The sequence below is a fragment of the Dermacentor andersoni genome, chromosome 1 (genome assembly GCF_023375885.2).
Source record: "Dermacentor andersoni chromosome 1, qqDerAnde1_hic_scaffold, whole genome shotgun sequence".
Lineage (NCBI taxonomy): Eukaryota > Metazoa > Arthropoda > Arachnida > Ixodida > Ixodidae > Dermacentor > Dermacentor andersoni.
Genome location: NC_092814.1, coordinates 98,968,046 through 99,112,224, shown reverse-complemented (window position 1 = coordinate 99,112,224; position 144,179 = coordinate 98,968,046). Strand labels below are relative to the sequence as shown.

The 144,179-nt window shown below is 45.7% G+C and overlaps 1 protein-coding gene across 1 annotated transcript; it reads left to right on the top strand.

Annotated features, from left to right (window-relative positions):
* Window positions 1–47,114: 47,114 nt before the first annotated feature.
* On the top strand, window positions 47,115–111,430 carry LOC126543294 (uncharacterized). Its single transcript, XM_055077904.2, has 7 exons — window positions 47,115–47,328; window positions 47,559–47,620; window positions 49,504–49,989; window positions 88,748–88,933; window positions 91,337–91,369; window positions 92,329–92,430; window positions 110,183–111,430. Exons 1-7 carry the CDS (start codon window positions 47,202–47,204, stop codon window positions 110,282–110,284), a joined length of 1,098 nt encoding a protein of 365 aa, XP_054933879.2. The 5' UTR covers window positions 47,115–47,201; the 3' UTR covers window positions 110,285–111,430.
* The last annotated feature ends 32,749 nt before the right edge of the window (window positions 111,431–144,179 follow it).

The following is a 144,179-nucleotide window of genomic DNA, read 5'->3' as shown; positions in this document are numbered from 1 at the left end:
AATGCCGACCAAAATGAAAAGGTTTAAAAAACTTCAAGACGTTTTAGCTTCCGTACGGAAGCCTTGTTCACAAAAAAGTGGCTCGACGAGGCGAGCTTATGTCCGTTTTAGTACGTGACCGAGGCACCTAGCGTACGCAGGCGGAAGATTGGCATCATTCCTGTTTAGCGTTTGCTTCGTAGTCTGGGTAAAAAGCGATTCCAGATACTGACGGGAACACCGGTTTCGTTCTTTCGCTATTATGCTTGCCTTGTCCTAGTTAACCTCATGATTAGAAGTGGCCACATGTTCCGCAAGTGCGTTGGGTACGACGTTCTTCTTTCTGACATCGTTCATATGGTCTTTCAGCCGTCTTTCAGAGTTTCCGCTCTTGCCGGCACAAACATAGTCACAGTCTACGCAGGGAATTCCATAAACAGTCTTGAAGTTTGTTCTTTTTTAAACCTTTTCATGTTTGGTCAGTGTTTCCGCTTTGCCTTTCAGAGTAGTTTAGTATAACAGACAGTTCATTAGTATCTATAATCACGAATTCCAACAAACTCTTCGTTTTCAAATTCCGGTAACTAGGGATCATCCGGCAATACACAAAGGCTGTTCTCAACCACTGGAGCCATGCAAAGGGCGCACAGGTCACGTTTATGTTGACAAATTGGCTCAAACGCTCATGTGTCAAGAGTACCGGCTGAATGAGTTTTACAATACCAAGGAGTGAAGCATGCTCCAGCTCCTACTGTCATATCGTGGTTGGAATTTCAGTTGTATAAAAAAGAGCAAACAACGTATTATGTTTGGTGATCGTATTGAGACATACAACAAATGTATATTATATATTCAGTAAATATTCTTACCAATTTAAGTGTGTAGTTTCTGAATGTGTAAGTGTAACTTCATGAGCTGCTGGCTTCACAATCGCTCGTCCAGCCTGCCAAGATAGTGCCTGTTTGTGTTTCTCTCAGTCGTGCGTGCTTTGAGTAAATCTCGTAAGTTGCTCTTCGATTATGCCTGCATGTGCGATCAGAAGTGGGGAGCGCAGGCGGGAAGTGATTATGAGTTCTGGGCTTTGATCTGCATGCTATTTTTACTCGTATTCTCAAACTTCCGAGTGCGCGCGTTATCCAGAGGTGCCTGAACAGCTGAAAAATATGATAGTGAGCAAGGCCGCAACATATCAGTATAGCCATGGTGCCGCGAATTTGCGAACCACACTTTGACAGACGAACTCTCTAAACCCACACCCTGTTTCTGTTCCGTCAGTAGTGTCACAGCGCAAACAGTGTTTTGTTTAGTTTTCTATTGCACCTTTGACGGTAAATACTACTGTATAAAACTAGTAGCTAGCATATATTTATCCACGCCGAACAGCACACTCGCCTCACGGGCAACAAGAGTGTTTGGATGCGCCATATCTTCAGGAGTGTTTGCCTTTAACGTGTTATACCCATCGTGCTACTAAGAATCTCAGTACAATCCCCGCATTGGTGTAGTGCACGATGTTTATTCTCCAGTGCGCCTGGCGATTAAACGTGACCCTCCAAGAGTGTCACGAGGACTTCGTTAATTACGGATGCATGCAACTAAGAATTAAAATAGGCAGCTCACCGTAGCGATTGCGGAAATATCGGGCTGTTTCGCCGGTTGCCTCCCGCGTTAAAAAGTGCCCTTTCTGCTAGTAAACAAAAAAAAAAGAAGAAAAAGAAAAGGCGGCAGGTAGCGGTCGTTCAGGTTTAGTCAATGCCCCTATAAGAAAAAGCGATATGGCACGCTTCGACAATTAGAATGGCATGGCATGATAGGCAATCATATTCGTAAACTATAAGCTCACCGGAGGAGTAAATCGTTTATTTCAAATTGCAGCAAAGCGAAGGTAAGAGAAGGATAGCGGCCTTTCAACGTGAGAATGAGGGAGCGCGGGTCGATTTTTTGTGGTCAGGGTGAGGGAGGGTTGGCAAATTTTTCAATGTGAGAGTGAGGGTGTGATGAGAACGTGACATGCATCGTGAGGGTGAGGGATGAAAACCAAAAATGATAGTATTTGTCCACCTCTGGTCCTGATTTGATGTTGCACTTATGCTTAACATTGCTTTTGGACTGAAATTCTAGCGCCAGTTTCAAAAAAGTAAGCTGCGACTTGTCGATTCCTACTTCCAGAAAAATTAGTGTTCTTCGCTGACCATACCAATAGCGGTAATACAAATTGTAGCAATCGGTAGCTGACGAGAAAGTTAGACACTTTTGGACATGGCGCTGGCAGTCGGCATTCATAAACATGGGAGCCTATAGGTGTGTGTATGGGCCGGCGAAGATTGTCTCTAAATATACAGTACACTCTCTTGGCATCTCTGCAAAGCTATTTCCTTTGTACGAGTGCGAATTATGGTGGAGAAAGGGTTTATTGTGCCTTCAAATGCATACTGTTCACTATCACGCCTATGCGCCTATTTTTAGTGCCGACGCCTACGCATGCTCATTTTGCAATACGTTTAGCTTCCACATAACTTTTAGCTGTCCGCTTAAATATAGCCCCGAGAGATATGGCGACACTTTCTAAAAAAAACCATAGAAATTTTCGTACACTGCAAAACTAACACGAGGAATTGTCATTTCGCTGCATGTTGCATTAAGCTCTCGAAATGCATTCGCCGCGGCCACGGTATCGACGTAGCAGTTCGAACGTGTGGCATAAATTCGGAAGCCAAAGGCATATACAAATCAGGAAAACAATAGTCAGCGCCATGACAACAAGAACTAGAGAAAGCCTCCAGAAGCAACACGTGACATTTCAACGTGATATCGTCTAAAAATATCAAGCCCTGATACCCGGCTTGGCCCGGCTCGCTCCAGTTGCTGACGGAACACGCGTTGCGGCACCTCCGGAAGTCCCCGGTTCGGTCAGGTGCTGTCCAGCTACGTGTTGTAAAGGACACTGCAGCGCCCCCGGGTCTCGGGTACCGGTCAGCATGCATTCGGATTTCGAGCCCTGTGTGCATGGTATGCACGCGCTTCAGACTTGCAAGGTTATCTGATCTTTCAAGGACTAAAACTTTTTCTTGCGTTACGTGTTCTGTTTTGTGTAGAAAGAGGGGGGCGGAGGGAAACCGTTCGCGGTTGAAATCGACTTGCCGCCAAAATGCAAGGACCGGGAGCCATATTGAAAAATCGGAGTATACAGTCAATGAACACAGAGTGCTCACCCAAGCCTGAAAGCCCGGCATCACCAAGACATCAAGTTCTTTGGCGTAGCAGAGCTCTTCAGAGGTTTAATAAATGTAAGGAACCTTCAGAAGGTGTATTTTGCAGCCCCAGTTGTTTTCATTCCGTTCTATTCATTTCCTATCATTCGTCCCATTAAGTGGTTGGTCGATCGATATCCGTGAAAGTAAGTATGTTGCTTCAGACAAGGCAATGAAGAAGAGCAAAAAAAAAAATTAAGAATGATTATAGAATAGAGCCAAAGGATAGCCTCACTGAGAAACGGTTGTGCAGAACACGGGACCACATATTTAAAAGCCAGTAACAACTGCAAACGAGGTGACACAATCTCTCCAATGCTGTACACTGCATGCTTAGAAGTATTCAAGCTATCAGAGAGAGAAGGATTAGGAGTGAGGATCAACGACAAATATATTAGCAGCCTGCAGTTTGCAGATGACATTGTCCTGTCTAGCAACATTGGAGATGAACTGCAACAAATGAATTAGGATCCTAGCCGACAAAGTAGGGTTGAAGATTATAATATGCAGAAGACAAAGGTAATGTTCACTAGCATGGCAAGAAAACGAGAATTCAAGATGGGCAGCCAGCCTCTACAATCTGTACAAGATTACCTCAATCTAGGCCAATTATTCACAGAGGATCCCAATCATGATGAGGAAAATTGCAGAATAAAATGGTTTGGAGTGCATGCGTCAGGTATTACCAAGTCAAGGTCGGCAGCTTACCGCTAGCCTTGAAAAGAAGTGCGTACAACCATTGCATTTAGCCGGTACTAACATAAGGGGCAAATACGTGTATTTAACAAAGAATCTCGACAACAAGATAAGCACCTCGTAAAAACCGATGAAACGAAAAATGTTAAGCGTAACGTTAAGAGACAGGAAGAGAGCGGTGTGGATCAGAAAGCAAACGGGGAATTTCGGTATTCCAGTTGGCACAAAGAGAAAAACATGGAGCTGGGCAGGCCATGTAATGCGTAGGGCAGGTAACCGGTACATCATAAGAGTCACAGAATGGGTGCCAATTGAAGGGAAGCGTGGTTGAAGACGGCAGAAAATTAGGTGGGGGGATGAAATTAGGAAATTTACAGGCGCTATTTGGAATCAGCTAGCTCAAGACAGGGGTATTTGGAAATCGCTGGCAGAGGCCATCGTCCTTCCAGTGGACATAGACATAGGATGATGATGATTATAGCCCATGCGCTCTAGCTGAAGAAACACTCGGTTAAAACCAACTAGCTCAGGTTCACCTTATTAATAATTGCTTGACGTATCTGGGAAAGGTCACTCCATTGTGTCTGCTGGCCAATAAACCTTTCACTATGTGATATGAAAAATAAACGGTGTATTGCGATTCGTAACCCATAGTCACACTTCTACACATTACAAATAAAAAAGTAACCGGTTACAATTACTTCTTTCAAAAATGTACTTGAATGCAGTTACCAATTATTGCCCCACGAAAATAACTACACAATTAAAGGACAATTGATTACATTTACGTTACTTTCCTCCTTACTTTTATTAACATTGCATAAATACAGTAAATAGAACGAGCTGGCCTGGCTCTTTCAATGCGTCATTTGCACCTCCAACACGAATTTTTATCTCCACTAACAATCGTGCGCACTGGATAGAAGGGCTGTGTTGTAACGAACGAACACTTTGCATGCAAGACTGTGATTGCTCAATGTCGCGATGGTCGTGTTTGCGTCCTAGCTGTAAGAAGCGCAGCCTTTCATTGTTGCTGGCGCTATAGGAAGGCACGCTTCCGACAGGGCCAGTGAAAAACTGAAAAATCGTGCATAGGTGATTCTCTCGCCTCAATGGCCATCGCTATTATTCCACAGAAGCACCGCTTCAGTTTTCCGGGCAACATCTGTTCCCGACGCCCTTCGCTCGTTAGCCATTTAGAGTTTAACGACTAATTGTGACGGGCGCCAGCAAACGTTCACGTTCCTTGAAAAGGTGGCCAAATCTGCAATGTAATCTAATATACGGCTGCGTAATATTCAGCCTTAGAAGTGCTGTTCGTGTGTTATAATCGCAAAAAAGAAATAGGTCTATAGAAGTCGCTATGCATCAGACAGATGGAAACATGCGCGTTTAACGTTAAAAAGTTGTCTATATCAGAGAAGTCACAGACTGCACTAAGCAAAGAAAAATTGAGCGGCAAGTCTTACCGCCCTTGAAGGACGCTTAAAAGCGCTTCCCGGAGAGAGAGAGAGAGAGAGAGAGAGAGAGAGAGAGAGAGAGAGAGAGAGAGAGAGAGACGTATTATGCATTTAAAAAAGCTGAGAGATCGGACTTCTAAGACAGGTGGAAATCGACAAGCCTGCCCTGTTCAGGTAATCGAGGCGTAGCTCCAGAACGCTGATTGTGGGAAGGAGGTATACCCACGCATACGTTCTAATCCCTTTTGACCCTGTAGTTCCAGGAAAAAATATTTCCGCACTTGCGCATGAATTACCATTAACTCAATGGAATTCATCCGAATTCACAAGAGCACGCGTTCATGCCCTGTACCCTAATTTACAGCTCCGTATTCCGCCCGACATTCCATGACGTAAGTGCACCCTTCTAGTCCCTTTATGGCTTGGAGTACCATTCTCAAATGTGTACTCCTTTCCTATTGGAATGGCCAACAGCCCACTTTGCGACTTCTGCGGGTGAAACGAAACAATCGCACTCCTTCTCTGTGAGTGTCCTTGTTTCAACCGCAAAGAGAAGTCCTCTCAGCCACCCTAGACAAACTGGACAAGCGCCTAATGACAGAAAACAAGATCCTTGGAAACTGGCCTATGCGAACATCAGCGCGATGCGCTATGAAGGCTCTGCTGCGGTACTTAAAAGACACGGGACTTTGTGACAAAGTGTTACTGTACACTGTGTGACGTAGGATTGGATGATGACACTGCATAACGCTAGGAACGCCTTCGCAAACTGTGTGGCAGTGCCCACAGAAACAGTTCTGTATCGTGTATGTGTGTGCGTGTGGCTTTTTTTTAAATTATTTTTCTCTCCCTCACCTGTCGTATACCTTTGCCCCTCCCCCTGTACAGGGTAGCCAACCGGAGATAATCTCTGGTTAACCTCCCTGTCTTTCCTTTGCCCTTCTCTCGTTTTCAAATTTAAGTGTTCAAAACTGCGTCGCCTGTTATAGCCTGTTTCGTTGAAAATGCAACTGGTTATATGTAATTAGTTACTAAAAAAAGTAAATGAACTACAGTGAGCGTTACTGAGTAAGCAAAATAAATTACAGAATTACTCAAAATATAATTGACTACAAGTAATTGTAATCAATTACGTGCAAGTTTGCCCACAGTACTGATTTCTTCTACGGTGTGATTATTTTAAAATTTTATGGAATTTCAAAAAATCCCCTGTGAAATATAGCACAATTCTTGTCGTTGAGGCCGGTTATTCGAAAAGGCGGGCATTACTAGCACAAGAATTCGAAACGCATAATCAACTAATTAACATACATTGACTAATTAACTTCTTAATTAATTATATTACGACATATATTGCAATTTACGAATTATAGCCGGTGAATTTGCAAGACGTATCCACTTAAAGTGAACTTCCAGGATGACTCCAGTTTCGAGATTTTATTTCCCAAAGTGCGGGACGAAATACTTGGGCGTTCCAGTTGCTTTTTGGGCTTGAATGCATAAAAGAGCGCTTTGTTGAAGAAGTAAGTGGACCAACGGTGTATTTTTACGACGAGTTTGATGGCGCATATCTCCAAACTAGTGTAAGGCTGGAAATTTATTCCAAGTGCCTACGCCTCACAACCTCACCGGCTACAATTCGTAAATTACAATATGTGCCGTAAGATAATTAATTTAAAATATAGTTAGTAATTCTTCGCTAATTGGTTGAATATGTGTTTCGATTGCTCGTGCAAGTAATGACCATAATCCAGCTCAAGGGCTCGAATTATGTTATCTGCAACAGGCGATATCTAAAAAAATTGCATAAAACTTAAAAATGATCACCCTGTATAATGCCAACATGCAAATCATCGTTATAAAAACGCATTGTGGCTGGAAAACCTGCATAGAGCTTTTCTTTGTTCTTGCTTTTCTCTCCTTTCTATTTCCGTGAAACGAACGACCTTGGCGACCTTCTACGCCATCCCGTATATCAAATTACTCTGCGTGATATCCCTGAACTTCTGTGTGAAAGTATGATCTGAGGAAGACAAGACCGCATTGCGGAATGTGGCGAGCTTGCCGAAACGTGGTCCTGCTATTATGAGATAGCTCGTTGTCTGAGCAAGGACGGCAGAATGAATAAGGAGATACAGCATGGCATAGAGATTTATTCAAAAAATTACTAGACCCGGCGTGGTTGCTCAGTGGCTATGGTGTTGGGCTGCTGAGCACGAGGTCGCGGGATCGAATCCCGGCCACGGCGGCAGCATTTCGATGGGGGCGAAATGCGGAAACACCCGTGTGCTTAGATTTAGGTGCACGTTAAAGAACTCCAGGTGGTCGAAATTTCCGGAGTCCTCCCCTACGGCGTGCCTCATAATCAGAAAGTGGTTTTGGCACGTAAAACCCCATAATTTAATTTTTTTTAAATTACTAGAGGGAACTCTGGCGTTATAGTGTCTTCGGTAGTGCGAGCATGGTGGTTCAGTCGGCATGGAAATGGTGACTGAATGAATTCGGGCGTTTTACGTGCCAGAACCACGGTTTGATTATGAGGGACAGCATAGCGGAGAACTCGGGATTAATTTTGACAACCTGGGGATCTTTAATGTGCCCCTAATGCACGGGACACGGGCGTACTTGCATTTCACTGCCATCGAAATGCCACCGCCGCGGCCAGGATTTGATACTGCGACTTCCTGCTTAGCAGCGAGCATGGGAATGGTGGTTAGTACATATATTTTCCTAATTTTGTCCTTCTGGCGTCAAACGGCTTTGTGACTTGGCAAAGTGACCAATTTCAAGAAAATATCTTGTTATAAGTGCATCAATTTGCGAATGATTTTGGCTCTGCACGGAGCCTTATTACTTTCTGCGTTTGGATAAATAACATTGCTTCAAAATGTAGGCCAATAAAGGCAGATAAGGCTTAGTAAATAAAGGCACAAGAACATCCCAAGCTCCAAGCATGAATATCAGACAAATCCGTGAACTAACCACCATTTCCATAGTATAACCGAACACTTGCAGCGCCAGTGTTCCCGACACAGTAATTTTAGTAGGAAACTCTATGCAACACGGCACTCTTGAGTAATGAATAAAGAAGACGACGTCAATCGGTGTTCGAGGCAGGGGATTTTCCCAGCACACCTTGCTTGCTCAAAAGGCTTAGTTCGCGATGTAGACTCAAGCCTGGACCCCTCAGAAGTACCAGGCTTGTTTTCAGTAGCTGGTGCTGTTTCTGTATACCGATGTATCCCACTTATTGAGAACAAGAAGTCGCCTACGGAATTGGTGGTTGTTACGTTCGCGGGGACAGCTGAAATCAAGGCATGGCCCCTGATATGCAGACACTGCAATGCGACTTGAAAAGTGCCTGAAGTGTTGGCGTTACCGGCATAGCATAAAAGACTGCAGGTCGGTTGCTCGATGCCGACTATGCGGAGAGAATCATGACCACACAGACTAAATTTCAGGAAGAAAAATGTGGTCTATGTAATGAAGCTCACCCCGCAGAGTACTCGAATTTTTCTGCGAAACGACGAGAATTAAGAATAATCGAAGTGGTAGAAAGCCGGCGATGCTCACGTAGGGAAGCAACTAGTGAGGTTCAGGGAAGAGCTCAGGGTATGCAGGCGTGACAGCTCGTCACACCACTGGCACAGATGTTTCCCTATCCAAGGCCATAGCATAGGCAGTAGAGAAAGCTACGCAAAAGGCTATGGAACGTCTTGCGACAACCATTTTTGAGTCCTTGGCACAGATTTTGTCTAGTTAGCTGGCGCATTTCATTGGTGCAGCCTCTACCCGAGTTCATGAATCCCGGGTTTCGAATGTCCTAAAGCTTGCTCAAAGGCAAGCACCGTCACCCAATCCGTTAGCTGATTCTCCGTGCGCAGGATGTTCTACTCATGTAGAGTAGACGGGACCAGAACCCCTAATGGAAGATTATGAAGACTTCCAGGATGTAGACATGGAACTCCAGAGTCTGAAACTCACCAGATCTCCTCCCCCCAAAAGTTCTCCTAAGTTAAAAAGTAAAAAAAAATGTGAAAAAAGAACCTCAAAAGATCAGGCACTTTCCGCTACCGTTCTATCACAACATAGGCTCTCTAAAGATCTTACAGTGGAATTGTTGTTCGGTTATTTCCGCTACAACACACTTATCCCATATTTCTTCTCAATTTTCCCCAGACGTAATTGTCCTACAAGAAACCTGTCTTTCAAATGGGCAAATTAAAAAAAATTATCCATTATTTCATTTGGATCGACCTGCCAGAGATGGGGCCGTTGCTTTCTTGGCTTCAATTAAATTTAGTCACAGGGCCACGATATCGTGTCAGTGTATGCCTACTGAATGCGAAATTTTAGCATTACACATACCACTCCCAGATTGCTCCCCCTTTTCCTTAGTTAATTTATATTTCTCAGCAGGAGTGCAGAATACCCGATCTCTAAAGAAGGCATTAGCTGTCCTCAGGAAAGCCATAGTACTCGCTGGTTACTTTAATTCTCACCATGTTCTGAAATTGATTAAGTGGCAAACGCCTGTGGGAATGGGCTCTTGATAATTATCTTTCTTGTCTAAATTCAAAAGTTGCTGCGTTTGTTCGCGGCCAGTCTCAATGGGTAACACTTTTTCCAGCTCGTCTTTAACTATATTCTCGTGGAATACTATAGGCTGTGCTACAAACAGCGACCACATTCCTATTATTTTTAGATTGATTTCCCTATGATTTATTTCAAAAGACATTCCAATCAACTACGCCGTAATAGTGCAACATTACCGACTGGAAAGAAGACAATGTCCTCTACCACATCCAAAATTAAGCAAGGAAGAAGCTACCGCCCTCCGCAGACTACAAACGAATACGTATGTACATGAAATTATCATGCACCGAATGCACCCCACCAACTTCTCATACCTATGCCGATATTGTGATGTACCACACACGCTCCTACACATGGTGTTAGTGTGCCCACCCGCGAGAAAAAAAGTCAAGATGATGCCTCAGAACCGCTACAAGCGATCGAAGAAACGTGGCACGCAATGTTAAAGGCACAGAGCCTGGAAGATCAGCGAAGTCTGGTGGACCGGGCCCGGGCTGCGGCATTAGCCAACGGCTTTCTGGTGTCACGTTTCGCCTACAACGCGCGGTAATGCCGGCGCGGATGCAACGGACGCCGGGGCTTTGTTCAAAGCGGCGGACATTTTGGCCCGTCCGACGCCGCCGCAACGCCTACCCGCCAAGCGTGTCCAGGCGTGTTTCAGTGCCACGTGTCTTCGTGTGTGCGTGTGTGTGTGTGTGCCCTCGCTTGTCAAAGCGCGGCAGCCGGGGAGCGGAGTTCCCCGAATGAGGAGCCTGGACGTCTCTCGGCTCAACTGTTCGCGCCGTCGTGTGGGTGAGGGTTGGCGATGCGTCACTACACTCGGTTCAGCAGGTCTCTCGGCTCGACAGTTCGCGCCGTCGTGGGGTCATGCTCCGCCGTCCCGTGACCTTCATCCCGTGACCTTCATCCCGTGACCTTCTCTTTTGGACCGCGACGCCGAGGGTATAAGAGCAGCTGCCCCCGGACGCCAGGAGAGAGGCTCCGATTTGTACTGTTGAGTTACGTGCTCTCCCGTCTCTCCACTTCGGTCAACCTGACCGGCCGCTCTTTTGCTATGTTAGAATAAACAAGTTGTTCTGTTACCAGTCTTCTCATGCTTTGCCGGGACCTTCGGATGCTTCCAGTGCCCCAGGCTGCCAGGCCAACGCTACCCTTGGGGCTTGCGACCCATTGGCAATAACGGGCGTCAGCACCGAGACCCCAACAACTCGTGCCAGCGGTGCGATTCCAACATCTGGTTGCCAGCGGTGAGATCGCGACAACGGAGGCCAGCAGCGAAGAGATGCGGTTGACTGTATGCTGAGCAGCACAACGACCATCCGGGAGCAGAGCAACGAGCCCTGTGTGATGACTGGTTGCCTGCAGCGGAACGACTGCGCTGAAGTCTTGGCTGCGAGGTTTGGTGAGTGCGGGACTTTCTTCTTCTGAGTTTTGCCAGGCTTTTGTTAGTGTCAGAAACAGAGCTGGTAATTGTGGTTGTCGTTGCTACCGGGTTAGTTTGCGGCAAGACAATAGTAGGCAGTAGAGAAAGCAGCATTCAGAGCAGCCATGGATTTGAAGTCGTTGCGCAAACCGAAATTGCTGGAGCTTGCAAGAGAGTTGGGTCTGGATGTCTCAGACAAACTCAGAAAACCAGAACTGCTAAGGGCTATTCTTGAGTTAGAAGCTGAGGATGACGAGCTGTCGGAATGCCTTGAGACCATTGAGGAGAGGGAGACGGCAAAAAGACAGGAGCTGGAACGTAAAGAACAGATAGAACGAGAGCAACAAGAGAAAGAAAGAGAGCGCGACCGTCAACACGCTTTGGAAATGAAGCGTCTCGAGTTAGAGATGGAACGCGCTCGTAATGGAAGTCAGGCACACGGTGCAGGAGAACGAGTATATTTCAAAATGACTGACCTGATGCGGCCGTTTAAGCTTGGAGAGGACATTGGTTTGTTCCTGGTTAACTTTGAGCGAACGTGCGAGAAGCAGGGGTTCTCTCGGGAAACGTGGCCACAGCGCTTGCTCACTTTGCTACCCGGCGAGGCGGCCGACGTAGTCGCTCGCTTGGAGAGAGAGGAGGCAGAGGATTTCGACAAAGTGAAATCGAGTCTGCTAAAAAAGTACCGGCTGTCAGCGGAGGCGTTCCGTCGGAAGTTTCGGGAAAATGAGAAAGGCAAAAGTGAGTCATATACAGAGTTTGCGTACAGGCTTATGTCAAACATGCAGGAGTGGCTCAAAGAAGAGAAAGCGTTTGGTGACCACGAGAAAGTTCTGCAGTGTTTCGGGCTAGAACAGTTTTATAGTCGGTTACCTGAGAACGTGCGGTACTGGGTCTTGGATAGGCCAGACGTTAGTACGGTGGCTAGAGCCGCTGAGTTAGCCGAGGAGTTTGTGACGCGTCGGGCTCGTGGAGCTAAGGACGGTCAAAAGGGTGAATTTGGCTCCAAGTTTGAGAGGCCAAAGTTCACGCCCATGAGAGCCAAGGGGGACACACGTAGTTCGGATGCGAGTGAAAGCAGTCCGACCGAACGTAAGGAGACGGCGGCAACCGAAGCCGAACGCAGAAAGCGGTTCGAGACGAGGCAAGCGCGCGTTTGTTATACGTGCCAGAAGCCGGGTCACTTTTCGGCGCAGTGTCCAGAAACAAAAACAAAAGTCGTGTTTTTGTCTATATGCAGCACTGACGAGAACATGAAGCTTCTCGAGCCTTACATGCGAGACCTCCTCGTGAACGGGAAAGAGTGCCGAGTGCTTCGCGATTCCGCAGCTACAATGGATGTAGTTCACCCCTCTTACGTAGAACCCGATATGTTCACGGGCGAGTGCGCATGGATCAAGCAAGCAGTGGAAGCTCATAGCGTGTGTCTGCCGGTAGCAAAAGTGCTTATTGAAGGACCTTTCGGAGCACTTGAGACGGAGGCCGCAGTGTCATCTATGCTGCCCCCCCAGTACCCGTACCTATTTTCGAACAGGTCCGATTACCTCCTGCGCGAGAAGGGGCTTTTGTTTGGTGAGGCTAGCGTTCAGGCCTTAACCAGATCGAAGGTTCGGGAGCTCGCTGCAAAGGCGGTAGTTGCGGGGCCGACGTTGTTGAACGATGAGAAAGGGTCAGAGGCGCAGCAAGCTAGTATTCAGAGCACGCCCGAACGGGATAAAATTGAGCCTGTAGCGTTAAAGGCACCAGATACTGGAGAGGAAATTCCCGATGCGGGAAAGTTAGAAGAGCTTCCGGTCGAGCTTCCGGGACTAGGCTCAGTGACAAACAGGAAAGACACCGATCAAGTCATTAGTGACTTAATAAGTAAAGCATCGCTGTCGCCTGAGCAGAAAACAGAACTACACCAGCTCTTACAAGAGTTTCAAGGTCTGTTCTCTGAGAGGCCTGGTAGGACTTCTGTCCTTACTCATGACATAGAACTTACCTCCCCAGAGCCAGTACGATCCAAGGCGTACCGGGTGTCACCCCGCCAGAGCGATATTATGGAGGCTGAGGTAAAGAAAATGCTACAGCTCGGTGTTATTGAAGCGGGTGAGAGTGATTATACCTCCCCTTTGATTTTAGTTGAGGTACCGGGCAAGGAACCTCGTCCTTGCGTCGACTACCGCAGGCTTAATTCCATCACTAAGGATCAAATTTATCCGATCCCTAACATCGAGGAGCGCCTTGAGAGAGTGAGTAGCGCTCAGTTTATTTCCACCCTAGATCTTGTCAGGGGTTATTGGCAGGTTCCACTTACAGAAGAGGCTAGTAGGTATGCGGCGTTCATTTCACCAATGGGGACATTCCGTCCTAAAGTTTTGAGTTTTGGTTTGAAGAACGCGCCATACTGCTTTTCAAGCCTCATGGATAAAGTGTTGCGGGGACAGCAAGAATTCGCTTTACCGTATCTAGACGACGTAGCGATATTCTCCGCATCCTGGCCTGAGCATATGGCGCACTTGCGGGCAGTGCTAACCCGCCTGCGCGATGCGGGCTTGACAGTCAAGGCTCCCAAGTGCCAGTTAGCACAGGCCGAGGTTGTCTACCTCGGACACGTGATTGGTCGGGGTCGTCGCCGCCCCTCTGAAATAAAGGTGGCCGCTGTGCGAGACTTCCCGCAACCGTGCACGAAGACCGATATTCGGTCGTTCTTAGGTGTCGCCGGCTACTATCAGAGGTACATCCCCAGGTACTCTGATATCGCGGCTCCCTTGACGGATGCTCTAAGAAAGACAGAGCCGCAAACAGTCGTCTGGGATGAGACGAAGGAAAGAGCTTTTAGCGCCCTAAAGAGCGCCCTAACAAGCCAGCCTGTGCTACGATCGCCCGACTACACAAAAGGGTTCGTTGTTCAGTGTGATGCTAGTGAGCGAGGCATGGGCGTTGTACTGTGCCAACGGGAAAATGGAGAAGTAGAACACCCCGTCCTGTATGCTAGTCGTAAGCTGACCAGTCGTGAGCAGGCGTATAGCGCCACCGAGAAAGAGTGTGCGTGTATCGTGTGGGCCGTTCAGAAATTGTCATGTTACCTAGCCGGCTCGAGGTTTATCATTGAAACGGATCACTGCCCTCTCCAATGGCTGCAGACCATCTCTCCCAAAAATGGCCGCCTCCTGCGCTGGAGCCTCGCTTTGCAACAATATTCCTTTGAGGTGCGTTACAAAAAGGGGAGTCTCAACGGTAACGCCGATGGCTTAAGTCGAAGCCCCTAACGTGGGAATCAGCCTCAGAATTGCTTGTTACTGATGTTTTTCTTCCTGAGGCAGGATTTTTAACCTATTGCTTTTGTGTAGTGTTTCAAAGTGATGATGTGCTTTTTAGTGCAATTTTTCCGATTTGTGGACGCGTTCTGAGTGCTGCTAAACTACTGTAAGGAACTAGGCAGCAGTATAAAAGGGGAAAGAGCCTGGCAGGGCTTAGTGAGGGTTGTGCCGTGCTTGCTGACTGAGCGGTTGACTTTCAGGCGTGGTTCTAACGCTTGCCGGAAACGAGAACAAAAATGTCAACTCTCCCGAAGTCACTTTGCAGTGTCCTGTGGGCACCTGAACGTGAGAACGAGGGCTTCTCTGTGCGCTGCGCTCAAGAAACGCCAAAGGACGCCCGACTTCGGTTATGAGCATCATCGAGCGACATCCCTCCGGACAGCGGATGCCGTCCCCTGACCATCGGGATCTCCTTCCCCCGGCGGGGCGGTCTGTTACGTTTCGCCTACAACGCGCGGTAATGCCGGCGCGGATGCAACGGACGCCGGGGCTTTGTTCAAAGCGGCGGACATTTTGGCCCGTCCGACGCCGCCGCAACGCCTACCCGCCAAGCGTGTCCAGGCGTGTTTCAGTGCCACGTGTCTTCGTGTGTGCGTGTGTGTGTGTGTGCCCTCGCTTGTCAAAGCGCGGCAGCCGGGGAGCGGAGTTCCCCGAATGAGGAGCCTGGACGTCTCTCGGCTCAACTGTTCGCGCCGTCGTGTGGGTGAGGGTTGGCGATGCGTCACTACACTCGGTTCAGCAGGTCTCTCGGCTCGACAGTTCGCGCCGTCGTGGGGTCATGCTCCGCCGTCCCGTGACCTTCATCCCGTGACCTTCATCCCGTGACCTTCTCTTTTGGACCGCGACGCCGAGGGTATAAGAGCAGCTGCCCCCGGACGCCAGGAGAGAGGCTCCGATTTGTACTGTTGAGTTACGTGCTCTCCCGTCTCTCCACTTCGGTCAACCTGACCGGCCGCTCTTTTGCTATGTTAGAATAAACAAGTTGTTCTGTTACCAGTCTTCTCATGCTTTGCCGGGACCTTCGGATGCTTCCAGTGCCCCAGGCCGCCAGGCCAACGCTACCCTTGGGGCTTGCGACCCATTGGCAATAACGGGCGTCAGCACCGAGACCCCAACAACTCGTGCCAGCGGTGCGATTCCAACACTGGACTAAGAGAACCGCCCACCTAGGGCGAAGAAAGAACACTTTCTCGCTGTTTCTTACAATAAACGTTCATTCCTCCTCCTCCTTCAAAAGGACTTGAAGTCTACGATGCCTTGGTGTACGAATATGCGAGAAGATATTAGGTCTATGAGTCTCTGCGCAGTTTTAAAACGTTCCTTGAAGAAGGCAGCTTTTAATTTTACCTCCAACACAGGTAAATCTTGCAGTCCATGGTGGAATTCAGAATACACGCGGGCTCATCAAAAACGAAAAGCTGCCTGGAAGCAACCTATCTGGAATTAATTTCCAAATAATTGGAGTGATTGCCAATTTGTTGCTGCATCTTTCAAGTGTACGATAGCTAAAGCCAAAGATGAGTATGATATGAATAAATTTACTTATCTGTCTAAACCGAAAACCAAAAAAGCCCTTTTTAGATTTTTACGCTTTCAAAAGATGAGTACGGTTCCAGCAAATATTGGCTCTGTTGTCCTTTCGCCACGGGAATTGTCCAAATTATTAGAAAATATTAAAAGGGCACTAGAAGACAAGTTCTTTTCAATCGCTCCACCGTACCCATTGAAACCGTTACTGCCAGATAAATTTAGGGAAGTCGCATTACAAGAACTAGCGGATGTTGTTCGCTCTCTGCCTTCTCCAGCGCCAGGTCCAGATGGAGTTACCGCATGCGTGATAAAAATTCTTGATGAATTGTCCCCGCACGAAATTTTAAATATGGTAAATTACTTTTTAGACATGACTGGATACATTCAGAGTGGAAACATTCTATGGTAATTTCGATTTGGTTAAATCCGATTTGAATAAACCAGTAGAAAGAATTTTGAATTGCCGAAGACGATCTATATTTCTGAAAACTTAATGCTTACCCCCAGTCAAATTCGCTTTAGATATGGAGGCCGGATATGATGCGCGCACGTAGACTAGCAGAGTTGCATACGACTTGCTCGTCGCCGAAGAGAATATTCAGCATTAGTGACACTAGTTCCAGCTAAAGCTTGTGATTCCGCGGAGCATGGCATATTGACAAAGCAACTCGAGAATTACATGTTTGTTTGTGAAATACATCACGTGTTTCAAATTTTTTCAAGGGAAGAAGCATTCTACTGTTTTCAAAGCGGATGTTCATCAGCTAGGTATAAGCAGGAACACGGGGTACCACAGGGGTCAGTGTTATCTCCTGTTTTATTTAATATAGTTTTAAGCTCCATTCCTCTGCTCCAGGACATTCATGTATACGTTTATGCCAATGACAACGCTTGTTTTGCATGAATGATGATCTACATTCACTTTATCAATCGTTACAAAATTACTTTTGAAACTTAGATTGAGAATATGCATATGTCTCTGAACGTCAGTAAAAGTGCACCTCTCCTCTTTGCTTTAGATCTTCCCGTTCACATTTCACTGATGTATCGTCAAGAGTATTAAATACCTCTGAATTACGTATGATATGGACACTGAACTGGAAAAGCCACAATGAAAAATATGATACTATCAAAAAGGGAAGCTCTGCGATTGTAATTTGGCCTCTGTAAGTTTGTTGCAAACACCGTTCTGCATATGAAAGCACGAATATCATGTTTAAAAAGCAGATTCAGGATTTTTACTGTCCAAAGGCACCTAAAAATTTAAGATTCTCCTCAAAGAGGATCAATGTATGTTTTCATTAATGAACCAAGTACATTCTTTAATAATCATTGGTCACGACTACACACCACTCAGATCAAATTCGTACAGGCACAGCTAACACCATTGAATGTGCAAATTTAACGTATTCACCCAGCAAGCCAATCCAAGATAAGCCTCAGGATTTAATTTGACAATATTTCCCCCTCAAATACTAAACTAAGGCCATTCCAATATTTAAATGACCAATTACAAGATTACTTTTCTCACCTGAAAACAAGCAGTATAATAGCCACTGATGCTTCACTGTCAGACGAGAATGTCGGCGTAGGCATTTTCGCTCCTTCTCTTGGTTGGTCCTTTTCTATTCGCCTTCTGAATTTCACGTCTATTAGCAGAATTATTGGCGATTGCTCTAGCGCTGCGCAAGCTTCCCGCGAATCAATCGTCAGCTGTCGTCGTCACAGCTTCTCAATTGGGATGTGCATCGCTTTCCTCGGCAACGAATACAACTATCTTAAATGTATTACAAAATTCAGACCCTACAAACATAAAAAAATTAATTTGCTGTGGGTTCCTGGCCACCGCGGTCTATGCTTAAACGAAATGGCAGATTTATTAGCAGGATGACTTTAAGTGAAATTTGATTCCTATTTTATCGGATACAGCTGACGTCACCACGTCGAGATACAGAAAATATTGCCTACGAAATGATTTAAACAAATTTTCGCTGATGCCATCTCTAGACTTTCAACATATCGGTTTTTGCTGGAACAAACAGTGGTGTACTTCTCGGCAATCAGAAGTTACGTACACCAAATTACGCTGTAACATCCCGGAATTGAATTTTTTTTTAAAAGAGCTCGTCTGACGATGTCCCCTCTATGCCACAATTGTAAGGAAATTGAATCAGTAGACCACTACCTTTTATCATGCCAACAATATTCAAAGCAGAGAAATATATCACTCGAGGCTCCACACTGCAAGATTAGATTTGGATTAACTATACGGTAATATTATCATTTGGGTCCTCAACACTAGGCTATAGTCACAAAGGTGTTTGTTGCGCAGTGTTTGATTTTTTTAACTGAAACACAACCCTGCTATTTATTATAGCTTTATTCTACCTATCAGATCAGCATTTACTGTATTGAAATTGGTTTCTCCAAACCATTTATTAACAATGTATCATTTCACTCCTTGATTATAACCTATTTTAAAATTCACCCTTCAGTTAGTCTGACTGCTGGTTCGCATATTAGTCTAGTTATTCCAAAATATCCATTGGCTTTCTTTCTTTTGCTTAGCGTTTCTCGTTTTCAAATAAGGATTTTCTTGAACTACCTTCTGCCGCCCGATTATTGGCCTAGCCTTCTTAGCGGGTACGAGCCACGACAGAGGGTCATCATCATCATCCTCCAGTGATGCGTGCTGATCGCCTCGCTGAACGTTTCACGTCACGTTCAACAACAGGAAGGAAGCGGTTTTCCCTACAGGCTGCTGTTCCCGTGAGTGGGTGAGAGGCCAGGTTTCTCGATACCTTAGCTAGACTTAAGGCTCTTTTCTGTGTTTTGGGGCGTTATGTCTGTTAACTGGCCAGGAGGAGTGTCGGCAATCTGGTTTGCCAGCTTGCCGGTCCAATGCTATCCCCTGGAATGTTTCACTCGGAATGGCTTACATGATATACCCGTCGTGTTCATGCCAATTGGTGAAGGGGCCATCAAAATAAAGAATGCTAAAATGATTCAGGAACAATTGCTTACAGCTACAAGCCAATATCATAAAATTTCGGAGGTCAGATCGTTTGGCAGAAGGGGAATTGTCTGCAAATCGTCAGACCTGGCTTGTGTGTCTGACTTGCTTCGATGCACAACCTTCGTGTCGTTACCCGTAAACGCCTTCCTCCCGGAGCAACTGGCATGTACAAAGGGTATTTTTCGTGGTGTGGACCCATCTTGCTCTCCACAGAAAGTGCTCGAGGACTTCCAAGAAGTTGACGCTGGGATTGTTCCGGTGTCGCTGCAACAGGGTGGTTGACCGCACTCGAGCGCCGACAGAGTCCATAATAGCAACGTTTGTAGGAACATCCTTTCCTACAGATCTAAATTTAAGGCCTATTATCTATAGGGTAAATCATTTGGACCCATGCCCTCTCCAGTGCAAGAACTGTTGGCGTTTCCGACACAGCTGCAAAGCCTCTAAATCTGCGACGCGTTGTCGCAACTGCGGCGAAAATCATGCGTCAGAAGTCTGCTTCTAGGATTCGCCAAGCTGTTGCCTTGGCCAAAATGCTCACGCTGCGGATTATCCACAGTGTTCAAAAAATGACCGATGAAACCAGAATACTGGAAATTATAAATAGCAACAGATCTTTCAGAGGAGGCATGATCACTGAAGCTAAGAAAATAATAAGGAAAATGAAGTGTTTCTTTTATATGGCTTGTTAGCCCCGGGCCGAATTAACTTGTTTTCGTTCGTAAGAACTGTTTGCCATTGGCAGGCCGCCTTCGCTAATAATATGTCTTTGTCCAACAGCACGAGGGGCTGGAGTCTGCTCTTACGAAAAGTTCCAGCGCAAGAACATTCTTGTGAATGCAGGCCGTAGACTCGTATTCACGAAACTTTCGTATAACAGCGTTTCCTCTTTCGCCAGAGTTCGGGTGCCCGCCACTTGAGATAGCAATCGGCATGATATTGCTACGCACCAGTATCATTGATGACGAAAAAGCCAGTAGTGCCTAAAATACGACAGCACTTTGAAGCGAGCGCGGGCTGTTGTCTTGACCATGGTAGTATCTTTTTGTCCAACGTTATCCCCAACATTATGAGTTCCTGCCCCACTCAGCAAATAGTGACTACATCGTACCATCCTCAAACCAACGGTCTGACGGAGCGGTTGAACCGTACCCTCAGAGATATGCTGTCCATGTAAGTTTCGAAGAACCCCGATGAATGTAAGTGTCATGTCGCGTAACCAAGGGAAAGGCAGGGCTATGTGTTAACAGGATGAATATTTATTAAGGTCCGACAACCCACTAGTCTTCGCAAACCTACAAGCTAAGCCGATCGCTCCATATGCGCCCGTAGCTAGAGGTCGCTGATGATAGTAACCAGCCTGGCGGTGATAATGATCGTGCACACTTCTCTGCTCGTGTGTCCACATACGACTCTTCTCTTTCTTGAGAAGAGTCGTTTTCACAAGATAAGGCGTCGCGGCGGCCTCATACTTCGATCACTGCGGGTGGTGTAGCCAGCCTGTCCCATGTCATTCTGATCAGAAGATTTCAATTTGTCTTAGGAGACCTCTTGAAAGTGTTTTCTCGTGTGACGGACATTGTCTTTAGGTATACAGGGTGTCCCAGCTAACTTAGCCAGAGTTTAAAAATAAGCCGATGCACTCTAAGGCTACGCGACCAAATGCGTGCTGCTAACTATTGTATGGAGTAAGTGACACTATGTTTTTGTATTCTGCTTAATTGCATAATTAGTCAAGATTAATTAACGCGAAATGCGAAAACACCCGTGTACTTAGATTTAGACGCACGTTAAAGAACCCCAGGTGGTCGAAATTTCCGGAGTCCCCCACTAAGGCATGCCTCATAATCAGAAAGTGGTTTTGGCACGTAAAACCCCATAAATTTCTTTTTAAAGATTAATTAACCAACTTCGAAAGCAACGAAGTTAGGCAAAAAATTCCAATTAGAAAGTTGTAGAGCGCTTTGCAAAGCGTCCGATTAAGCAGTTTCCTACTTCCTATCTATTAGGCGTTAGTGTTTTTCCGCTTACTGCAGATGACCGCGAAATACAAAAAACAAAAAAAATATCACGTGATATGTCCGCTTACGCGGCGTGATTTCAGCGCTCCCAAACGCTCCGTAGCACACCCGTAGGCGGGTGTGCTAACGCTGCGACTGCTTATCGCTATCATGAACCGCCGCGAGGGAAACACATCGGTGGCTTAAATCGCACAGCAAACGCCTGCGTCACTGCCCTGTCGTCTTTTAAGCGGTAGCAGAATCTGCTAGATGCTATGTTCATTTGTACAATAAATTTTTGGGAGCGCTGAAATGACGAAGCGCAAGCGGGCAAGTCACGTGGCATTCTTTTTCCTTGCGGGCATCAGAAGTAAGCGTAAAAACACTAATACCTAACAGGTAGAAAGTTAAAAACTGTTTAATCGGACGTTTTGCAAAGTGCTCTACAATTTTCTCATTGGAATTTTTTTGCTGAACTTGGTTGCTTCAGAAGTTGGTTAATTAACCTTGACTACTTATGCAATTAAGCAGAATACAAGAAATAGTGCGACTTACTCCATACAATAGTCAGCAACATGCATTTGGTCGCGTAGTCTTAGAGTGCATCGGGATGTTCTTAAACTCTGGCTAAAGTTAGCTGGGACACCCAGTATACACAACGTATGCTATTGTGGCATCCGCTGGCCCTATGACCGTTCCTTGCAGTTGTGCTCCTCGCGTGATGCAGACGATGGCTCCAGGAAGTAAGGGCTCCTTCTCTCTTTTGTGCCGAATACTGTATAGTCTCTGGCTTGTCGCTGTCTTTTTGTTTGTTTCTTCACCGATATTCGGACCTTGCCTCTAATTTGGTTCCAATAGTTCTGGTATCATAGCAGTTGTTGTTGTTGTTGTTGTTGTTGTTGTTGTTGTTGTTGTTGTTCATTCGGTCACCCACCTTCGGCAGAAGAGTATCGTTCAGTGCCAGGAGTTGCTCTTTATACAAAGGGTACTTCAACAAGGTTGCTCGACTTCCAGAGCATGTTCTTCGCTGTTTGAATGACTCTCCTTGACTTCCTTTGCTTTGGGAGTAGTGTGGACTTGAAGTAAGATCTTTGACTCCTCGTCTCCTAAAAATGGTTCGAACTGCGTCGAGCTAAATTGAGGTCTGTTGTCAGACCGAAGCGCGCCTGGAATGCCATAGTGAGCAAACGCCTGGTTCAAAAATCCAGCTTCAACCTGATAGAACATAAGAGTTGTTATAGAAGATAGGGCTCCCTGATTGTGAATCTCGCGCCCCAGGCCATTGTGCCGTCAGCACATCGGGCATCTGCACACGATAAAAATAGGTACTGCGGAAGTATTAGGGCATATAAAAAGCAAGGTCAGGCATATCATCCCGTGACAACTTATATAGAAAGCTCATTTTCAAGTAATTTCTTATTACAGATTGGTACGTTATACAACCGTCAAAAAATTTTCTTCTCTTCACACACCACAGATTCATAGAAAGCAGTATCTTCATGTACTCAAGCAAATTACCTGTCCCTCCAAATTTGTTGTTGTAATAGCTTTTGCTTCGTTAAACACCGATATGAAGACGTAAAACTGTGTGGCGGGTTGGAATGTTGATAGTGCATACTGGATGTTTGTCATCTCGCGGTGCTTGAAACGTGCTTCATGCGTTTTATCATCTTTGACGACAAAACTGTCTTGGTCAAATCAGTGTGATTTTTAACGAAAGCTGGTGGGGCAAGGATGATAATCTGGCTTCATAATTCAAGTGAATATTTCTCGTAAGGCGCCTACAATTTCATACTGAAAAGAAATCAGGTGACGTCTATGATAATGCACGAGGAATCTGTGTTGTATATAAAACGCAGTCTCATGGTTGTCAGACCAGAGCCAAATGCACTCGGAGGTGAGACGTTTATTGAAGGCAACGGATCGGAGCGGCCGCGTCGGAGCGCACGAAATTTTTAAGGAAATATGGCTATCGTCTGTGCATTCTGTCGCACGGCCGACTTCACTGATATGGCCAACACCAAGGTTAGCTTCCATTTTCCCTTACGAACAGTTCTAGCAATATAACCCACGCACGCACGCACGCACGCACGCATGCACGCTCGAACGAACGAACGAACGAACGAACGAACGAACGAACGAACGAACGAACGAACGAACGAACGCGCACACGCACACGCATGCACGCATGCAAGCACACGCACACGCATGCACGCATGCACGCACACGCACACGCACACACACACACACACACACACACACACACACACACACACACACACACGCACGCACGCACGCACGCACGCACACACACACTTCCATTTTCCCTTGCGAATAGTCCTAGCAATATAACACACACACAAACAGGAAGTTGCGAACATTTGAAATTTATCACACTATCTTGACATAGCGAAGTAAAAGGAACTGTGGAGTTGGTGCGTGAAGGAAAAGTTTGCACCACTTGAGGCAAGATGTGACATTTCATAACTAATAACCCGTTTCTTGTTCGTTCAGACGCTTGGTCACTTTAGCAATTCTAGTCTTCTGGCCTTGAAAGCTGATATATTGCTTTTCGGTCCAAGTTTTGCGGATGTGTAGTATCCTTGCTACGTCGCCAACTTCATGGCATAGGTTCACATGGTGGTAGCTAGATCAAACGTTTGGGGGTCTTTATACGTGAGGAATGGTAGGAAAGGGAGAGTCATAAGCAGATTCTGTTCTGTCACTTGCTTTATACAGAATGTTAAACAATTTTTGCAAAATCAAATTAAATTTATTTCCGAGAAAAGAGCTTATAATTACTTGAGAAAATGAAGGCTGAACCTCCTTTCTTTTCCTTATCTTTTTCACAGAATCCTCAGCGCCGTTACATAAGTGTAACACCACGCAGTGATTTTCTCATGGTATATTGGCTGTTGTGGTGCAAGTTCTCAAAAGTTTCTAGGTTCAGTCTTTGGTTCTTTTAGAATGCAAGCTAGTCTCTCTGTAACAATATATAGTAAACGACGCCCATGCCACAAACGTTGTGAAAATACATGCCCTCACGACGAGCTGCTTGTGATATTGAGGGTGGTGTTGCGACCCGTCTTTCGTTCTTGAGCCTTTTCCGCCTTATCAAGCTTCCCCTGAGCATAAAAGTGATCGCTTGGCTGTTACTGAAGCGTAATTTATTAATACAGCGTCATTAAATATAGTTCTTTAGGGTTCCTTTAAAATGTCCAAATAGAACTCTTGTCCATAACGAATAAAATCTGAAGCATGATCTTCAAGATCCTGCTCTTGAAGTCCGTCAATCGGAGTTATGCAGCAAGACAGCCTGCCACCGGAAGACAACAGCATTAAGGCTTGCAGAGAAATTGAGAGTCAAAGCAAAAAATAAATGTCTGTGTAGGCTTTCCTTGATAGAATGAGATCGAACTCAAAGACAGGTTGTTGATATGCAGATAACAGTTAGTGAAATTATTTCTCAAAATGGCAATTGAGTAAGGGTGAAAATGGAGCACTTTCGTACCACGATGGCGGAAACTCAGATGAAGATATAGTATGGCGCGGTTGCGTCGACGCCACGAAAAGCATGCACAGCGTAGCTATTGCAGAATGTCAAAGACAGACGCAGCGGGAAAGCTCCGTGCGCTTGCTCGCAAGCTTACAGTGACCCTGTGGAATCCGGCTGACTCTAAAAACCAGCACCTTTGTTCCCTAAATCCTCATCCGAATCTTCGCCTTCCACACGGCTTACCATGACGAGAGGTAACTCTCATTTGTCGCCTATGGCTCGGAGTTGCTTTTACTAATGTGTGCTCCTATCTCATCGGAATGGCCACAAGTCCAGGATGTGAAGTTTGCGGGTACAAAGAGACGACGACATCGCACCTTCTGTGTGATATCGTCTTTGCAAATGAAAAAAAAAGTCCTCAGCACCACGCTCGGCAAGACTAACAACCGCACGGAAGCCAGAATTCTTGAACCCTGGTCCCAGCCGACGTCGGCCCAAACTGCTTTAAAAGCGCTAGTGAGCCTTTTAAATGAAATGAACGGGACTCACTGAAAAACTATAGAATGCGCGAACTGATGCGCTCCTCTTCTTTGTTTTCTCTTGTTTTCTTGTCTGTTTCTGCCCTTGCCCCTGTGCAATTTAGCCAACCGGACACTTAATCTGGTTAACCTCTCCTGCCTTTCACCTCTTGTTATTCCTCCTTCTTTCCTTTGGCGGAATGCGACAAAAAATAATAAGTTATCATTCGTCATGCCGACGCCATCATACTGTCATCGTCGCCGTGTTGTCTTGCTACTGTCGTCACACCCGCGCAATAGCGTCACCCATACAATTTCTCGCCTCGCACAACCACGGTGGTCCATTCTGCAACACTTTGCAGAACCTCAAATGATGCTGGATAGCCAACTAGCCGCAAAATATTTCACATAACATCAATTTGTACAGCGCGTGGGATCGGCATGTTCTTGTTCACATAAACAAGTCATTGCATAAATTTACGTGAAGACGCTGGACAAAACATGTCTCGTTTGATCACACTGCTTCCAATGAATGTTTTTTTTTACTTAGCAGTGGGTCATCTGCCGCTAAATGATCGCATAGGATTGAATTGAATATGCTGCTTTGTTCCAAAGCCGACGAACGACGATAAAATGGAGACCTGCAGCAGCTACCTGTTATTAAAGACACACCAAGTGCATGCAACGGCAAAGTGACGTGTGCAAGGGTGCGTCAATTAACCTTGTTCTTCCAATAGCTTCCACTGGTGCGTCGATACTGTTGGAAAAGTGGCGTTGCAGCCCCGACAACAATGTGTACGTATTGCCATGTCCTCGTAAGCGCATACTTTATAACCGATTCGTCACACTGCACCCGTTTCCTGCTTGTCTTGCTGCGCAGTCAACATACATGACGTGGCACCTAAACCAGCGCTACCACCGGGACAAGGTGCTGTCGTGCCTGCAGTAGTGGGAGCGCGCACGCGTTCAGTCGCCTGCCAAGACAAAGCAGACGACGTCCACGCGGAACGGTCCTGGCACAGGGGCTGCGTCCAGTGGCCCACCACAACGGCGAAGGACTATGCATCACTCTGTACTGCCAGCTGCTTCGTCGCGACAAATGAAGGTAACTATCCGGGTGAAAAACCACCCCTGTTTCGTGGTTCCTTTTTGTATCTTTCTTCGGAAAGGAAACTCAGGTTGTGGGCCTTAACGTCCCGAAACTGCACAGTGCGCTGGGCTCCATCGTAGAGGGTTCCAGCTTAATTTTGACCAACTGGGGTTCTTTAACGTGCGCCTAAAGCACTTTACACGAGAGCTTTCGCATTCCGTCCCCGTATAAATGCCGCCTATGTGGCTAGAAATCGAGAACTAACAGTTTGGATAAACCGAAATCGAACAAGTCTCATTACGACGGCACACTGGCGTGCCAACCGCTACCCTCCTACCGGTAGCATAGTAGTGGTTTAAATGGCTTGTATTTTGTTGGGCACACCAGCAACAATTGCAACTAAATGAAGAACACCGATACGAGCAATAGAAGTTTTTTCAACTAATGTTTACTTCCAAGCGCGAATAGCTTAAGTGGGAACACACGCTGCAAGATTGCTAGCAATCACATACATGCCTCGGTGACATGCGTAAACATGGCATCGGTGTACGCACACTGAAAAAAAAAATTCGGTCTGTCATTATGATTGGACGGTAGATCGGGGTTGTAGTAACCTTTACCTACTCGGCACGGGTTGTAATAAAGATGTGTGATGTATTCCCATCAACTAAAATAGACGGGATAGCCGCCACATAGGGCTGCTTGGTGACCTTGTTGTAAATTGCCGGCGGTTTTTTCTTTTAACAAAAGCTAATCTGAGTGTTCTGTTACAAGTATAGAAATAAAGTACTTGAGGATGTCGAATCTTGCTTCTCTTGCTTGGTGTTCTTGACAGCTGGTTTTTGAGACAGAAAAAGCTCTTTGAATTGTTGTGATCGCTATCATTAATTGCTGAATTATACGGCCAATGTAGGAGGAAATGGTCGTTATCCTACACCCGAATTACCCGCCCTGTATCTGATAATTTGCAAACCTCATAGTAATGTGGCTTGTAAATTCTGCTACTGTAATATTCTGCTTTGACATATTTACCAATGGTGTTTCTGTCCCCTTAGCACCTTTTTGTTATGTAGCCATTTGGGATGTGAAAGGACGACCACCGGCTATTTAAAAGGGTTTTCAGGGGAAGTATTCTGTAAGAGTCCACCTAGTGGACATGTCAATTTCGTCGGGTGTTGAAGTTCTGATTGGTTGGGCTCGTCTGCGCGTCCGCAGCAGCGAGGCGCCACAGCCAATCAGCACATCGGAAGCAGACGAAATGGACATGTCCACTAGGTGGACTCTTACTGAATACCTCCCCTGGTGTTTCTTCTGGCCGCCATCAACACTCAAAAGAACAAGTTTACAGCTTCCTCAGCGCTCCTTACCTTAACGGGAATTCTCCATGCATGGTTTGTGCAGCCGAACCTTCCGCTGCCGATTGAGCCTGAGCTCATGGAGCAGAGGGCGCGTGTTCGCATTGCGCCGACGCCCACCACTACCTCCCCTTCCTCTGTGCCGCCTCCCCGTGCCGCAGCCGGTCTCAACAGTGTCACGGCTGCAGCTGCGGCTAGGTCGAAGGACGACCAGCTTCGACAGGCCGCAAGACAGGTCCTGGAGGCGTGGAACCGCGAGAGGCGCCTGCGCACGCAGTCCACCGTTCGAGAGATGGAGGTTCTGCGCACGCACCGCAAGCAGTCCATCGACGTGGCAGGTGCGGACGACGCGCCCGAAGCTCAGCAATTGGCCAAGGTGCAACTCAACCCGGAAAGGTACCTTACGCAGAATCGTGCAGAATCGTGCAAACCAAGTGGCAACCATTTAACGTGAACCTACGAGCCCGATATAAAAGCTTCTGTAACACCCTTAACTGTAAAATAAAATCAGCTAGATGATTGTATTTCGAGCACAGAATTTTACAGGCGGCTAATAACACCAAAAAGAAATGGGAGATTCTCAACTCTTTTTTTTTTAATAGACACACACGACTAAACCAGGTATCCATAATTTTAAAGGATCGAGTAGAGCACGATTCCCCTGCTGAAATAGCTGAGGCTTTTAGTAGGTTTTTTTCTTTCATAACAATTCACCTTCTCCTACACATATCAACATGAACTGTCTACCTCATTCATTCTTTTTATTTCCTACTACGCCAGAAGAAATAGCTGCTGTTATAAATAACCTAAATGTGACAAGCGCTGGAACTGATGAGGTCCACCTTGCTAACATTAAACCAATTTCGCACCTAATTTCAGACATACTTTCATCTATTGTTAATTTATTATTCAAGACTGGTTTATTTCCTTCTGAAATGAAGCGTGGCAACGCTATTCCAGTTTTCAAAAAAAAAAAGGCGATACTCATTATTGCACAACTACAAACCTATTTGCATTCTACCGTTCTTTGGAAAAGTTATTGAGAAACTAATTGAAATACGGCTAACGAAATACCTTTCTTAATTTAATATCCTTTCTGCATGCCAGTTCGGTTTTCGACATGGGTATTCCACAGAGCTGGCACGTATTCATCTTACGGACAAACTAAAAAAAATTAATCGACGAGGAATTTCTCGCCGCCTCAGTTTTTATCAATCTAACGCAAGGATTTGATAGCATAAATCATAATATTCTATTCTCTAAGCTCGAAGCAATTGGCATTTGCGGTCCTGCCCTTTCACTACTAAAACACTACTTGTATAATCGAGTTCAAGCTGTTTCTGTTTCCAGTGCTTATTCTCGACAGCGAACTACTAACGTCGGTGTGCCCCAGGGCTCCATCCTGGGGCCACTCCTGTTTTTGGTTTATATTAATGATTTACCTAATTGTCTTTATTTCCCAAAATGCATTCTGTACACTGATGATACAACAATATTCACCTTTCATAAAGATATCTCATCTCTCGTTAATAAGCTAAACGCTGACTTAGAAAACATTATAAGGTGGTGTAATGTTAGCATGTTATCTATTAATGCAACTAAGACTAAATTTGTTGTATTGTCTTCACATCAGCGAAACTTAGCTTCCATTCCACCTATCAGTTTTGGTCCCCACTGCCTTCATCCAAGTTCATATTCATCCAAGTTCATATTCATTGTAATCGGAAATATCACAATCATATTGCTCACATAAAAAAGAAAATAGCTTACGGTATACGCATCTTAATTAAAGCATGCCCTTACTTCACACGTACCACATTGCTCTCACTTTACCACTCTTTTGTCCACTATCATATTACTTAAGGTATAATATGTGGGGAAACACCTATAATACTCATATTGCGTCTCTGTACAGGCAGTTCAGAACCGAGCCACCAGAATAATTACTTGTAGTTCACGTTTTTCTAATACTACTTCCTTACTACACGAGAATAACATCCTTGCCATTTCGGGGCTCACTAAATACAACCTAGGTATTTTTTCTACAGATTTGTGCATAATGAGCTATCATCGATCACATTTTCATCATCTAACCTGACAATTCATAGTACCACTACATTCGCGTTGAATAACACTTTTCTTTTACCAAGAATCCGCACTAACTACGGTAAACGAACCATGGAATTCACTTCCATATCAGTATGGAACACTCTTCCTCTCATAATGAAAAACGCAACATCTTTACACCAATTCAAAAGGGAACTAAAAATGCATTTATTATTGACAGACTAATGAGAAAACTTACTGTAACCGTCTTTTTTTGTACGTTTTTCTTCGCTTTTTTTTTTCTTTTTTGTTTGTTCTTGTTCTTGTAAATAAACTACTGGTATTTTCTTCCCCTACAATTCTTGCTACCATGAGATAAGCTAAACCTTGTTATTATTTGTAATCAATTCTGTATTTTGCGCTGTTAACGTTTATTTCCTGTTTCTTGTATACTACCTTATTATATGCTACCGTTGCTTTGAGATGTCAACTATCATAACTGTTCTTGTACAGGAGGTCCCGGTACAGTCTTTGACTATGAGACCTCCTTCTGCATACTAAATGCCTGTAATGTGACCCAACTTCTAACAATAAATTCTGATTCTGATAGCTCCGATAGTCGTTTGAACGAGGTTGCGTGTTTTAATAATGCGAGCCCTGGCACCAACTAGTGCTAATGTGCTAATGCGCAGGCGTCGTATATTCACGTGAGATCAGAACCGTCAAACACAGCAAAGATGTTCCATCGAAGTGTAATGTTACTTGAACTTCGGCGCGTGCTCTGTATCAGAAGGAGATCGTAATCGATTCTAATGAATACAATAAACATACAAAAACATGCATATTTATGCGCTCATTTCGCTGAGAGAGAAGGATTGAAAGCCAGGAACTGTAACTATACCTTATCCAGTTTGCTACAATACACGTTGGGAAGCTGATGGGTGAAGTGAAAAGGAGAGAGAAGGCAAGAGCTAATATCAGTCACGCGTATTATACAAGGCGTAACGTGACTACAGCTGGACACTCAAGTCTGTGTCTGTTAGCTTCTGTGTGGCCCTTTGGACTGAAGAGCTGCGAGGCCAGGCTCCCAGGACTTCGGTAATACGCCGATCATCCAGTCTGCTTAAGGTGCACTGGAGATCCTGGCGCTGTTCGTCAAAGTGGGAACAGTGGGAGATTAGATGATCGATAATCTCTTCATACTCGTTTTTGTAGCTTCCACACATGGGTACGTGTCATATGTAAGTTTGCTGCTTCAATATCATGGGTGAGTCAGTAACTACAATGCGATAGCTGCATAAATTGGCGAAGGCTACTCTAATAGACTGCAACGAATGGTTGGAGGCAAACAATGGAAAAAGTTATGTTAGCAACATAGCAGCTATACTGGCATCTGCATATAAAGGCGTGTAAACAGCAAGAGCAGCGGAGTAACGGGCACAGTTGAACAATATTCACACAAATCCGCACATTCAAGCGCGCATGCATAAATAAAGTAAGTCTTATATTCCTGGTAAATAACACGGGCACAGTCAAAAAATCATTTGCAGCTATTTGAAAGAAACAGCATTAAAAGGAACCTATGTGTTTATAGAAGTTTTGTTTTAGATTATACGGGCAGAAGATAACGCCGCATCTGCCGAAATATTTCGTGCAGTCGTGCACAGATAAACATTTTCCGAATATCTGACTGAACGCCCCCAAGATGACAATTTTTCTACACGTGAGATGGCCGCTTGAGGCGAAACATGACGCTACTATCCATACAATGCTTTTTTTTTCCAGGAATGTGCTACTTTTGACGTCTCAAATGTAACAAACTATCTTTGAAACTTGCAATTGCTCTAGCAAGATTACGCGACTGAACAAGGCTCAAGATTTCGTTCTTCGAAAGTAGAACAATGCGCTTTTCATAAAATGTAATATACTTGATCATTTTTCTCGAATATCGTATTGTTGATATTGCTGTTTTGCTGAAGCGTGAACACAATGTTTGTGATATTTGCGTTTTTTTTTTTCAAGGGTGAAGTTTTGTCAGGAACTGGCTATGAGGAAACAATGTGACCGTCTGCAAGCCGAGCAGAAGAAGCAAGAACAGGCGAACCTAGAAAAACTCCAAGTACAGGCAAGTGGGCGGAGTTAGGCTTGTTTATGCAGCAGTTTATTTTCTATATGTTCATTTGCCGTTTGTAGTTCTCTGCAATGGCTTATACAACCAAAGATCACCATGGGCTGCCATTATCGACCACTTCGCGAAGTGCATCGTCAAGCCCCTGCACGTGAAGAGCTTGTCTTTATGTTACAAATATATCTTGTCTTGAACTTGGGATTTATTTTCTTAAACGCACAGCATCGGCAAAACAGGAACGAAAAGCAGATACTAATTGTTTCTGTAGAGTCATTTCTAGAAGGACAAAGGTATTGTAAATGCAACAGAAATAAAACTGCAGATTACGACTTTAGGGTGTAACTGGCTTTCAATGCACGCTGCGTTAGATACACCCAGGTAAAACGCAGGACAGAATACACATGGAAGCAAACCATTGTTTTATGCCATTGATGCTTGTATATATATATATATATATATATATATATATATATATATATATATATATATATATAGAGAGAGAGAGAGAGAGAGAGATTTTTTGCAACATCCCTCGCAACTTCGAGCTTCACGCAAATGAGGAAATATCGCTTCGGTTCCGTCTTAAATAGCTAAACTGCGCCTGCACATTTAGCACGCGAAAACTACGCCCCTAGCAGCTCAACAAAGAGATAACTAGCTTGGTCAGCCATTGCCCCATGTAACTTTGGCATTGACACTGCAGGTAAGGCAAAGCGGCGAATACGAAACCGTAGTGTAGCGTGTACTAGTCTTAAAACACGCTCCTCTTCATTTTTTGTCAGCTGTAGGAGAGCAGTGGCCACTGCAAATACATACACACACTTTCTATTACTACCTTATCTCCCGTCGGTGTTGTGTTATCTCCAGTGATGTGAACACCAGCTGAACACTGTAGAACACAGCGTAGCTATTGCGGAATGCTACACAGAATTACCAGTATCTCTGATCACGTGTACATTTGCACTTAGTAAATACAGCAAACTATTTTCTCTCTACATGGACAAGAGAGCAAACTCTCTTCTGCATGCGGTCAATATAAGCAATGCATCTGACGACGTGAGCCACGCGTCGATATTATTGCATACACTGAGCAACAAACAATCGAGATGCAGTACGCCACCTGCCATCAGAAATATTAAGACAATGTAGCGGGCGACATTTTTTTATACCTATATGTATCATTGATCTTTTCGTTCCCAAACGTAAGAAAAAAGTTAGAAATGAAAATCGATGGATAATGCATCAAGTAATCCATGCCAGACGGCATCAGAAGGGGAAACGAAAACCCTGTTAAAAAAAAACTTAGCCCAGAGGGGAAGAGTGCCATCCATATTTCAAAAGTTACTGCAAACAAGGTAAATAATTTTTCGAAAATTTCGGAAATGTAAGAGAAACATTAATCTTCTGAGTCCACCATACTTCAAGTGAAGAACAAACTGCAAACTATAGAGAAGAAACCGCAATGCATAGGTAAAGTGGACCACAGGTTTCAGAAACTTGAGTGTGCTACTGCTAGTAGCAATGGTGAGGTGGGTGCTTTTGGTAGGCGAATGGATCATTTGGATAACCGCTCATGACAGAGTAACGTCATTGTTAGAGACATAACAGAACAGCCTTGAAAATGATGATGAGTTATTGAGAAAAGTGAATGATTACGTTTTTGGCGCCATTTTAAAGCAAAACTGAAGTCTATAGAGAGGATACATAGGCTGGGAAGAACGTTTCATGGTGAAGATCACTCTATAATTCTTAGAGTTTCAGACTGCCGAGACAAAAACAAATTATTAAGTAACTGCTGTAAGATGGAGAGCACTCACTTCAGCATCAGAGAAGATTATTATTGAAGAGTTACTGAGATACGGATGAACTTGGGGGATTCAAATGCTGAAGAGAGAAAGAAGGGGGCAAAAGTAAGACTGATTTTTGATAGGCTAATGCTAAGCAACGTCTGTATACCTGAAATGACAATTACAAAGAGAGGTTATGTGCAACACCTCTGCTGATCCTGATCGGGGATTACTTAACGATCCCGATACTATAGATTTCAAGATCATAGACGTAAACGCTAGAAGCGTATTGAACAAAGTTTGTAACATAGAAAGTATATTTTGTAACACAATCCTGACATTTTGAGAATCACTGAGACATGGTTGCGCAACGATGCACATGAAGTCGAAATTGAGCCACCAGGCTATATATCAGTAAGGAAAGACCGCAACGGGAGAGGTCAGGGAGTAGCACTTATGATTAAAAGCAACATGAAATTTCATGTTCTGCCAGATGCTGGTAATATTTAAGCAGTCTGCGTAATGTCTAAGCTAAATAATAATCTAGTGTGCAGTAATCCAATTAGTTGTACCTACCTACAGAGCTCCCGGTTCCCCTGTTCAGATTCTGACCAATTTAGGAAGTTTCATCGATTCGAATCTGAGCCAAGATGATAATACAACACTTGATAAAGGCTTTCAAGTTACCAGGAATTCAATGGGCTTTGCACACCCCTGGAGGGAGTGAAGTCGCAAGGGGCGAGCAGCTTTTAGATCTTGCATTTTGTTATAACTTACGTAAATTGTTTCTCATTACACACGCGTCCTTATATATGAGTGCATCCTCTATTCTCGACTTGGTATTTGTGTCATCAACTTGGAAGCGAATGTTATAAGTCTCAAATCAATGAAAGAATATCGAACCACAAGATGATCATTTTGTCCTTAGACATGGCTCCTGCTATTTCACGTAGTCAATCCCGAAATATGTTTTTCAATTTCATGGCTTCTGATGGCTTGTCAGCATTAGAAAAACTTGAACACTCTTTCGAAACATTTGTGCTTTTGCAAAGATTATGTGCCAGTACGGAAGGGCTATGGGAATTTTCTTCGCGAGTGGTTGCAGAATGCATTGATATTTTCGTTCCAAAAGGTAAGGAAAAGGTTACAAATCGAAATCCATGGATAACGCGTCAAATAAGAAGGCGTCTAAAATGGAAACGTAAAGCATGTTAAACAAACTTAGCCCGGAGGAGCGGAGCGCTATTCATCTTGTGAGCCAAGACTTGGGGCGCCTTGTTAATTAAAATTAAATTATGGGGTTTTACGTGCCAAAACCACTTTCTGATTATGAGGCACACCGTAGTCGGAGACTCCAGGAATTCGGACCACCTGAGGTTCTTTGACGTACACCTCTAAATCTAAGTACACGGGTGTTTTCGCATTTCGCCCCCATCGAAATGCGGCCGTCATGGCCGGGATTCGATCCCGCGTTCTCGTGCTTAGCAGCCCAACACCATAGCCACTAAGCAACCACAGCGGGTTGGAGGAGCCTTGTCAGAGAACCTAAAGACAACTTTTATTATATAGAACTCAAAAACGTCCCTGCATGATAAATTCTGGGGATACATGAATCCAACCGCGCAAAATCGTCTTACTTCGAGAGACGATGACCTTGAAGCGCTTTCTGGAAGGTTTAATTCCTTTTTCTTGCCAGTGTTCACCTACGATGATAGTGTGCTGCCAAACTTTAAAGAGGCATCTGGCGCACCCCGTATAAGTAATATCGCATTCACTGAACAAGGTGTTTTAAATTTGCTGCTTCATATCGACAATAACAAATGCCCAGAACCAGATAGACTACCGAATGAGTTTCTATGTAGATATGGAGTATGGCTTTTAAAGTAATTGCCAATAATTTTCCTGTCCTCGGTAACTAGCGGTAAGTTTCCGAAACCTTAGAAGCAAGCTAAGGTCATACCGGCAAAAAATGGTAGTAGCAGTGACCGTGAGAACTTTCATCCCATTTTGCTTATAAGTACCTGCTCTAAACCTCTTGAACATATTGTTTCAAAACATTTTTTCGCATACGTTGAGGATTACGATTTAATATTTTTCAATTAACAGGGGTTTCGTGAAAGGCTATCGATCTACGACTGCGCAGCTCGCTAAACTCGTTCGCGATCTTTCTGGCACAAGTAATTCCCGCGGTCGGGTCAGATATAATATATTTACCCTTCGCGAAAGCTTTTGACAATGTGTATCATACAAAGTTATGGCTGAAAATTGATGCTATATCTAAGAACCCCAACAGAACGCGGTGGTTCTCCTTCTATCTTTGCAAATATAAGCAGTACGTTCAAATTCAACATAAAAATTTAACGCTGCGGACGTCGCTTCCGGGTTTCCACAAGATAGTGTCTTGGGCCCTCTGTTATTTTTGATTTTTGTTAATGATATGCCCAAACATCATCATCAGCAGCAGCCTATTTTCCGTCCACTGCAGGACGAAGGCCTCTCCCTGCCACCTCCAATTACCCCTGTCTTGCGCCAACCGATTCCAACTTGCACCTGCGAATTTCCTAATTTCATCACCCCACACACTTTTCTGCCGTCCTCGACTGCGCTTTCCTTCTCTTGGCGCCCATTCTGTAACTCTAATGGTCCACCGGCTGTCTATCCTACGCGTTACATGGCCTGCCCAGCTCTATTTTTTTCTCTTAATGTCAATTAGAATATCAGTGTTCCCAGTTTGCTCTCTGATCAACACCGCTCTCTTTCCGTCTTTTAACGTTACGCCTAACATTCTTCGCTCCACCGCTCTTTGCGCACTCCTTAACTTGTTCTCGAGCTGTCAACCTCCAAGTTTCTGCTCCATATGTTAGCACCGGTAGAATGCATTGATTGTACACCTTTCTTTTCAATGATAGTGGTAAGCTTCTAGCCAGGATCTGGCGATGTCTGCCGTATGCACGCCAACCTATATTTATTCTTCTGTAAGTTTCCTTCTCATGATCACAGTCCCCTGTGAGTAATTGACCCAGGTAAACAAACATACGCCTTCACAGACTCTAGAGACCGACTGGCGATCCTGAACTCTTGTTCCCTTGCCAGGCTATTGAGCATTATCTTTGTCTTCTGCATATTAATTTTCTACCCCACTCTTACACTTCCGCTGTTAATGTCTTCAATCATTTGTTGCAATTTGTCCCCAGTCTTGCTGAACAGGACACCGTCATCTGCAAACCGAAGGTTGCTGAGATATTCGCAGTTGATCCTTACTCCTAAGCCTTCGCAGTTTAATAGCTTGAATACTTCTTTCAAGCACGCAGTGAATAACATAGCAGAGATTAGGTCTCCTTGTCTGACCGCTTTCTTTATAGGTATCTTCCTACTTTTCCTGTGTAGAATTAAGATGGGTGTGAAATATCTGCACTCTTTCAAAGATATTCATGTATGCCTCCTGTACTATTTGATTACGTAATGCCTCTATGACTGCTGGTATTTCTACTCAACCAAATGCCTTTTCATAATCTATGAAAGTCATATAGAGAGGTTGATTGTACTCTGCAGATTTCTCGATTATCTGATTGATGACATGGATGGGATCCATTGCAGAGTATCCCTTCCTGAAACCTGCCGGTTCCCTTGGTTGACTAAAGTCCAGTGTTGCCCTTATTCTATTGGCGATTATCTTGTGGATATATTATATAATACTGGAAGTAAGCTAATGGACCTATAATTTTTCAATTCTTTAACGTCTCCCTTTATGTGGATTAGTATAATGTTGGCATTCTTCCAGTTCTCTGGAACCCTTGAAGTCATGAGACATTTTGTATAAAGGGCCGCAAGCTTTTCAAGCATGGTACCTCCTCCATTTTTGATTAAATACACTGTTATTCCATCTTCTTTTGCCGCTTTCCCCCGGTTCGTATCTTGCAAGGTCCTTCTAACTTCATCGCTACTTGTATCCTGTTCATTACTGTTTCTAATGGAGGTATCGTGGCTGCTCTGGGTACTGTACAGGTCAGCATAAAGTTATTCTGCTGCTTTTACTATATCATCGAAATTGCTGGTGATATTACCCTGCTTATATTTCAGCGCATACATCTTGGCTTGTACTATGCCAAGTTTCCTTCTCACTGTTCTCGTGCTGCATTAATATATTATTATTAATATTATAATATAGTGCATTAATAATATAATATATATGTATTAATAGAGCTTTTCGTATTTCACTGAACAATGTATAGTCCGATAACTACCCCTTCTGATCAAGTAGCAGCATGTTTATATCTCCAGAAAATAAACAATTGGTGCTGTGAGTCGCAGACGGAATGACGTGTGTCAAAGCCAGTTGTGACGTCATTAAGCAGGAAGGAAGATATATTAGAATACACGTAACCTATAAATTACCATAAACTATAGCCAGAGTTCAGGAGCACAAATATCTGAGCTTATCGATAACGTCTGATGTGCGATGGAATTGGAACATAGACAACCTTTGCTCCACGGCTAACAAATCATTGTGGAGCCCTCGACGAAACTTGAGTAATGCAAGTCCTGAAATTAAATGCTTGACTTATACGGCACTAATACGTTCAATGATTGAGTATAGTATGTAGAAGCGTACGTGCGAGTATGTAGAAGTGTGCGAATATTCGAAGCTTTCGAATTACGAAACGAATATTCTATTCGTAATTCGAGTGCAAAAGTCCCTATTTGTAAATAAGTATTTTTTTCGATTAGTTTTCGAATATATCAAATGAAAACTGTGAGAAATCAATATAAAATTGGGAGCAACATACAATAATTTTTATCCCCGCGGGCGTAACACACGCATAAAGCTTGAGAACTTACGTAGTGCAACCGGTTCCATACTGCAATAGGCTACATTACAGGGGTCATTCGTTTTCACCGGGAAGTCGTGTATACGCGAACAAACTGCTTATATGTTCCTTATGCTCTATTCGTGAATTTTGATAAACAACGCTGGGGAATGCGCAATGTAATGACAAAGTTGCTAAACTTGTGAATACTAGGATGTGAATACCGCTTTGCCTCAATTGTGAAAATAACTGCTTATTTCTCGAAAACTATTCGAATAGTAAAAGATATTCTATTCTATTCCATTCGCTTCTGATGCTATTTGATTCGTATTCGATTCGGTCTCAAAAAATTCCTATTCGCACACCCCTCGTCATTATGGGTTCTCAGTACAGAAAGTGATTGCTTAAAGGTTGATAAGATACAACTTCCATTCAAGTTTATATAAATGAATGTCAGTACTTCCACTTTCCAAATGAGCTTTGCAATCAAGTCCACCTATTTCCATTTAAAAAAAAAAGGTCCTCACTATCAAATGTTCGAACTTATGTTTCTCATAATTAAAGATCAAGTAAAAGTTAACAAATCGAAGTACATTGAAATAAAATGCGGGGAGTCATCGAGACAACGACACAGTATGTATATTCCTCCTCCCAGATCTCACAACGATTGCTGTAAGTATATGTTTTTTTTTCCCTCAGACAATGAGGGAATCGAACAGGTTGCCAAACTACATTGTTTCGTCTCCATGCCTGAACTCATTATTCAAGAATGTCAATGAAATGGTATTTCCGGATGTTTTATAGTGTCACTGTATCCCTATTATCTTTTTTTCTTTTTTTCATTGTATAAAGTGATTTGCTTCTCCTGTGATTATTGCCTTTTCTAATGTACATGTTGTTCATGCCTTGCTGTTTGTGCAACAGAAGGGCCTTATGTTTTGGAGCCTTGCTTTTTGTCATCCCTGCAATAGACACAGTGGGGCTGACAGTATTAATAAATGAATTTTAAAGAAAAGTATGTCCGACATCTTGATCGGCTGGCAGCTTCTCATGAACAGTTTTAGCGTAAGAACGTTTTTGTGAATAGATTTCTATTATTGCCGTTAGGTCATCAGGAATTACATTTTTCTACGTAAAAGATATGCTACACCAGACGTTAACGAATTGGCAGTTTTGTCTCTATGCGACGTAGGTGGCATACTTAAATATTCTTAACCCGTATTCAAAAAGCAGTCGGTACGCAAACGCGGTTAATGACAAAACGCGCCCGACACTCGTTATATAGCAAACATATGATTAGCGAAGGGCGTCGGCCAGTAACAAACACTTGTTACGAACGAAGCGCTCTATGAATTAGGCCCCGCGTTCTTTAAGTCGGCTTGCACCGCTGGGCTACGCATTCGTCGCTGCATGCCACGAATAACCGGCGCCTGTTCCTTTCAACTGTGGGCGGAACTCACTAAGGCCATTCGTTAAATTGTTTGCAACTGGACGGTCGACTTCGCGAATAGTATACGTCCGCTATTGCGTTTGGCCAGCGCCTCCTCTTACGAAGCGCTGTAGCTTGCGAAGCGCTTTATAAGCTCTGTACCTTTCCTGCGCACGAAAGGGTTCGTCAACAATGACACTGTCCTGTTGAATTACTGAATTACTTGATTGATTTATTTATTTATTTATTTATTTATTTATTTCGCCAGAGCCGGTGGCTGTATGTTTACTGTTTTCTGACGACTTGTGTATTTTGACGTCACAGCGCTGCTGTTGCTCTTTATCCGACAATACCCTACCTCTGTGCGGTGGGCGCCCGTTGTAAACACGCCGCGCTCTTTACAGCAACTGACGGGGAGCCTGCGGACGATGCGGGACTTGCGACCGGCACCTAGCGACGCACGGGAGAGATGGCGGCGTTCCCTGCTTCGCAGGTGTGGCTCGGAGGGCAGTCGCTGCTCGCGAGGTGGCAAGTATCAGTGTTTCTCCTCTCTTTGAAAGCAATCCAGTCTACTCGGCACATTGAAAGAGTGCGTCAGTTTCCCCACTTAGCGCGTATTTTAAGCGGCCTTTCTCTCCGCGCCTGATTTTCCGCCTTTAATGACGTCGTCCGGCGTCAGAGCTACAGTAGACCTGGCCAGCAGTAGCCCCTTGATCGCACCGCCCACTCGAGCAGCCTCCTGATGTGTAATTCTTTACCCGCGCTACGTTGGAAGCCTGAAAGCCCATAGTGAAAATAACACCACATTAACGCAACCGGCTCTTCAAAAATTCTGCTTTTAAAAGAATGGAATCACCTTATACCGTATATAGACGCGTACTATACAGCTTGCTAGCCGTACAACTTACTTTAAAGCGATATCTACTTAAAAAAAAATACATATGCAGTATAACCTAACTGTATTCAGCGAATCTCATGGAACCTGAACTTAGGGCATTTACTTACTGGAGCTTGCTTAGGGCAAGGGGGGGGGGAGGGAAAGTTAGGAAGTGTAAAAGCGTGTTAAGGAGCGTGAAAAGGATTTTATTTGGCATTGTTCGCGTAGACCTTTGGTACCTTGTGAAAGAGATGTCTTCTGCGCTTGTGCTGTCGGGGTCGCAGGCATGGGCTTATTCATATCCACGAGTATAATGCATTATGCGGTATTAACGCGACAGCGTTAAGAGCCCCGTGTCGCAGAAAATCCTGTGTCGGCGTCGTAGCCGGCGTTGACGTCCCGTGAGCGAAAAATATTCTATACGGCACTAAAGTTCTTCTATCACTGAAGTTGCTCATACCTTGTCTTACATTCTTTACAAAGTTATTTCTCGGAATTTTGAGAATGACAGCCCTCAAACAAATGTTATGGGAAAAAAAAAACGACAGCGCATGCCTCTTATGTTAAACCTTCTCAGACTGAAATATTAAAAGTGCGAAACAACCACAGAAGATCAGTCCACACAAGAGACCGCGTTTCTACCAGAAAGCTCGCCTTTGTGCATATTGTTTGCCGCCAGCCTTTCCAGGTAAACATTAGGGTTACGTAAGCTGCAGCTCCCAGGAAGCGTGAGAAGCAGTCTAGGGATCTTTGAATGCTATCGCGTTCCACTCTTAAGGGCGAAGCTTAAGCGTCCTTCAAATTTTTGAAAGCCTATCATTTTTCTTTCTTTTTATTTGCACAAATAATTAGCTTAGGAGACGTTTTCTCTTATGGCATCTTACTGTAGATGTTAGGCTACGCGTGTACGTGCAAAGCACACAGCTGCAGCTCCCCCCTCAAGATTTTCACAAATAAGTTGCACGACTTGTCCTGTGCACCTGAAATCAATTTAAAACGCTTGTTGCCGCTGTAAGTTTCTGGAGTGCACAATATGCTTGTCAGATTGTGCAGCGTCGCAAAAATCGGAACCCCGCAGTGTTCGCTGGAACATGTCTGTACGTTGGCAGTGCGTTCGATGGCGCTTTGCCTTTCAATGAGCCGTCATTGCAATGCACAGGAGTTGGCATCCTCCGGCTACGAAATCGATACCCTTTTGCACTTTTGCCACACATTACAGGTGGTGTCGTGTTATTTGTCCCTAAATTATTGACTGTACGGCACAGGACCGCCTAATGTTAATTGTATTAATACACAATGATGTATCTTCAATTAGAGCATTTTTCCTTGGCATAGACTATTATCAGTAAACAGCCTCAATAACAATATTTGCAGTCCATGCTGGCGGCACGTACGCAAGCTCCCTTGTAAACAAATGTTAAACGCATAGTATTACTGTCAGTTATTATGCCCAGGACACGGTCACGTCCTTACACAGGGGAACAGGAAGAATAGAGTGACGTAGTCAGTCACCGGCCTTTTCTGTAATTGCCATTGCGCGCATTCACTTTACAACGCAGAACTTCGACCGGCACTTGGGTAAAACGCTGTTGTACAAAGAACGCGCTACTGTTGTATGAAGGTTCGCATTCATCTATGGGAGTGCTATGTGCGCAGTGCTCGTCGACGGACGCATCCCTGGCGGCCGCCTTTCTATATGTGCACAGCCGTCCGCCGTAGTTTTCTGCGTCATTGCTCGTGCTTCTCTGTTTGATTCATGTTTTCGGAGCGAAATAAGCAACGCCTGTCACATGTGTGTAGTAGCCAAAGCTTCAAGGCATGTCGAAGAATAATTGTTGCGTGATGGCGCGCTCAAATGCGTGCAAAAGTTTGCCAGTGACACGATTCTAATCGTTCTCGCCGCACGAGCTATCATGCAATTCTTTTAATCTATTTTATGCATGCATTTCGCACATGTTGAAAGCCACTTGCACGGGGTCAAGCGGACGCCCGACCGAGAGAGGACGCTATGCGTCTCGTGTGCCTCAGGTGTGACGGATCCCAACCCAGCGTGCCAACATTTGCTGGTTTATTCCTTTAGTAACCCATGAGTGTAAAATGCATTACAGAAGAGCCGTAGCTATGGGGCCACACACGGTAATATTATTTTTTTGTTCTAGTATATATGTATATATGTATATGTGTGTGCGTGCGTGCGTGCGTGCGTGTGTGCGTGTGCGTGTGCGTGTGCGTGTGCGTGCGTGTGCGTGTGCGTGTGCGTGCGTGTGCGTGTGCGTGTGCGTGTGTGTGTGTGTGTGTGTGTGTGTGTGTGTGTGTGTGTGTGTGTGTGTGTGTGTGTAAAGTGGCCCAGCTAATTTTAGCCAGATTTTGAAAATATGCCGATGCACTCTAAGACGACGCGATCAAATGAATGCAAATGAATGTTGCTGACTATTGTATGGTGTAAGCCACGCTATCTTTTGTGTTCTGCTCATCTGCATATTTGTCAGGATTAATTAACCAACTTTTCAAGCAACGAAGTTAGGCAAAAAATTCCAATTATAATGTAGTAGAGTGGTTTGCAAAACGTCCGATTAAACAGTTTCTAACTTTCTACCTATTAAGTGTTAGCTTTTTTCCGCTTACTGCAGATGCCCGCGAAATACAAAAAAAAGAGAGAAATACTAGGTGACATGCACGCTTGCGCGCCGTGATTGCAGTGATCCCAAAGATTCCGCGTACAAACGAACATAGCATTTAGCCGGGCGTGCCGCCGCTTAAAAGGCGACAGAGCAACAGTTTTTGCAGCGCCAGCGATAACGGTTGCTGGCGTAAATAACGCAGCCAACGCTTGCGTCGCTTGCAAAACGTCCGATTACTGCATCTGAAGGCTCCGGTAAGTCTTTTCTTGGCACGAAACAAGCGTTGCGAGGTTTCTGGAACGGTAAACAGTCCACGGCGACTTGGTATTTGCCTTTAGGGTCCCTTTAACTCCTTGGAATGGTGAGGGTTGGACCATTCCCACTCCTGGAATGGCTGAGCTGATCCATTCGATTCCTCCCATTCCAGTAAATCAAACGCTTTCTCTAAAGTTGATTACAACTCTCGCCCTTGCGTTCTTAGTAACTAAAAGCATATTTTTGAAGTTTTCAGAACGTTATAAATAATGTTGCGTATCATTTTTTTTTCTGCAACGCGTTGTTGCCTGCAAGCTTTCTCTCATATAAACTGAGTTTTTTTTTTTTTTTAAGGCCTTGTCTCAATATTAGTTTCGGCAGAAATCTCTGGCTATGTGCGACGCAAACTTTAGTATCAGCCCTTAGAAGAAGCATTGTGCGAACATTCGGATTGCAGAACCCTTCGCAAGTTCCTGCAGAACGCAGGAACATGCGTGTTCCTGGTAGAGCACATGCTTGGTCAATACAGTACCCATACTTTAAATACTTTGTTTCACTGACACATATGCAAGATGATTCACAACACAATAACACGTGTGATACGACTAGGCAACGAAATACATGAAACTCAACACCATTTAAAACATACATAAACAATCTCAACGAACAAGTTCGTGAAAGAGACGTGACGTGAACAAGAGACGTGAAAGCCCTATTAACTTCTATTTGTATTGCTTCGAAAAACATTTTATATAAATTATTTAGAAGACATTACATAATGTAGCCAAGGATGCTTACAGTACTAGTGATATAGGCACTGCAAAAAAGGGATGTAAGGTGGTGCGTGGAATTTATTATAACTAAAAAGCAAAGGTTGCGTAGCAGTTCCAGTGGGATTATCACCCTCAAATGCTCGAAAGAGGCGTCGCACAGGCGACCTCTGCCCTCGTGACAAGAGAAGCCGTAGGAAAGGCGCTCTCTCTCTCTATATATATATATGGGTGCTGTTTGTAATCACCGCGGCAAAGGTATAGTCATATATTGGTATATACTGAGAGGATCGTAATGAGTAAAAATTGAGAAATATAATAAATTGGCCATATGTGAAAATGTAAAACATTGACCAAGTATAGTTTAGTCTAAGTGGGAAATTTGACGGTTTTTTAGCTTCACTTTAAAGCAACATTTAGCGCTCGAGTATACTATGTGCCCATTTCATTCCAACACCATTCCAGAATCTAGGGCTCCCGTACCATCTGTACTTGTGTCATCATTAAATTAAATTAATTAAATTTTGGGGTTTTACATGTCAAAATCACGATTTGATTATGAGGCACGCCGTAGTTAGGGACTGCGCGTTAATTTTGACCACCTGGCGTTCTTTAACGGGCACCTAAACTCTTAAGCAAAATTACACCCTTTTGCCACAACGATAATCGTCATCTGTCTTGTCCGCATTTCCTTTCTTTAACGCGGCGAGCCCGGTACTTTCCAGTAACGAATGGCATGCGCGTTATCAGCATGAGATAGCATTCCCGACAGGAAAGTAGCTGGCGCGGCGTTTTCAAGAAAGGAAACGCAAGCAAGGCAGATGACGCGATTATCGTTGTGTTGCATAGATACACCCTAAAGGGTGTAACTTTGCCTGAGAGCGCACTCTTAGAAAATTTTACACCCTTTGGGGCTTGTCACAACAATAATCGTCATTTGTCTTGCCCGCATTTCCTTTCTTGAAAACGCTGCGCTCGTTACTATCCTGTCGGGAATGCTATGTCATGCTAATAACGCGCCTGCCGTTCGTTACTGAAAAGTACCGGGCTCACCGCGTTAAAGAAAGGAAATGCGGACAAGACAGATGACGATTATCGTTGTGTGGCAAATATACACCCCAAAAGGTGCAACTGTTTTTGAGTGTAGAAAAATTTACACCCTTTAGGGCTTATATTGTCCCACAACGATAATCGTCATCTGTCTTGCCCGAGTTTCCTTTCTTTAAGGCTGCGAGCCCGGTACTTCCCAGTCAGGAACGGCATGCGCGTTATCAGTGTGACGCAGCATTCTCGACAGGAAAGTAGCGAGTGCCAAGTTTTCAAGAAAGGAAACGCAAGCAAGGTAGATGACGATAATCGTTGTGGGACAAATATACACCCCAAAGGGTGCAACCGTCTTAAGAGCGCAATGCGCGTTACACTCTAAAAACAGTTGCACCCTTTGGGGTGTATATTTGTCACGGAACAATAATCGTCATCTGTCTTGCCCGCATTTGCTTTCTTTAACTGCGAGCCCAGTACTTCCCAGTAACGAACGGCACGCGCGTTATCAGCATGACATAGCATTCCCGACAGGAAAGTAAGGAGCGCAGCGTTTTCAAGGAAGGAAACGCAAGCAAGACAGATGACGATTATTGTTCCGTGGCAAATATACTCCCCAAAGGGTGCAACCGTTTTTAGAGTGTACACGCACGTTTTTGAATTTCACTCCCATCGAAATGCAGCCGCCGCGGCTTGGATTCGAGACAGCGCCTTCGGGCTTCGCATAGCGCAACGCCACTATGCGACCAAGGCGGGTTTGTGTCATCGTTTCGTTCCCATTCCATTCAGGGTGCGATGCGATGGAGATGGCTGTGGCGTTCGCTCGTCGCCTGCAAGCAGTACCCCATGCCATAGAGTTGGTTATATTAACAGTATGCCCTATGCGAGCGACGATTTCGAGTGACGTCTCCCCGGTGTTGCCGACAGGAGGGCAGCAAATACGCGTCCAAACTAGCGTGACGCGTGCTTTATTAATTTAGGTTCGTGTATTTTACTGTACAAAGCAGCGTAAAATATTTCTGACGGTCTTGCAGTAGGTTCTTATTCTTACACGTATAAAAATTCAATTGTTTGCTTTTTCCGTGCCACGGTTCCGTGCTACAATCTGTATAACAGTATTTGAGTGACGTACGTACATCCAGTTCCGGCATCGCGCTATTGGATAGTCGCTCATAGCACTTCCGGGCGACGAGCGACGAATTCTAGATTTCCAGAACCAAGCGATCGAGCGACAAGACCGAGCTATCTGTTCAAGCGACGGCCCGTTTCGTCGCTCGAAGCCGTCGCTCGTCGCCGTCGCGTACAAAATGGGTGAAAACGGACAGAACAGTCCGGACAGGACAGCCGTCCCGTAGTTTGCCTACGCTGTTTCGTCATAATATACGTAAACTAACTGTCCATGCTCAGAACTCTTGCCGAACTTCGGAGTTCACACTCCGCAGCTCTGTAATCAACAAGTAGACAGGCGATAACCCCTAAGCGAACCGGCTTGCGTCGATGCAGCTGCCCGCTCGGATACCGAAACCGCAACTCTCTTCTCCACGCTCTTCGGCTAGATTTGGCCACGGAGAACCTGTATTTCATGGTAGCGACGAAACTTTCTTGCCTGCGTCTGGCAACACGCGAGCAACGGTAAATGCGGTCGCCTCTGGTCGCCTCCCAAGGTAGAGAGAGCTGGAGAGGGCTGTAAACAGGTGTCTTAACAGGCGCCACTTCAATTTACAATGACAAGCATAGATGAATTTAACTTTGAACTCGTAAAGCAGTACTTAATAGACAAGGGAGGCAAAGTTACGAACCCAGAACTCGTAAAACACTTCAGACATTACTTGAACGATCCGGTTCACAAAGGTAAGAAAACTTCGGCTGCTGCCATTGTCGGACGTGTCTAACTGCCTTATTTCCTTGTTGCCATCGCATGTTCATTTGGTGTTGGTAGTGTCTTCTGACAGTGTTTAAATTTAGTCTGTAGATCATTACGCTAATGGCAGGGAAACAATCAGGATCTGCTATATTACATCGTCTTGTCATTGCCGGCGATCTCTGCAACTCTTAAGTAATGCGATCTTTTTCTCTTGTAGACAGCATCCGCCAGAAGTTCAAGGACTTCGTCAACAGGTTAGCGTGCGTGAAAGAAGAAAACGTGAGTAAATGAATGACGCTTTGCTTGAAGTTGAAGGAAAAATCGGTGATGAGCAATCTATGTCTGTCCTTGACCCCCTAACCGTAATTACTGCCTTAAAGGAAACTCTCGCGTACGGGACATTTTAAACACAATTATTTTAAGGTGGGTTCCTCGAGTTTTGTTGAATCTGTCCCGTAATTGAGGTACCATACCTTAGAGCAACAGCTGTCTGTTGTCGTGGTATAAATTCTTTACGGGCAAGTTTCGTGTGCCAACAGTAACGATAACGGGGGACGTTGACACATTCGAGAATTGCTGCTTACGGTTTATCACGTGCGTCATTTATTCTATGACTTTGTTTGCAGTGTAGCACACTGTTGGCACATTTGCAGTGTGGCACACTTGTTGACTGTAAACACTTTCCTTTCCCACCTGCGCCCCCAATTGATTTCTGTTGTTGAATGGGTGTACGTAGCGCCGGAAAGCTGCAAGGCAGCGTTTTCAAGCCACTTATGATAGTCTTGTGACTATTTGAAGAAATGCGATCCCGTGAAACAGTGCGTCTTCCTGGTGTACAACCAGTCGTTATAGTGCCTAGAAGGCACTATACAGTCGTGCTGTGTGATGAATCATATGGCACTGACTAATAGGGTATTGTTATCGTGCCTGTTGAAGAATGCCACTCCTTGAGGAGAAATTTTTTTTCGGACATTTTTTTTTTAGTGTTGTGTATAATGGGAATTCTTAACTCAGTGAACATATGTTGTTGTGCTGTTCAATGTAAACCAGAGTGTTGTACTTGTGACATGAAAGTTGCAAGTAGGACTTTTTCTTTTACTTCAATGTCTGTGCAAAAAGGTACCATAGTAGTTACTGACATCTTTTAAAGAAATTTTGCGGTTTGGATCTTGCTCGATACACCTAACTCACCAAAGGCAAACACATAATTCTAAGTTTGCTAGCCCTATCAATAACGGATGAATGACTGTGTGGCTCAGGTCATTTCAGTGCTTGTTGCTATAGTGATAACTACTGTCAGGAAGTGGTAAGTCTTGTACCTGTCACGATAACTTGTAACAATACGCACTGGCTATATTTGAAAAATGGCTGTGCCGTTGTTGAGTGGACGTTGATGCCGGCAAAGAGGCATGCTTGGCCCAGCCAAATACACAGTAGCTGTTGAAGTAGTGAAGAGGAAAGAAGGTGTCATGTGGAACGGACCTGACAAAACTTATTTAGCTCTGCCTAAGTATCCCACCAAGATTTATGTATATGTGACATAAGTACATGATGCGAGCATGTAGGTCTGAGCAGCCTACTTAGCGTCACCTGCTCGAGAAGACAAGCACTTCAATGCACAAATTATTATTATTATTCAATGCACAAATGACAATATTATTTGCTTCGAGATGCTTATGCCCCTGTTGATCTGCAAACTTCATGTCCCTTCATATGGGTATCACCTGGCGTTGGTGTCATTCATGGACAAGCTTCTTTTGATATTCACTGCAGTATGTACTTATCACCACATGTCTAAGAAATGGTTATTTATTATTTCATAACATGCTGTCATCTTTATAATATTGAGCATTAGAATTTAGTGGAAGCATTGATACAGGATTCATTTGCATGTTGCCATGAACTAAAGGAATTTTGCCGTGCCTTGGGCACATGCTAAATGCCCTCATATGCTTTGAAGCTGCATTCCACATGTTCGATACTCTAGATAGTCTTGAATGTGATGCAGCATGATATTTCATGCTATCGGGACTGTTTCACATTTCGAAGGAGGTGTAGTACAAACAAATACCTCTGCTTAATTTGTTTAAATCACCAAAGAGCAAATACTATGTTGTGTTAAATCCTCATATTTGAACCAGTATTTTCTTGTGGTTTTACAGGGGACAAAATACTTGATCCTTCGCAATGAATACTTCGAAGAACTCCACAACACCAGGCGTGACCTTTCGCTTCCATCGTACTCTGCAGTGGAAGAGCCTGACAATTGTGTTGGATTCATGTGCCAAGACCACTGTGCTGAGTACTTTTCACCTCCACTAGGCCAGACTCCACAGCAACCACACCAAACTCCACAGCAACCACAGTGGAGGCATTACTCTCCAGACTGTCCAATCGCAGCAAATGAGTGCCCACCTCTTTCTCCAGTGGGCGTCAGCCGCATCCACTCAAGCCCGTGTCTCCTTGTGGAGGATAACTGCTATGAAGATGTCCCACCTCCGCTACCTCAGAAAAAACACTCTTTCGGCGGGAGTCCTAAAAGGCCTGACATGCCCCTGCCACCTCCTAGGGGTAGGAAAAACCATGGTCGCCGAGGGTCACAAGTAGAGGAACGCGTCCGGCAGTTTAGTGTTGAAAAAGAGCTTGAGGTGAGTGAATCTTGCATGTCAGGGCTGCTGAAAAAGAAATTTAATTTAGTGTCAGTGTAGCTCTGTCGTATATTAAAGGGACCTGAAACAATTGTTATTGCTGCTGTGAAAGGTGTATGAAGTGTCGATTTCTAATACAAAGATTACTTTATGGTAGACTTATTTTCTAGTTAAATTCTGCTGAAGTTGATGAAAGCAGCAGTACTATCGGGTTGGTGAGCTGCTTATCACGAACCATCACAGGTACAGGTTTTGCAAACAGATGGGACAAAGGCTCAAGATTGCGCTAGTTCTGTCATTATTCAACATGGTGAGTCAGTGGCTGAGGTATTCCACTGCTGAGCACAAAGTGATGAGCTTGGGTTGCAGGTGGTGGCAATCACGTTTTAGTGTGGATAAAATGGAAGAACACTCACTTGTGGTGGTTTTGATTCATGTTGTCATAATTCAGTCAAAATTAGATCTACTTCACAAAAGTGTCCTTCATAGCCATTAGTGCAGTGTTGAATGGTAAATGTATTAGTCAATTGGTCAGTCAGTCATTTCTGGCCATAGTCAGCAAATGTGGCTATGAGAAAGGGTCCACATGTGACAACAAAGGACAATCACTTCTGCTGCTAGTCCACATCTTGCAAATGAGTGCACAAGAGGCATATGTTTAAGTAAGGCTAAGGAGTGGTTTTTGAAGATCTCTATGGGAGTAACATTATAAGAGAGGCTGTGACTCGCAAGAGGCTGTGAATATCAGGGATGTTCAAATATTTGATTTCTAGTTCAAGTGTAATTTTTTCCTCAGAACTGGCTTCAAGTATAAAATTTGAATGTAGAATAGGCTTTCTTTCTAACGAGTACAAAATAAAATACATGAGGGCAAATGCATCAGGATTGCATTGAAAGTAAAGCAACCTTGATCATAATTTTTTGGCAACTGACAAAATATTCAAACTGAATGTGGTGCTAGCATACTAATCAATACAGTCCCTCTATGAATGGGATGCACTTGCACCATCTGCAACAGTCGTTCCGTGGCTATGGCATTCTGCTGCCGAGTATGAAATAACAGGCCTCAATCTGATGGGGGCAGTATGCCAAAGCTTTCATGGGCATAGACTGGGTGAAGAACCAGAGGTTACCCACCGCGGTGGCTTAGCGGCTGTGGCATTGCACTCTAAACACGGGGTCGTGGGCTCGATTCCTGGTTCCGGTGGCCACCTTTCGATGGGTGGCAGATGCAGAAATGGTTGTGGACTGTGCATTGGGTGCACGTTAAGGAACCCTATGTGGTCAGAATCAACCCGGACTCTCCCACTATGCGTGTGCCTGGTAATTGTATCGTGGTTATGGCGTGTAAAACCCCAGAACTTTTTTTTAGGAACAGAGATGCTTAGATTTACAACTAAGTAATTTCTATTAAAAATGAAAGCTGGTGTCATATCTTGTTCGATCAGTGACCATCTCCCAGTGTTTTGCTTCACAGATAAACCTATGCTGACAATAATTCAAAAACAAACATTAGGTAGTAGTGTTTAACTGAAACCACGCTTGAGTCCTTTAGACGAACACTGAAAGAAAACATTTCGGGTAATGCTTATAAGCTGAAGGATGCAAATAAGGCTTATGATATGAAAAAATATATCTGTGACGTTATATACCCTATAAAAGTGCATAGACAAACACATAGAATTCGTAAAGCCTTGATTATACCAATGTTGCGGCAGCAAATCTGAACAAAAGATACATTATTTAGGGCATTTTTAAAAACAAGCTCAATTGATCACTTAGAAGCTTTTAAACAAAATTGCAATAAGTTAAATGAGCAGTTACAAGTGGGCCGAGCCGGGTGTTAATCTTGCTTTCTGGAACTTAGCAGTGACTGACATGATTTGATCTGGGCTGGTTTAAACACATTGCTGCACCGTGATCAACTGCATACTACCCCTAAGAATCTAAAGGTTAATTAGAAAGAATTATCTTTGACAGAGCTGGCCGATGCATTTACTAATTTCTCTACATCTATGGTCTCTAGTGGGTCCACTAGAGACCAAATCCACTGAACGAGTGCTACCTCAACAAAAAGAATATGTTCCAACACAATTCTGAAAATAGGGCATTTGTTATGGTCATCTTTATAGATTTTTCAAAGGCGTTTGACTTAGCTAACCATAAATTGCTTCTAAAAAACTATGGCATTAGTGGTCATGCTGCTCAAATAATAGTCATATTTAGGTTGCACAATGCAGGTCATTCATATAAACAATGTTAATTCTGAAACAAAACCTCTAGTATCAGGTGTTCCACAGGGGGAGCATATTAGGACTGTTACTATTCAATCTGTACCTTCATGACATTGTTAAAGTTAACCCCGCAGCTGAAATGATTATTTACGCCAACGATACAAGCCTTTTCTTTTCAAGAAATGGCCTAGATCGGCTGATAGAAGAATGCAATCAAACAACGATAGCACTTAAAAAATCGTGCAATGCTAATTATACGCAAATAAATCAAAATGAAACTAATGCAGTTGTATTTCGACCAAAAAATAAACCACCTATTGCACATCAGAGTTTTATACTAAATTAGCGAGAGATAGAGATTGTAGATAATTTTAAATCCTTAGGCATTGGGTTCTCGGTCAGTATGTCATGGGAAAAACACATGAGCTGTCGAATGAGGGCAAAATCTTTTGTGCACATGAAACATTCAGTAAAATTACGTTGTTACTTAAGGTCATGGGTTCGAGTGCCTTAATTAACTGTATGATAATAAACTCTGGCTTAATTAGCTTTGCCCTCATTAACACTAACGGCCGCGGGTTCGACTCAACAAAACTTTCTCAAGTTACCAGTATAGTAGGTCATGTTAGATCTATTCTTCGAAACCCACAAAATTATCTTATAACTCGCTGTTCTATTCCCACCTTAGTTACTGAGAAGCCAACAAACAAAGACGCCAAGGACAACATAGGGGAAATTACTTGTACTTACTAATTGAATTAAAGGAATGATAAATTAATGGCAATGAAAGGGGATGAAGAAACAGCTTGCCGCAGGTGGGGAGTGATCCCATGTCTTCGCATTACGTGTGCAATGCTGTTTGTTGCTTTTTGTCCACTTTCATTGCCATTAATTTATCATTTCTTTAATTCAGTTTGTAAGTATAAGTAATTTCGCCTGTGTTGTCCTTAGCGTCTTTGTTTGTTGGCTTCTCATGATATGATTAATAAAATTGGACCCCTCGGTTAATCCCCTTTCTTCTTGTTCACCTTAGTTACTGTCATCTAGTGTGGGGTATGGGGACCCACTTCTACTTAACATGAATTCACCGGTTAAAAAAATGTCCAACGATTACAGTACTCCACGAAATTTGAGTGCTGTTGTATGTGTGTTTTCACTTCGCGAGGCAAAGAATGAGACCAAAATCACCGTGCCAACTGGCAGTAGACTAGTGCCATCAGTGCCTTTGCAGAAGGAGGGGCAGTATGGCAATGCTGGCATGTTGAGCGGCATCAGAGCCAGCTGTGGAATAAGACGACGACGAATGCGCGAGCAGTGGTACGAGTGTGGTTATGCCAAGGGACAGTGACGCTCAACCGAGAAACGGGTGCCTAAGAGCTACAGTCTAAAGAAAATTTATTTTACATGCATTCATGCACCCCATAGAATGCTGAGTGTGCACTTCTTTCTCGAAACAGGCGTAATAAAAATACATAGCTTGTACAAATATTGCTTGAATGCACGGTTTAAACTAGAAATCAGTATCATCATCAGCAGCATCAGTTTATTTTATGTCCACTACTGGACGAAGGCCTCTCCCTAGTATAAACCATGTACGAAATTTGGCTCATCTATAAGAAAAAAGTACTTCATGCTACAAGACACTGAAGATTGGTCAGTGCCTTTATCTCGCCTAAACTCTTAAATGGAGCAAATACAACATATGCTCCCTTCTCTTTTATACACTTATCAGTATGTGAATTTCAACTTGTTTAAATGTAGTTACCGGGAGTTGAGGGCAGTGTACGAGAAAATATATATTTAACATCTTTTTAGTCCGTGGTTTGTGCCATGATTCATTTGATATGTGCAATTCTCTACTTTGATCTCCCGTATGTTGTTTTTGCTGCTGCCTAGATAATGGGGGCTGCAGCTTTGTCAAGCTGTTTAGGACAGCTTTTTCTGCAACTCTGTCTTTGTTTTCATTTCAAGATGAAAATAAACATTAGTAATAACAACAACAACAAGAGTCCTCCACTACTGCATATCTCATAACCCACTTTTTAATGGAATATACATGAAGTTCTATCAGTTGTTAGTCAATACAAACTTAGTTAATGATGAACTGCCTTTTGATTTTTGGCATAATATAAGGGTGGCCCCAGATAAACCGAACCCAGAGCAAGTGAAGAACATATGAACTGTAAGGCGACATTATAGAAGTAATATATACACAGGAACATCGGCACATCACACTGCCAACATCTTCCAGCCCTTCGTAGAGAACTGGCACCAGACGAACAAGGTTCCGTGTATTAATATCACCTTACAGTTCATGTATTCTTCACTTGCTTTGGATTCGGTTCACATCTTGGGCCACCCTTTCAAGCCCTTCAAGCACGGTGTGCAAGACAGTGCACACCAATATAATGCATCAAAAGCGAGAACACTGATGAAGATATTTATATTTAAGGCATGTGACATACATGTTTAAATTAAACACTTCTGGATGGACCTAGTATGCTGCAACTTTGAATAATATGTGTAAAGTGTTTTAGTAAAAACCCAGTTGGCAGGTAGATGGTCATGTATTTACTTTTGATGTCAGTATGTCAGCAAGTAGTAGGTTGACTTTTATCCTATTGTACAATGTTTTCGAGCAGCAATATTTTTCAAGTGGCTGGATATGTGCTTTCCAAGTATGCTTGACGTGAACTAGATGATGATGTCGTTTCTGACATTCCTGTAGAGAGTTCTTACATGAAGCCCACATTCTGTAAACTTGACAAAACGCACTGAAGAATAGAACATTCCCAGCCTTTTCTGCAGCTGTCTGCTTTTCATGATTCTGGAGAAGCAAGAAATTTGGTGAAATTAAATTTTTAATAGACAGAATTAATTAGTACCTGAAAGGGGTAGTTGTCATATTATGTTAATAACTTTTACTGTAAACTTCTTAGTCAATGTGTGCTCTGCCTCTTATTGTTTTTTGGCTTTTCTCTTCCTAGCAAGGGCTATAATTCTAAAATGTTATAGTACTCACAACTGCTAGGATTATGTGTTAGGTGCTTTATACTTCACTTGTACTCTGTGATGGATGAGAAACATGATGTGATGTGGCAGAGACAAGGGCAATATGTCAAGTCGCATTAAGGGGCCCTGCACCAGTTTTGGGCATAGCAGACAAGTGTGGTTTCTAGGTGATGTACTGACAGTCGTGTCGGCATATTACCACAGAACACCTATATAATCTTAGAGAACGGAAACTGTACCTTCCACAGTGTAACAGAAATAAGAGTAGCAGTGGCATTGTAAACTAAAGTATACGACCGAGAGATGGCGCTGACAAAATCAAAACTAATATCATCATCATTACATAGTGAGCAATACGGCTGCTGCGGTAGTGGCTGGTGGGGCTCGTCGCGCTGCTCACTCGTTAATTTTGGGCGCTTTGTTACTGCTTTTGGGGCCGTAATCGTGTGTGCGGTGCTCTAACATAACTACAGATATCTTTATTATGTTGCCAGGTGGCCGAGAGACCTCAGTTGGCAAAAAAAACACTTGACGCAAGTAAGCTTACATTGTTTATTGCGAATGGTGAGTGAAGCAGTACACGCTCACAATTTTCGTAAAGGTCAGGTGGACTTAATGGTGTCAGTTACTAAGTTTACAACACAGAAACACCGATAGCCATCTATTCAATGGAATTGAAAGCTGAAGTTGAGCGAAGTTTTCTCATCGTGTTCGGCATGACACTAAAGCAGGAAGAGCGAAGCTTCAGCCAACAATATTTATGCAGGGCTACCCTCTTACTTGTAGTTGTGTACAGTGCTGCTTAAACTGTTGTATACTATACATATATTGCCTGCATTCGACGATTGCAGCTAGAATAAAAAAGAAGCATAGAAAGTGCTTGGCAAAAATGTACTGTTGGCAAGATAAGCTCGAGCTGCAATGCCCACTGTTTCAATAACACATTGGCGAGAGGCATGTAGTGTAGGGAAAAAAAACGATATGCTAAATTTTACAACAGATATTGTCTGCTCTTGATACTTCTGCTGTACATTTAGTGTTCAGGTGTGGCAGTAAAGGCTTTGACACCAGTGGAGTACTCATAGAGTACTCATAGGAAAGCAAGGAACGTTATGGAGACAACAGTGCTAAGAAGGACTTCTGCAAATATTGTGTGAATAAACAAGTACATTAAATAAACATTTAAGTAAAAGCAATTAATGCTCACGGGTCCTTCGAAAATGCAATTTACGGTTTCGTGTTGAAAAAACATCTTGGTTTACGTATTCAAACAAGGCAAAGAGGTTGCAAGGAGATGAACACTTCAACTGAATAACAGAAGTGAGCAAGGGAAGCCTTAGCCTGGAGCCAACGTTTCAACAAGGAAACATATTTGCGAGGGCTGTCACGAAGACAAGTTCCCATGCTGAGGCTTCCATTGCTCGTCAACTATCGATTGGCTGAATGTTAAGCCAATCTTACTCCGAGTATATTTCCCACAAATTTTTTTTTGTGTGAACACACTGTGCTCAGGTTTGTCATCTGCTGTTTGAAGAGAAAGAAAAATTGTATTTAGTGATTTGTCTGTTTGAGAAGTGTGGAATAGGCCGATTGTGTGCACATACCTTTCTAGCTATCTCTTACAGTGCAGGGCTAGCCTAGGTATTGATTTCTTTCTTTCTTTCTTTCTTTATTCAATACTGCAAACCTTGTACAGGTCCAAGCAGGGTGGGTCAAATGACAACAAAACAATAAACAATAATAACAAAGTTAAAAAAAATAACATCAAACTGTGGCGAAAGGCAATAAGGAATCATTCCAGTCGGTTACCGTGCGAGGGAAAAATGAAAACTTGAATAAATCTGTTCGCGCAAAATACGGTGTCAGGGAATTAGGATGATGGTGGAGTGTATGCCATGACGTTGAAAGCGACAGATATGGAGAAGGGTTAATAGCTAGATCTTGATTCCAAAGCAAGAAAAGAAATTGCAAACGTAAATTTTTTCTTTGTTGTTCAAGACATTGTATACCGTTAATCTGCATTAATTCAGAGGGTGAGTCATACGGGGAAAATTTAGGGTAAATAAACCTTACGGCTTTTCTCTGTACCTTTTCTAGGCGGGTGATATTGTGTTTATTAAATGGGTCCCAGACAACGCATGCATATTCAAGTTTAGGTCTAATTAGTGAATTGTAAGCAAGTAATTTTATGCTAGGGGGAGAACTTCTTAGCTTATGCCTTAAAAAGCACAGTTTACGGAATGCGGAAGAACAGATGTTATCTATATGTAAATTCCATGATAAAGTATTAGTTAGTGTGACACCCAAATACTTATATTTAGTCTCTTCCAGCAAAGGTGACGAACCAAGCCTGTAGTTAAAAGAAAGCGGAGCTTTTTTGCGAGAGAAGCGAAGAAAGACGGTCTTATCTGTGTTAAGTTTCATGTCCCACGTTTCACACCATTAAAAAATCTTAGCAAGAGAGGAGTTAAGATGGATTTGGTCGTTAATTGAAGTTATTTCTTGAAAAAGCACACAATCATCCGCAAACAACCTGATTTGGACATTCGGATTAAGTTCAGCAGCAATGTCATTAATATATAATAAGAACAATAATGGCCCCAGCACACTTCCTTGGGGCACACCAGAGCCGACCGGAAGGCAACCTGATTGCTGCTCATTAACTGTTATAAATTGGTAGCGATTGGTTAAATAGTTTGATATCCATATGATTAAAATTTCTGGGAGTCCAATGCATCTGAGTTTTAAAATTAGTTTGTCATGGGGAACTCTATCGAAAGCTTTACTGAAGTCAAGAAATATTGCATCAACCTGCCCGTTCCTATCGAGACATGAAGCGAGTGAATGTATTACTGTCACTAATTGTGTAATTGTTGAGTATCCTTTTCTAAACCCGTGCTGGAAATTAGAGAGGACTGCGTGTGCATCTAAATATTCATTAATCTGGTTGGCAATAATATGTTCGATTAGTTTACAACATGATGATGCAAGTGATATTGGACGATAATTTTGTAATAATGTGCGGTCACCTTTCTTGTGTATTGGCACAACCCTGGCTATCTTCCAGTCGCTCGGTAATTTTCCATGAAGTAATGAAATACGAAATAAAATAACTAGAAACTTTGCAACAGATTCCGCATATCTCTTCAGAAACATGTTGGGAAGGTTGTCGGGACCACATGATGATTTAGTTTTTAAATTTAGTAACATAGAAACTACGCCAGGGTATGAAATAAAATTTTCATCACAGGGGTGAAACACTGCGTCATTGAATGGACAAGCACCGGATTTAGAAAACACACTGTGAAAGTAGTCATTGAATTGGTGCCCAATATCCCTGTGATCGGTAACCACAGATCCATCAACCAAAATTTGCGACACCGGTTTCTTTTTTTCACTTATATAATTCCAAAACTTTTTTGGTTCCTCTACAATGAAATTTGGCAGCACTGTATTAAAATAATGTTCTTTCGAAGAGTGTACTGCACGTACAAGACCTTCTTTTAAATCCTTTAAATGACCTAAATGCAAGCGCTGTTTCTTTAACCTCTTTATCTTTCGCTTTATGTGGATTATTTCACGCGTCATCCATGGCGTTTGTCTACGAACAAATTTACGTTTGCTCGGCACAAACTTATCGATACAGAAGTGGCACATATCTTTAAAACGGCGCCAAAGTGTGTTCAAATCAGTATCATTACAATCGATAAGGCATGTTTCCAAATGTTCTATAGTGGATGCATCATCTGCACATGAGTAATCTTTGAAAGAACAATGTTTCACAGTGTTATTAGGTAGAGTACAAGCGACAATGAGTAAGTGAACACTGACAAGCAGGTGGTCAGAGATGCCTTCCACAATTTCAACAGTGTAATCAGGTAATCCTCTTGGCAAAAATACCAAATCCAGTACAGATTTGCTAGTTCCTTGTACACGTGTCGGTTCCTGAACTATTTGAATGAGGTCATGTGTTAACATTATGTTAAGTACACTGTTTAAATTATTGCTGTTTTGAGGAAGGGATTCAAAACGCTCCCAATTAACACCTGCCAGGTTTAGGTCACCAATAAGTACCAATTTGTTTCTCTGGAACTGAGACATGTGCTCTTCAAGTTTTAACAGATAATCAGCTGATGCATCAGGAGGTCTGTAAATGGCAAACAGAATCAAGGTATGGCCCCAGCATGAGATCTTTATGCACAAACATTCAAGGTCGGGAATTTGTTCCAAGAGAATAGCCTGTATGTGGTCTTTAATTAGAACTGCAACGCCACCTCCCCTGAAAGGCCGATCCCTACGAAAAACTTGGTAACAATTAGGGAAGACATCCTCGTCGGCTATTTCAATCCGCAGCCACGTCTCGGTTATGACAGCAATATGTGGGTCATGTTCTAGTAAAGAAACCTCAAGGGGTTCCGTTTTGTTTACTACACTACGAGCATTTAGGGTGATTATGGGCAAGTGCTTGTCGCATTCTTTGGAAAGGCGTCAATGCTCGGGCTGCTGAGAGCGTTGATTGTTTATCTTGACGCGCATGTTTTTTGCCTCATCCCAAAGGAACAAATCTTTATTGACCCTAAGTTTATCATGAAGTAGGCGTACTTTATTACCCTGCAGTTTCTCATCTTTCGCGCTTTCCCACAGAAGCTTCCGTTTTTTTAGCGTTGCTTGTGAGTAATCATTTTGTACAGCCTGAATTTTTTAGCTTGCTGCAGTTTTCAAATATAAGTTTCTTTTCGTTAAAATCCTGCAGATAGATGATGACCGGTCGTTTGCTGCCTTGTCGGCCTAGCCTGTGAATGCGGCCGATTGATTTGCACTGTACTTGCAGCTTATCCCTCATTACCTCGGTGAGAACTTTTTCTTTGAGGGCTGCTTCCGTTTCGTCATCACAATCAGAAACGCCATGAATAATTACGTTTGATCGCCTATTTCTGTCTTCGAGATCAGTTAGTTTCTTTGACTGGAAGCCAATAACATTTTCTATAGACTTGAGATAAGTTTGAACCTGATCCCCTTCCGTCGGAGAAGATTCAGATAACCTTTTGTCAAGTTGAGTGTACGTCTGTTGAAGGTTATTTATCAAGGTTTCTATGTTAGACAGCTGGACTTTCATTTCTGAAATATCGTTACGGATAGCAGTTTGACACTGAAGCAACTCTTCAAACAATTCCTTCTGCGTGGGACCTGGGTTTGATTCAATGTCCCCACAGAGAAGCAACTTGCACACAAGAAGACATTCATAGGCAAGGTCTAAACAATTCTGTGGGCACGGCAGGACAAAAATTCCACGACAATCAGTCCGTAAAGAACTACTGTAAGGACTAACCTGCAGAACGCAGAACAGAGTCCTGGTTAGCGTCATTGCAAGTCTGTGTCCACCGTGCCCCATGTACAGATTTCATGCAATCTGTACATGAACCATTTGTAATTAACAAATGTAAAGTAATGCACATATCCATATCTAATTCTAATCCTAGCACTTGCCATCTTAACAACATTCCCTTAGATTTCGTCATGTCATATAAATATCTTGATGTACACATTACAAAAACCTAAAATGGACCGATAATGTAGATTACATCATTAACAGTGCTAATCATATGCTCAGGCACTTGTGGCGCAACTTTTACAAAGCACCATCTGCACTAAAACTACAGCTTTACAAGACCCTATTACGCTAGAAACTTGAATATGCATCTGCAATATGGGATCCCAGTGGCGTTAATCTTACTACTTCACTTGAACTAGTAAAAAATAACTGCACTTGTTTGACTCTTTCTGATTATAACCGTACTGTGAGTATAACCTCAAGTAAAAAATAGCCTAGCACTTATTCCATCAGCTAACCGCCATAAAGTCACCCGTCTTTCAGTATTTCATGACAATTTTCCATCACGCGACACTTCACGACGACTTCATACTGCGGCCTCAGTACATTTCAAACGGCATCAACCATCACAGTCAGGTAGGAATTGATTCATGTTACACAAAGTCTTTCTTTCAATCTTTCATTCCCCGTACATCTAGGGAAAAGAACTACCTTCCCTCAAGTATCGTAACCATCGCCGATAACAAACATCTTCGCAAAATAATTACCTAACATTGTATTATCAGGTTAATTATTATATTATCAGAACTCACTGCACTTATCGTTTTGTTTAATGTACTACTTTGTAACCGCTCCCCTCTTTAATGGCATGTGGCCGTGAGGGTATTTTAAATAAAAACAAATTTAAAGTAAGTGACCGCCATAGTTGCGATCGTCATGAAGTATCATTTCCTCAGAATTGCATTGAGCGCATTTGATTGTTTTAAAATTCTTTCCATTTTCATGTAACAAATTATTGTTTTGAGGGAGCATGTGATACCTGGTGGTAATGCCTGTCAAGCCGATTTGCAAAGAGCAGATGACGAGTTTGTGCATTAGCAAGTAGGAGCTTGCTACATTGTTTCTGTTCTGGTCGTCATGGTTATAATGACTAGAAAAGAAACGACTTGGGACTCAAGATGTTAATTCCCCGTTTGTCATAAAATGCCCTTAAAAGCAAGTAAGCTTGTATGTAAAGCTTTAGCATTCCAGCACGGTACAATACAAAACTGTAGACGGTTGCTTTCTTGATAGGGCTCACACCAGTCTATCTGGTAAACTTGCAAACATTTTATGTTGAGGCATATAGTTCAAGGGGACCTGTTGTCATTATGGGGACCATTGAGCTTCTTATGGCTTTTCGTGGGCAGCTTGCAGACCAATAATCTCTATCTCGTCCGTTTTCCTGAAAAGAGAAATGATGGACGCCATGACAAACGTGGAAACAAAAATGGTGAAGCAATAGTTAGGCCAATAAATGAACGAATCACGGTTCTAGTTGAAGTGTTCAGAAACATACCTTGTGAGGATTTTGGTCCTTGATGTTTCTTCCAGTGATGACACATTCACTGCTGTCTTGTACGTCCAGACGCAATAGAGTCCAAAGGGGTGAACAAATATGAGCAGCGTCTTGAAGGCTGGAGTCGAAAGAAGAGCGAGCCTCAGTTACTATGGTGTAAGTGTGAGCTTGTGATCCATGCATGACTAAGAACAGCGCACAAAATACTCCATGACAGAAAAGTACACACACATGCACGCAACACTGTTTTGGGTGTGCATTTCTTTCAATGGTGTCAATGGAGCCTCGATGAGATGACAGTTTTTTCTGCCAAACATTAGGTAATAAACACAGTCATTTTATTATGTCTCTAGTGCAATTATTGTAACTGCATAACCGGGAGTACATTTGCCACTAATGTGCAATGAATTTATCACAGTGTATCATTTATGCAGACACAACCAAACCTATTTATTATTTATGTTGTACTCCATCTTAGGAATTTTAGCAATGTGGCAAAAGGACAAGAGCCTCATTTGAATTGTTTTTGAAGAGGAATAACTTTATAATTATTATTTTTGACTTTTAAGAAATGACTTCCGCAATCTGTTTTGTCCACCTCACACTCAAAGAAATATAATTATTATTATTTTTGACTTTTAAGAAATGACTACCGGAATCTGTTTTGTCCACCTCACACTCAAAGAAATTCAAAGTTTAAAATTACATTATGGAGTTTTACGTGCCAAAACCATGATCTGATTATGAGGCACGCCGAAGCGGGGAAATCCGGAAGTTTGGTTCATCTGGAGTTCGTTAACGTGCACCTAAATCTAAGTACACTGGTGTTTTCGCATTTCGCCCCCATCGAAATGCGGCGGCCGCTGCCGGGATACAAATTCACAGTTGAGAATGCAACGCAATGCTTTTTTGCTCACCAGTGTACACACCCAGAGGCTGCGAGGTTAATCCGCTTTCATGGGTAGTCTCCAAGCAGACTGCTTTGTTCCAGCGGTGAATTTTTGCATTAGCTAGCACATTTTCTTTAAAGCAACACTGCATTACGGGGTCAGACATGGCAGATCACTAACGACGGAAGCCATGCAGCCGTTATGACAGTGAATTGACGCAGCAGTTAAAATTTACCGTCTTTAAACGTTTCCGCTTGGTGGTGGCTGTAGAACGTACATGTAAACAGGCTGAGATGTTATTATCTAATGAAACAGACCTGCATGATGCTGCTCAAAGGAAACGACCACTCTGTTCGCAAATATTACCACCATACGATTCGAATCAATAAACGGCCCGGACTGCAATTGATACCAGTGGGCTGCTGCTTATTACACGTCAGTAAGGTCTCAAAACCTTTATTCAAGTAATAGAGCAGAAACGGTAATGGCATAAGTTTATTAGAACAATGGTCTGCCTATTTTATAAAACAATGACATGTTAACTATGTTTGTCGGTTATTATATGTACATTTCTAGAGAAAATATTTTGCCGCATTGAGCGCCCCTAGCAGAAAAAGTATAAAGTATACAACCAAATTACAGTAGCTCCACTTATGTGCTTCATGCTGGAACGCGCCACGGTTGATATTTCACCCTCTGTGGCGATCGCGGGAACTTGAGAGTGTGCAGGGCCTGATAATTACACCAATCTGTGTGCCCTGAAAACAGCACTGATGTCAAGCTGTGTTAAAGGGCTCCGCACCAGGTTTGGGCATTGCAAACAGACAAGTGTGGTGCATAGGTAGCGCACTGACAACTGTGTCTGCAAGATATTACACTCGTGTGCTGTGAAAACAGCAGAAAGTTCAAATGGCAGCCTACACATCCTTAATTTGAAGGGAGCCCCGCTTTCGAGAGGGAGACGTGCTGAATGCCTGTAACGTTATCATTATTGATTGTGACACATGACTTCAGTAGATCACTGAATGCCGCAGTACTTATTTGTCTGATGTGTTGTTTCATTACAAAATTTAAAGTTCAGAGGGATATCAGAATTTTCAAAGAGCTGCTGAGTGTTGTTCTGTATCTGATAGTTTATTTTTTCAGTTCATAACAGCAGCAATGAGAACAACATGGGAACTCCTGCACAGAATCTGCAAAACTGCTACCACTAGTGTGCCATGCAGCAAGAAAGGAAGAGAAATAAAGGAGGCAGAGCTTGTGCATAACAGGGAAGAAATGTTCCTTGTGGATGCTTGTGGACGCTAGTTGAAGCAAAGGGAGATAGTGACTATGTTGGCCATCAAGCTTGCCTCCTGGCAGCATGGCTTTGCGACTTTTCTCCTTCTCTTGTCTCAGCTATTAAAATATAATTTTAAAATTCTTGCTGTGCAATAATCCCTAGACATCATGTTACTACTTCAAATAATGGATAACCGAAATTTCTGATGGGGCCTGCTGAGGGGCCTTTTAAAGACTGGCAAGCCCTGCTTGACATTAAATGTGTGCATTGTTTTCAGTGGGGAATACATATTCACTATTGTATTTTGCTGTAATGAATTGCTTGATGTCTTGTTTCTGTTGCAAAGGCTGAAATTGGTCACCCATATGTCACTAGAATTCTCCATTCAAGCAAATTTAGCTCTTTAGAGGGCCCCTACATGTCTGTAGTTTAAAAAAAACCTGGGAAAACGGAAAGCTGCAAGGTCCACATATTTTTCGGTAGAATTTCTCTCACTAGATATGATGCATTCTTCAAAATTTCCTGTGAGGACTCTGAGGACTCTACATCAGATTGTACATTAAAATTGGAATAGTTCTGTTTTAATGTGAAGCAATCTTTATCTCATACCAGGCACTTTGCAGTAGGTATATATGTTCTGGTTGTGTTTGTTTTGGGTCTTCTTCAATACAAAAAAAATAGCGCCCGATGGCGGGGTTTAACCAGAGTACCCCAGCACAAGAGCTCAGTTCTCTACCCATTAATCAGCAACCACATGCATACTTCTCTCGTGCCAATGCCAACTAGCTCTTTGAGATTATTGGCCATGCATCGCATTGCATAGCAACAATTTGATTACCAAAGCAAAATCACAAGCATGCACGTCAGTTACCATTAGGTGACAGATGCAGGAATGGAGTGTGTGAAAGAAATCTTAAACTTTCCACTATCCTTCACATGCGTCACTATGTGACACTGCACCGCCTTTGGGATCGGCTCATTTTCTTTAGTTCTTTTCCTGTGGCAGGTGACACTGAACTTGCCATGGCAGCCCAGTGGTTAATGATGTTGTGCTGCTAAGCTTAAAGGAGGGTTGTGGGTTCAATGGGGGCAAAATGCAAAAAGTCTCATGTACTTAGATTTAGGGGCATGTTAAAGAAGTCCACGTGATCAGAATTACTTCGAGGTCCTCCAGTACGGTGTGCCTCGTAATCATATAGTGGTTTTAGCATGTAACAGCCCTAGAACTTAATTTTTAGCAATTTTATTTCTATGTGATGTGTGTCACTTTTTGTGCTGCCCAGGTCGTACCGGAACAGGTTATAACATGTCTTGCATGGAGTATAATAAATAATTCGTCATCCTATTGTTGTCGCTTTGCGGCTGTCATCACGCATACGCTCGCCTTGTACTAACATGTTGGCCATTAGGGGGGGGGGGGGAGTGCGTTTGGGGTGTCGAAGCCCTGCCCCCCCCCCCCCAACTTTCCCCTTTCCTACAGAACAGAAACTTTCAGGAGGTGGGCTCTGAAAGAGCAACATGGATGAAAAGGAAAGCTTGCATGTGAAAGCAAGGCGAGGGCTAGTGGCGGTTTGAAGGGGAGGGGGGTTGTCATGGGAGCCATCCCCTTTCCCATGCACAGAACATTGCGGCCCCTCTCACGGCACGCCTCTACCTCATTCCGAATCGTATTAGCCACAACTGCTGAGGCAGGATCAGCACTAAAAATTACACAGACAGATAAAGAAAATATGAGTGGGTGCATAAAACTTGGGGACATTGTTGCTCTGTTACTCCCCACCAGGCCTTTGCGTCATCGAAGAGCTTCTCATTTCTGGTACTTGGCCAAGTTGTCGGCCACACTGCGCGGAAGAAAATCATTCCAAAAATAATGCAACTTGCTTCCCTAGGATATGCATAGTAAGCACCCTCCTCTTTTTTTTCTCTTCTTTTTCTTTCCCTTGTCTGACTTTCCTTATGTTAATAAACTTGAGAGGAGCTTGCTGTTAAGCTAGTTTGTACACGCTGCTAAGATTGAAAACAGGGCAAAAAACGGGACAAGAAACGACCTACAGAACGCTGATTTGTGCACAGCAAAATATACCTATCAAGGACGGCAGTGCTGGGCCAGGGAAGCTAAGAAACCACCACAACAAACTGGTGGGAGGGCAGGTAGGTGGATGGCCTTGAAGTCCACCTCGAAGCTTATTGGTTCCCCAGTTCCCCTGGCTTTCCCGAGTGTTCTTTCACCACATTTTCGCCTGTAGCAGGGCCATAGTGGTTCTGTTGAACCCTCACAGTTGTCGATTAGGGCGTGGACCTTTGGGAGGGTTGGTGCCAGAAATGCGGGCTAGCCGCCAATGGGCTCTGAGCTGACCAGTGGGGACTGTCCCTTCTGGGGATGCATCCCTCGTCCATCTCTTCTAGAGTTCAGCATAGAAATTAGAGAATACATGGATGGAAAACAAGACAAGCACTAACACATGTACAGGCGCTATAAAACATATTGATTGCAGGGCTTGCCTCTTTGACAGTTTCAGCTGCCAGACAGGCCTTCAAGCAAATGCCATTCAAGCACACGCATTGGAGAAGTGCCCCTTTTGAGAGGAAGCTCTATGAAGGTGTGCCAGCCATAATAAGCCTCAAAACTGACTTAAGTAGGGAGATTTACGGAGCTACAAAATGCAGGTCTTTGAGCAATAAAGCAGTAGTTGCAGTCCAGCGCCTGCGTATGTCCTTTTTATGTGTGTGTGTGAACGTGTCAGATTTAAGTGCGCGGCTTCATTATCCTGGCCCACCAACTAGCCCATCAGTTTCTATTAAGAGATTTTCAAATTGAATACATCTATTGAGATAAACTGCATTCGCATATACCCCTTCTGTAATACCACACCACTACACATTATTTTAAAGGGACGTAAACATAGATAAAGTGGAAAATAATAATTCATGTTTAAGTTGAGACAACAAATTTGTGGGCTGCCTAAAAGGAAGAATTCTTATAGGCAGATTAGAAATTATTACGCAGGACTTATCTGACCCATTAATTTATTCTAAACTGCTCTGGGTCATTATACGTGAAATGTCCCAGACCCTAAAAGCGACCATTGTCGATTCTCATGGGAAGATTGGGTTAGTTGGCTATTGTGTGAATGAGGTTTCATTGAGGTATATTTCACTAAAAAAATGCTTGGTGACGTAAGCACTCTGGAGGTTGGAGGTAAATTTTTAAAACTCGAAGTGTGGAACTAGGTACAATGGCAGATCTTATTTTAGAATATTCTAGTGGCGTGATTCATTCACGTGACGTCAAAGGTGGGCACATTTAGGAATTTTCCACTTCTAATTTTCTTAATGAAAAAGCTAAATAATTTGAGTTATTGAATTTCTGCATAAATGGCAATAGTGTTTCAGCCAGAATAACTTCTTTTCTGCTTTTTGCAGTAGCTATAGTTTCTGCTGAATATAATTTTAGAGAATCAAATTAAGTATTTGTCCAGAAAGATTACTTCTGAATTTACCAAAAATCACTTTTTGACGATGTTCAGACCCAAATTAAGCATTGAGGCCCTCCAGATAAAAATAGTGAGATAGCTCAATATTTGCACCAACCTTTCAGCTTGTGATCTAAAAATCTTAATTTGAGGAAATTTTGTTTGAGGTAAGAAACAAATTTTTGAAATCCACAACCATTGTCATCGGTAGGCACTACTGAACTGTGTCTTCACTGCAAAACACTTGTGGGCCACAATTGAATGCTTGCTGGGCTTATGAACTTTTTATGCATAAAATATAGGCACATGCGTTTTTTGGTGGCAGTAAAGTGTCAGTTTATGCTGCTTGAATGTTGATGGCTCCGCAACTGTGTTTTACGATAATATATTTGTGCGATGAAAGTAAACCATGACTGCTTCGAGGTCATTGTCAGGGGTAGTTAACTGACACGAGATATTGTACACGGCGCTGATTTATTGTTTCGAACTACCACAGATCAGCAGACTATGAGTTATGCAAGAACTTGAATCATGGACACTTCACGCCAACCGTGGCGTGGGAGACAAATGTCAAGAAATTTCCGGTTTGCAGGCTATAGTCTGCTGCGAGTGTCTGTGGGCCTGGCCAAGCACTGTTTTCACCCTGGTGTGAAGCAGCAGAGAAGAAATGAATATGTGATGATTTTGCCTTCGCATAGGACAGAATGAGTTTAAATTAGCCACAACATACCACTTCAAAAGGTTCACATCCATGCCATGTCGCCTTCCTGACCGCCCGAGACCCCAAAATTAGGGGTGGTGAACTGCCGAATGTATGCCATTTACGATTTATTTATACTAATGTCAAGTACGCATTCAGCAGCACGCATTCGCTTGACAGCAGCACACAACAGCACGCATTCGCTTGACAAATGCACATGCGTGCCAGAAGAATAACTGGTGGTGTGTACATGTTCTGCAGTGAAGACACAGTTCAGGAGTGCCTACCAGTGCGATTGGTTGTGGACTTCAAAAATGTTTTTCTCACCTCAAACAATATTTGCTAAAATGAAGATTTCTAGACAAGCTGAAAGGTTGGTGTGTATAATGAGCTATCTCACATATTTTTATCTAGGGGGCCTTAATGCTTTAGGTCTGAAGATCATCAGAAAGTGACCTTTTGGTAAATTCAGGAATAATTTTCTGGAAAAGTACTTAATTTCATAGTTGAACATTAGTTTTAGCGTAAACTGTAGCAATGGGAAAAAAACATGAAAAAATATTCTAGCTGAACGTTGGCAGTGCCTTGCAAAAAAAGGAAACCTGAAAATGTCCAATTTCTTGCTTTTTTACTGAGCTAATTAAGTGTGGAAAATTCATAAATGTGTCTACCTATGACGTCACATGAAAAAAACCACACAAGCAGAATACTCGAAAATAGATTGGTCGTTGTACCTAATTTCACACTTGATTAAAAAAAAGTTACCTCCAACCAACTATTGCTTTTTCGCGAAATCTTCAAAGAATCTTTATGTCACAAAGATAAAAAAAAGCATACTTTTGTGAAACCTTATTCACACAATCACCAAATATCCCAATTTTCTTCAAGAGAATCGGCGTTGGTCACTAATGGGGTCTGGGCCATTTAGCGTGGAATGACCCCTCTATCTGTAAGATTGCGACACTCCTGTAGCAGAATCAAACAGTACACTCTTCACTTGCATCAGTCTTTCTTGCTCTTGTCCACTATTCAAAGGGAAATAAATATTCGACAGTTTCAAATACTGAATTCCTGAATATGCATAAAATAATTATGAATATTCAGTTCACGTCTGAAATTTTTATTATTCACATACCCTTATATTTAATACATAAATTTTTATAAATGTTGGTTATATGTTCTTGGTTCTGGATGCTTTCAAGCCTGTTAGAAGACATATCATCAGAACCCCGAGGCAGACAAAGCTTCTTGCTGTATTGAATTGTTTTTTCTGCGAATGCTCAAGTACTTCTTTTTGTTCTTGCTTTATCTTTTGCAGGATGGCACTGCATTATATTTAACTTTAGTCTTTATTGCCCCTTGCACCCCACACAGTTGCTGCACGAGAACTGTCATCAGTAGCATGCATTTTGAGTCTTGATAAGCATTCCAGTTCAGCCTACACATAAATGTTTTCGCACCTCACTAGGGCACTATATCAGAAAGAAAGATTCTCCTCTTTGTAGTTCGTTGCATATGTCTGTGGTCTCTTGTTTCTTGTCTGTCGCAGATGTCGCTTGTGGTCTGTTGTAGATTGATCGAAAAGTCTTCAGAATTTAACTGGCATCCTGAGACCTGATGTAACCACTGAAATGCATGCAATGAAGACTGCCATTATTATAACTCATTAATGAAATTGTTCTTGTGCAGCAGCATGAAATGTCAAGTCATATGGCCCACCGTCTTGTTGAAAGCAGTAGGTCCTTTTCAAAGGGGGCATTTTTCAATTCTAAAGGTTTCTCATTTCTTTGGTTATACCGATCTTGTAGAGAAGCCGCAATTCAAAAAGCAATGCTGTGCTCCAGTTCTTAAATGGCGAGATGCCGATCAACGATTGTTCTCGAAAAGGCGCTTTAATAAGCTGTACTTCAGTGGGAGGGGGGGGAGTGTTCTTGACTTTGCTCACCCCCTCTCCCCCCTTTTCTCAGTTAGTGCAGAGAACATCTGTTAACGTATGGTATCAGGCCTTCCGCAGCATGTCATACCAACGCCAGCTAGAGCAATTGCAACTTCACCTTTCTTCATGCAGGGCAGATGGTGCCCCTCACCAGGCCCCCTCGAAAAGTTTGCTTATATCCTGAATAGTTGGTGGCGACGATGATGATTTATTGGCATCCCCTTTAAAATGGTGCGGAGGCAAATAGTCAGCTAGCCTGCTTGAGTTAATCAGGCATGCTATACATGTATTTAATTCTGTCAGTTTTGTATACATCTCATTAATCTTTTTTTCTCCCCCTCATCACTTCTCTATCTATCTTATACCGCTACCTATGCCTCTAACTGATCCAGTAGTATCAATCTCTTCCCTGCTTTTTTTCCACCAATACTCTAAATGTCTCTTGCTTCTCTCGACTTCTGACCGGTTGATGCTTTCGTCCACTTTAAATCCAAGTGCTTCTGAAAGGTGTATATTACATACGGGTCTCACTGAGTGAATCCCTTCACATTTGATTAGGATGTGCTGAGTGCTCTTCAGATTTTTGCTGTAGCAGACACATGCCCCATCTTGTTGCTAATATTTGCTACAGTATGTTTTTGTCCTTAGGCAATCAGCTCGAGCCTCAAATAGCAAGGCACTGCGCCTTGTGTTATCGTGCAGATTTTGCCTTCTCATTTCTTTCTTCCCATTCTTGTAAATCTCCATGCTATTTTCCTTTCCATTCTTTGCATCCAATTCCACTGTCTCTGTTTTCGCCTATTTTTGGGGACTCCTGGTTGTGTATGTGCTTGGTTGCCAACTTTCTTGACCTCTGCCTCCATAGCGTGTCCTCGCTTTTGAGGTACGGATACTTGTGCACTTTAACCGCCCATTTATTTTCATCCATGTTTCTTTAGTCTTTCTTCAAAACTAATTTTGCTATGTGCTTCTATGACTTTAAAGAAGCCCAACCCATTACGGTTTTTGTACACACTTTAAGGCCGCGCGGCTGAGATGGGAACCAATACGACACCGGTGGAGACCATGTCCTCACCCTGAGAGCCAAGCTTGATATCGAGGCGCCCTAACCTGGAAGTTTAGCTGCAAGAATTTTCATATTGGTTCGTTAGTAGTGGAAATAGGAGAAATTGAAAATGTCGCGTCGCCACGCAAGCTGCTAGGAGGCGAGCTTTACTGCCAACGCAGGCACTCTCTCCCTTTGCCTCGACTAGCGTCTGCATGTGACATACTTTCCATGCCATCTTTCATACCGGAGGCGAGGGAACGCTTTCTGTTTATGTCACCAGTCCCACCTCCTTTTCCCCATCTTTTCCTTTTCTGCTGCACGGCGCACTTCCAGTGGTGGTTTTCCGCGTTTTGCATTGCGTGATTTACTGATGTCCATGTACCATAATCGGTGATGTTCCAGGCAGCGCGATCTGACGTAGAGACGTTTATGCGTGTGACCTTGACCCTCCGGCAAGAAGTGCGGCTCGTCGAGAGAAAGGACGCGCAGGCTTTGGTTCAGCAGTTTGATACTTTGCGGAAACGGTTGTCAGTACACACCGTGCTTGTCTGTCTGCAATGTCGAAACCTGGTGAGGGGTCCTTCAAGTTGTCATTGATACCAGGTATGGTGGATACTACCTTAAGAGGTCCACTAATTAAGAAATCGACTCTGCTCCGCCAGTGGTGCTTGTATTTCTAAAACTACTGAGCCATTTTCTGTCGTAAGCACCGACGACTGTGTTCACTGTATCCGTACAATTGAGGATTCAGTTTTTCGAAAACACTGCCATGATAATTGAAGAGGGTGAGGGCAGTGGCATCGTCACAGGTGAAGCCAGGGGTTACAGCTCTCTTAGATAACTCCTTAAAGCAATGCTCCCCTCGTTGCTGCTAGTACTTCACTCTTGGTTGTCCATCTTGGTCTTCGTGACATCGTAGTTGTCAACTTTGTCGCCGAAGCTGTTCTGCGAAAGCGACAAGGAGTTGTCAAAGGCGGAAAAGAAATGCGGTAGATTTTGCATTTATTGTGGTTCTACTCGTGGCGCGCAGTATCATTTGGTCTACGCTTTCACGGTCACGTGATAGGGAACGTAATGCTCTCGACGCTCAACATGTGCGCAGATTCCTTTCAAGGTGGCACAAACGTGCGAGAGAGTGCAAGATTCTTTACTGAAATTAATCGTCTATTCACATAAACAAACGCAGTTCTTGGCGACGTAAATTTAAAAAAAAAGGGGGGGGGGGGCATAGTTGGGCCCGAAACAAGATTCTTTTAATTAGGTTACGTGGGGCTTAGTACCGCTTAGCCTGCAGACAAATGTCTAGATTTTGTTGGCCTGTTGCCCAGCTGACTCCGGTGTTCGGGGAAAAAAAATAATGTAAAACCTAAAAAAGATCACAAACTTATGAATCGTAAATTCAATGACGTTTGCTAGAATTTTGGGGAACGACCACCCAGTAGTATTTGTTCATAAACTTCAAGATCACGTTGCGTCACTTTTGATCAGGAAAGTGCAGGGGCGACTCCAGGATTGTTTCATCAGTGGGGGGGGGGGGGGGGGGGGGGGATGTTGCAGAGCTTAATTCTCCATTTTCATCATTCTTATTGGGCGCGCAGGAGGGCACTCCATCGCATGACACTCCACAGTGCTGAGAGAGGGTGATGCAGTTGGGGGGGGGGGGGGGGGGGAGGACCGTAGACAATAGTGGGAGGTCGGCCCTCGCTGCCCTTTATATCCGCCCCTGGAAAAAATGTATTTTTAAATACGGCGATCTAATTTCAGGTCTATTGTATTTGGTCGTAGCACAGATAATAAGCATTAAAAAGCAAACAAAACTTGCTTAGCAAGCATAAATGTAGCTATAGACGTTTTAAAGCACCATACCCATGGCCGCCGCCATATTTGGTCACGTGACCGCGCCTGCCATTGAGCGCCTTCTGATTGGCGTTTGCTCGCTTGTTTACAGTGGCCACGGCAGCCGCAGGCACGGCTCAGACAGCCTGATGTTTGCTTTTGCCCTTTACATAGGCGCCGACTACGTAGCGGCTCCGGGGCCCGAGCCCCCGCCGGAGTGTACCGGGGGGAGGGGGGCTGAGCCCCCCCGCCCGGGCGATGCCGAAGCCTCCTGCCCCCCCCCTCCCCACACCTAAAGTGCAATTACCAGAGTAACCGACATCATTTGAGGTTTCTTTTGACTTTCCTCGGCCTTTTCACTTGAAATTTTACTGATGATACCAGGTATGGTGGTATATGTATGGTATATGTATAGGTATGGTGGCACTCTCTGGCCGCTATTGCTGGTGCGGACGTGCACGGCTTTTAATTCATACTTTCGCTTTATTTCTGCAAATCCTGACAAGAGGAGGACAAGCGCATTAGAAGCAATAGCGGCGTCTGCCTCATCCGTATTTTCTCACTTAAATATTGTTTTAATTTCCACTGTAAACACCATGCACATATACAATATATTTAAATATACACGCAGGACAAAGTTTATTGTAATATTGAAAGACATGGAGGTAGCCAATTAAAAATATTTCTAAAGGTATGGATTATGGATGACCTATGCCTAGAGAATAAACATGTTGATGTATGTTCACCTGGCTTCAAATTGCTTTGCGTGCTTTTTTGACCATGAAAAAAACCTATAGACTTAAGTAACCCCTTCGGCAGTGTCTTATCAGCGGCGTGAAAAATGCACATGTATGATACGTGTCTCAATATTGCTTCCTTTTTCAGTAGGGAATACTAACGACGCATGAAAAAAAAAATTTCTAATTTGCAACATTTATTAGGGATGGAAACATAGTTGCATGCCAAGGCCATAAATATATACAGGGTGTCCCAGTTGACTATCATGCACCAAAATTAAAAAAAAAAAAAGAGCAATGCGTTACTGGAAGAAAACCTAGTGCTTATTGTGTACAATACAGTGGAGTAGCTGTCAGTAATTTTTTTGTTACTGAGGTTTAATAGGTAATTGTAATTATCTAACTCGAGAAGTACTATCCTAATTATCAAAGTGGGACTGAGCATTTGAAGGCACAGCCAAAAGACATCTAACTGCGGTATTTTCAGCGATGTGCTAATTGCGTACTAATTTTTTTTCCAACTGATAAATAACCCCCGCGAAATATGGAGAATACTTGAAAGAGCGTAGGTTAGGGCGTGTTGGTATTCCATAACTGAGGTTTTTTAGCGCACGAAAAGGGACGAAAGACAGTGGCGCTGTGTCCTCGTTTCGCCACTGTCTTTCGTCCCTTTTTGTGCGCTAAAAAACCTCAGTTATGGAGAATACCATGTGACTGCACTTCCACCCGGATCGTAAAGCAGCGCCCTCGAACAGGTTCCCTATGAGTTATCCAGAACGAAATAAAAGAAATAAAGAAAAACATCGTAATCGAGCTAATGCCTTATCTGCCGCGCCCCTGCCGAAGTAACACGTCACGTTTGGTGTTCGTTGGAAACAAGCTGTGATAGTTGTCTTAGCGTAGATAAAGTGCACGGATGTTTTTTTACCACAGAACCTATCACTACAAAAGCGAATTGACATCAGTGCAAAGGTTTAAAGGTGCGTTTTGTTTCGTCCCAGTCGCCATGCATTTCTCTAATGAGCAGAAGGTAAATGTAATCCTTGCCTTGGGATCTGCAATTGACAGCAAGAGGAAAGCCGCATATATATATATATATATATATATATATATATATATATATATTGTAATGGACGTGTGGCGCTAGGTCATACGCATCGACTATCATTAGAAATTACGAAAACCTGAGACAAACCGGTATCTTCAAGAAAGAGCGGCGGATGACTCCATCTTTGAATCCTGGCCTACACGCGGATGGTCTAGCATTTATGGCATCAATACCTCATGCTAGCATGCAGGACGTGGCCGTCCGGGTATAAATTTCTAAGTCATCAGTTTGGAAGATTCTATATAACGACGGCCTTTCACCTGTACCACCTTAACCAGCACCAATGCTTGGAAGCTAGGGATCTGTAGAGTCGCCTAGATTGCTCGATTTGGGTCCTCACAAAAGCCGATGAGTCACCGGACTTTTTGAGTAACATCATGTGAACAGATGAAGCCAATTTTCACGGAAACACCGAGGTAAATTTGCATAATACACACTATTGGAGTGACTACAATGCGCACTGGGTAAAGCGCAATCGGCACCAGTACCAGTGGTCGTTCAATGTGAGGTGCGGAATTTACGCCGGTGCTATAATCAATCCCATCTTCTTCGATCACACACTGACTGGACAGCGTTACGTGGACAAAATCTTTGAAGGAGTGGTGGATGAGTTTCTCAGGGAAGTCCCGCTGTCATGTCTTCCACTTCTGTGGTATCAGCAAGGTGGAGCACCAGCACACTTCAGCAGTCGAGCACAAAACTGGCTGGATGCGACTTTTCATGCGCAATAGATTGGAAGGCACGGCCTGTAAAATGGCCGGCTAGGTCACCTGACCTCTCTGCATTCGATTTCTTTCTTTGGGATTATGTGAAAGATCGTGCTTACATGAACGAGACGGACGTCCGATTAGCTCAAGGCAAGGATGACGGATGTCTGCTGTGGAATTTGAGTGTCCGTCGTCAAGGAAGCCACTGAAGATGTGATAAAACGGACTCAATACTCCGTATACCTGCAGAAGGAGACGTATTCGAACACGTCCTCTAGTCAGCAGCTGGTGTTCAACGGCGCTTACGAATTCATAGATAGTAAGGGCACACTCAAATCTGGCGTATGTTTTGTTTGTTTTTTGTGCAGACATCGTGATTGCCAATTGCCTCATTTTAGAAGTATTTAATTTCTTGAACGGATCGGTTTTGCCTTTTCTCAACACGTGGGTCGCTTCCCGGTCAGCTTATTTCGCTTTTATTTGATGCCACGAACCTGTTTTTGCAACAGGTATACACTCTCATGAAGACTAAAATCGTCACTTTAATTTGGCTTTGGTCCGAAGCAAGTTTCTGGCGCGAAATATAGCTGCGTGCGCACCCTGCCAATGCGATGCGAGCAAAGCCGGGATTTTGAAACATTCCATGTTCATTACATTGCTTTTAGCATTTCTTGCGTGGTCATAGCGGCGCTTAGGCCGCGTTATCAAGGGGCTTTTGTTAGCAATGTGATTAGTTGGTCTTCAGAGACTGATAATAAATAAGTGTGACGTAGAGAGGAAGGAATAGCTGCAAAGCCGCGAAACCTGCTGTTGGTGCTCCTTCCATATACCATTATCAAGATGATGCGCTCTCTCTTCGGGTTTCCGACAGGCAATGCAGTTGCTTTCAATCAGCTTATTTGAGGGCGCTGCTTCACGATGCGGGTGGGAGCGCAGTCACGTGGTATTTTTCATTTTTCGTGGAGTTTGTTTGGCAGTCGGAAAGAATTGCAGGCGATTCGTACTTCACTGAAAACACAGCAGTTATATGTCATCTGGGAGTGCCTTGGGGTGCCTACAAATGCCTCATTGACACTTTGATAATTAGGACAGTACTCCTAAATTAGATAATTAATTGCGATTGTCAAAATAAATTTCAGAAACGAAAGAATTACTGGCGGCTACTCCACTGTACTGGAAACAATATGCACTAGGTTTTCTTCGAGTGACGCAGCTGCTCTTTCTTTAAGTCTTGGTGCGTGATAGTGAGGGCACCCTGTATAATTCACCGTTACCGAAATGAGGCCAAGCCGGATTCACTCGAAATCGGAATCAACAGCAGTCATGCGCAGGAGCGCTTATACTCGGACTCAAAGAAAAAAAAAAAAAAAGCCAGAGGCTGCAGTTTCGCCGAATAGGCGAAGCAGTATTTGTGATAGCGATGCATGCGACAATTACACAAAGAATGATTGCACCACCGAGAGACATCAGATTCTTGGTGGTGGGAGAGGACTCGGGCTGTGAAAACTCCTACTATGAGGCCTTGTAAATTCTCATATTAGGCCGTCACTTCAGTGAACAATTCTTCGAGGTCACACGAAGTTCTTTCAAAGTGCAAGAAATATATATATATATATATATGGGGTTCGGAAAGCTGGTTGGGCCCTAGTGGCTGGTTTCGACCGCGTCATTGTTTTCGCCAGCGCCGATAACTTGGGAAATGTTTTCGTAATAAAATGTATTTGCGTACGCGTAGACAGAAATGTTCCAAGTGGCTGAGCGATTGCTCGCTTGCCTGCTGTTTCATTCATGACGCTGAACGAAAACTCGAGGTGCCCGCCTATTGGTCCACGCTTGACTTTGCTGCATTGAAAATTGAAGTTCATCTTTATTTTTTGTGCTGAACCCCTTGGAGACATTGGGCTCTATGCTGGACATTCCGCCATTTTCTTTGAGGCATGTCGTAGGCGCGAGGCGTACAAAATGGCACTGATGACCCCGATTTGGTTTCGTAACGTGACGCGAACTTGACGTTTTGCCTAAGAAACTGAAATGGAGGCAGTGAACCTAGCTGACGTTCTTGTCAAAGCAAAACCGTTTTACTCCTCAGTAAGAAAGCAGCTAACTCCAAGCGGAGGATTATTACGTCAAAAGTGTCTCTCGCTTCCGTCGTCCGCTGCGTAGAAGCCATCGTCTGCTTCATTTGCCAGTGTGTGTGTCCCTGAGAAACAGAATGAGTCATCCTATATTGGGGTCAGCCTGCTTGGTTTCTAACTTGTGACAGCCTAGGCGACCGACCAGTGATGATGAGCGCACGTTCTAGGCCGCGTTATTGCTATCTCGTGAAACGCAAGTGACTCAACCTGGCTCGGCTGGCTGAGAAGCGGCCTAACATCGCCGATAGCGTTGCGCGCGCCACAGGTATCGGCTTGCGCGACGCAAGCGCCGACGCTGCCATCTCTTGTGCATTTCACTGCTTACTCACACCGCATGAGAAAACCTCAAGGTGCCGCCTTACGTTCATTTTTTTTTATAAATTAAAAAAGCCGCATTTTTCATAATCTCTGATCATGTGGAAAGTTATTAATCTTGATTACATTACGAACGCAGCAGTGAAAGCTTTTTGCACTTTTCGCTGAAAAGTGCGAAAAGTTGCAGAAGGTTTGCAATGTTTAACCAATATTATTTGAAGTAATCATGTTTTTTTTAATTATAGACCAAAACGCAAATACCAACACCACCCGAGAGCGATGCAAATGCTATGAGCACGCGTTATGAACAAAAGATTTTCTTTGCCGACCGAGAAAATACAGCAGTATGCATGCCTCTCGTCCGCCATTGCATATGGCCGCCCATTAGCATAATTCACGTAGCTTCTCACGCCACAAATTATGGCGGAAAAATTTTGTTGTAATGGCGGCCCAGCACAACGTCAAGCAACGTCAAATGGCGTTTACGAAACGGCCTTCCTGTGGCGCTTCTCACGGCGTATTCCTTCAGCCCATCAGCAAGCTGACATGGCGGCTGTCTTGGACTGCCACTACGTACTCGCGAAATTGCAAATGCATTGCACGCGCTTCTGCACGCTACCGCAGACTTTCGTCTTGAAGTGCTAACGCCGCAGCTACCAGAAAAGTGTATTAGTCGACCAAATTCGCAGCTCCACGTCACGTTTGGTCATCTTGATGAAAACGCAAAACTGCGTTTTGCAAAACTTCCGCTTCCCGGCACAAACTTCAAAATACGTGACATTTCGACAGCCAATCAGAGTCAAGATGGCGGATATACTAAGCCCGAGGGCGTGGGCCATCGAAACCAGCCGCGGCGGCCGCATTTCTATGGGGGGCAATGCAAAAAACGCCCGTGTACTGTGCATTGGGTGCACGTTAAAGAACCCCAGGGGATCAAAATTAATCCGGAGTCCCCCGCTTCGGCATGCCTCATAATCAAATCGTGGTTTTCGCACGTAAAACCCCAGACTTCTTTTTTCAACATGGCGGATAATGGCGGCCGTGCAGCTGCCGTGCGTGTTGAGGATCGAGCCCATGTACAGGCAACTCACCCAAGCTCACACTTCGGCCGAACACGACTTCATACGTTTTTGACACCGTCGCCACTTTCGCGCTGCCGATTTACGAGCAAAAAAAATTGTTTAAAAGACTAATTTGCTTCTAAACTGCTTTCTTATTCGTTTTCAACGGTACCTTGCTGTATTTCGTAGCTGCATGCATCTGTTTTTCATTATTGCGATCTGACGCATTGTTGCGCACGCATGCACACAGAAATGCAAAAGCAGAATCTGCTCAATTATGCCGCGGCGTTCCTGTTAACACCACTCCGAACTGTTTGAGGCGCGCTTTTAGGAAACAGTTAACGGGAATGTCCATGTCTTTCGTAGGACATACTTTAACGTCGCATATTTTTAGAGTGGTGCTTCTTCTAGGATTTCTGCTAAGCAGACAGCAGACATGATTTCGCTTCTCCTCGGTTTCAATTGCGCAATTACAACATGTGCCCTTAAAATAGTAATCAGAAAGTTGTTTGCACATTTTAATGAATTAGCGTAATTATCGCGTTTTATTTCCTTTTTGCTGCTGATCTTAACCACGTTGCCTATCAGCAAAAACGGCAGGGGGCCTAGATATGACAGTTCTTTCTTTAAAAAGTGTTCCACATAAAAACTAGCATCTGGTATAGTCTCGTTGGTGTTTTTAGTGTCAGGTTTATTTACTTCCCCGCGTAGTTGTTAACAAAGATTTACTTGTATGCTTTGCACAATTTGGAGGCCGTCTCCGAGAAGCGCCACTAAGGTTCTAGAACGAAACTGGAGTTAAAGTGACACGCACGCACGCACGCACGCACGCACGCACGCACGCACGCACGCACGCACGCACGCACGCACGCACGCACGCACGCACACACACACACACACACACACACACACACACACACACACACACACACACACACACACACACACACACACGCACACGCACGCACGCACGCACGCACGCACGCACGAATATATGATTCTATGGTATGAAAAGCACATGGGCACTTTTTGTCAACTTTGGTAACCACGTGTGTAAGAGCTAGGTACTGCCCAGTGATTACAAAGTATAAATATCAAGTAGGCGTCTCGCTCACACAGATCCCAAAATGCTGTTATGAGGGTAAGTCATCCGCGAACGACTTGGCAGCGATTACAATTTGAAAATGCTGCCTCCCACCAACGGCGACCGCCATTTTTGCCTGGCTTGCTTGACGTCAAAAAATGCGGGGCCAGCCCTGTGTCGTCTTCTCCGAAACATTCGCGCCATGCCGAGGTGGTGCATGCCCACAGCTGTGCGAGTGCAGAACTCTCCCTAGAAATGAATAACAGCTCCTGGCGCTCGATCTTCTTATTGTTTTGAAAACGAACCGTTAGCAAGATGGACTCTTCGGGCGGCGTATTGTGTCCGCAATTATTTCACTCGCGTGATAAATACAGAACGAACCAGAAAACACCCGCGAAAACTATCTCGGGCTCACCACGGAGACACATATGCAAAAACCAAACCACGCATAGCGCTCATGACGTGTGTTGGGCATGCAATGGCCTCCGGCGCTTGTAGTACACAAAAGCATGGTGTTCGAGATCTGTTCCGTAACCAAGGGAGCCGTCCCTGAGTGTACAATTCTATTTCGTCGTCATTAAGTGTTGCCAAACGGCTGTGCGGTTTAAGTGCGGCGTAAAAAAAAATCAAATTTTCTATCCCACTGAGTGCGCTCGGAATTTTTCCCAGCTTGCTGTGGGACTCGTACACTTTAACATGCAATGCACTTCAAGCTAGAAACTTTGCTGTCATGGCCCCTTTAAACATTTCCAATAGTTTTTGCTCGCCCCACTGGGACGCGTCATTAGACATAATCTCGGGTCTCTTACGCTAGCTTATCATCTCATTGGCAGTGCGAGGAGACATCGAAATAAAAAAAAATATATACGAGATGTATCAGCGATGATTGGCTTATTGAAAATAAAGTATTTGAGGTGAGTAACATTTGTGGGCCTATTTTCACAGCATTTACTGATACCAGTACTGCGATAATCGTCAGTATATGCTCTTCAATTAAACAAATTATGTAAGTTACCTTTTAATTGATGACGTTCCATTGGCTCACATATTGCAGTTGTGGAATTGAAGCCCCGCGGTCAGTGCTCAGGGCATGGCCATTCTAGTAGGAGTTCGGGCAGTAGCACCAGTTTCGAGATAATTTGGTCTGTTAACATCGCCATCGAGATGCGTTGTTGTTGCTTGTAGCTTTGTCCCATGCACATTGCCCAAGGAAGAGTTTGCGGCCAAAGAAGTAGAACGTTGATGCATTTAGCCGCAAGTTTAGGGACGGTCGTTTGGAAAGTGGATATTATACCTCAGCATTGACAGACTTGAATTTCGCGAGTGCAATGTACAGTCAAGTAAATGTGTTAATTCGTGAAAATTAGTTGGCTAATAATTTCATTACCAATTCTCGCACAAAATATGTCCTCCGTTACTATGAATTTTGGCCAGAAAAATTATCATTTTGTCTGGAATCCGCTTAGGAAACAAAAGTCGCTGAAAACACCGGTGTAAAACCATTGTCCACGCGGCGACCGCGTATACTCCATGCGCTTTTGAGCGACCGTCGCGACGGCAAGTGCGCGTGAAGCGCTTAGCGATTTCTGAGCTACAGTTGGGAACAGTTGCTAACATAATCGAGGACACTGACGTTACGGTGTGTGGTAGGAATCAGCTGCGTGTTGTGTGTGACGAAGAATGAACTATAGGCATCTGGCGCTTGTTTCCAGCTAGGATTACGTCGATGTGCTTCTGTTACTGCATTTGAAGAGAGCGCTAACTATTTTCTTCTTTCGGCATAATTTTTTTTAGCTCATTGGGGAACAAGACCCACATTGACAGCAGTTTCAAATGATTGAAACTGCTTCGTAGACGTGTAAGAGTATAACCCGCCTTTTCGTTCAGAGCTTTCGCTTTCAGAAATGCCTATTATGTCGAGGACTCTGATTTTCGCTTTCAGTGTTTGTGTGGTCGTTTATTGCGCTGCAAACACCTCGTCTTGCTGCCTAGACATTCGTGACCGATAATTATATACCTCCTCCCGGTATACCACCGCCATGAACGGGCAGGAAAACGAGGGGAAGCGGGGTACAGCTCGTACGCGAAAGCGGGGATTTGTGTCATTGGTGCAGGCATAGCGCGTGGAGCGTACGCTCTGGCGACCGGCCTGCGGGGCCACTTGTGTAAACCCCGCGAGTTATACCGCTACCTGCTGCCTTTCCTGCGCCGGCACGCGTAACTTTGAACATCTGCCCTGGATCGAGCCTCGCTGCGCACCGCGACGAGCGATGCGCCGGCAGGATGTGCGTCGGCTGCGCTGGTGCGTTCCGCCATAGGTTTCCGCGCTTCAGCTGTGGTGCGTGCTTGCCTCGCAGGTCCCGCGGCGTACGTACCTTTTATATCACTGGTTGCCGCAGGTTGATTGCGCCGGCCTGCGTTCTTTGCCTGTATGCCGCCAAGGGGCGACTTTTGGGCTTGTCGCTGTGTTCCATGGGTCCTGCAGACAGAGCTAAGCTCGAAACCAAACAGGGAATCGTGTGACGACACACATGGCGACTCACAAGACTGGTATCTTCCAACTAAACCGTATTCTCATACTCTGTGTGGTATTTTGCTACGCACGTGGTGTTCTTGCTCGTTTCGTTGTTTTCCACTCTAGTTTCACGTCGTGCGCTACCTTAGCCAACTTCCTTGCCCTATCACAAGGTTTTGCCTTCTGTAACATAATGTCTAGAGCAAGATTAGCATTAGCCTATAATTTGCTTTAGGGGATGATGAGCACCGAGAAGGGAGCGTGCGGACTAACTGCTTCGACGACTGGCTTGCGAAGGAAACAACGCTTCGAAGCTCTCTGCTCGAGTAATTTGTCTCCCGGCTGTCCATCATAAACCTATGCGGAAAACTTCGTTCCTTCGTCACGGTTTTGCATAACGGCCCGGGCGTATTTGTAGATGGCGAGGTCGCGGAAAAGCTTGGAGTCATGGGCTGTCAATCGCTACATGTCGCAACTGATTAACTTCGCTCGCAGAAAGCCACTTCGACAGTAGCAGCCCGCCATGCTTTACGATATAGTGTGTGCGAACGAATCGAGTTTCTGTGTTGTCCGAGAGCCATTTTCAAGGTAAGGTCTATCGAGCGCATGTTATTGTTATTTTTCTTTATGAAATTGTCGGAGTTGCAAGCGCACAGTTTGCTGCATAGGTTTTGGTCTCCTGAATGGCATCATCACTGGGGCCCTCGGTATGCATTAATTCTGGATCTGTGCACTGCCGTATAACGAAAAGCTTCTGCATAGTGAATAGGAGGTCGACCTTATTATGCTCGGCTAGTTGATTTCGCCTTATTGATTATTTTGGGCTGCATTACGCTATTGTGGTCTTGATGGTGGTGTAATATGTTTGCTTATTTCATTGAAGTTCAACTGCAATTCGAAAACGAGTATTGCGTCAGTCTCCTGTGATCACACGTCCTTTAACGTATCTAGTTAAGGAGTTAAGCAATTAATTAAGCAGTGAAAATATGCTCGTGCAAAAGGCGGGTTCTGCTTTCCTTAGTGATATCAAGTCTGCTCGCATTGTCAGGCCATTCAGTTCCCGCATGATCTGTTATTTTTAACTGTTGCAGTGTGTACTAACTAGTCAGGTTTTATTAGGTTGCTCTGTCTTATCCTAGCTATAAAAGCTCAGTTAAATTTCCCGACGGTTGAGACCATAACAAAGTTGCAAAATTTCCACCGTTTGGAAAGAGAGTAACGAGGTTATGTGGTGTTAAAGAGTCCAGACTTCTGCGAGCACTTATAAAGGCTGGTGTATAACGAAGAACGTTAGGCGTAACGTTAAGAGACAGAAAGAGAGCGGTTTGGATCAGAGAGCAAACGGGTATAGACGATATTCTAATTGACATAAAGAGAAAAAAAAATGGAGCTGGGCAGGTCATGTAACGCGTAGGTTAGATAACCGGTGGACCATTATGGTTACAGAATGGGTGCCAAGAACAGGGAAGCGTAGTCGAGGGCGATGAAATTAGGAAATTCGCAGGCGCTAGTTGGAATCGGTTGGCGCAGGATAGGGGTCATTGGAGATCGCGAGGAGATGCCTTCGTCCTACAGTGGACATAAAAGATGATGATGATGATTATGATGATGATAGTATGGTGCAGTAAAACTTTTTAACGCCGAAGCTGTTTTTCTCCAGCTCTCCCGCAAACTTCCGTTCTCGAAAACTATTTCATCGCCTGACATGGCGGTACCCGGCCGGCCCGTTTCAGGCCGAACGCGCAGCCGTTTCTAGCCCATTTTCCCGCTTCACGGGAAGTCAGTGATGTTTTAGACTTTCATCTCACCTTGGGAGCAAAGTCCTGGCGTCGTATTCTTGAGATTGGTTGTGGCTATCGAGGGAAGAAAGCGCAGTAACACACAGGCGGCTCGTCATTGTCACTGTCTTAGATTGACGTGGCTTTAGGCATTATGCGCTCTCCAAAGCTCGTCCCTTTAAACGATTGAAACATTTATTGGCGTACATAATCGCACGAATGCGTAAAAGCGCTTGAATTCAATGGATAGGACGGTGCTAAATAAACAACGACATGAAGGCACACCTCCCGCGCCTCTCGCTACTATATAGCAAAATGCTTAAGGACGCGCCCATAGAACAGATTACCCTTTCGGCTGTCATTTGCTCGCGACAGCTCGCGTCGTGGGGTGACTGAAACGCCTATTTATGCTCAGAATAATCAGAATGTTTCAGGGAACGTTTTTTCAGAACGTTTCACAGGCAGATCGTCTTGCCACTGACTTGCATTGGTATTGCTTCAAGCAGCGTACGCCAACATATACGTTCCTCTTGCTTGTGCATTAACGCTCGAGTGCGTCAAAATGCGTTTGTATTTCATGACCTGTTAACCACATAGCTTCTTGTCTATGCTGTGCAATTGCGTTCTTGAACCTTCTTTACTAACAACTCGTTACCATAAATTTCTTGGCCTAAATAAATATTTTGTTGCCGTCTGGTTAATGCTATCGAAACGTACGCTTATTAAATGGGTAATATTTAGCGAAAGCACTTGACGGTGGTAAAGACGGGGACAAGACAATTGCAACAACATGGGTGGTACTGCTTGAGGATCTGTCTCGTCCCTATCGTTAGCTCCGTCAGTTGTGTTCGCTATGTGTGACCATCTAGCTCAATTCTAGATATTTCTTGGGTAATACACCTTTCGATTTAATATGTAAATTGTGCCGTATACTTGCAAACCTGTTTGTGATTACTTTCACTTTTTCTTATGACTCAGTGGCCGCAGCTACGGCGGTAACCTAGTTTGGTCCAGAAATCAAGTAGTCCTTTTTTTTTCTACTTCTTTCACTTGATCCTAATCTTGTGCGAAGTGAATCATAAGTTGCGTTTACGGTCAGCTGCATATGACGCGTTGGGTGTTAAAAGTGAGGCCCAGATGATGAGCTCTGCGTAACGGGCTGTGCAATATTTTGGTCGTTTGGAGTGTAGCTCGCGCAACGATGTCTCAAATTTACGTCAGCACTTGCGTTCCTTCGTTACCAAACACCAGTAAAGTATACTGAAGTCATGTTAAACCCTTGGATAAGTGGCAGTGTGCTTCCACCCCTTATCCCCTGCTCCACCGCGGCGCTTTCCTTGGACCGTGCATATACCTACTTCCGTCCGTTTTCGGTTCACTTGGCGAGGTGGTTCCGCAAAATCTGTCGACTGTGCAAAGGGAAAGCGTTTGTCAATAGGCCGACCTGGAATAGCTGGTGCATGCCCGTTTGTTGATGAGCGCACAGGGGACGCGCTTGGCTAGCCACGCACCGATAGATAGTCGCTGCGGGTTGTTTTGCAGAGATCTGGTAGTCGACCACGTACCGAACGAATGGCACGTTCTTTCTCGTCTGCCAGACTCAACCACGACACCATCAGCCTGCACTCATAGGTACTAATGATTTGCTTATTGAGGTGGACTGATGTTGATGCTTGCTCGTTACAGTACTCTTGAATCGCAAAAGCCCTGAACTTTTTGCTATTTGGCGCCGCGTGCGCTTTATATTTGCCACTCTAAATCTGTTACGTAGAAGTCTTCTATTTTTTGTTAAGCATCACGCACTGTTGTCGCAATTACTCCAGAAATAGTAGGCGAAAATCCGGCAAAGCACTTCGAACTTTCTGGAAGCGCCAGCCGCAGCTGCAAGATTTGCCTTGTCGGTTTAGTTATAGCTGCGTTGTTAGAACAGTAGGCAGAGGGCAAATTTCTATATACGCAGTGACGTTGAACGTGCTCTCCCCGTCGTCTCGCCCTCGTGATGTCACATTGACGATGTCGTGCGGTTATCTGTCATGCAACATCGCATGTTCGCACCGCTTGGTACGTGTCATCGCTGTTACCCTTCGAACTTGCACCATGGTTCCTTCACTGGTTTAAAAAGCTCAAGTTACCTCAGACGGGGAACATCTCCGTGAAAGGCTGTCTCCTGTCCTCCGGTCCTCATGTTCCTTCTCTCTCTCTCTCTCTTGGTTTCTGATAAGCTGCGAGCAGTTCGCTGGCATTTGAATTCGCGATATTCTCCGCAAGTTGTGGATGCTCTGTCATCTGGTCTTGTTATTGCACATATGGAGGTTCGTGTCGGCCAGTGCTTCCCACGTAACGATTTTGGTATCTCTTTTGGCGGATGACGGTGAAACGAGAGAATGAGAGAAAGGAACGCACTTTTTATCCGAAAGAGATTCCCTACGGGCCTCTGTGAGACCGATAAAATATTGGCTGCCGTCCCAGCCGCCTTAGTCCCTATACAGCGCACTATCTGTAACCTGGGAATATTAGCCTGAGTCATGTTGAGCGAGGATGAAGGCGCTTGCAGCGGAGTACGGCGGCAGGTATACGGGCAGCATGTGCGTAGGGTTAGTTCAGTGCCCCGCTTGTACGCGATAAAGGGACGCGGATTGGATGCACGTATATGGGAGCAGCTGCTGCTAACGAACCCTTTTTGTCTCCCACATACACTAGATTCCTAGCAGCGGTTCTGTGCTGACAACATTGCGGCCTTCTGTAGCATACGAAAGCATTGGCCTTATGACCAATCTTATTTATTCTCGTGCTCTGGCAACTCCTGAGAAGGAGGGAGGCGTGTCGTTGGCCTCCACTGTTGTGGTTATAGGCCGCAGCATGCGATATCCGCGGGACGCAGAACCGCTTGTTCCCCGGGATTGTAGTGTATCGCATGGTGCAAACGCAAGGTCGTCGACTCGTTCCCCTACTTGGCGCGGTCTCCCTTCCCAAACGACTAAAAACATAACACACTCGTGCGCATGGAAGAGTTAATATCGCTCTTAAATCTGCTGATCATAACGAAGGTGAGAAGCGGCTCCTGTCCATATAATAACATTTCGAGGATCCGCTTGATACGATGGTTCACCTGCTGCTAGCCGGTGTCGTCTTCACCATTTCTCTGCACGCTAACGCTGTTGCACTCGTGCAGGAAACCTTCCGGAAGAGGAGGGAAATTCTGGCATGTCGTTTGGCAATATACAGTAACCTTATTCACTTGATTTGCTTTAACATCCAAAGGCTACACCTGCAGGCTGCGAGACACTGTAGTGGAGGACTCCGGGCGCATCCCGACTACCTGTGAACCTTCAGTATGCGCTAAAGTGTCCGCACACGTGGTGTTCTAGCTTTCTGCTCCCATTGGGATGCGGTCGTCGCAGCCGGGAATTGAACCCTGTGTTTCGTAGCTGGGCGCCTCAGCCGCTGCAAATATTTTCAAAAATAAAGCCTTCCGTTCGTGTCTGCGAGGTTCGTGCTCCGCCAAAGTCAATACGACGGTACGTTTTTATTTTACTAGTGTAAACTTTCACTAAAATAGTATAGTCCGCGTCACTTTGCTGCGGCAAGCAAATATGTGGACTTGTTTAGATTGCGCATCGTCTTAAATCTTTCTTGCTGATGTGTTAGGTTGGAAAAAACGCTAAGTTTCCGAAATTATATTGAAAACTAGCTGTAAACCAAATATAGTAATATGGCAGTGACCTCTAATGAGAAACACAGTGAAAATGCGGCGATCACCCCGGATAGGCGTTGTTCCCAGGTTCGATCTCCGGACCAGGACGCATTTTTCTTCAACTGCGAAGCTTTCTTTCTGAGAAACCTGTGTGGGTTGCCTCTGTAGCTTCGTGTTACACTTGGGGCGGATGATAATTTGCCCTTTCACGGTGTAATTGCGTAAGAAGAAGAACCGTAAAAGCTTATAGTTAAATATTTTCTACAGTATTGTCAGTTGTCGCTCGGAGTGTGCCATGCGTGAGTCGTGCTTCTCTTGCGCAGGGAAACGTCACTGTCAAAAAAGAGAACATCCAGGACGTCGCCGTGAGCCCCGGAACGGTAAAAGAAAAGACGCAGATCATCAATCGCATGGCCGAAAGCAGCGGCGCGCCTGCCAAACCAGCGCTACCGTCCGGATCCGTGGGCAACGCGACCATCAAACGCCGGGACGGGCCCGGAGCACGCACTGTGAGTACCGGGCCCAGCCTCCGAAGGTTTCATTGGTTCGGGAATCGCTGACAAGGATGCGGTGCAATCCTTGTCTTGGCAATTCTTTTGCGCTGTGCCTAACATGGATGACGTCGTCTGTTTTATAGGGGTGCACTTGAAGTACAGGCGTACAGCCAGAATTACATTTTAAAGGTTTCGAAAGGTTAATGTTTTGTTATATTGAATGAGGGCCTTGCCACGAGAAATAAAAGTCGTTCTTTGAGCTCTTATTGATTTTCATTCGGTCTCATTAGAGTCGCTGTACATTGGTGGCAGAAGGAAAACGAAAACTGCGTGGTTATATTTTCCACGTTTTCTGCGGACACAGAAGAACATGTTTACTTCAGTCTCTGGGGTCGAGTAGTGGTATCTTCACGGCTATATGCTGGGGGCGTACTTTTTCCGATTACATATAGTTTTCCTTGCTGTCATAATTTTCATATCATCGTCATCCATCGCTAATGGTCATTGGATCGCACGCCGCTTTCTTGCCGTTATCGCTGGGATCGGCCACTCGGCTCGGCGGGTGATGAAATATGCAAAATGAAATCCATCATTGTTACAAAATATGACCCTAGACTATAATATTTAAAGCGGTAGTGTGAATAATATGCTTAAGGTGTTGCATCCCTCACGAAGCAAAAGCGTATACCCTCAATTTTTCTACACCCTTAGGAGCTTATTTTGCGCCCAGCGATAATCGTCGTCTGTCTCGCGTGCTTTTCCTTTATTTAACACTGCACTCCTTGCACGTTCAGGTCACGAACCGCATGCGTGTATCAGCGTGACACAGCGTTCCCTACAGGGAAGTATCGGACGCATTGTTAAAGGAAGCGCGCATAATATAGTTGATAATTTTCAGGGGACAAGATAAGCCCCAAGGATGTAAAAAATATTTACAGTGTAACCAGGGGTTCATCCACCGTAAGTAGGACGATCACTGTTGCACGCTGTGACGTCATACCTTGCTATAAGAAGGCAGTTTTGGAATAACGTTTGTAGCCTTACGTACTTTAAACACAAGAACATTTGTGGGACGTTTCGGTGTGCGTTCCTTCAAGATATTAGAGAGCTTTAGTTTAGGGGACGCAAGCGGCTTGCGTACGCAAGAACTAGGGGCGACGGTACTGCGCATGCGCAGTATATACGTCGCCCCTAGTTGCGTACGCAAACCGCTTGCGTCCCCTAAACTAAAACTCTCTATTTTGTTAGAAGTACGGGAATGAAAACGCAAGGAAGACGGTAGAAGACAGTGCACCGTCTGCTGCCTCGTGCCAAACGTACACAAGCCAAGACAGTCCATTTGCAACCATCTTGTTGCTATGCGGACGTGTCTCGTTAGGCCTAAGCACGCCGGAATCGCAGAACGGTCTCAGAAATTGGACGAGCTATGCGCTCATAACTAACGTTTAGGGTGATTTTAGAGGAAGCGAAAGTTTATTTCAATAGTTACTGGCAATCAACGAGACCGAGAGTGTAGCCATGACGAGAATTCACGCCAAGGCCATGGGTGCCACCATCTCGAAAAACGCTAGCTTTTAGCGTATGTAAACATTACGAATGTTAAACTACCCAAATAACCTACGTTATCATAGCGCACGTAAACCACAGAAACCCAATAGCGTTCGGAGCATGCGCAGTGATTACAATGCTGTTCCGTTACGTACGTAATGCGTTTACGTTTGGCTGCAAAAGTTATTCTAAAGCTGTCTGTTATGGACGTTAAGCTCTCCAAATAACTTACGTTACCATAGCGCATGTAAACCTCACAAACCCAATAACGTTCGGAGCTTGCGCAGTGAAGACGACGCTATTTCTTTGCGTACCATATGCGTCCCAGAAAGGTGCTTGCGTACATAAGGCAACAAATGCTATTCTAAAATTAGTAACATTTAGGCTGTGCTTCCTGCTGTGCGTTTATGGCTTCGGCTGTGGAAAATTTTTTACGCTTCGGTTGCACAGTCTCAAGGCACAGGTTTTATTGAGCTTTGATAAAAATACCCTGACACATATTTAGGGACTATACGCGGTAATTAAATGAAATTAAGCTACATTGAATGAGGTCATTCGAGTGCCGACAGATAGATTTAAAGCGGAAGCGCCAAGGCATAAGCTACAGCCCTGGTCGTCTCGTTAAATGGAGTATTTTCTTCTGTACATTCTGGGGGGAGGAGTAAATATGTGAAATTCACGTGGGGGAAGCAAAGCACAAATCACGGTTCTGAATCGCGCTTTAACATTGGCGTGCCCTCCACTACAAGGCCTGCAACAGATATTTGTTGCTCTGGACCCGTTCTGCATGTACGATTTGCCGCTGGCATTTCAGTTGTGCCGTATTGTTGCTTAGAGGTGTTTGATTTGCGACGGTTGTCCTCCTTGCAGGCGGCCGATGATGACACTACATCGGTGAACACGGTGAGTATCAGACGGATGTTCTTTTTTTCTTCTTTGAAATGTTGTTTATTTGAGTTGAAACACACCCACACTAAAGCACATCACATGGGAGTGCTCTAAGAGGCCCCTGCACATAGACAGCCCCATAATACTCAAACATCCACCAATGGGGAATAGGCTGTGGGAGGCATGGCTAGCGGACGAGGGCCGAGACAGCCAATTGGCTCTTTTGGACCAAGCCCAGCGAGCCGCTCGTGCCAGTGGGGCGATGGAATAGGGGCCCCAACCATCGTGCCTTATTTTATTTGCAATAAAGTTTTTACTCGCTCACTCGATTATTTTTATGCCCTTAGCATTCATATGGCTGGCAAATAAAGCGCAACTTTGCTCCTTTCGATCGCGTTTATCGCAACTGCGGCTCAAGACATGTGGTCGCCCAGCCGCACGCCGCCCCCTCACGCCGCGAGCAGACGAAGCGATGGGGTGGGGGGCTAGGGGGTAGCAGACGATGCGAGGCGTGCGCCGTTTCGCGCATGCGCTTTGTTTTCGCCGCTTCCCGTACATGGCGCTGCGCGGAGCATGAGCCACGCGCTCGTGTGTTCCCTCCAACATTGGACCGACCTGTACATGTAGTCTCGCTATGGAGTGCAAAACGTAAATTCCATTCACGTTAAAAAAAAAAAAAAAAAATCTTGAAAGCTTGACAGCATTTTTTTTTTTTTTATTCAGGAAAGTCGCAGATAGTTGACGAAACGTCATTCATTTCAGACGGGATGGATAGGTAAATAAACGAAGGTATGAAGGGTTAGGTACGCACTTTTTGTCGACCGTGCTACAGAGCTATCTTGCTGTCAAGCTGTCCAGTCAACGGGTGGACCGCGAAGCGATGCGTTAATGCAACGCTGGTGCTAGTTACGTTGCATTTCGCGATGCCTCCTATATCACGAGGGTTTAAACGGAAGCGCGATACTGCCTTTCAGTTGGACCCTCGCCGACGGGAGTGGCTGCTTAGGGCTTCACAGACTGACTACCACTCACTCGTTCGGCTCCTTCGTGAAGACCCTGATCTGTACCGTTTTGAGGTAAGTGGTGACGACCCGTCATTGAATGTTGGCTGTGTTAGGTTCGTCCTTCATGGCGGTTTGACCGCTTCTGCCGAGTATAGCGCGCGCGTGTTAGCACCGCACTGCTGTGTCTTGTGCTCAAGTAACTTATGCTGACCGTGTGAGCATGGCAAAAACGCTACTCCTGCGACATCTACCGGGCCGTGTGGCGAGATCTTTTGGCACAGAAGTGAATCAGTTACACGTCAGCAGCGGCCGTCTGCGAGGCGCCTCTGAAGTTTGCATTGGCGGGGCAAAAAATAATTGTGGTGCACTAGCACGACGGCATTTAGGCCCCGTTAGGCTGGCAAAGAAAAGGTGGATGTATGTGCAGGCACACAAGCATGAAATGCCGAGCAATGCCATCTTTCGCCAGCATGCGCTTGCTTCGTTAAAGGGCGCAAAAATACAGTTGGGCACGTGTTCTTAGATACCGTATTATTTCGTCCCCGCCTGTACTTGTTCGTATTCTTGCCGACGAGATTACTACGCATCTATTCAAAGCTGAAAAAAAAAAAAAAAGAGGGGGCGGGGGCGGTGTCGTGTGATGACGAAAGTAACTGTTGAACTGTGGCAGCCAGGGTAAGGCTTAACGCAAGAAGAAAAAAAATATCGTCAAGCTTACGGGGTCTTCCCAAAATTGTTCTTCAAGGACGAGCGAAGCTATCACGCTTGAATGATAGGAAAGGCTCATGACACCGTGACGCAGTGCCCCTGGACACTAAAGGTCGGGATGCATGGAGCGTTTTTCTGGACGAATTACGCACAACAGAAAACGCCGCAGCGGTGTGACGCCCAACTTCCGCTGGCTGGGGATACATGGAGCGAAAAAGCGGCGTGTGCCGCCTCAGTGCGGCCAGACAAGGCAAAACTGCTTTAGTCAAGATGAAATGCAGAAATAAAGTTTATAAACCTTTGCTCTTTCCTTACAACAGCAAAATACAAAAGAAAAACCCTAAAACTTTGTCTAAAGCTCCTTCAGTTGCTGTTAATGTATCAGTTTATTTTGTACCTGTTTAGCGGCGAGATTGAGTTGGAAATAAGCGGTAATAGCCTCGCTGTGCGTAATCGGAATAAGATTGACGCAGAGACGTGTTTCTGTCTTTATAATCTTTATAATCGACCCTTCCACTATCCCACAATATGGGACACTTCTGCACCGCGTAGATATGCTTATCGTTAAATTCCACGCGAGCTGCCTTTGAAGTCCTGGCCATGTCGCTAACACAAAGTGCCAAGCCCGCGAACAGAGAAGCGCGCGCGCGAAATGCATGTGCCGGCGAGGAAGACGGAAGTGACGGAGGTGTCGGCCAGTGAGTCATGATTGGCTTCCCTCGCTGACCGCTTCCGGCAGCGTCCGACTATGTGCGTCAAATATCTGGCGGGCCCTGATCGGCGGCGGCGGGCGTTTTTCTCGACGCCGGGCGAAAATCGCAGACTTGCCGCCGTAAAAGCGCTCCATGTATCCCGGCCTTAGTTTGTCGACGTGACGCATTGAGCTCACGTTATGTCTCCTCCGCCGCCGCTGAGAGAGCACGCCAGTGCGATTAATACACTCCCATAACATTGCTGTCCGATATGGTTCAGGAGGTTGAATGTATGTATAGGACTCTAGGATGGTATTCGCGCAGGTGGCCCACATGTATTGAATGGGCGATGGGTATAAGCTGACAATACGCGCTGTTGCTCGCCATTGCAAGTGTAGTCACGAGATTGACTAAGAACCGTCTAAGAAACAAGCGTGTTGCTGTTGGCCATAGTACGAACCAGTTGACAGCTCGGTGTCTGTACGCACAGCACGTGCTGTATGCATACCTGCCTATTAACAATTCAGTAGGGATGGACTGGGTAAACAAATGCTCACCTTTGTTTTACGGAATTGTCACGTTTTCAAAGTTGTTCGTTATATCGTCTAGTGTTTGTATAGTTACTCTTGAAGTCATCATATCTTACATATATTGTGTATCCTTGTAGCTATATGTGGTTTTCACCACTTTAACTTTTTACACTATGAATTTCGATTTCTTTTGCTTTTGTATCCATTTATGACTTCTTTTTTTTATTATTCTCCCTGAGTTTTGTGCTTATGGCAAGCTGGCGCTTTTTCAGGCATTTATTTGCCTCTTCGCCAGTGTCCACGGTACATGATTGTCCGAAATAAACAAACATATATTTTATGTAAAAAAATTTGATTCGCCATCCCGGCCTTGCGAAAGTAGATGAAGCGAAGCTGTTGAAAACCACCACTACAACTGGTGAGTGGGTATGCAACGCTTTATTACTTTAGAGTAATGGTAGTGACAATCGCTTTCTGGTCGCTGTGGTACACTGGGATGGGTTCCGTGACCACTTTCGTACGCAAACACGATGCGTACCGCGTGGTTGGTTGATTGAGGTCACTGTAACATGCGAAAGTCCCTGACAAACGACAGGAAGCAGTCCTTCTTGTCGGGTTTGGCAAGGTCAACATTAAAGCCGCCGACGATAACCACTGGTGTGTCTCGTTCGTATCTCGCCCATTCCGAGTGCTTTCGCGTGAGGTTCTGGATGTCTGTTTTGGATGTTCCAGGGTTGACGTAGACTGTGAAGATTAGCATTTGATTTCAGAATGCGTTGCCTGCCCATAACGGTGCTGCCCCAAAAATCAGTTGCTAGGCTGGTTCTTTTATACTTTGAAGGGGTAGCGACGTCACTCCCCACGTCGCAAGCTGCCGTCGCCGTGGCAGCTTGCGCAACAGTAATCTTTACCGGGAAAAGTATGCGGAGAGCGCTACGTTAGCAGGAGCGCCTTATCAGAAATTGTATGGTTTGGATGCTTGTTTTGTGCTTCTTTATTGAAACGAATGCTGTGCTGTATGTTACATGCGTGATACCAAAGAATGTGTGCACTTTCGCTTCAATCGCTGAAGGTTTCTTTTTTTCCCCTTGAGGACGATGCCGTGAAAAATCCCGACCAACTAGGGGCTAACAGCTTCTCTGTAAAGTGCACTGTTGCTTCGGGCCGTTAAGAATGCAGGAAATACTTGCGCAGTTTGCTGTCGATCGGATTGCTTGCGGCTAGAGGCGACGCGGCGAAAAATGAATCGATCAGTGCTGACTCCGCACGTGTTCTGCGTCGGCCGTACCTGCTGCCCCTATCTGTTGGGCTGCGCTGCAGCTGCTGACCCCTTGTTTAGGCGCTGCATCTACACTGGCGCCCAGCAGGCTATGGTGTCGCCTATTCCTCGTCGTGCCCGTGCACGGGACTGGTTGATCACGGGAATACGCGTGGCCGAGAGCACCTTTCGCGGCGACGTCCGCCGGGTCCCGGCGAGGGGGGTTCCGCCGGTGGGGGCGTGTGCGCATACCACCTCGGCGCGCGGAGAGGGACGACATCGGGGTGGCCCCCCGCGGTTAAAACAAACAGCGGGACGACGGGGGTTCCGCGCCCCGCTGCGGTATCCGGGATGGCCGGTGATTGCGAGTTCGTGGGACGCCTCGCGGTCGCCGCGGGGTCGAGGCATGGGAATCCTTCTGGCGCGCATAATTATCGAGCCGTTCGGTAATCAGTTTGCCTGCTCGCTGTCAACCGCGTCAGTGCTGCCGCCCGCTTTTGCACTGGCGAAGCAGTCCGCGCGCGGCGACCGGTTTCGGCCGGCCGGAGGTGCCGCGCGACAGCGGTGTGCCGGGCGCGCTCGCCGATGATTTGTACGCCGTGTTGAATGTTGTTCGAGCTGTCCGGCTGGGGCCGCTACTGTTATGGCACCACTGCCGTAGCGCGTCTCCGCCGAGCCGCGCTTTTTCTGGCTTCGTGCGACTCGCTCGCGGACACTTGACCGCTGCGGGCGCGTCAAGTAATGTTCTCCTTCATTACCGCGATGATCTCTTGCAGGATGGCGCGCGCACGTACAGCGATTTCGAGGCTGTTCCCGTGGTCAGCTGATGGTGTGTGCGGGATAACTGTGACGTTAATTTGAGTACCATTTATCTGGATAAGGGCTGTGTCATCGCTATACGCCGGTACGTTACGGGAGCAAAGTAAACAGAACTGGCGAAAATGCCGTTTCTATAGTGCTCTATGAATTGTGCTGTTCGAAAGTAACTTGTCACCCTATAAGCTTATATACAGTGTGTCCCAGCTAACTTTAGCCATAGTTTTAAAATATGCGAATGGCACGTAGCTGGACAGAACCAAGCTAATGTTTTTTGGCGTCGCTTGGAGATACTCGGGTAATTTCTTTTCATTCCACCTAATTGTTTAATTACTCTTAATTAATGAATCAACTTCTCAACTGTTATAATTAGATGAAAAGTGTCCATGAGAAAATTGTAGAGGTAGATTAAAAACTCCCGATACAGCTTTCTGTTGCGCAATACGTGCTACATAAAAGTGTTTTTTCGAGCGTAAAGCAGCCCGCGACTGCACGCAAAATTGCCGTGCGACTGGCCGCTCGAGGCACTTTGCGTGTATTCGCGGACTTCTATTTGCGGGTTTAAGTATAACGATAATAAATAGCTGATAAAGCAAGATAAGAGTAATACTGAAGGATTGAATCGCCTGTTGTGTCAACAAACTTAATTGCGTGGCTCACTCCTATGGATATTCCTGATTGGCACCGCGATTTATCATTAACTAGTCGCAGACTGGGCCACAATAACTTAACGGCCTGCTATTTTCCTTGTGGTAACTGTGGCTACGTGCTAGCGTAGCGCGGGCGGCGCGAGGGCCTGGTTAATGCAATGATTAAATTTCATTTCGCGCTTCGTCAGTGATCAGAGCGGCTCTCCGCCAACGTGCGTTATCAACGGGATCGGCCATGAATGGTGCATGATAAAAATAGGATAGAGCGAAAGCAATCCTTACAATTTACGGGTTTAGATCAATACAGCCATTCCACAATCATATAGATATCTTTCACAGAGTGCAACAGGGACTAAAGTAGTTGATTTGACGGAACGGCCTATACTGAATATTGTTGCCTGTTACATTATTGCACATTTCAGTTGCGTTGGTTGTTAGTGTTAGGTTTGTCATACAACGTGTTTATTCTTTCTTTTTTTTTTAAATTCGAAGGGATACTTATCGCATAAGGCATAAAGCGGAATTCGACCTGTTTAGGTGGGTTACTTGTAAAGGCGGACATGTTGGACGCATCGCAATGTCTAGGTAGCTAATTAATAAATGAATTATGCTGTTTAGGGCACATCTTACAATTTAGAAATTGAAATCAAGTGTTAGTGAAGTTGTATGTTTAGCAGAATTCGTAAGGCTATAGCAGCACTTCTTTTTATATCCACCCGCCACAATCTGCTAAAATAATGCATTGCCGATCCAGTTAAGATATTCCCGAGCTGCTAGAGGGAAACCTCTGTGAAATGGTTAGTGGAACGCCACTGTATGTTGCAGCATATCTTACGGACGGATATCTCCAGAGTGGTGGTAGTCTTAGTATTTCCCGTCTTAAATGTCGCAGTTGCAACATGTGCCCTAAAAGGAGTAATTAATCGTGGTAATTAGCTGCATTAAAATTTTTCGTGTGCATAATGTCCGCCTATTCCATAAACTCCTTGAAAAGGCGGATCAGCGCTGTCGCTGGCGATTCCTTAAAAAATCTGACCGAAAAAATTAAATGGTGGTATACACCCACTACCTTCAATGTTCTTTCAAAATTTAATTTGAAACGCTACGCCACTTACGCAATTTATGCGGCTTACAAAGAAGCTTTTTTATGCTCCTTCGCGAACGGACTGTGCAAGGTAAGTTACCGTGAGGGCGTGTATAATTAACTAAATTTAATCAATTATCCTCACATTTAGCGTCTATAGGGTCTGCATTTATATGGGAAATTTGAAAACAATTGTTCATCCTGTAGGGCGAGCTCGTTTCGATTTTTTCTACGATGCTCTAGCATGTTTCCAGATATTCATCCCGACATAGTTCTGTTAATTTCGCATTCTCACTTCTTAGGTGGGAATCGTCCCTTTTTCGCTCTCAGCGGAGTTGTGAAAACGCGGCTGTCCCCATAATGGAACCGCGCTGTGGTGTTGACGAGCGCGCTCGCCTTTCGTCGTCACAGTAGCGGGGCCGTCGCGACGCGCCTCCTCCCGCAAGCCTGGCTGAGGCTCTGCGGGGTGACCACACCGGCCCGGCCGCGGGATGCCTGGCGGGTCCAATGGCCTCCGCCTGGTTCGTTTGCCGCGCCAGCTTCGAAGGCAGAAGTGCGATTCGGCGTGGCTTCCCTGCCGAGCTGCCGCCGATAAATTCAGCCAGCCTTTTAGTGCACGCCAGCCACGCTGCACATTTTTGCATGCCGGGGAAACCCGAGCGCTGTGCGCGGCGCACCGGTGAGCGCGCCGGAGGGGCAGGCGCATTCGTCACCGTCCGAGTTCGCGCGACCATGCATTACGCCTGCGAGTAGCTTGGTGGCTGTGCAACACGAAAGGCCGTATTTCGCGCGCAGCGTCTCCTGTCCGTATTCGCGTTTAGCTGTATTGAGTTTTGGGCCGAGCTGTCCGGCAGGGGCGAACCGAAAAGAAAGCTTGTCTTTGAGCTACGGAATAGGAAAAGAAAAAAGGGAAAAGGTAGCGTCGCTTTGCGCCCGTGTAATAATATGCGTACGCATTGCGGAATGTAAATAAAAGAGCGACATGGTGCAGCCGTAGCGCGCGTACATCCATCTCTAGCCTTGCAGCCCAGCATCGAGCTCGCTGTTCATTGGAAGATGTTCTGCAGTGGAGCGTTTTGGTGATTCTTTCACGCCGCACTCCTTAATATCTTGTACCATTTCAAGGTGTACTCTTTTTTGACGCAGCAGTAATTGTATTCTTGTGGCGCCTTTCTTGAGGCTATAATTCTAGTCATCCCTAGGTCTGTGATTTGCGATGATGATGGAGTTCATCGCTCGAACGTTCACTTTTATAAAGTGTTTCTTTGATCGCTTGTGCAGTCCAAGTGCAAACCAAGTCGGCTCATTTTCTAAATACGCAATATTGATAGCTTTAATCCAGTAACGGCGTACTCTGTGCTGTAACTTTCACTGTGCTTGGTGCTCTTAGGCGGAGGAGCGAGGCCACTGCCTTGTCAGTGACGGTGAACTAATTCATTTCCGAAACAGAGGTGAAGCTTGGTTTTCTAATCGTCCTAGGTGTCGTCCTTGAACGGCGAGTGTAGGTGAAATAAAGAAAGTCGAAGAATAAAGGTAATTTCACTGTGGTGGCGTCTTTCTATCTTCTGTGCGAAGCTTTCATATTTTTCTTTTTTTTTTTTTACGTGGGCCTTAGAAATATAACGTCGTATTAGCCCTGTGCGGCGCACCTGGTGGTCGTTTTGCATGGTTGATTTGAACGGCTACGTCATTGTCTGTTGAGCTTACTGATAATTTGTGCCCTAGTGTGCTGCCTTGTGTAGGAGCAATGAACACAATTGTAACTGTTTAATTGATATTAACGCGTGTGCGTTTCGGAACGTATAGACTGTAGTGGTCATTCTGCGTCCACTCCGAAGCACGCCTGTAGACATGGAATTCTGACAAATGGTGAAGACATAATTGCAGAAATCGCAATATCGGATGAAGGAGTCGGCGTCTAATACACAACGCAAATCGATTTTGCCTTCTGGGGCATTTAAGCTCTTTCTCTTTTTTTCTCTTTTTTTATGTATTGGCTTCATGGCGACAGCATTCTCAAGCGGCGGTCTGCAAAAATTAACGTGCACTTAACTTTGAATGCATGCAAAAAGTATTTAAAAAATAAAAATGACGGGCTGTCAGTATTAAATCCAGGGCACTACATGACGGTGTCTCTCACATCCCCTGTGTTAATTTGGTACGCCAAAACCCCGACCAGTCGTACGTATCACGTCTGTTAAATCAATTCTGCGGAAGCCCGCAAGGTGCAGGAAGATACACGACAGGGAAAATTGTCATCCGCTCGATTGTAGCACAAATTTACAAACTAAACCCACACGGGTGTTTCAAAAATACAGCTTCGCAGATGAAGAAAAATTCATATTTGTCGGGGAATCGAACACGGGACCGGCGCCTTTCCGGGTTACTCAATATATCGCGGATGACGCGGTGCTTAAGGCCATGCGGGAGACTCCATGCGAACGCGTGTTGCCTGTGGGGCTGCACGTGCGCCCTGTCTCGAAAATCTGAGCGAGGATTCAGAGTATACACAGTGCGCGATTTCGTATTCCACAACGCGGTTGTTCGCTTCTGCGCAAATTGCGCAAGTTCATTAGCGTCTGATTCCGTTTTAATGTAGTGTTTGTGACTGGTTTTATTCCACCTTCGAGAGTGCATTCCCAAGTGATTACGTGAGCGTCTTTGTGGTGGGTCACTACTGCACGACATGGCTGGCAACAAAACAAATTTCTGTCGCAGTAAAGCTGACCGGTTGTCAGGCAATGGTCGAGAAATTGAGCCGCTTGAGCAGAGTAGTCTAAGAAACGGCGTGGAGAGCTAGACAAAGTAAGCTAATAAGGACGTCCATGCACTAAGCTTAAAATGCCTCATCCGTGTTGACGGGTACCGTTGTCATAGAAATCTGGCCACTTAATTCCTCGTTGTCACGTGCTGTTATAACTCGTTTGCGCATTGAAAATCACCAAGCAGGGTGACGGGTTGTGACAATAGAGTGGAACGGGACCCTTCGACGAAAAGTTAGAATGCAGGTGAAGGCAAAGTACAAGAGAGGGGGCACGGACGTTCAAGGATGCAGTGAACGAGTGTGCATCTACGCGCAGCGGTTTCCAGCTTGCTTAGTTGTAAATTTAGCGAGTGGAACCGAACACGGTGTGAAAAAGATTCTATAGTATGTTGCGCGTCCTTTCGACTTGGTGGCACTATATTAGTGGAAGTGTCCGACTTGTTCATTATGGTCAGGCACATAAGAAAGAACGAAGCAGTTAAATGTTTTTGTGACGGCATGCCTGATCACTTTAGGCCGTCACGTGACGGCTCTAGAGAGGCCGCCTTTAGCATTCGTCTCTCTACCTCGTGGCGGCGATTGTTCGCGTCTGAGAAATTCCAAATTGTCGCGCCACCTGCGCAGGAAAAAGAAATATAGTACAGATTCCACTACTGAGTGCAGCTTTGAAACAACTTTAAACACGCTGGGGGAAGAAGGGGCGTCAGCTGGGCGGTGCGAAGACACGAGAGCGTCGGGAGGCGGTGGCGCCGAGGAGGTCACGCCGCCGGGCTCCGTATGTAGAGCCCCGAGCTTGGCATTCGGAGTGCCCGGTGGGCACCCCGGCGCTGAGCGCGGCTGCACATGATGCTTCTTTCCGCCAGGCGCAGTGTGGCGGGCGCGGTTTCCTTGTGCTGGCTGTTTTCATTTGCATACGCCTTGGACGCGCATGGAAATGACCGCATTACCCTTGCTGTCTTGGCATGTCCGTGGCGGGAGCTCCCTGTTCGCGTGCTTTCATATTGCCCTTGTCGATGGCCTGCCGTTCTGTGGTTTGCCTTCGCGCCCGAGTCCGGTGCGTGAGGGGCACGAGTTTTAATACCGCGTCGTTGTCCGTTGCCCGTGGACCTTCGAGCTGCGGCTGTGAGACAGCTGCGCGTGGCGCCCTTCCCGCCTGCGCTGCAATGTTTGTCGCGTTGGGCGCAGAAGGGACGCAGGCAAGGGTTCCCCGACCGGCCCCCGACGCACGCTGGCCGAGGGTGACATCCCTCGAGCGTGAGGCGTGTTCGCTGTTTTCTTTGTTGTTGCCAGCTTTGCGAGCTGCCAGTGTCACCTACCACTGCGCAGAGGAGTAGAAAGGATGCGTGCTTGACGCCTCAGATTGTGCGGAGGTTACTGTGCTTGATGGTGGAGGTGCGCTTTCCCTTAACGCTGTCGTCCGTAAAGTATAGCAGCCTTGCCAAGAGGTGGCCGGTAGCTTTTGCGTGAGGAGCGAAGATTGTCTTCAAATGCTCAGCGCGGATGCGAGAACTCAGTGACACAAGGATAAGTTACTGGATATTAGGGCTGTGCAATATGTAAAGCGATCAGTGCATCGTCCAATCTCACCGTACCGTTATAACAAGCCTTCTGTTACCCCGTTATGTTGTATTGATTGGCCGTAAACGTGCACGGCCTACTGTTAATTCTCTGCTTCTTCTTTTTTCATGCGTTCGTCAATGAGCCGACTTTTCGGATACGCATTATATACATGTCATGTATTTTTAGGCATGTTTAGCTATCAGTTTCACAGGAACTGCTACAGGCAGCACTAACTTTGGTATCATTTCTTTCATCGTTTTCTTCCTAATTTATTGAACTACAATTTTTATCCTTGCATACAAATATTCATTTTATAATTTTACCGAGAGCCTCAACATTTTGCATTGTTTTGGGTATAAACGCCCTTCTCGAAAAAATAGTATGCGTCGATCCCCGTAATTCTAGTTCATTAGCTGTGTATATATATATATATGTATATATATATATATATATATATATATATATATATATATATATATATATATATATATATATATATATATATATATATGCTGATAACAAAATTAACCTTCTTTTTATGTCCTTGAGATAATGGTACCTATGTAATAACAAAAATTTTTATATAGCTTTTAAGGTGCAAAAGCATTGTCACTTCAGTTTTGCTCTCGAAATTTCGCGCAATGCAGCATTGATTCAGTAGCCACCAGCCATTTCCGGATTCATTAGTTCTCTTCTTAGCCTGTTATCTCGCCCTTGTCATCTGCTGTGGTTCTCTATCAGCAAAGTAGATTCCAGGGTAGTCAACCTCACTCAGCCACTGAACAACGTATAGCGCCCAGATGATATTTGAAACGCCTTCAAAACACGAATTTCGGGCAACGATAGACACGTTTGAAAGTTAGAACTGCGTCTAATGTGGCCATTCTCAGCCTCTGCAGTCCAACAATAACATTTTTGGGTGCCCGCCCTCCCAGAATAGGGTGCCTCAATACGCGCGCCCCCCGCTTTCGCGCATCGAGGCGCGCCCTATCCCAGACAACATTGGTTGAACAACTCGTTGGGGGTTCTGAGTTCGTCCATGAAAGCATTTTTTGATGAGGTCTGGTTGAGCCAGCTGCTGGTATGTAGGCTTAATGGCCTCACGAACAGCACCCGCCAAATGCTGCTTGTGCTGGCAGAGCTCGTTATGCAACTGGGATTTGTTGAAGGTGCACCAAGTGTGGGAATCTTCTTGCTTGCACGGCTTGGGTCTATTGGCATGAAAACCACGCTGAATTGACAAGCAGGTTTTTGTGGTCTTGGTGTTTTATGAAAGATAACATTCACCCCACAAATTGGGTAGAGATAGGGAAACACGACGAACACCCACGCGCACACAACAAACGCTTAAATCGTTTGCTAGAACCTACCGCGAACATTTCATTATTTCCAGAGGACTCGTACATAATCAGATAAGCTTATAGAAATGTAGTTTTGTTTTTAGAATTCTTTATTTTTTCAGTAGTAACTTGAATGTCTAGAAACTTTTAAAAAAAATGGGGGGGGGGGGGGGGCAGCTGCCCACTTGGTTCAGAAAATGAGTTCAGACAATGAGCGTGTAGAAAAAATGCTACATGCTAATACAGCGCACAGAAACTTTTAAGGCATTCAATAACGTTGGGAAATAAACACCGAAGCCAAACAGCAACAAAACAAGAAATCACATTTATATTAAAATCAATTTTGCCTTACCCTGTGCCCGTGGGTTGCACGAAATGTCTGTTTCTTTTGTGCTTTGCCACGCGTTGCCGCAGAGCACCAGGTCGCGGGTTCTGTTCCCGGCCGTCTTCGGACGGGTTCGAAATGCAAGAACGCTCGTGTTCTCAAATTCAGGTGCACGTTAAATTCAGGTGCACGGTGGTCGAAATTAATGCGGAGCCCGCTACCATATACGGAGTCCCCCGTAACCCACTGCGCAGTTGCGGGACGTTGCGCCCCCACAAGTTTAACTTTTGCAGTGCTTTGCAAGTGGGAATCCGAATAAATTGCCTATACCCATTGTGTCATTCATGCATGGCCCTGTGCACCGCCTTTTTGAAATTGGGTCGTCGCCCTTTTCCTACCCCGACGACTGTAAATATTCCTCTTAGATCGCGGCGCCCTTGGAAAACAGCGTCTGCCCAAGGTGACGTCTGGCCAACCCACTTTATTAATGTTATTTAAGGAACTCAGTAACGCCGCAAGTGATTAAAGAGATCTGTGAACCGATGGATTATTTTAACGTGAAGGCGCCCGCTAATTAATTGACGCGGGACGTGCACTGGACTTTGCCGCGCTTTTCTTGCTGATCACGCTGGGCGCGTGTCGTGCTGCCGAACGTTTCTGCTTGGCTCCCGCCTTCTCGGGCTCATCGCGCGCAGTGCCAGTCGCGGTAGTGGGTGCTCTTCCGGGTCGCGGAGTGTTTTGCGTTGCCTCATTCATCACGTGCGTGTCTTTCTCCACGGGGCGCACGAGCCATCCGCCGCTCTCCTCTGTGCTGGCTGCTACATGCAGCGCCGGTCTATAGCGCCCCTGGCCATTAAAAGCGGGAACTCCCGAGTGCCCAACAAAAGCGAGTGGAGCAGGTGGAGACGGCCTGGCGCTCTTTTATTTTTCAAGCGGGGCGGCCGGCTTCAGTGTAAATAAGGCTGCTAACAACCGAGGAAGGACTTAATTGTTGAGCCGGCAGGGCAGCGTGATGGATGAGCGGGCGCTCGCTGAGCAGTCTCCCTCTCGTTCCTCCGGGACCGTGGGTGCGGGGGCGGTGGCCCTCCCGCTGCTGTGCTTGACCGAGACTCGATCCACGTGGCGGAGCGCGCGAGCTGTCAAATGTGTCCGCGCGGCCGGGAAGGCGTGGATTCGCGGGCGCGTCTCTGTTGGGCAGCCGCGGCACGTGCTGACTTTAAACCTTCTTTGGCGAGCACGCCGCTTGCGCTCACTCGGATGGCTGGGAGCGTGCGAGTGGCTATTTTGATAGAGGAGCCGCAGTCTGTTCGGGTGCCCTCCTCGGCTGGCTTCCTTTGTTTCGGACGGCCCTTTCGCGTCTCTCGCAGTCGTGCGGCGCCGTCTCCTCTTCGCGGGCGCTTGTCCGAATCTGTACGGCCGCACGGCTCGTTGCCCGCGTCTCGTTCTACTTTTGCCGCCGAATTTCCTCCACGAGTCGTTCGGGCTACTGCAGCGCCGATGGCCGTTGTTCTTACCTGCCCTTTGTTTTGCTCACCGCGTGACGCAGGCGCGACGTGCCGCCTCTGGCCGACCGGTCTTGTTCGTCGGGGATCGGTTTTCGCGTGTCCGCTGGCCGCGCGTCGTGACGCCGGCGTCACTTTCCTGGAGGGGGCAGCCTGCGCTTTGTTGTGCGCGTCGCCTCGCCGTTTCGGGCCCCGGCCGCCGTCGGGGGACGCGCGCTGCCGCAGCAGCGGTTCACGGGCGCGCGCCGCCGGCTGCGAGCGCCCTGACGTCGCCCATATTGTGTGACACTTTTGGCAGCTGTCTCCGGCGTGACTAGCCTCCGTGCGCCTGACCGCTCGCGCGCGCGCGCCTAGCTCTCTTCCTTGACCAGCTGTGCGCGCGGCCCCTTCGCGACTGTTTTTCGCGGCAGATCCTTTTGCTGGTTCTTGTCCGCAACGCTATAATGGCTCCACCAGGCCCGAGCTCGACGGAAGAAAAATTGTGCTAAGTAGTAGAAGGATAGTAGAAGTGCACTGACGTTGCTTGGCGCCGTTTGCTCGAAAATCAAATATCGTAGCTGGCCAGCTCAATCGACGCGCGAGCTGCGCTTTTCAGCGTGACGTGACCGCTTACTCGGCTCAGAGGGTTCGCGTATTTTCCAGTTTGTTCACACAACTTCGCCGCGATGGCGAGGGCAAGCTGTTTTCTTTTTGTGCCAAGTTAAAGGGATAGCTTCCCCTCGGGACAATTGACATTGACGAGAGTTTAACGGGTCGTCTCTTGTACTCTATCTCTGCACGTGTCTTCATTATTTTCCCAGACCTCTTTTTTTTTTAACCGCCGTCTTAAGCTTGTATTACAACAGGGTATATAAAATCGTTCTTGTCCTGTCTCGAAGCGTGTCGCGCCTTCTGCAGATACGTGCACTCCGTCCCCGCACATTTCCGGATCTCTTCGCTTTGACACGCTGTGTTGACGATTTCATTTTACACCTCGTGAACGGCGACTGGCTCACTAACAGTGGCCGCTTTCTCCAACTTATAGTTGACAGGGATGCTGACGTGAGGCTTATAGCAAGGCATGCGCTGACGTTTGCGTTGCTTTAGCGTAAGCTTTTCGACGAGCGCAGGGTATGTTTGACTGCAAGCATTCACCTGACAAAGTGTAGGGGGCATCTTTATGCGTTCGAACAACGAAAAAAAAGAAAGAAAATTGGGCGTGGGTGGCGTAACGACCAGAAGATAAAGCCTTCGCGAGGCTATTAATCAAACTGGCACTCGATATCAAGTAGCCTGGTGCCCTCGAGTGGCGGGAGAGGGCGAAGGCCAATGAATCCCCGAAGCAGGCGCGGACCACTCGTCGGCGGGGGCCGTTTCTGCCAGGGTGCAGCGCGCGGGTCTAATGCGCGCGCGGAGCGGTGTGGGGAGCTGCCGTCCTCTTCCCCAAGGGAGAGTGTTGCATCGTTGAGCGGCGCGTTGGCCGCTGACGTTGTGACTGTACGATGTTTCGAGCTGTTTATATAGCGTGCACGAGTTCTTCGTGACAGCCCAGAGCTGTATGGGCCATTGATTCGCGTTCTAAGGGTGAATTGTTCACTGTGTTGGGTTAGCATATGCAGAGCCAAGGAAACTGCGTACTGTGCTGAGTACCAGAGTTGAGTACTGTTAACTCTCTCGCTTTTTTTTTTTTTTTTTTTGTCATTGAAGGGGCGGTAAAGGCAAACTCAAAGTCTGGTCTGGTAGGTTACTCTTACGAAGTTGCTTTTTAGACGAAAATAAATTTGCTTATTTGGGGGTGAAACTTTGGCTAAACGGCCAACTTCACATATTCAAATGCGGCGAAACAGTGGCAGCGATAAAAAAAGTGCTATCAAAATCCGCGGTATTCTCGCATAATCAGCGCCGCCTTCTGCAGGAAAGATTAATGAAAGTTGTTTTGTACAATTTTACTTCCGAATTCGTAGTAATTTCCCCGCCCCCTCTCTATTTATTTTTCAACAATCAACTACGTATATCGCCGGCCAGTCGCTAGTGTTATTCGTATAGTGCCTTCGATTATAATTTCTTCCTTAAACTTCAGCAGGCAGTTCATTCAAACAGTCTGTGCGTGCGCTATATGTATATGTGCGCACGTATTGCTGATTGCTACGGGGGAAAAAATTACTCGTGCATGAAATGGTCATTTTAACTTTATGACATAGCACAATACACTTCAGCCCCAAGGAATCAGTATACAGGTACGCAGTGTGGTCCAGCAGTCGTCACTGCAGTTGGTGGGCAGGTTTGTTGAGTATTCATTGTACTGTAGCGTAAAGCTGACGCGAGAACGTTAACAAATAAAAGTATAACTGTTATGTAGCTTGTGGGGTGCGCGTTTTTATCTAGTTGTGTCTATGTCTCTCTTGCATTGCATCCCAAAGGAGCCGGTAGCCTTTCAAAGCGGAGCTTTCTTTGCTCCTTCGGGACACTGTTAGATACTCCCCCAGAGTTTTAGCTTGTCCGGTATTCGGGCAAACGTAGGCTCGACCAGACAAACACAGCTAATATTGCTGTAACCAAGTATATTTAGTTTGCTGCGGCTGTAAATTTTCGGCAGCAACACGATTACGCCGCTGCCGAAAATTTACACCAGCAGCGAAGTAGAATATACTTGGTTGCTGCAATATTAGCTGTTTTTGCCTGTTCAGTAAGTATAAGTAAGTGGCTGGTCCTGATCCCTTTTGACTCAGGACAGGCGTTTGTCGACGCCACAGGAGATGTTGAAAGCACGAAAGGAAAGAAAGTAAGGAGAGAAAGAACATAAAACAGTTTCGTCACAGTCAATCTGTGAGACCGTCTGGTTGGTGCGGTTCGCTGTACTCCAGGCTCCCTTCGCCTCGGATTTGACCGAAGCCACGACGATCCAGTTCAGCATTGCCGGTTCAAGTCAGCGCGTTGAGCTGTGCGCCACCAGGCGGCTGCGCCATACAGGCTGCTCACGCTTACACTTCCGACCCTCCGCCCCATCAGCCCGCGTTTACCCGAATACCGGACAATCTAAAACTCTGTTGAAGTACTAGCTCGATGACGAAGGCACTCCTCATTATAATTCTGTCACTAGTTCTCACCCACTCGTAATAAGAGATCATTGTATTGCATTATAAGACGACAGAAAATGCTACTTGTTCAGTTCAATTTGATATTTAGAAAAAAGAACTAATTGACGTTACCCTTGACAGCGATGCTGGTGGTCGAAAGGTTTCGTTTTCTCCTATTCAGCGTCGCCTGCGCTGTCGCGTTTCAGTAGTTTCGTTATCGTGCGATGCTGCACTCGTTTTGCTGGCTCGCGAAACTCGCACGAGCTGCAATTAGCAGATGATTCCACGTCCGCGTGATATCCCGAGATTTGAGAACCGTCCACGCCACTTGACCAAGAGCAGCTGCAGCGGCGAATCCAACGCTCTGTCTTGGCTCGGTTTCTCCATTGCCTCGCGTTTGCGTTTTACCCAAAAAAACCGTAGCGCCGTCTGTTGGGCGCCGTTTTACTCACTGACGGCAGTAAAGGGCGGTGTTGCCATATGCAACGTCACCACTCCCCGCTAGGGTTAGGCGATTTGAATTGCACTAAAGGTAAGCGGACCCTTCAGACACAATTTTCTCGTAAACCAAGTTTTTTCTTGCCATGAAACAAGCGCTACGATGTATCTGGAATGACATTTTAACAGTCCACGTCAACTTAGTAATCGCCTTTAGTGTTCCTTTAAGGTCTATGACACTACGGAAGCGGTCGCATGTCAATACTTCTGTACCAATCGCGGTATCTTTGCGGCCATGGCATTGCTCGAGGTCGCGGGTTCGATTCCGACCGCGGCAGCCTACAGGTGTGAAATACAATAATGCTAGTACACTTAGATTTAGACGCACGGTAAAGAACACCAGGGCGTCAAAATTAATCCGCAATGCGCCACCACGGCATAATCCGATTATGGTTTTGGCACGTGCAGCCCCATAATTCAATTGAAGTTTAACACTTCTGCCACGATGCGATGTGCCAAGTGAGGCAATGACAATGCTCAAACCTCTGAGATTATGGACAATGACGCACAACTATACCTCAAGCAAACACGTCTCCCCGTGTGTTCTGTGGCCTACGCAGACAAACAGCAGTGGTGCACGCAAGGTAGCGTTTAACATCAACTCACCACTCTCGTATTGGACTAAACGCTGCAGAAATAGAACATTAGCTGGCAACATCACCGCTAATTATCATCAGTCAATACAAACAGCACAGAAAGCTTCGCCTACGTCGATTCCCACAGTGCGTCGGATCCGCACATCTTTTTTTATGTTCACTGTCTGCGTCAAAGCAGTGCGGCACACACAAGCACAGTGCGTTTTCTTTCTCTATTTTTCTTTTACTCTTTTTTTTAATGCCTTGAAAAGCGCGTTGCTGCTACCTACATATTCTCGATATAGTGTTCGCTGAACCTTGTAGTGAGGCTCAGTGGAAAGTGCCGTGCACAGATATGCACATTCATTGCTCGACCGTTGCATGGCGTGGTTACGTTTGTAAGTCACTGTTTCATTTTTCTTGTTTTGTTTTTTCATGTGCCGTTCCGTCTACGCTGTTTCAAAAGGACTTTACGTCGGTAAGTGCAGCGCGTTTGTGTTTAAACGCGTGTATAAAACACTTTATATCCTTCAGTTTGAAAGGACGAGTGAGGGCATTTGTCAGATAACAACGAGGGTATTTTGATGTCTGAGCATAGAGTATGTTCTGGGTATAGGTTATGCTTATTTCATGATGTGTAACATATGAAAGAAAGCAAAAGAAAGAAATGAATAATTGCCCAAGGCAGACAGCACAAGTTTACTCCTTGAGCTGGATTACTCAAAGGCGGGCGTTGCTTGCCTGAGAAATAATTGAATAATTAACATTTCACCACCTTAACTAATTACTTTAGAGCACATTTTGCAATTTGTTAATTGGAGCCGGTGAGTTCTCAATACATATCTACTTAGAAGGAATTCTGAGGCTGGCACTAGTGTCGAAATACGCGTTCCCAAATTAAACGGCGAAATGCATTGATGTCGCGGTTAAATTTGTCGTGCGCTGATTGAGAAAGCTTTTTGTATAAGTAAATAGAAGAACATATCATTCTTGGCGCTCATTTGGCAGCGCTTGTTGCGAAACTGGTTACGAAATTTGTACGATGAGGGCGTTGAGAATTGGCTTACATTGTAGTATGTGCCCTGTAAAACTATTGTGTAAAATGTTAATTAGTATAATTGTGTTAATTCTCGTGAATATTCATAGTTAACACATGTGAAGCTTCATATGACCTTTGCACCGGAAATAATACGTGTCATACCAAATCGCTACGGTATCGCAGCCGAACCATCACAAAGTCAGCATCAGAAACTCGCGTACGTTGACGCATGCTGTGATAATCGCACCGCACTGGCCGCTCTGGACGCAGTGCAGTAATATTGCAGGTTATTGCTTAAAGAACAAACCAATATAAACGACATGGGTGTTCGTCTTTCCTGCCAGTAAAGATTGAAATAGTATGAAACAGTACCTGATGAACTGCAAGAAGACCTAGAAAGTAAGTAAAGAAAAACGAGCTTGATCCCAAATGCACACTAGTTATTGTGGCTTCATTGAAATGAGTTGCGTGAATATGTGACTTGTATTCAAAACGCTTGCATTTATCACCTACAAGTGCTAATCGCTTTTCAGACATCTATGAACGCAGATTGCCCTTAACTTTTTCTTGTACCATCAATCAATGCTGCTACTTTAGCACGCGATGATCTTGTGCCATTTCTCTATATGTGTGGTCGCTCATAATTGTGTTTAACAATTCCTTTCGATTTTTTCCTCTCACCCCTCTATTCCCGTTCACACCGTCTACTGTTGGATCGCCGCGTCAAGGGCGTGAGTATACCTGCCTTTTATTGCGATAGCATTTATAGAGACACTCCAGGCGAATTCTTGCCGTAAGCCTGATTTTTCATATAATACCCTGCGCACTGTATGCTGTGGGTGCGAGGGAAAGCGTGCGAGGGTGAGCCGAGAAGGATATATGGTAGGGGGCCTCGATGCGCGCGCGTATCGAGGCAGCGATGCGTGTCTTCTCCTCTAGCCCGGTCGTTGCTGAACTGTTACTGTACTTTGGTACTTCAGTAGCGTATGCAGTAACTCCAGCGCTGGCTGTGCGCGCGATCTGTATATCTTGGAGGTAATCTGCGGCGGGTGCAAAGCTTGGACGAGCCGAGATGGGTGGTTGCTTCACGTGCGCTGTCTTCCCGTGCGTCTAGTGTTGAAGGTCGCGTAGTCGCAAGTTTCGGAGGCATGTTGAAGCGAGGCACAGCACGAAGTGATCACTCCCCTCTGCATACGCTGGTCACGCCAGCGTTGTGCCAACGATTATTCGCGGTCGTCTAATTGGTAATCGAATACTTACTGCAGTTTATACTGCCTACAAAACTACGAACTTCGTGTAGTTGTCTAATACTTTGCTATCGCTATCAGTGCTTCGCCTTTGGGGTGAAGCTACCACTTTGTTTCTGCTATTAAAACGAAAAGAAAGAAAAGAAAAAAAGCTCTTGCATTCGCATAAATCGCCGGAGTGACATTGGTGAACACCTCATGAAATTGAAGTTCCAATGGCGTCGATGCTTAATGTTCAAGAGTGCATAGAAGAAAGCACTGAAAAAACGATCATTTGCAATTCGCATTGCGTTGTGTGCCCACTGGTTACCCGCATGCCTATTTGCGACGTAGTATGGCTCCGGTGTCGCCGTTAGATTTTGTCAACGGGCATTGTCGCTTTCCGGGCAGTGTCGAACACAGTGTCCGTGGAACCTTGTTAAATATCTTGCACTTCGGACTGGAAGAATGTTACGCGGAATGACCTTTTCCCCATTAGCACGAAGGAAGCGAGTAGGTAGAAATTATCGAGGCGTGAGGACTAAAGGGCCGTTTATAGTCCGACGTAACGCCCGCGCGCGCGCATGCTGCGTCACGTCGGCGAAAACGACGCCTCTATAGTCGGGCGCACCGGCGCAGCCAACGTAACCGGCGGCTTCCAGCGCGCCCCGACGGGCCCGGCGCCGATATGGCTCCTGAGCCATTCGCGCGTCGGAGTCGGCGGAACTCTCGCACCACAATGCGTTGCGCGCGAACAAAAAAGGCGCCAACACAACTCCGCAGAGGGCTTTTGCGGACAGTGCGCATGCTCCGAAGTTAGCAGCCGGCGGCGCGCGCGTTGAAGTAGGGGATGGCATCTCGGCTGGCGCAGCGCAACCGACGTAGCGTGACTGACCGCCAACGACGCTCGCCCGCGCGCCGATAACGTCGGACTATAAACGTGCCTTAACTGTTACTACATACTATACTTAAGGGCAATATCTCGTACAAGAAATTCTGACCGCATTTTAATGAAAGCGCTTCTCCGGTTATGCATTTGCGCAGTTTATATATTTGACAAGTGTCAAAGAAAAGTGATACAAGGGGGTGGGCGGTGGGGCACGAGTTGCTTCGTGAGCGACTGTGGTGCAGTGACAATAACTACGCGAATGATGATATCTGTACTATGCAGTGGGGCCTGGATCTAGGCTTCGAGTGTATAGAGATGACGTCATGGCGATAACCCACTGACCGACCATAAAGGGGAACTGCGGCGAATTTTTTTTACCTTGTCAAGGTAATGGCGTTTTTAGGTTCCAGAAACCACCTGTCGCACGTCTCATAGCAGAATTGCCCCGCAAATTCGAAAATAGTTTTAAATAAGCAATAAAGAAGCTGAAGAATGAAAGTAAAACCTAACCGGGCAGCCGAGCGAAGCTCCGCGTGACGTCACGAGTTGTACACCAGCGGGGAAGGCGCGCAAGGCATGCCGGTCCCGTCAGCACGGAGAACGAAAGCGGTGAAGATGAGACGCTCAGCTGATTCGTGACCGCGCCGGACTTTCGGGTGACGATGTCAGCTGCACCAGATCTTCGGATTTGTCAAAGAGTAGCAGCCACGATTCTGACGAATTCAATAGCCACGGATCGCTGTTCGCATTCGACCCGCCACCATGAGAGCCAGCGCCCATGCGCCACATCTAGCTTTGCAACATGAAGACCAAGGATATCTCTAAGCACTGATTTTATACGTGCTGCTTGCTATTTTACGTGTTTTACCCCTTCTCATGGAAGTGCTTCGCATACTTACTATAAGATGTGGAGCAAGGCTTTCCACATTTGTATCCCGCAGGAACGCCGCTGAAAGTCGAAAGCACGAATTGGTGCATTTGTTTACATCGGCAGGTGCAGCGACCGCTCGTCGTTCGCTTGAGATATAATGCTAGCCACTCATCAGTGACATCAATTAATGTTAGAACATAGCAAAACACGCATATTTTGTGCATGTAAACACATTTGCATCACTCAGTCGCGCTGATATGTGCGACCACGTACTTCCGAAAACAGCGAGCGCGAGACCCTAATACGGGAGCGTTGTTATGCTGCCTACTTATCGTTCTTTGTATTCTCTTCATGCACACAATTAGTGGGTTCTGTAACGTAGACACATATTAGAACATTGCGCTCATAATCGTTCATTTAGAGAACGCACAGTTTTCTCGCGGAATCGCAGATGCCGGTATTGACACCGTTGGCAACTGAACGGGTTGTTTACGCTTGTGTATCGAAGGGGCCTCCGCTTGCTGCCCATTTGGGATGCGAGGCAAACAGTGCACATGAGAAGTTAAATAATGAGTCGGCATAAGAATACGTAAAAATACACCGATGTACGTAGTCACATTTAATTTAGGGAAGTGCCGGCGAGTGCAACTGGCCGTCTTCGGAACGGCAACGTACCGATATTGATAGCGCGTCGTGTCGTCGCTTCTAGCTTTTGGTGCGTGCACTGTACGAAATGAGGAATGGTTTATTTCAAATCTCTAGGGTCAAACTTTAACTACAGAAGCAGTTTTCTTCATCCTAATGACATAATTTCCTTCAGTTTAGTCGCTCAGGTCCGCCAGCAGTCGACGCATGAACTCGACAACTGTGATAGGCTTTAAGCTAGGCTGAATGCGATCGACATCGGCGCAAACTGTGTGTGCGCATGGCGAGGGCTGAAGTTCGTGCAGCCTACAATGCAACACTACTTGCCTCCCATCTCTTGCCCTTCCACACAGAATGTAACTTTTCGCAACGGTTACTTCTCACGCTATACAACGCTAGCTCACTATCACTGTAGCACACTCCTCGGCCCTGTCGTCTAACATTAATTTCCAGCATGCTTTGCGTATACCCCCTTTTACGTCATAACTCAATATGGCCAGCAGCTGAGGAGCAGGCAAGGCAGGTGTTCCGAGGGGATGAACGAAATTCATTTGTAAAAATGCGCAACTCTCAAGACTGATGTTTCTATGAAATGACGGATGCCTGCGGAAGAACGCACTCAGCAAATTTCATTCAGATATGTTGATCTCAAAAAATCGCCCAAGTTGCCCTGTTAGGCTGCTTGTGAAATGGTTCAAACATGAATTCTCGGGGTGCTGCGTCGATTTTTAGTTGTCGCTTCCGTGCAGTGGGGTCGTGCGGGTCCCTGGGACCTATACGTGCCCGAACCCCTTGGTCAAATAAAGTTGTTTCTCTCTCTCTCTCTCTCTCTCTCCGTGCCTTCTAATCCGCTAAATGGAAGGTCCCTGTGTCCATCGTTGTATTTAAGTTCTCGTCTATCCGCCTGCAAGTTATAATCGCTTTTGAGCGCTGTAACTTCCGTGCCTTATAATCCGCTCACTGGAAGGCTTTCTACTATTTCCAAAGCGGATGTTTCATGTCGCGCCGTCATCACGGCACTGAATACGACAGGCGCGGCTAATGGGAACCCCGTTAAATGTTCTCCTCACGTTAATTCTTCAAGTGTTGATCAGACTTGGGGCAAAGTAGAACCCCGAAGGGCGTAGCTTCGACGCGGTCAGTTGGCGCGTGTCTGCGCGATTTCCCCGCGTGTCGCAAGAGCCGCTTAGCTTTGCATTTGAGAGTAGTAGTCACCCGCTGGCGACTGTGCTGCGTGGCGGCAGTCGTAGTTCACGCGCGGGCCGAATCTTCCGGTCGCGGCCGTTGGCCGCGGCACGTGCGGTGGCTACTCTCCGGCGTGAACGATGTACACCGTCCGCGGACGCCGGCGGCCCTCTTCAGCTCGTGTGTGTGTGCGCGCAAGCCGTCGCCAGCCGTCGCCGCAGGTTGTCGCCGTCGGTATAGGGCGCTGCTTTTGAATGCTTGGGCTGCTCGTTGCGGGCGTGTTTCTGTTTTGTGTGCTTCTCCATGAGCTGACGCCGCGTGCGCGCTCTCTCTCTCCTCTCCCCCTACCCCTGCACGCCCCCTCCGAATTTGGCTCTGCTGCTACGGCCGTGGCGTGGCTCTTCGTGCTCCCCGCTGTGGAACACCGTGCTTCGTTTGCGGGATGCCTCTCGACCCTGCTGGACCTCGTCGACGAACAGTATGTGAGTATCACGAACATCGTTACGTCCCTCCCCTTCTGCCTCTTAGAGCATTCGGTCGACCGTTTCGTTTGGGGACCGACAGTGTAAGACCGTCCGCCTCTGTATTCCTTTGGCCGATTGAAGGGGCAAGACTTGACTCTTGAATTGACACTTCAACAGCAAGGCTTGTTTTCTATTCGTTCATGGCAGCCGTGAATTTGCGAGCAGTTTTTTTTAACAGTTATACATTCATAGAGCATTTGTGTGCTGATTTTAGAAGACTGTACCGCAAGACTTCCTGAAGTAGTCGACGCTTGGGCTAGCCCGTCTGATTTTTTTAATGCTATGATTTTTGTCATTAATGTTCACGCGGGTATGCATTCGAGAATGCCCCGTTTTCTTAAATGTTCACCCACTCGACACTCCAACTAGACAGCAGAAAGTAGAGGGCAGCGCCTTCTCACAACTGGCAGTAGCATTTACTACCCAAGTGTAAGAAGAAAAGAAATGAGAAGCAAATTGAGAACGGCACACTGCTACACGGTTGAGTCATTATTTTAACTTATAGGTTGTGCTTGCCAGGAACATCCTGCGTCGGGTGACTGCACTGCATAGAAACAAAGGAACAACAAACGGAAACAAAGCATCGCACGTTACAATGACCCGGATAATACGCGACATGTCTTGGAGGACGACCTTATGTGTCTATAGATCATTTACAGCGATTTGCGGAGAGCAAAAAAGATGGCGCTGCAGGCTCCAACGCCATACGACGCCTGCAGAGTGCAGCCGAATGTCTCAATCACTGCAATAGGGAATGGGCCTGTACTAACTCTATTGACTGTATAAGATGGCATATTGCACATGCTGTAAAATGGGACGTAGTACACCTGCGAAAAATTTTTCAGAACCCATCTCAATGTGACTATCGACAGTAATGCGTTCAGCATCGAATCGATATAGCGACACTACGTATTGCCACCGTCGCAACGAGTTCGGCATCACGCTTGTACTGCAGCGTGACTCCTCTATCCTCTATCACGCTTTCCTTAGAACACCTGGCGCTATCTAGCGGTGCCACCGCGAAGCCTCCGTAATGCATGGCGCGCCCGTGCGGGCAAACGCTGAGAAACGAACGCGTGATTCGGCAACCGGGCTCTCTCGCGCGCTCCTTTCTGGAGACACTGCGCCATCTAGTGTGGCTGCCGAGAAGTCCGCGCGTTGCCTCCAAGACGAGAAGCGAGGCGCGCCGGTGCCTGCGAACGCTGAGAATTGTTTCCTCGCTTGCCGGACACCCAGGGTGCGATCTTGTACGCGTTCCAAAATAGAATGGAGACGGTCCGTTCCACCGAGCCGCACACAATTGGTCAATTTGAACCGGGACGAACGCCATGACATCAATTGTGGCGTGAGCCGTGGCGTCTTGCGGCTATCAATCATTCCGTGTCGTCTGCTATCGGACGAACGCTACGGAACGGACCGCCTATTTCGTGACGTAAAGAACGGACCGCCTCCGTTCGATTTTGGAACGCGTACAAGATCGCACCACTAGTGGCACATACTCAGCGACCCAAGTTGGCGAGAGGTTTATTGAAAAGCGGCAAATAACCCAGTGCATTCATGGCGCAGCTCGCACTCCAAGGCACTTTGGGCCAAAATTTTGATTACTTCTGCACCTTTTGATCCGAGTGTCTAACTCGGTGACCGATAGTCTAATATAACAATAGCATAGCTAAGTGGGCAGACCTTACAGTATGTAAAGCTTTTACTGTCGTAGCTGCGTATGCACCTCTGGGGACTATCAGGGCATTGCATGTTCAGAAGAAACGATGGAGTGCAATGGACACATTCGATGCAATGATGGAATACAATGCGGATCTTATTGAACGTGTATTAATTGCTGATTGGCTCATTGAAAACTGATAATTTATTTTGAATTATTTACGGCGTTTCTTGCAATTTCGGAATTGTATATTTGCGCAGTGCTCGACGCATGCTTACTGATAACAATCCTGAGATTAGTACCACTTTCGAGATACTCATGTTCAAACTCTCACTAAAACACCTTTCCACACGCTCCGCAAGACGCTCATTCACACTGCGTTCGGTCTGACCCACGTGCACACGACCGCATGATAGCGGGACCCGGTACAGTACGCCTTGCGCACAGTCGACATGGCCATTACGGTGTTTGATGCAGCATGCTTCTTTATCACTCGGAACCAGAGACAATTTGATGAACAGATGCGACTATAGTTTTCACGCACAGTAATGGCAACTTGACGTCGGCTTTGTTGTGAATATTATTGACATTGCGTGCCACGGCGCGAATGTATCGCATCACTGCTGTTTTCTGATGTTGTTCGGATGCAGCCTCGTGCTGGGTGCGACAGCCCACTTTCGTGTCTCTTGTACGTAGATCCGGCAAGAGATGTGATGTAGTCGCTGGGGCCATCCGGTTGCTGCCAAAAGCGCAACCTCCTAATGAAAGTAGTGATAGACAGCTTGAATGCAGGGTTTCTTCAGTAAGTTAGAGAAGCGCCTGAGGCATCGTTCACGGAAAGTTATTTTTTTAATTCATACTGTAGTGCTGTACGATGTAATGTATGGCGTTGCTTTGCGTATTTGCGCGTGGCGTTCGACATTTTTTTTGTTGTGCTCTCTCAATCTTTCTTTTTGTAGTTATATGTAAGTGTTTACTGTGTCTGTATAATAAGATCATTTAGAAGTCGGCGCTTGTGTCGTGTGTCCTATCTGTTTTGCACTGCCTGTAGCCATGGATTTAATCATGCGTTTGGTCTGTTGACTGCAGTCGTGTTGTCTCATTGGTGGACGACTTGCTACAGGACCGTCATGCGTAACATACTATCAGTGTCACATGAAACGGATGTAGACAACACGAGACAGACTATAGAGGGAAAAAATATCTAAAGCTGAAGGGGAAAAAGAAAGCGTTGAAGCCAGAAAGAACTAGAAATGTTTACGGGTAGCCATTAAAGGAGGACGAGTTCATATTGGTGGATAAGTACCGAATCGGGAGCCGCAGTGCTAACCCTTTAGTCGCCAAGGTGTAGCGTGGGGAGCTTCGAGGGTTTTTTTTTTTCTGCATTTTTCTCTTATAAGTTCCGAGTTAATTAGATATTCTCGGTGCTTTGGTTTTAATTATTTGTCGGAACATTTCCAATATCGCCCTGTAGCTCGCAGTTTGTTACAAAATTTTACAGAATTTGGAAACTCTAGTGCGAACAAGTCACAAAAGCTGCTTTTACATAAAGCCGATCGAGTGCATTTGTACTCGTACTCATTAGTACCAATAAATGGAAAAGTATGAAATGCTTGCATTTTTGTTAAGTTAGAGCAGAACAGTAATCAGGACGCGGCACACAGTGTTGACATTCACAATGACGCATGACTTTTACCTTTGCAAGTTGGCGTATTCGCTTTGTGCGTCATCAGTGCAGCCGCCCACGTCATCTGTATAGGCCAGAATAATTTTATCAATCGTTTCTACAATGGTGCTTATGACATTAAAAGGCACTGTTCTCGGTTTATCTCGCTGAGGGCGCGCAAAGTAAATGTCGCCAAGAGGCTGTAACGCTTCCCGTAGGTTGGTGAATCTGGCGCTTTAAAAAGGAATCGCGGCACGACAGCGGCGCGACAGCCCGTGCTCTGAGCAGTCTTTTGTTGCAGAAGTAGGGCACGTTGGCTTCTGGCGCGTGTGCTCCTCCGCTCGTACTTGAGGTGAGGCCGCGTACACGAAGGGAGGATTTTCTGCGTGACCACTTCAGTAGGAAAGACCCGAACCCAGGGCAGAGCCTTGTACACGGGACAAGCCGGAGAGATCGCTCGACGTGCTGCAGCGGTCCATTTCGCAGGTGCTGCACCTTGTCCGTGGTTTGGCTTTCGGCCTCACCCGGTTCATTAACCGGGGAGGCTTCAGCCCCTCTCCTTTCGCCTGCTGATCGCTGGCGCCGCTGTCGAGGCTTCGTTGTCCCCGGTGTGTCGATATCGCGGAATGTCCGGCACGCGTCTCGGTGGTGGCATGCGGACGCATAAGTTGTGCTCGGCTGGCACTGGCCGTGAAGAAGGCGAGCGTGACCCCCGTTCGCGTTGTTGCCGGCATTCCTCCTTCTGGATCGGTAGTTTCCTGACTGCGTGGCGCACGCTGTACGTCATGCAGGCCCTCCCGGCATTACCATTTCTGTTTCGGGCGCGGGACAATTTACGAACTGATTGCTTGTCCCTAGGACAGCTTGTTTCCAGTTTTGACAGCGTGTAAGCTACGGCCGCGCGTTTGTTCTCCTGTCCTGACACCCGCGGACACCCGGACGGCTCCGGGCCCTGGCGTGCCCGCGCGCTTGAACACTGCCGGCCCCCGCCTTCTCTCCACCGAGAGTACGGGGCGCGACTTCGTGCACCTCGTCGTCTTATCGGTGGGCCTTACCTACCGTTGGGGCTTTTATTCTTTTTTGCCCACTATGTAATACATACAACCGTAAAAATGTCCTTTCATCGGGGGAAGAGCGAGAAAGTGCGACACTGAACGCCGTGCAAGTACGTTCCCTCATGTATTGTGCGTTTCCTGTTGTATTTCAACATTTTCTTCAATTTTGATATATTCAAGGAGACGTTTATGCAGAGCCGCGACGAAGAATGTTTCCATTTTTGTGCTGTTTTGTCCGTAAAGAATATTTCCAATTATTAATGATTATGCGTGCTATAGCTTCAGTGCGCAATTTCCCATTCTTTAACTACACTCATGTTTTGAGTTGGATGAGAGGAACGAAGAAAAGAAAAAAGAAGGAACTGTTTATCGGTTGACCTTGGGGTAGCTAATACACCTGTGCTTGTACCAGCAGGGTGGTGGCATTGTAGAGCACTTCGTGCGAAGTGGCCCCTTGTATGAGTCGGCCGTGTCTGGCCTGGACGCTTTGAGTTTTGTTGCGCTTCTTCGAGAACATGTGCAAGAAGGCGTTTCCTGCACTGCGAAACCCATGCCAATGGTTTTCCCATTCCTTCATGTCTTCCCTGCTTGTCTGTGCTCTTTGGGCAAAAAAGTTTGTGGTCGCGCGTCAGCAGGCGCGCGCGCCGAATCCGCGGGTCCGTCCTCGAGTGGCACCGTTTGCCCGGTGGCTCTTCATTTGCATGCATATGCGCCGCGCTGCGAGGTTGCCCAGTCGGCAAGCCGAGCCCGTGTCTAGACGGACCTTTGCTCGTTTCCGCGTGCACTGTTTCGCCGACGGAGGCGCGTCCGGCCCGAGCTCATGCGTGTGCAAGGAGTGTTATTAGCGTGGGCCCCGAACCCGGGTGCGCCGCTGGCGTGGCAGCCGAGACGCGCCCTTGGAAACAAGCCGCTGGCCGAGCGTTGCTCCTGTGTGATTCCAATATCTTCTCCTGCCGGCCCTTGACGCAGCAGACGTGGGGCGGAGCCCATCGGTTCGGGTCCAGTGTGTGCGCGCCCTGTTTTGTGCTGTGCGCGCGGCGAACGTGAGCGGCACGCGGACGGAGCTCGAGCCCTTCCTTTTCCCGTCGACACCCTTTCCTGTGCCTCCCTCGCTTTCCTTGCTCGCCTGCCGAGACACGGCTGAGCCGTTATTTGGTGTTATTAAAGGCATCGCTGCAGCAGGCGTTCTTCCAGAACCCCGCTCACAAGGGCGCGCGCACACGCACCGGCCTCTAGGCGTTCGATGGCTTGTCGGCGCGCGTTAAAAATATCACTTTTGATATCCATCCATCTCTATATCTACGCGAATCAGTCCACCAGCTGTCGCTAGTGTTTGTTTCCCGCCTGGGCGCCCTTCTTCGCGGCTGTTTTTTTCTTTCTCAGCCTGGGCTCTCTGGAACGTTGTTTGGCTCCCTCGAGCCAAGGATGGAGGCGAAGTTGCGCGGAAAATTCTTGCTCTGCTTTGGCCTTTTCTTTTTTTCTTTCTGTTGTTTGCCTGTCGCTTGCCTGACTCTCCGGTCCTGATAGACCTTTTTAGGCGCTAATCGGCTTGCGCGCGCGTCTATGGCGCGCGCGCGCCGGTTGTGAACGAGCGCAGAATGAAGCGTCGAGCGCCTTTTGTTGCGTGCAGCTCCGCTTCCTGCGCCACTCGCCACCCTCTGCGCTCGCGCGCTCACGCATGCACGCTCCACCCGTGGTCCACGGCTGTTCGTGTCAGGGCTCTTCTTGCTATCGTCGAGGCTGCGATCGCCGGCGCGCTTCTGCTGCGGTTCGCCGGCAGACTAATGCCTTGTGGAGATGGGCGTCTATGCTTCTAATCACACGCCCATTCTCATGGCTCCGCCGACGCGTCGTTTAGGCCTCGTTTCCCTCGCTGCAGTTAATTTGCGTGCGCCGCTCGTTGGCCTGAACGTTATTGTTAAGATGAGTGCTTGTGCAACAGCAGCTGCTGAACCGAGACGGGTTTTAGCGTTTATCAGGGGGAAAAAAGGGGGAGGGGGAATGGCGAGAAACTCCTCCCATTCATATCGCGCATTTCTGCTTGCGGTCCTCCCCCACTTCCGTCCGCCTTTACACTCATTGGCGGTGGTGACGACATCTGCAGAAGAGATTTTGCTTTCTTTCAGTAGGAATCGAGAAGCTTTGGCTTTGTATATAGTGGGCGTTAGTAAATTAAAGTGAACATGTGCCCTATAGCAGGCTCTAAATTCAGTGCTTCAGCGGTGTTCCTTGTCGTGACGGCACATTGTGCAGGCATGTACAAGCCACGCGCATATGTATTCTAAGTCCTGTACTGGAGTGTAGAGGACGTAGTTTAGTTCGGGCCTAAATCATTCAGTAATGTGGAACCGTCAACAGAATATATATATATATATATATATATATATATATATATATATATATGTATAGACAAGCGCACAGAGGCACAACACTAAGCAGTTAACATATAAAAATTAATACGACAAAAGCAAGCAGCAGCTCTTAGACTTTGTGAGGTTTTCGATTAAAGCTTACCTCTTGTGTAAAACGAGTGCATCTTTTCGTTATTTATTCGCGTCTGATATCGAAAACGAAATAAACGGCAGCGGTGGTGTAAACAGGGCAGAGCCGTGCGATATTGCAATGCAGTCGTCGAGAAAGAAAGCGAGTAAACGGCTATGGTTTTGAGTAAGGGGGGAGTAGAGGGGCGGGGGGGGGGGGGGGGGGGGTTACTCTGAGGCAGCAGCTGTACCAAAACCTGCTCACCGGAAGAAACTGTTCGCACCCGAGCCAGCAAAGAAAAGAAAGAGAGCTGCACGCAGCAAATGGCCGTGCGCAAGTTTGTCGAGTGCGCGGGATGGAGGGTGGCAGTGTAAAGAGCAAATTAAAAAGGTACGAAGACTGATAGGTTTTAGTTATTTCGTATGTGGCGCGCCCTTCGCTCCGCGTGGCGCCTCTCCTCCCGTGCTCATGGCCCCGCGCTTGTAAGATTATATCGACACCTAGCGCACTTGTCCGCGCTGCCTTGTGATTACTTGCCGGCTCGAGATGACTTGTTCTGGAGTTTTGCGCAGCCGTCTGAGTGTGAGGAGGCCGCCGAGGCTGTTTGGGTGGCGCAAGCTGCCGTGTTTGCGTTGTAAACCTCCGTCCTGCAGTGTCGACTTTTCTTTTTCTCTCTCTCTCTCTTTCTGTTATTCTTGCCACCCTCTCCCGCTTCCTTCCCAACGTGGCTCCCGGCGTATTATATACGTTATTAAAGCCTCCACCACTGACGCTTTGCCGAGAGGCGGCTCGGGTAAAGTTTGAAAAAGCTGTTGCCAGAGAGTTTCCCCTCTGGCTGTCCGCTCTGGCTCTTTATTTGCTGGCTGTGTATGCCTCCTTTTGCCACGAAGATAGGAGATCGAGGGGTGTGCAGGCACATGCGAGGATTTTGCTTGAGCGTTCTTCGTGACAGTATAACGGATCAGTTTTCTGCGTTCAACTGTCGTGATATGTCGCCACATCGTTGCTGTAGCCCGTGTTACACGCACGCACATAAACGCCGTTTCTTTTTGACGCTGTCTTGTAGAGGTTATAGTCATGTGTGTATCCGGATCTCCATATATATTTATATATATATTTCGCACGTTGCCTTTCTTCAGTAGCACCTTTTCTTTTTCATTTAGCTCCAAGGACTGCTGGCGCTGTAAAATTGTACCTTTAATGGGTTGCGACGCGTATCTGACACTGTCGTTCTTGTTGCCATGTTGTGTGCTCGCTGCGCGAGAGGAGGCTGCGGTTGTGCGCACTTGGAAAGAGGAAGTTGTATCGCGGTGTCGGGCTGCAGACATGGCTCGATTCCCATGCTCGTGGATGTTACACCGGTCGCGCTGTTCCCTCGTCTCACAACCTGCCTTCCCCCTCCCTCCTCAGCCCGCATCCCTCGGCTGCCAAGAGCTTTGACGTGGTCGTGATAGGAGGAAAACGAACTGTGCGCGGTCCGACCACACGCTGGTTTTCGTGTTCTCCAGTTGTCGACTGCCGCGCGTACTAGTTCGTGAGACGCCCGTCCGCGGTCGTTATTCTCTTCTCGAAAGGGTGGTCAGCGCGCCGGCCATCGATTTGTTTTAGCGCTGAGTCGGGTCGCCCCCGAGTGGTCGCACCCGATAGAATCGCAGGCGCCGCGAGGCTTGCCTTGCGATCGCGCTCTTCTCGCCGGGCGGCGTGATGCGTCTCGCAGCCCGCTGCCTCGTCGTCTGACAGGCCGAGCTCAGGTTTTGGCGGGTCGTGGGAGCGGCGGTGTTGCTCGCTGGGGATGACGCGCTGGCCGGACACCGCGGGGACGTCAGGCGAACCGCCGCCGCGCTGGAGGCCGGCGTTCTCCGCCTGCCGGCCCCGGGTCGTCGGGGCGTCGTTTTCTGGCTTCGCTGGTGGTGACCAAAACTGCATAGCGTACGACTGACTCGTTTGCGGGTAGCTAGTGGTACAGGCCAATCATACCAATGCCAAGGTTTTCAGCATGATCACTTATAGACATTGCTTTGGTCGGAACACGGCTGTAGTGTATCCGTTCGCGGTAACCTGGTTTAACTTTCAGCCGAGCGCTTTTTCTTGCATCTAATATGTTTGTGCGACGCGTGCTTAATCGTGATCAGTTGGCTCATCTATACATGGGCCAACTGATCACTATTAAGCACGCCTCGCGGCTATAGAGCTTAGGTCTTTCCGTCCTAGAACGTATGCAGAAGAATGATGTATTTGTGTTCTGTCTTCCCTTCTATAGCATTTGATGCTATCTATGGGCTGTATGATCACTTGGCTAACGAGCTGTAGTTAGGTTGATGTGGGACACAGTCACATAAGATACAAGGACATTCGAGCGATATTGCATTGCCCAGCTATCTGTAGCTGGCTCTTTTGACGCCATACCGATACCACAAGTGGCGTGGAGCCATATTAGCTAGAACAAGCGTAGCCCTCTCCTGGGCAAAAAGACTAACTTCATAAAGGAGGACGGACGCGAACTTTCATTGTTGCACGAACCATTACATGTGGTCCTCAGGCTTGCAGGGATTGCATCAACCGTATGTGACTTATGATAAGCAGCTGAATGATAGTTTATGTCGTAGTTTAAGCCCACGAATCCGAGCTTACAAGAATGCCGAACCTGTCGTAATCGCCATCAATTCTTAGGTATAAAAATGTCGGATGTCGTGGGTTTTGAAGGTGTACCTTAGTTTGAAGGTATACCTTAGTTTGAAGGTATACCTGTATGCCGACAGTATACCTGTCGTATGCACGACAAGTACACTGTCGTGCAAAGCGCGCCTTGTATAAGCGCCCGAATGAGCCAATTAACTTAGTTGGCCTATGGATAAGTATGGTCTCATCGTGGCTCGGCCGCCGGCGGTGGTGTTCGGCGGTTGAGCAGCCGTTTATTGTCGTAGCTTCATTGATTCGCAGCGGCCCCATGGCGTCCCTTACTCAGAATTCATGTAGCTTGAAGGGTTCTTGCTGACGAGGTGTCGAAATTCTAAAGTGTCTTGGTAGAATTTACCGCGCTTTCAATTAATAATGAGACTCTGACTTAAAGAAATTTTGTATCTGCACTCCATTAAGTCTCGTTTCTTAGCGAACGAAATAGTTTGGCAGAATCGAGAACGCGTTTCTAGTTGAAGCGCGTTAGTGCATGCATAGCTTGGTTATGTTGGAATTCATGGCAAAGCAAAAAGGCAACACGAGTGGGAAATTGTGGTAGGCCACCATGAAAACAAACGTGAAAGCGTGGCGGGTGTCCTCCCACCTTTATCAGAAAAGGGCTCACGGATGGCTATGATGGGAGCTGTTTCACTTCTGTTTTCTTCCTGCTTTCATGGCGAATTCATTAGTGCTTGCGCTATATTATTATTATTATTATTATTATTATTATTATTATTGTTATTATTATTGTTGTTGTTGTTGTTGTTGTTGTTGTTGTTGTTGTTGTTGTTGTTGTTGTTTGTGAAACCACTTTTTCGTCCCGTGTCTGCTGTTTGTACATTGCAACAAATAGTTCAGTATCTCTACGTTCTTATCTGCCAGGAATTACATTGTTAAACCGACTAGTCAAACGTTATATGTTAACTCGAGTCCGACCACAAAGCGACACAAATCAGAGTACTGGTATACCGGAGGAAAATTTCTTTCTGGGGTGCGACCAGAAAATGTCGCAAATGGGCCAGACGTCGGAAGTCGTGTAATGGTGGAGCCTTCTGGGGGCTGAAAATACGCAATTCGAATTCTTTGCAGCGCTAACATGAACAGTCGCTCATGCCGCCATCCTATTTTAAAGGTAACTGAAACGTTTTACCTTTACTGAAAAAGAAAGAGGAACAAAATATCATTCCGTTCTAAATCCTGCTTCCAAACAACCTATATGTGCCAGTTTCAAAACATTTATGATCATGAGGACGATGTGCTCAGCTCGGTTTCACTATCTAAAATTCAGACAGTCCAGGAGTGTCACTTCCCTTAAATTACTGTCACAGTTGCTAAAGAGCTCGAAACTGTTTTAACGTGTTCGTAATTTCCATTACCTTATGGTGCTATCGTTGTTAGGCCATCTCCTTAGCCCCAACTACACCCTCACCGCGGAAGAGCAGATCCAACGCATTTAACGGAATCAGGGTTAAGCGAAGCTTTGTTCAAACGATTCAGTTAAATTATATGCAGACACACATAGTGCGTGCAATTTTTTTTATTTAATTTAATTTAGTGCGCGCAATGACCTGAGCGCATCCTTCCCTATTGCAGAAGTTTTTTGCGGTTTGGCTTCACGGTAACGGGAATGTAACTGTCTGCGTTTTGCGCTGCGTTTTGCAGCGTATAGCGAATACGTGCCTGGCCAGTAAAGTGCTTATTCTTGGCTTGAGAATGCGCTCGGGTCCCTTTTGCACAGCTCCATATGCCGCACATTCGGGCTTATTATGTGCTCTGCATTACCTACATTCTCCCACCAATGCCATCGCCCTCGCGGCCTACGTGACCACAGATTTGCTTCTGGAATCAGTTCAATCCTCATTTGCACCTTCGCCGGGATCGGTTCACTCTACTGTTAGACTGTCTATTACACTGGCCCACTGTAATATTGCAAAGAAAGCTTCGCTTTTAAAGGACAAAAAAAAAATGAAAAAGTTTTGCCCGCCATCGCCGCTGTGGTTCGAACTTAATAGGGAGTACGAGCAATAAAAACAGCGCAAAACGACGGGACGAGTGAGGGGACACAGACAACAGCGCTGTCCCCTCACTCGTCCCGTCGTTTCGCGCTGTTTTTATTGCTCGTAATCATGAACCAACCAGCCCAAATGCGTACTCTTTAATAGGGAGCTTTAGGTTTTGGGCACCCAGAGTTTGTGGTCGCAAACAGCGTGGTTTACAGAAGAATGCAAAAAGGTATACAAAAGTACGCAAAGATGGTACAAAAGAAAGAAGTTTGGTGTGGCGCTTTGCGTGCGCAAAATCTAAAACGCCATAATAGAGGCTTTTAGATTTTCGACATAGTCATGTCGTCGTCTTCGTCATCGTTGTTGTATATTTGGGGGACTTCACAGGAGTGCAGGAGCGTTGCAAAAAGTGGAGGGTAACAGGACGACTATGGTAGGATACAACTTAAACAAACAGCAGTTGGCCACCAAGGCACATGGACCGCGCGGGATTGTGTTACTCCGCCAGCCAATCACAGAAGCAAACACAATCGTCGTCATGCGACTTTTTCAAAATGGCGCCGTACTTGATAACTCCGGAGCGTCTGCTGTTCTTGAGTCATTTTCTCGGCGGAAGCGATGAGGTGTGCAAAAGACATGGATAAAGTGTATGGATTCTGAGAATTTCACTCTTCAAAAGTCTGCGGTACAGCTTATTTCACTGCTGAGCCCGTTTTGCTCTTGAATCTTCACTGCCAACTAAAGTGAAACTTGACAATAAGTTGCAGCGAAGCAAGCGGTTTATTTCAGTTGAATAAAGACAGGCTTTCACCGTTTCGCTATAATGGACGAGTTAAACGTATAAAATTACGCGCTTATAATTTTATTTTTGTGGTTACCGCCTTATTTAGGTAATGGGGGAAGTTTGAAGAACGAACTATTTGCAGCTTCGCGGAGGAACAGTGGCTGGCGGTTATGAGGGCGTGGGCGGGGCTTCACTGCAGACTTAAGTTGTATCCGACTATAGCGGTTGTAGCAGTAAACGAGTTCAGAGCCGATGGTATCGCCGGAGTGTGCAGATATATATATATATATATATATATATATATATATATATATATATATATCAGTGTGGAACGCTTAAAAAAAAAAAAGCTGCTATATCTAGGCTCCTGCTGGTTTTGCAGATAGGCTATGTGGTTAGGCGGACATTAACCGATAGTTAACTAAAATGTGTAAGTAACGTAATTACTAACTTCAGGGATCATATTCGAATTGCAAAATTGAAGTCATTCCTGCTTAGCAGAAATCCTACAACTAGCGCCACTTTCGGCGCAGTGGATACAGAGGAGTCACCTGTAAGATGTTCACTTTTGTAACTCGACAGGTTATTGGCCACGGATCAGTGTGCGGCAGTGACGCGAGCGCTGCGAACAGTACATGCGAGCGCTCGATGAGCCCTTTCTGCTCCGGCGTAAACATTAATCGGTGGCGACATTTTTGTGCAGAAAGTTCATTTATTTTATTGCCCTCCTTCCTCGTGCGCTGTTTGTGCTCGCTCGTGACCGCATACAGCCGTAGCTGCGTCGCATCGCCAATCGCAGCGTGTGGACGTTGCGCGCGGCGTTGACGGCGAGCACGGCGCGCACGGTGTTTCCGCGCGAGAAAAACTCTCCTTGTCAGGCAGGCTTTGAAAATTTCGGCTGTGCCTTAATGTCTCCGCTTCTCGGATCTACTGAGCTGGCGATCAACGACCATTGAAACCCTGCGAGACATGGCCATGGTCCCTAACATGGCACTGTCCTCTTGAGCTCTTGTGCTCGTGACTGTTGTTGTCCCATGACGTTTCACTCCGTTTCTTCAAAAGCGGACGCTGACTGCACTTTTCTAGGTAGAGTTGGAGTGGGACTTTCATTTTTCTATGGGTCCTCGCAGATAGAGCCATGTACGTGCGTCAGTGAAAATGTTGATCTTAAGTCAGTGTGAAATATCCAATTCTTGCAGAAAAACTTCGCTCACTTTTCATATAGTATATCGTGATGTGCTGAACAGGGCTTGTGGTATACTCGGCGTCCGTGCGTATAGGAAGCTATTTTTTTGAAAAAGAGCACGCTTGACGCCAATGTATTTGAGCGCGCAAGTTTTGGGAATCAATATATCGAAAACTGATGCTAATCTCTCGATTCGCGGTACCTGGACATGCCTTGAGCACTGGTTGGCTTCATTTCCGCAATTACAGTGTATGGCACAAGATAATTGTCTAGTTGATCAGTAAGTCATTGTTTAGTATAGTTCATAGCGAATTGTTACCTGTCTGCAATGTATGTTCGTCTCCTCAACTAATCCGGCCTACAAGGCAGAGTTGCGTTATTTTTCGTATTAAAAAACAACTAAGCAGTCTAACTATTAAAGAGAAGTCAACTGGGCTTCGGGAGCTGTTTACGCGTCGGCTATAATGCAAGCACGTTGTTGCTTGTGTGGTTACACATTTCTGACGTTAGTTGTCGTAGGCTGCAGTATCTTAAGCTCCATAGGTTTTAATGTAACTTTCGTGAGAAGCATGGTATCCTGATATTTTTAACTCGAGCCGTAAACTCGATGTGCAGGTTTTGGTCGCAGAACACCACGACTATGAAGCGTTCTCGAGAACTTAGTGTTTCGTGTTTCATTTGTTTGACACTGGTTTATGATCTAGTGAGAGAAGATCTTGTGTAAGTATTAATATAGAAATATCCCCTTCAGTCACGAATTATGATGGAGTGTTGTTAAATGCTTCAAAGTTACAAAATTCTATTAGCTAAGGAGTGTAGGAGGATACATCATTTTTAGTTCGTCTTCATAATAACGTAGTAATTGAATAATATTGTAGTGTGTAGTCATTCATGTCGCGTTTTATCATATTGAGAATTGAGGGACTTGCTCAAAGCACATGAATATGTTAATTATTGGCTGCAAACAGTACGAGAAAGAAAAAAAAAAGCGATTCAGTCGTCATTGTCAACAGAATGCTGCACGTCGAACATCGCGTCAAACACGGCAGTTCTTTCGCCAGAGTGGTCGTTTGTAACAAAGGGGCGCCGCACTGAACTGAAGCCAGTTGGAGCCATTTTGTAAACAGAGGGTGCACTACACTCGCAGACTAAGGTTCAGGATATATATATATATATATATATATATATATATATATATATATATCGAACTGGCGTAGACAAGTAGTGTACACATGTGGTCCGCGCCGTGACTGAAGGGGATAACTGCGTAATCTCACTTAAAATGCCATTGTAAATAATAGGTTTTGTAGTTTTTGTAATGTTTGTGCACTCTATCATCGAGTATTCTTAACGAATAGCTGTCAATAAATGAGTGCAGAACCGATGCCACTTATTTTGCCAAGATATAGGAGCAAGTGCCCATATTGTTGAAGTATGTTTCCGGTTCTCATTTGCTTTTCTTACCGTTATTGTAAAGCGAGTTCTCTTGTGAGAGTTTTCATTATTTTTGTAATATAGCATCGTTCAGTACGTTTGTCGGTACGTTTCTAGGATCATTAAATTTGTAGTTTGAGTCGCGAATTCTAATCCCAATGAATCCAGCCAATTTTCACAGCTGCGTACTACGTATTGCGACGCAGACGTCTGCCTCTTACAGCATCGGTAAGACTTTTCTCCGAGTGAGATGACTGAGATTACGCTTACTGGGATACACAGTATACATTGTCCAGTATAAAGGAATACCAGTGCTGGATGGGGGATACGCGAAATGCTGGAAGTAGGCTTTTCCACACTATTAGGTTTCCTTACAAAAGATGACCGACCTTCCACTCGAGACACCATTGAGTCGAGTATAGGCCTGCAAACTGCGATGATGTAGTAATTAATGAAGCAATGTTGGAAAGGATAACAGCACTAACTCGTGCGCTCCTGCTTTTATTTTCACTTCTAGGGCGACGTCCGCCATCATGGGTGGTTCGAACGAGACGCGTGGGGAAGCGTACTTGAAGAATTTCGCATATCCCCTATGCTTGTATTATTGCAACGAAATTGTGTTGTCCATTCCTCTCGCACGTCAGCGCAGAAAACACAATGCTTTGCTTATTCATTTTATTTATTTTTGTTTCTTTCAGACTGCGCTGCACTGGGCTGCAAAGTTTGGATGCACGGAGATTGTTAAACTCGTAGCCGGCTCCTACGGACTGAACCCGAACGTCAAATCGGTGAGTCGTGATGAATTTCGCCACATGGTGGAATAGTAGAACACAGTAAAATGTGATGGCGGCGGCGGATCGATGGCCTGTGCTCGTGCACATATTTACACATCCGGGCACATATCTCCTCGCTTAGTCTCTAGCACATAGCGCACACATATCGTTGGAAACTCTCAAGCCGCAGCGTTTCCGGGGAAAATAGAAATGCGCAGCGAAAAGTACGCTGGATTTCTTTTTGAAAAATTTATTATAACAGTAAAAAGGGGGAGGGAAGTTGTCAGCCTTAAACAGTGTTCGTCATATATGAAAATTCTACATGTATTTACATAGTATTGGCATGACTGTTTTGTATATGCACTTGTACTTGGAAATTGGAAATATGCACTTGGAAATTGTATATGCACTTGTGACTTAGGTATAAAATAGCTTGAAATGGTTGACCATGTGAATTACGTAAAATTCGCAGCTTGTCAGTGTCCAAATTGTTTATATTTTTGCGCTCATGTTCCGTTATACTTTAGCGCCCATGCGCGACACGTAAGAGCGGCAGCCACCGAGATGACGACGAAGTAGATTGGCGTGAGCTGGCCTGCTTAGCGCTCTATACGCCCAACCTTGGAATTAAAGGGACACTAAAGCGAAACAATAAATCAGTTTAGACTAATAAAGCATTGTTTGAGAACCCTGCAGGCAGTCATTTCAAAATAATAGTTTATTAGATGAGAAAATGAAGGTCGAAGTATCAGTATTTGAATTTCGCGCCGAAACCCCGACGCCGGCACGTCAGTGTGACGTCAGGGGCTCCAAAGTATGTTTTCGCATTTGGGCCGCGTTGGCTGAGTCAAGGTTACCGAAACTTGCTGTGTTTAATATTTGGTTTCTTTAGAACACAATGTAGTCAATCTGTACCACTGTATAAGTAAGTAGGACCTAGAAGATGCCATCAAAATCCATGACGTCACAGCGACCAGGTGCGGGAACTTCAAGGAGGCGTCGCCACCCGTCTTTCGTTCTTGCGCTTTTTCTGGCTTACCAAGCGTCTTATTGTGGTGAGAATGGTGTTTTTAGTGTCGTAGAAAGGTAATTTACTGATGCAGAAGAAATCATTTTTCTTTTTAGTGTCGCTTTAAGTAGTACATGAATGTCTTGTTTCCGCGTAACAAATATTACAAAAAAAGAAAAGTTAATTTTCACGCCGTCATCGTTTGTGGACAGATTTGGGGACGTCGTTTGTTATCAAGGATTTTGTCGGTTTGCCATGATGCGATACCAGCACTAGGGGTCACAAGCTAAAGGTGACACAACACGGCGCTTGTTGTGGCGCTTTCGTCTCGTGTCCTAGTTCCCTAGCGCTGGTATCGCATCCTACTGACCAGCTTTCTGAATAGCTAAAAAAAGTATGTGTACCGCCCCCCCCCCACCCGCACACACGCACACTTTCCTTGCCCTCTTATTGTATAATAGACCTGTGCACGCCTATGGCTTATCGTGAATCATTGTTTTGACTGAGCGATCAACTGCGTGGTCCTCCTCCTTCCTTCCTTTATGGTCATCGACATCGCTGCCTCTACGCTACTGCTCGACTTTATTGTCTTAATCGTTCCTGCTCCGACAGCCGCCACGTGGTTGTAGAGATGTAAAAGTTTCGGCAAAGCTCTGGAGGGGAAGATAATGACTGGTGTGCTTAGAATTCGAGTCCCGGGGGCTCACGAGGACGAAACGAATCAGAAAGCTTTTGCCCATATATATATATATATATATATATATATATATATATATATATATATATAGGCCAAATTACGGCTGTATATGCGAAGTCACCATATCCATTCCCAGCTGTGGATCTACTTATTGGACCGGCCCGGCCTTATCTGCCAGTAGCTCCGCGGCACGGGGCTGCTGTCAGTTGTTGAAGATGGCGATTGTGCTTCACACGTCCACGGCGTACAAGCAACGAAGTGTGATTCGTTTTTTATGGAGCAAGGGACGAACGCCCATCGAAATCCACAGGGGAATGTAGCCCACGTATGGGGAAAGGTGTCTCGCTTTGCGAAGTGTAAGGTGGTGGGGTTGCGAGTTCGCAAAAGGCCGTGGAGACTTGCATGACAATGGGCGTTCCAGGAGACGGTGAATACACTCAGTGCCTCGAGCGGCCAGTCGCGCGGCAATCTTGCGCGCATTCGCGGGCGCCTTTCACGCTCGGAAAACATTTTATGTAGCACGTATTGAGCAACAGAAAGCTGTATCTGGAGTTTTTCATGTCGCTCTACAATTTTCTCATAGTCACTTTTAATCTAATTATAATATTTGAGAAGTTGATTAAGACGAATTATTTCATTAAGCAGAATTAAATAATTTGAGTATCTCGAAGCGACGGCAAACAACATTGCCTTGGTTCGGTCCAGCTACGTGGCATTCGCATATTTTTAAGCTCCGGCTAAAGTTAGCTGGGATACCCTGTATATGCGCGCATGAGCGCCGGTTTCGAATTTGAGAATCCGATGTTTTAAATACCAGCACAAGTTGAGCGGAACTTTCTGTGCATTGATCAATTATGTATGGGTAAGAGTGGTGATCACTGGCTCTAACAAGACTTTATACATAAACGTGAATGTGCGAGGTTGCCGAGAATCACGCTATACTCAAGGAGATTTTAGCGGAAACCTTCCTTGAAGCTACGTATGTCTTGCTACTTGGTCACCCTTTGGACAGAAATTCAGCAACAGCATGCGCCGTATGCCCATCGCTATGGGCTTCTTTAACATGAGGCTTGTCCGCTATCCATACAGCTAGCCCCAGAATTGTGCTTTTAGCCACAGCGCCAGCGCTGGTCGGAAGCCGTCGCACGAGTCACTGTGCTTTCCACATATGCAGCGCTGTTTGGGAGATGGCTGCGCTTTACACTTGAACTTCACAAGTCTTTCTTCTCTATCGTGACTGTCTCTGGAGCCGGGTGCCGTTCTCGCGTGGTGCGCGCGCTTTGTGTGTGGTGGCTCCCGCTTCGCGAGGCTTGTAACAACTAAGAGCCGTGGCAAACGGAAAAGTGTCGGTCGCCGCCCCGCGTTATCGAAGACGCCGCGCATCCCCCGAATGGCACTTTGGGCTTGCTCGTCCGTCTTGAGAGAAAGGCCCAAGAACTTTGTACAGAGAAGAAGAACAAGAAGCACGAATGACCAAACTGTGCCGTGGGGCTCTCGCCTGGAGACTGGCGGCCGTGCTGCGAGTTCTGGTGGACATGGCTATCGAGCGTCCGGCGGGCCGGTCTACTTCTGGGCGGGGTGTTTATCTTGGGAGAGAGTGGGGGAAGGAGTCGCGGGAGCTTCGGCCGCGGTGTCTTAATCAGCGCATCCATATGTAGGAGGGCAGCCAGGCCAGCGGCGAATGCGCTGGGGCCCTTTGTTCGGCCGCTTAATTTGCGGGCCGCGAGGGGGGCGCATCTGCATGCGCTGGCACACACACGTCCGTGGGCAAACACGCGCCTGCCCTTAGCGGCCGTCCATCACGGGCTGCTCCTCCCGGCTTCATTAATGCTCGGCCGGCCTGCAGGCCTGATTGCGGCGCTCTTCTCCGGTCGCCCCTGTCCGGCCCCGTGCGCGCGCGCATGGTAGCCTCGGCTCCTCGCGACGGGCGCGCACCCGTGCCCAAGCCGGCTGCAGCACGCAAATCTCTCCCCTCTTTCTTCCCCGAGTTCCTTTGGTGACATGGCTCTCCGTTGGCGTGTTTCCTACAGCGACTCTCGAGACGATCGCACCTTCTTCACCAGGGCTGTAATTTGGTTTTGCGTGCTGCTTTCCTTGTATATATATATATATATATATATATATATATATATATATATATAATATAAAGTTAGGGTCCTCATATACACTAATCAAATACTACTTCCATAGTGCAGTTACGCAACTGAAATATAATTGCCAACAATACAATGGGGCCTATTCGATTTGTAAGTGCTGCTTACATTGTCATATGAAGTCGGTGGTATTGTAAAAGCATAATAAAAATAATAAATATACATGAAAAAAGAAAGAACACCGCCCTTTCGCTATACAGGGTGTTTAGCGAACACTTTCGAAAATTCTTAAAGGTTGCCTGTGGCAGATAGGACAATTCTGGTCTACTCGAAGCGGCGGATACTACTTGCTAAAAAAATTGATAGGGATAACTGGCGAATTAACAAAAATACTCTAATTAATTTTCTAACTAATTACCCTATGGCCCATATTGCAATTTACAAATTCTAGCCGTGGAGTCCGCAAGGCGGATCCACTTGAAACGAATGCTCAGGATGACACCAGTTAGGAGATATTAATTACCGAACTTTGCGCAGAAATGCATTGACCTTCCAGTTACTTTCTTAGCAAAACATCGTTTTATGCATTGAAGCACAAAAGTAACTGCAACTCCAATGCATTTCCCCGCAAAGTTCGGTAATTAATATTTCGAAATTGGTGTCATCCTGAGAATTCGTTTCAAGTGGATCCGCATTGCGAACTCCACGACTAGAATTTGTAAATTGCAATATGGGACCTAGGGTGATTAGTAAAATACTTAATTTCTGAATTTTTGTTAATTAGCCAATTATTCATTTCAATTTTTTGATCAAGTAGTGTCCGCCGCTTCGAGTAGACCAGCTCAAGGACCAGAATTGTCCTATCTGCCACAGCTCTAAAATTTTTGAAAGTGTTCGCTAAAACACCCGGTCTATTAAGGCATCATTTAAGGGCATATACAGAGTGCCACGTATCTTGAGCCAAGACTAAATATGAAAGGCGCGTCGGAAGCGAATTGAACCGAACGCATACTATTTGCAATGGCTTATAGTAACTCAGGCAATGTTTTGTTCTTCCCATAATTCACTCATTAAATTTAATTACACAAGTTTTTAATCATTGGCTCAGCACCCCAAGTATGATAAGCAGAATTGTAGAGCGCCTTCAGAAACCACCGACCGAGTTGTTTCCTGTACGATACGTCTCACGTAGTAATTTTTCTGGGTTGCAAAGGAAGCCCGCGAGATATGGAAAAAAGCCACTTGACAGCGTTTGCGCAATGATAGCGTGCTGCTCTCAAGCGTGCGTTCGGTGAACAAGGTTACGTGGGACACCATATATATATATATATATATATATATATATATTGTAAGCACTACCCAGTTGAAAAAGACAACAGGAATTCTTGTCGCAACTCTACAGAAATTCTGTCGTCGCAATAGAAAGATTCTGTCGCGACGACGAAGAGTTCTGAAGTCGCAACAGAAGCGTTCTGTTGTGACAAGAATTCTGTAGTCACAACAGCTTTCTATCGTGACAGCGACTTTGACGTTACGACAGCAATTCCGACGTCGCAACAGAAACACTCGGTCGCGACGGCCAAGAGTTCTGTAGTCGCAACAGAAACGTTCTGTCGCGACCACAAGAGTGTATGAAGCCGCAACAACAACTTTTTATCGCAACAGCGATTCTGACGTCGCAACAGGAACTCTCTGTCGGGACTACACAAAAATGTGCTTCTTTCTGTCGCAGCGACATAAGTTGTGACGCCTCGACAGAAGCGCTTTCCGTCGCGACGCCTTAAAATTGTATGTCAGTTTCGCATAGGTGGTGTACACTGTACTTTTCTCTTGCACTGTATTCAATCGTGCTTCTCTGAAGCCGGCAATGCTGATAGCCCCGACACCGGTATTAAAGTCGACGTGGCCAATTGTTATAATTTTGCATTAAGACGAGGCACTAGAAACGCCATACCGGCCTCATCAAAATACCATCTGCGGGAATGGATGCGTATCCGTTTTACTTTATTTGGTAAGATGTGGCACACAGGCCTGTAGACTTACATGTGCCGTTACATTGACACATTAGTTAATTTCCCAGACATATTGCATAAGCTTTTGCGAAGCGAAAAGGAAGTATTGGGTTGTTCCTTAAAGTTGCTTGAAAAGCTGTCTCACTCTGGTCTCATTATTCTGGCACAGCGCTGCCGTGAGAAGCCAGTATGCTGTCAGAAAGAACACTCATCCACGAATGTTCATGTAGCTATTTTGCATTGAACACACGAATTATATGCGTGCTCGAAAGTGTAAAGAACGAGAGACAACTGTCGAAATTAGCAGTAACTACCCTAACAGTCACCGTTGTCTATTCCTGAATTTCTTATTTAATATGGATATCGTACATCAAAATTGATGTTCTAGCACTCCACGATGTACCTGTCGATGGCAACACTTTTTCTCTTCTAGAGATGCGGCAGCTGACGCGGTGGAGTGATAGCGGAACTTGGCTCTTAAAATGCAAAAATTAAACATCAGCGCATCGTACTATTGACAGGGCCAAAATGTACGCTCAAAAGATATGTTAGGAGTGGTGCAGTGGTAAGATGCCGGGTTCGGAATCGTGAGGTCGCAAGTTCGAATCCTCGGCGGTGACATATTTAAATTTTTTTTTACTTTTATAATTTTCTTTTTTGTACTAACAAATTTGTGTGTGTGTGTGTAGTTTTTATTGTAGTACAGAAAGCATAAGCTATAGGGAAAATGGACAAAAAACAAAAAAAACCTTTGCCGTCGGTGGGAGCCGAACCCACAACCTCCTCATTACGTGTATATATACACTTACTTATATTCCCTGTTGCTATGGCATGTTCGCGGCGCGGTATTTTATGTCTACATGTCTGACCGTTATCGCTTTGGTCATACTTCGTTTGCACTGGAGCTCTGGCACTCGGTGGAGTACGGCACTTGGTGGAGCATGGTTTGCTCACAAGTACCATACTTAGGGAAATAATGTGGTTGAATTAAAGGTTGACTTAAGGATCAACCAAGCGGTCATTATGCTACGAAAATTGCCGAACGTTATAGCTTGAACTGTAATACCAATAGTGGTTCCAAGGAAATTAGCATTATTTACATTTCACCGTTGTGTACGTACAAAATCCTGCCGTGCTTACGGTTTTGCGTCCGCGCTTGAGCATATACTTTGTTCTTCACCACGAGCAAACGCCGTAATATTTGTGCCTTTGGAGCATACATTACTGGCTGGATTTTGGCGAGAAACGTTTTAACTACAAATCTTCGCCAAATAACTCCGAACTGTGTATGGGGACTGTTCTTGTGCGCGATATTAGGTGCCTTCTTTCCTCTTATGCTCGGCAAAAGGAAAATAAGGAAAAGGCGAACACTTGTCGTTTCGGTCTGACGCGTGGAGCACTTTTTGTCAGTTTTTATTTCTCTCCATCTTTCGTGGGTGGGTGAAAGTGACAAGGTATGAAATTGCGCTTTAGCTGCTGCCCGTTATGGTTCGCTACGTGATGTGGGCAGGGTCCGCGCACATGCTCGTATCATTGGCGCGGGCGTCAGTGTCCCTTTCTGAATCGTTCTCGCTTTGCTTCACTCTCCGGAGCTGACACGTGTGCGGTGTCTCTCATCGTTCCCTCTTGCTTCCGTGCGTGCTGAGGCCAAGGGCTCAGTAAGACAGGGCCTCCCCGTCTCCCATTTATTCTTATTTCTTATTTTTATAGAGGCGGGACCGTCGAGGAGGCACTTTCCTACCTTCTGTTTGAACATACCGTGTCGCTGCTGTTGTCAACGAGCGCACAGACGCTTCTTCATAATAGGCGAGAGAAAATGTTTATTTTGTTTTCTGCTTCGACAACGAAGAGAAAGGTCGCGTTTCTTGTGCGGCTTCAGGAACTCTCTTCTCTCTCTAGCTATTCGCGCGTGTGTTAAGTGTGTTTGACGGCCGCCGAGCTTGTAATAACGCTTATTTTTCTGCGTGATACGGGGATGGTTTTGAGTCTCGAACCATTGTTGCACTGTGCTGTTGCTCATCCGTCCTTCGAGGTCACGACTGCAGTGAGAATAACATATTTTTAAGCGAGTTAGTTCTGGTAGTGCATATTTTAACGTTTTAATTGCGTCTTCTGGTATTCGGTAATCAAATTGTCTTAATTGCAGCTCGATGACTGTTGACTTTAGCTTGCTTACAACGGCAGTGTTCGCACCTGTCAACGCTTTTCTGAACTGCATGGGATTTGTGCAGCTTAGTGCTGACAGTTACGGAGACTGTCACCCACGAGCTCATTCGCAGCAAAATAGCATTTGCCATAAATATATACACTAAGGCTGCTGATTAGCATCTGCAGTTGCTTCAGTTCAGGCGGAATCCCACAAAGCGAGAATAATTTCAAATTGAGTTTCATCGAACATTGTTTCTTTTTATTTATGTGCGCTTAAGTTGCTTGATGCTTCCATTTGATTACGTTGAAAGAAACCGCTCTCGTGGTGCAATTGATGTAGGAGTGGATGAATGACCATAAGTGAATCTCTGTTACCTCGTGTGCTGCGCCTCGATCATTCGACTTTCGAGGTGTAAAGCAACGGTCAGCGTCGTAATATGAATGTGGCACTGTACCTTGGCCAGCCTTCGGCCATGGATGCTTTAGAAACGGCCGCAGATGTACTACACAGTAATGCGAGGTGGGGGGGGGGGGGGGGGGGGGGCATACGATTGCGAGCGTTTGAAGGTGTGTCGACTGGCGAAAATGGCGGAGTCGCTGGCGAGTGGTTTACGCAGAGAAACACCCTACTGGTCGCGAAAATTGTGTCATCGCCGGCCCGGGGAAAGAGAGCGGGCTCCTCCTCTTAGCGCTCGTTTCTGGAACAATGCGGCGACCGAGTATCCCGTTGCTGGAAATAGTGCTGCCAAGCGGGGTCGGTGCGTGCGCGCGCCGTTCGCCTCCCCGCTTCGAGCCTGCGCAGCTGCCGAGCTCTCAAAAGACGGCAGCAGCAGTCTTAAACCGTCGGCCCGGAGCAGGCGCCTCTTGTTCCTCTAAATGAACCGCGTCACGCCAGTCGTGACAACGCACGCCGCGGTGTTTTCGGTTGTCGGAAGGCGGCGGCGGTCCCGCGCAGGAGCGCTGTCAGCCGCGGACGACGCGGTGGAAAAGCCGCTGCCAGCGGCGGGGGGAATCCTCCCGCGCGTGTGTCAAGCCGGGATGCGGGTCGGCCGTCGCGCATCTCCCGAGGATGTTTTGTTGTCTCGGCAGGAGGACACGGTTTGCGTTTCTTTGCTGTTTTTGGGCGGCGCTTGCGCGGGAGCCGTGTTTGAACATGCAGATCAAATAAGCTATGTAAATGGCCCAAGCGTGACTCGGGGCCTGAGCTAGGCGGCCTGCCGCCCGCTCCAGACCCCGCGCTGTTCCCAGGCTTGTCGCGGCTCTGGGTCAGCCTTTCCTCGACCACGCGGCCACCACCGACGGAGAGTGCGGCTCCCCGCCCCCGGAATGGCGTTTGACCGTGGCGGCCGCAGTTTTCTAAGCCGTATCGGTCGCACGGAAACCCCTGGCGCGCTCCGTCCACGCAAAACACGATGGACTTGTTCTGCGGTCTGTACGACCAGCCGCTGCTACTACAATGCCTGTCGCCAGTGAGAGCTTGTACTTTGTGCGGTCGGTCGTTGCTGCCCCCTGACCACAGGCGTCCGATTACGGCATATCAAGGACTCTGTTCCGTCACTGGGTGATTCTGGTCGCTTGCGGTGCCTGTGATTGTTCTTATATTTATAGTCAGGCGAGTACTCACCGTAACCAGAGCTGGATGTAACAATTAAGCACTGCCTGATAATCGAGTGAATTATTTTATTGGGCATTTCTTTTGTGAATCGCAGGTATTTCAATTTGTGAGTGAATTATTTTATTGGGCATTTCTTTTGTGAATCGCAGGTATTTCAATTTGGGAACCGCAGTCGCGTTCACAAATTGTTGACAGCGCATTCGGTGCGAAACGTCCTATTGTAGTTTCTTTCTTTAATCGTTTCTATGGGGCTGTACGTTGCAGAGGGATTGCTCGTTTAATGTATTTTGTCAGTGTCAAGCATTGGCGACAAACTGAGCACCAGGGCAAATTGTTACGGTCGTTGTTGTCATTGCATGTTTCCTTGACTAGATTTTTGTCCGGCACCGTGTATCGCGGGAGTACAGAGGCCGGTGATAAAGAAAAGAAGCCTGAGATCCTGCGTTACCTAATAAGTCTCTCATATATATATATACATACACACAATTTGAGTAAGTCCACATTAAAAAAAAGAAAATTACCCTCCAAATGCCCAAACTTTCCGGAACCGTTAGCATGGCCGCGTTTCAAGTGGCAGCCAGTCGCGCACCAACTGTAATTGCAGTGGTTTAGATTCTTCGGTGTAAACTGGCTAATGGCCGATACGTGCACACCGATTTTTGAGAAGATTTTGAGGGCAGTCCCAAGCATGGCGGGCGTGCACTATGGGTGTGCACGAGCTCGGGCCACCCCGAAAGCCTGTACCTGGCCCGACCCGGTGGTCGGGCTCGAGCTTACCCGATTGGCCTATGTTCGGGCAGGATGGATATTTTTTCCCCTTCTTTCTTTTAGATCGGGCGGGGCCGTGGCTTCTAATGTCCTGCCGTCAGTCCGACCAATCTGAACGACGCTCATGCAGAACTTGTTCGCAAGACTTTGCGTACAAAACCGAAGCGTGAGCTTGGTTTGTAATGAAAATAAAATTTGCTCTTATTCTTTAACTTGCTGTAAAAAACGAACTGGAATTTAAGAATACACGATCAAGTATGACTAACAGAAGCTGATATCAGTTATGAAATGTCAGTCTTTAATAACTGATGCAGTTAGGCTACAGTTGAAGGCTTTAATGTTATCGTATGTGGCAATCGTGAGTTCGGTGAAAACGACTCGCCATGGTGTCTCAGCGGTTATGGCGTTATGCTGAGAAGTCGCGTACTATGATTCCAGGTGCCTATGCGGCGTCTGTCGCTGCCTATCCGTGGACTTGGAAGATCTCATCGGGTATACATATAAAAATGCAGAAATGCTTTTATGAGACAATCCCTGCACCGACTTGCGAAAGAAATTTGTTTCATTTGAAACATTCAAATTTCGTTTGAATGCTTCGTGGGTGCGACTTATACGTAGTTAATATTCTCAGAAATCTGGTTTTAAGCGAGAAAAGTCGGTATTTTAGATAATTGTGGCACAGGATAAGTGAAGGACTTGCGCCTTTGTAGTCTCGTTGTACGAGACCATTGAAAGACAGCGCATGTAGAATTGGCATGGACGCATAGTAAAGCGTTGGACTTAAATGCGTGTTGCAATCACTTTGTGGCGATACCTTTTCCGAAGCTGGTCCTTTTCGTGCTTCGTCAGTGGTCGGAGTGACGCTCCGACCACTGATAACGCGGGCGGAGCGTCGCTCTGACCACTGGCGAAGCGTGAAAAGGAATACCATTGAAAAAGGCATCGCTGCAAGATCGCGGCCCAGTGTCATGGATATGATGGAAAGTGTCAGAATGTGAATCGTCTTTTTGCTTTGTTGACGGTGTTGCCCTTTCATTAAACTTCTTACATATCATTTTGCCTCACTGGATTTCACCTCCGTGCTTTTTTTTTTTTTAATCGCTCTAGTTAACCACATGTTTACCAGCCTCCACTTCTCGGCCGTCATTCTAACGCAACCACAAGCTAGTTGCCGTTGGCTTATGAAAAACGCATTTGTTTACCTTACCTTAAATCCAAATGAACCCGTATAAGTGGAACATTTATCTTAAACATTTTATTAAACAGCATATGTGTGTACCTGTGGACTTCGCAATGTTTGTCGCCGTTTGGAGTGGCCTTCATCTGTCTGTATTCGCTTGGCTCCTTGGAAAGTGAATAGGCCGAGACCGGAGGATGTTGACCAGCAGACTGACCCATGCTTTTATTTCTAAATGATGCAAATATAGTGCCAACATGCCTAATGTGGAACCTAAGGTGGCTTCATATATGAAACTGGTTTACTCCGCGAGTATATAATATTCACCGGCGCACTCTTGAAACGGCCAGCGTTAAACGCTCTGCACAAAGCCTTTTGAACAACAACACACTGACGCGCTCCCATGTTTGTTTTGTTAACTTGTCATGAACTTTGCAGGGCGCGGTGGCAGCACTTCGGCGGGTGCGGTTTGTTCAAATTTGCTGCTTGCGGAAAGAGTGGTTGCCTCTTTCTTTTGTGTGTCTTTGTGAGAACTACGCTGACTTGTCTTTTGTCATCTCCCCCCCCCCCCCTTTTTTTTCCTCTGTCCTGTCTACGTGCGTCGGTGACGGCTGCCGGGGCATCCTTCACACCAACCTGGCGCGCTCACTTCACGCTCGTCACGTCGATTTGCTCCCGCGGCCATCTGCTGCGGACTGGCGCGCCCTTTCGTCGGATTAGCATGTAAGTGCTCTTGTGGGCGCTCGACGCGCGCTGGCTGTGGACAGTCGCTGACGCCGCCTAGCATTCGTCTCGCGAAGCGCGTTGTGCTGGCGACCGTCGTTGCGCGTAGCGGAGCGCACGTGGC

Coding starts and splice junctions, on each gene's coding strand:
- LOC126543294 (XM_055077904.2), top strand. CDS start 47,202: ATGACAAGCATAGATGAATTTAACTTTGAACTCGTAAAGCAGTACTTA. Junction 88,934..91,336: donor ACGGGCCCGGAGCACGCACT/GTGAGTACCGGG, acceptor TCCTCCTTGCAG/GCGGCCGATGATGACACTAC. Junction 91,370..92,328: donor ACACTACATCGGTGAACACG/GTGAGTATCAGA, acceptor ACTGCCTTTCAG/TTGGACCCTCGCCGACGGGA.